This window comes from Pongo abelii, chromosome 9 (genome assembly GCF_028885655.2).
Source record: "Pongo abelii isolate AG06213 chromosome 9, NHGRI_mPonAbe1-v2.0_pri, whole genome shotgun sequence".
Classification (NCBI taxonomy): domain Eukaryota; kingdom Metazoa; phylum Chordata; class Mammalia; order Primates; family Hominidae; genus Pongo; species Pongo abelii.
Window position 1 is genome coordinate 16,196,757 of NC_071994.2, and position 139,989 is coordinate 16,336,745.

Genomic DNA, 139,989 nt, shown 5'->3' on the forward strand with positions numbered 1-139,989 from the left:
AAAACTCAACATCTTAAGAACTGTCAGCTCACATTCCCCAAAGACAAGTGGAAGGGGAAGGGCTTATTTGATCCAATTATTTTTTTTAATGCCAAATTCTGCATCTTTAATAGAAGAAGGGTGTAAAAATTTATAACAAAGCATAATCTAAGTGTAAAGTTCAGAAAATTGTTAAATTTCTAGTTAACTCATTGCCACTTGGGAATGACACATATTGGGCATGGAGTGGATTAAGTGGTGCCCTAAGAATAAACATGGGGAAAGAGGGGCTGTTTCCAAAGTAGGCTCATCTCCAGTTGTTAAAACCATCCTCATTAGTTAAAGGAATCACTCAAGAAGCTTAAAGTTTTCTGGAGTTTTTTTTCCCCCCACTTTCTTCTTTAAACGGAGGGTCTGTACTAGAACGTACTTGTGGAGCCACCCACACACAATGCTACTCAATCATATACTACATTCAAACAGACACACGGCATTAAAATTTATACTGTAGAGCAATATTCTTAGCCAGTGTAGAGAAAACAAATGCATTTTAACTTTTTTCTTTTTTTGTGTGTTTTAATCCCAAACTTCAATGTGATCCATCATTCCCTACCTACCTAATTGCTTGAGTAAGATATTTTTTGTTTGTTGTTTTGTTTTGCTTGTTTTTTATTTTATTTTATTTTTAATTTTTTATTTATTTCTTTTTTTTGAAGAGGGGGAAAGGGTAGGGAATAGGGCAGCAGGTAAGTCAGGAGAGAGGCAAGAGTGAGAAAGGGATCTTGGTTATGCTGAATGGTCACTATGCTTATCTAGATTTGGAAAGGGGAGTCTGGAGTCAGGATGTCAACACAAAAACATATTTCAGTGCAAGTAAAAAATTTTGAAGGAAATTAAAAGTGCTAGTCCAATGTAAACATGAATGATAAGTAGATAAATGATCTTATTACAGTTTTGGAGAAAGAGCAATAAGACATCAACACAACCGAGGGTAGTGGCTCATACGTGAGCCCTGGAAAGGAAGTGATGTTTACTCTGCAGCACTTGTCCTGCAGGTTCGGGCTCTGGGCTGTGCACGCAAGGGGCAGCTCAGCCCACTCGCCCTGCCACAAGGGGATGGGTGACAAGGATGAGAAGGGGCTTCTCCAGGTCTAGGCAGTGGGAGAAGGAGGAGTCTATTCCGGGTGCCAGAATCATCCATCGCAGTGCTCTCTGGTGTGTGGACACCCCCTCCCCAGCCGGCTGCAGCTAGCTTCCCACTGCCATCCTGAACTGACATTTCTCGAAAGAAGACATATAAATAACTAAGGTTTTTTTTCTTTTTTCTAATGCTCAACAGTACTCATTATCACGAAAAGGCAAATTAAAACCAAAATACCACCACACACTTGTTAGAATTGCTATTATCAAGAAGATGAAACATCACAACTGTTGGGGAGAATGTGAGGAAATGAGAACCCTTGTGTACTGTTGGTGGGAACGTAAGCTAGTGCAGCCTTATGCCAAACAGTACAGAGGTTCCTTAAAAAGCTAAAAATATAGTCAGCATATGATCCAGGAATCCCTACTGCATATATGTTTAAAGGAAAGGTAATCAGTACAGGCACACCTCTTTTTATTCCACTTCACTTTATCATACTTCACAGATACTATAAAGGTTCTATTTACAAATAGAAGGTTTGTGTCAACCTTGCATGAAGCAAGTCTACCGGCACCATTTTTCCAACAAATGTGCTCCCTTCCTGTCTGTGTTACATTTTGTTCATTCCCAGAATATTCACACTTTTTCCTTGTTATTGTGTCTGTTAAGGTGATCTGTGATCAGTGAGCTTTGATGGTGCTATTTTAGCTGTTCTGCAATACCACAAACTGCACCCATATAAGACAGCAAGATTAATTGATAACTGTTGTATGTGCTCTCAATGCCTCACTGACTGACCGTTCCCAGACTCTCTCCCTCTCTTCCAGCCTCCCTATTCCCTGAGACACAACAACATTTAAATCACATCAATTATTAACCATACAATGATCTAAAAGTATTCAAGTGAATGGAAGAGTCTCGAGTCTTTTATTTTAAACAAAGAGCTAAAAATGATTAAGCATAGTGAGGAAGGCAGGTCAAAATCTAAGACAGTCTAACATCTAGGTCTTTTGCACCAAACAGCCAAGTTGTGAATGCAAGGAAAAACCTTTGAAGGAAATTAATAGTGCTAATCCAGTGAACACATAAATGATAAGAAAGCAAAATAGCCTTATTGCTGTTTTGGAGCTAGATTTAGTGCTCTGGATAGAAAACTAAACTAGCCACAACATTCATAAACCAAAGCTTAATCCCGAGCAAGACTCCAACTCTTTTAAGTTATTTGAAGGCTAAGAGAGGTGAGGAAGCTGCAGAAAAAAAGTTGGAAGCTAGGAGAGGTTAGTTCATGAGGTTTAAGGAAAGAAGCCATTTTCTTTCTTTCTTTCTTTCTTTCTCTTTCTTTCTTTCTTTCTTTCTTTCTTTCTTTCTTTCTTTCTTTCTTTCTTTCTTTCTTTCTTTCTTTTATTCTTTTCTTTTAGACAGTTTCACTCTGTTGCTCAGGCTGGAATGCAGTGGTGAGTTGTTCAGGGCTCACCACAACCTCTGCCTCCTGGGGTCAAGCGATTGTCCTCCCTCAGCCTCCAAATTAGCTGGGATTACAGGTGCCCACTACCACAGCTGGCTGACTTTTTCTTTGTATTTATGGTACAGACGGGGTTTCACCACATTGGTCAGGCCGGTTTCAAGCTCATGACCTCAGGTGATCCTCCAACCTCAGTCTCCCAAAATGCTGGGATTGCAGTCATAAGCCACCATGCCTGGCCCATTTTCATAACATAAAAGTGCAAAGGGAAGCAGCAAGTGCTGATGTAGAAATGGTAGCAGGTTATCCAGATGATCTAGCTAAGATAATTGATGAAGGTGGCTACACCAAACAACAAATTTCCCATTTAGATGACACAGGTTTCTATTGGAAGAAGATGCCATCAAGGACGGTCACAGCTAGAAAGGGGAAGTCAATTCCTACTGTCAAAGCTGCAAAGGACAGGCTGACTTTCTTATTAGCAGTTTATGCAGCTGCTGACTTTAAGTTGAAGCCAATGCTCTCTTACCATTCCAAAAATCCTGGGGCCTTTAAGAATTATGCTAAGCAGGGTTTGCCTATGCTCTATAAATGGAAGAACGAAGCCTAGATTACAGCACCATCTATTTACAGCGTGTTTTGCTGAATATTTTAAGCCTACTATTGAGACCTACTACTCAGGAAAAAAATATTCTTATAAAAATATTACTGCTCATTGACAATGCACCTATTCATTCAAGAGCTCTGATGGAGATGTAAAGGGATATTTTTTTTCATGCCTGCTAACATACATTCATTCTGCACCTCATAGATCAAGGAGTAATTTCAACTTTCCAAGTCTTATTATTTAAGAAACACATTCTGTAAGGCTATAGCTGCAATACATTGTGATTTCTCTGATGGATTAGGACAGAGTAACTTGGAAACCTCTTGGAAGGATTTTCCATTCCATATGCCATTAAAAACATTCATGATTGATGGGAGGAGATCAAGCTATGAACATCAACAGGAATTTGGAAGAAGGTGATTCCAATCCTTGCAGATAACTTTGAAGCATTCAAGATTTAAATGGAGGAAGTAACTGCAGATGTGGTGGAAATAACAAGAGAACTATAATTAGAGGTAGAGCATGAAGATCTGACTGAATTTCTTGAATCTCATGCTAAAACCTGAATGTATAAGAAATTGCTTCTTATGGATGAGCAAAGAAAGTGGCCTCTTGAGATAGAAACTACTCCGGTGAAGCTTCTGTGAACATTGCTGAAATGATAAGAAAGGATTTCTAATGTTACATCAACCTAGTTGATAAAGCAGTAGCAAGGGTTGAAATGATTGATTCCAATTTTCAATGAAATTTTATTGTGGGTAAAATGCTCCCAAACAGCATCACACACTACAGAGAAAACTTTTGTGAACTGAAGGGTCAATCAATGCAGCAAACTTATTTGTTTTCTTATTTTAAGAAATTACCTTAGCTACCTTAACCTTCAGCAAGTCCCACCCTGGTCAGCAGCCATCAACATTGAAACAAGACCTTGCACCAGCAAAAAGATTACAACTCTTTGAAATCTCAGATTACCCTAGGCATTATTTAACAATAAAGTGTTTAAAGTTAAGATAGGTACTTTTTAAAGACATAATGCAATTGGAAACTTAATAGACTACAGTATAGTGTGAACATAACTTTTATATGCACGGGGAATCCATAAACTTTGTGTGACTTGCTTTGATGAAATATTCACTTTATTGCAGTCATCTGGAACACAATCCTCAAAATCTCTGAGATAGGCCTGTATGTTAAACAGATATCTGCACTTCTATGTACATTGTAGAATTATTCACAATATCCAAGACATAAAATGAACCTAAGTGTCTATCAACAGATTTATGAACATTAAAAGTGTGGTGTATATGCATAATAGAATACGATTCAGCTTTTAAAAAGAAGGAAATTCAGTCATGTGAAACCACATAGATGAATTTGGCATACATTGTGTTAAGTAAAATAAACCAGTCACAGAAAGATGAGTACCACATTATGTAACTTACGTGTGAAATCTGAAAAAGTTAAATTCATGGAAGCAGAGAGTATAACAGTGGTTAACAGAGGCTGGAGGAGGTGGTAGGAATTGGAGAGATGGTCACAGCATACAAAATTTCAGTTAGATGGTAGGAGCTGTCCAATAAATCTATTGTATGGCATAGTGACTATATTTAAAAATATTGTTTTATGAAAATTGTTATGAGAATACATTTTAAGTACTCTCACCCAAACATTAAAAGTATAAAAGATGGGGCATATATTAATTAGCTCTACTGTGCCATTTAACAATGTATACATATTTTAAAACATCATGTTGTACTCAATGAATATATACAATTTTCATTTGGAAATAAATAGTCAATGATTAGAAAACATATTCACTATGAAAAAAAAGAAGGAAATGGCTTTGTTTCACAGTTCCAGTTTTGAAAACCAAATATTAACTATTCATTTTTTTTCTCCTGGCCATCTTTTTTTAAAAATGTGTCAGAACCCACTCAAACATATGATACTTCCAGTTAATACTACAATCATCCCAACGTATCCTGGAGGAATTGGTTCCAGGATCCCCAATGATACTAAAATCCACTCATACTCAAGTCCTGCAGTTGGCTCTGTGGAACCTGCAGATAGGAAAAGTCAGCTTTCTGTATACACAGGTTTTGAATCCTGCAAATACTGTATTTTCAATATGCATGGGGTTGCAGATGTGGAACCTACCAATATGGACTATTGACTGTATTTATTGAAAAAAATCCAACCATAAGTGGACCCATGCAGTTCACACCTGTGTTGTTCAAGGGTCAACTGTATTTGTCAGGATATTTAATAATTGTATAGATTCATATAACCATAAATCCTTCAAACAGTCTTGGGGTCAGTATAATTGTCTATACTTTATAGTTAAAGGGACTGTTACTTAAATGAATTCATCTAAATTCACACAGGTGGTTAAATGGCAGTGGTGAAACTGTGTTTGAATAAATGACTAAATGATTCTTGATTACATGTACAAATGAAAGGAACATCAAATGAATGATTTCATGAAATAAATGATACCAAATATACTGCTATCGTATAGAGATACTTTACTCATTAGCATTGTTGGTTATAAACACGTCTCTGGCTGACTTAGGCAAAAAAAGAATTCATTCTTGAGGAAAGATCTTAGCACTCAGCTTGGGAACAGAGAGCAACTTTTAAAGACTATATTGTGTTCCCTCAAAACACAGATTGAAGGCTTAACCCCCAATGTGACTGTATTTAGAGACAGAAACTTTAGGGAAGTAGTTAATGATTAAAGAGGCTTCTAGGTCAACAAGGAAACTGGCAGATAATATGGTCTCAACTAGCTAATGGCAATTAGAAAAAGAATATGTTTGTATACCTCACGTGAGCGCTCTTGGCACAGGTTCTGTAGCCTTAATCCTGGGTTGGCTATATTCATCTTGTGTAATTTTGAGCAATCTATTTATGTTATTTCTATCTCATTTCCTGCTCTCTAAAATGTGGATAATAGTAATGATTACCACATAGAATTGTTGTGAGGACCAAATGAAACAGTATACTTAGAAGTTAGAAGGTACCTGGCATATTGTTAATTTCTCAATAAATGTAGGTCATTGTTATTCAAAACCTATAGTCAGGCAACTTGAAGACATCATTGAATTTCTTAGTTACATTCTTAGTGTCCTTTAGCTGAATGTCCATAGCAGCATTAAAATACTTCTGTGGTAAATAGCAAATTCTTCTTCCTGAAGCATGAGTGAAAAGTGGAGATGGGGTTGGGCATCTAATAGCTCCTACTGCAGAATTTGTTATTGAGAAACATATGATCCTATGCAAAGAGAGTTAAGGGAAATGAGTTTAAGAGTGAGCCTATGAAAGTTCTGTCAAAAGTAAGCACATTCATAAATATAGAAAGTCATTTGGTTTTACAGTCATGAAAATATTATATTAAAGACTTCAAGCAAAATGTCAGCTGTCAATTTACATATGATTTCCTTTGAAAGAATTAAGATTATTGTTGCTTCTAGTGGATCAATCCAGAAACTTAGATGTCAACCTTCTCACTCTTTCTCAATCAATGACCAAATTCTGTAAACTCTACCTTTGAATTTTCTCAAATCTATGGATCTCTTCTCATCTCAATAGGCTATTATGCTAGCTCAGGTGTCCATCTTCTCTTTTATGTATCCCAATAACAGACATCCTCCTCCCGACAATGTTTTTCCAGTTCTAACTTTCCAGTGGCTTGACATCTCGCCTGTGATGATTTAGAACTCTCTAACATAACTTACAAATCTTTTCCCACCTGTCACCCACTTATTTCTATAGTTCTACAGAAGTGAAGATGGTATATCCAGGAACCATACAATAGTAATTGTATCCCTCACATGTCTGGAGTTTGTGGCAGTGTCCAAATATTATGTAATACAATTCTTTGGAAGAAGGCTAACTCAATTGTCTGTCTTTTTTTCGTCCTTTAAAAATTCTTTTTAATAATTTTTGTGGGTGCAGAGTAGGTGTATATATTGATGAAAAAATCCTCAACAAAACACTAGCAAAGCAAATTCAACAATACATTAGAAAGATTATTCATCGTCACTGAGTGGGATATATCCCTGTGATGCAAGCATAGTTCAACATATACAAAAGAATCAATGTGATGCACCATATCAACAGAATGAAAGACAAAAACCATATAATCATCTCAATGGATGCCAAAAAAGCATTTGATAAAATTCAACTTTCCTTCATAATAAAACCTCTGAACAAACTGGGAATAGAAGAAACATACCTCAACAGAATAAAAGACATATATGACAGACCCACCGCTAGTATCAAACTGAATGGGGAAAAGCTGAAAGCCTTTTTTCCAAGATCTGGAACACAAGAAGGCGGTCCACTTTTACCAGGGTTTGCTAATATTTGTATGAGGATTTTTGCATCAATATTCATCAGAGATATTGGACTATAGTTTTCTGTGTTTTGATGTGTCTTTGGTTTTAGTATCAGGATAATACTTGCCTCATAGAATGAGATTGGAAGTACTCCCTTCTCTATTTTTTTTTTTACTTTTTCCCACTTTTCTATTGGAATTGTTTATCTTTTTTTATACACTTTAATATCTGTGATACATGTGCTCAATGCGCAGGTTTGCTACATAGGTATAAATGGGCCTTGGTGGTTTGTTGCACCCGTCAACCTCTCATCTACATTAGGTATTTCTCCTAATACTGTCCCCCCCCAGCCCTTCACATGCTGACAGGCTCCGTTGAATGAAGTTCCCCTCACTGTGTCCATGTGTTCTCATTATTCAATTCCCATTTATGAGTGAGAACATGCTGTGTTTGCTTTTCTGTTCCGTGTTAGCTTGCTGCCTTTTCCTCTATTTTTCAGAACAGTTTGAGTAGGATTGATATTCTTCTTTAAATGTTTGGTAGAATTCAGCAGTGAAGCTATCAGGTCCTGGGCTTTTCTTTACTGAGAGACTTTAGTATATCTTCAATCTCGTTACTTGCTCTTGGTCGGTTCGGGTTTTGGATTTCTTCCTGGTTCAATCCTAGTAGGTTATACGTGTCTAGGAATTTGTCCATTTATTTTAGATTTTCTATTTTATTGGTATGTAGGCTGGGCACAGTGGCTCATGCCTGTTATCTTAGCACTTTGGGAGGCCAAGGCAGGTGGATTGACTGAGCTCAGGAATTCGAGACTAGCCTGAGCAACACGGTGAAACCCCGTCTTTACTAAAATACAAAAAGAAAAAGAAATTATCCAGATGTGGCTGCGTGTGCCGGTAGTCCCAGCTACACGGGAGGGTGAGGCAGGAAAATTACTGTACCCCAAGAGGTGGAGGTTGCAGTGAGCCGAGATCATGTCACTGCACTCCAACTTGGGTGACAGAGTGAGACTCTGTCTCAAAAAAAAAAAAAAAATCCAATTTATTGGTATACATTTGCTCATGGTAGCCACTAATGATCCTTTGATTTTCTACAGTATCAGTTGTAATGTCTCCTTTTTTATTTCTAATTTTATTTTTTTGGATCTTCTCTCTTTTTCTTAGTCTGGCTCAAAGTTTGTCAATTTTGTTTAATTTTTCAAAAGACCCTGTTTTTATTTCATTGATCTTTCATACTATTTTTCCATTTCAATTTCATTTATTTCTGCTCTGATCTTTATTATGTCTTTTGCTCTACAAATTTTAGGTTTGGTTTGGTCTTCCTTTTCTAATTCTCTACAATGCACTGTTAGATTGTTTATTTGAAGTTTTTCTTCTTTCTTGATGTAGGCACTTATAGCTATAAACTTTCCTCTTAGTACTACTTTTGCTGTGTCTCATAGGTTTTCATATGTTGTATTTCCATTATCATTTGCTTCAAGAAATTTTTCAACTTACTTCTTAATTCCTGCATTAAATCGCTGGTCATTCAAGAACATATTGTTTAATTTTTATGGATTCATATAGTATACAGTTTACAAAATTTCTCTTGTTATTAATTTCTTTTATTGTTTATTTATTTTTTAGAGATGGAGTCTTGCTGTGTCACTCAGGCTAGAGTGCAGCTGTGTGACCTTGACTTACTGCAAACTTAGCCTCCCAGATTCAAGCGATTCTCATGCCTCAGCTTCCCAAGTAGCTGTGATTACGGGTCCGTGACACCACGCATGGCTAATTTTTTTGTATTTTTAGTAGGACAGGGTCTCACCATGTTGGCAAGGCTGCTCTCTAACTCCTGACCTCAAGTGATCTGCCCACCTCAGCATCCCAAAGTGCTGGGGCTATAGGTGTGAGTGACTTTGCCCAACCCTTATTAATTTCTAGTATGTTTCCATTGTGATCAGAGAAGATTCTCAATATTATTTCAATTTTTTGAATATCTTCAGACTTGTTCTGTGACCTAACATATGGTCTATCATTGAGAATGATCCATTTTCTGAGGATACAAATGTGTATTCTGAAGCTCTTGGATAAAAGTTCTGTAGATATCTATTAGATTTATTTGGTCTATAGCACAGATTAAGTCTGCTGTTTCTTCATTGATTTTCTGTCTGGAAGATCTGTCCAGTACTGAAAGTGGGGTCTTGAAATCAGCAGCTATTATTGTATTTGGGTCTATCTTTCTCTTTCTCTTTAACAATATTTCCTTTACATATCTGGGTGCTCCAGTTGGGGATGCATATACATTTAAAATTGTTATATTCTCTTGCTGAATTGACCCCATTACCATTATATGGTGAGCTTATTTGTCTCTTTTTATAGTTTTTGTCTTGAAATCTATTTTTCTTGCATAAGTGTAGTGACTCCTGTTCTTCTTTGTTTCTATTGTCACAGACTATCTTTCTCCTTCCCTTTATTTTCAGTCTGTGTGTGTCTGTATAGATGAAGTGTGTTTCTTATAGGCATTAGATCAATGGGTCTTGTTTTTAAATCCATTCAGCCCCTCTATGTCTTTTGATTGGAGAGTTTAGTCCATTTACATTCAATGTTATTATTAATAAGTAAGGACATATTCCTGCCATTTTGGTATTTGTTTGCTGGTTGTGAACTCTTCTTCCTTGTTTTTCTCCTTCCTGCCTTCCTTTAGCAAAAGTGATTTTCTCTGGTGATAAAATTTGGTTTCTTTCTTTTAATTTTTTGTGTGTCCAGTGTATGTTTTTGGGTTTGAGGTTACCATGAAGTTTGCAAACGCTATCTTATAACCCATTATTTAAATCTGATAGCAAAACGGTTTTCATAAACAAAGAAGCACAAAGTAAACTGATAAAAACCCAATGCTTTAATTTTGTCTTTCCACTTTTTAACTTTTTATTATTTCTATTTATATCTTACTGTACTGACTATTTCTTGAAAAGTTGTTGTAGTTATTAGTTTTGATTGGTTCATCATTTGGTGTGACTACTTAGGGTAAAAGTAGTTTATACACCAGAGCTACAGGGTTATAATATTCTGTCTTTTTCTGTGTACTGATTATTATCAGTGTGTTTTAAAACTTCTGATGATTATTTATTGCTCACTAATGTTCTTTTCTTACTGAATGTTCTGTTCTTTCTAATGTTCTTTTCTTTATTTACCATTTCTTGTGAGACAGGTCTAACATTGATGAAATCCCTCGGCTCTTGTCTTGGAAAGTATTCTTCCTTCGTGTTTGAAGAATATTTTTGCCAGATATAATATTCTACGGTAAAAGGTTTTTTCCTTCAGTACTTTAAATATGTCATGCCACTGTCTTCTAGGTTTCCACTGAAAAAATCTGCTGTCAGATGTATTGGATTTTTGTTGTATGTTATTTATTTCTTTTCTCTTGCTGCTTTTACATTTCTTTCTCCTTGACCTTTGGTAGTTTGATTTTAAATACCTTGAGATACTCTTTGGGTTAAATCTGCTTGGTGTCCTACAACTTTCCTGTATTCAGATACTGACATCTTTCTCTGGTTGGGGAAGTTCTCTCTTATTATTCCTTTAAATAAATTTTCTACACCTATATCTTTTCTACCTTCTCTTTAATGCCAACAATTCTTAGATTTTCCCTTTCAAGGCTATTTTCTATATTCTGTAGATGTGCTTTGTTGTTTTTATTTTTTTTCTTTTGTATCTTTTGACAGTGTCTTTTTAAATAGCCTGTCTTCAAGCTGACTAATTCTTTTTTCTGCTTGGTCAATTCTGCTATTAAAGGACTCTGATGCATTCTTCATTATGACAATTGCGTTTTTCATCTCCAGAATTTCTGTTTCTTTTTAACTATTTCAATCTCTTTGTTAAATTTATCTGATAGAATTCTGAATTCCTTCTCTGTGTTCTCTCTGTGTTATCAAAGTTTCTTTAAGTTTCCTCAATGCAGCTATTTTGAACTCTCTGTCTGAAAGGTCACATATCACCATTTCTTCAGGATTGGTCCCTGGTGACCTATTTGGTTCATTCGCTGAGGTCATGCTTTTCTCAATGTTTCTGAAGCTAGTAGATGTTCTTCGGTGTCTGAGCACTGAAGAGTTAGGTGTTTGCTGTAGTCTTCACTGTCTGGGCTTATTTGTAGCCATCCTTTTTGGGAAGGCTTTTCAGATATTTGAAAGGACATAGATATCGTGACTTAAGCTGTCTCTACTTTAGGGAGCATCCCAAGCCCAGTAATACTGCAGTTTTTGAAGACTCATAAAAGTACTCCTTCAATGGTCATGGACATGATACAGGAGAATTCTCTGGATTGCCAGGCAGAGACTGCTCTGTTTTCTTCCCTTAATTTCTTGAAAAAAAAAAATCTCTGTCTCTGGTCTGAGCCACCTAAAACTGGGGGTAGAGTGACATAAGCACTCCTGTGGCCACCAGCATTATGACTGCACTAGATAAGGTCTGAGGCCCACACAGCACTGCACCTTGCCCAAGGCCTGCTGTAATCACTTTTTGGTTACTGCCTATGTTTGGTCAAGGCCCTGGAGCTCTGCAATCAGCAGGTAGCAATGCCAGCTAGGCTTGTGTCCTTCCCATTCGGACAGTGAGAACCCCCAGGCCCTGGCTGGATACAGAGGTGCTGTCCAGAAGTCAGAGACTAGAGTCTAAAACATTACATGGCTACCTGGTGTTCTATTATGTTGCAGTCGAACTGACGTTCAAACCACAAGATGAAATCCTTCCCACTTTTCTCTTCTCTTTCCAAAGGCAGAGGAGCCATGCCCCATAGTGACCCCTACCCACTGGTTGCCAAACTACCAACCAGTGTTCTCTTTAAGCTGAAGAGCTCTTAAATCAGCTTGTAGTAAAGGCTGCCTGGCCTGGGACTCACCCTTCAGGTCTGTGGGCTCCCTTATGGCCCAGGGTAGGTCCAGAAATGCTGTTCAAGAGCTAAGTCCTGCAACTGGGAATGCCAAGAGCCCACTTGCTGCTCCACCATCCTGTGGCTGTTCTGACACCTAAGGTGCAAACAAAGTTTCTTTACTCTCCTTCCATTTTTCTGAAGAAGAAAGGATCTTGCCTCATAGCTGCCTCAGCTGGAAATGTGCTGAGTCTCTCCTGAAACCTGCTAGTCTCAGATGCTCATCCAAAGCCGTCTATGTGTTAATAGTACCTGGGTATTGCTGAGGTTATTCAGGGCTCAAGGTATCTTCAATTAACAGGTGATGAATGCTCTGAGGAATGGATTCTTTTCTTAAATGTAGAGGGTTCCCTTCTAGCCCAGCCTATGTCTAGAAATGTTGTCTAGGAGCAGAGGCCCGGAACGGGGGCCTCACAACTCTGTTTGGTGCCTTATCCTGTTGTGGCTGAGCTGATATGCAAAGACAAAGTCTTCCTTACTCTTTCTTTTCCATTCCTCAAGCAGAAGGAAGGAGACTCTTTGGGAGCTATGAGATATGCAACCTGGAGTTAAGGGAGGGGTGATAACAGCACTCCTTTGGCTGACCCAGCTGGTGTCTGAGTATGTCAAATGTCCCCTAGTCCACAATTTCTGGGACTTATTCAGCACTGGACTCACCTAAGAGTTGCAGTCCTTATGACTTAGACTGCCTTTCAAGTTTACTTGGAAACACAGAGAACTGTAGGCCCTCTGTGGTGAGATTTTCAGGCACTGAAGTTCGTACTGCTGGGATTGCTGATTCCTCTTAGGTTAGGACTGGCTTAAATGCTCCCTCTGCCTCCATGGGCAGGTGTCAGCTGAGTTTGGTCTAGTTTCCCTTTGTGTCTAACAAACAGCAATGAGTTCAATGCCTCATAATTTCTGTGTTCTTCCTCCCCCCGTGCCCAGAGATACACTGCACCACACGACTGCTACTGAGGTTGGGAGGGAGGGGGGTTGGTGATTCAGGACTGTTTTTTTCTGTCACTTCAGTGTCTCTTTCAGGGATATTAAGTCCAAACCGGGTACTATGAGTGCTCACTTGATTTTTGGTTCTCATGTAGGTATTTTTTCTGTGTAGTTGTTAACTTGGGGCCTCGTGGGGTATGGGGAAATGATTAGTGGAGCTTTCCATTCTGCCATCTTGCTTTGCTTCTCGTCCCCATTATAAACTATTTTAAAAAATCTTTAATGGCTCAAGAATTTGCTTAAGTAATACTCAGTATAGAATACAAATATGCGTTCTCTCAACTATCCAGTGTGCTGTCAATTATGGAATAAAAAATATGTATTGAGTAGTTGAAATGGACCTTTTTTATAAAAGGATAATTAATTAGTTTACTGCATAACTCTATAAACTTTGATATAGATTTAAGAAATTAATCATTTACAATTATAAATATGTAAAAATTCTTTGATACACTATGTGAACAACTTTTGATTCAAAAAGTAGAGTAACTAAAAGAATAAAATTCAATGCCTTACACAGCAAGCATGTGCAGATAGTATAAAATCCTAATTGATAATTTTTAATATATCATCTGTAGTAGATGATTTAAGTTTGCAAGAAGATATAAACTGTTTAAGGGTAGAGAATCACTCTCTATGGTGTCATGGTGTCATTAAAGGATTCGATATTTGGACTCATATTCCAGACATTGCCACTGGTTAGCTTTGTGACCTAGGGGAAGACATTTACTTTTTTGTCAGCAACAGCTTCCTTATTTGTGTAAAAATAACTCTTGTTTTTCTCATGTCATAAATGATTACAATTTGAATTTGCTTTCACTTCCAGAAAGTGGGTAAAGACTTTTTTTTTTTTAAAATTAGAGAGAGTATCTCACCCTATTGCCCAGGCTGAAGTGCAGAGGTGAAATAGCTCACTGCGATCTCAAATTTCTGGGCTGAAGGAATCATTTCATCTCAGTCTCCTGAGTAGTTGGTACTATAGACACATGCCATTATATGTGGCTAATTAAAAACTAAAATTTTAAAGACTGGTTTTATTAGGTTGCACATGGTCATATCAAATTTCTGCCCTCAAGTGATCCTCCTGCCTCAGCCTCCCAAGTAGCTGGTATTACCAGTGTGAGCCACTGCACCCAGGATAAAGTTTTATAACTTTTATTTTCCCATTTTTTAATCTCAATGTCTTCAAAATATAATATAGATCAGACTTTTTTAGATAGCATTTTATAAGATACAGATTGCCAGGCACTTTGGGAGCCTCTGATTTACCTGATCTGGAAAAGTTCTTGTATTGTTAACAAGCAAGCCCAACTGATCTTGAAGTAGATGGTGTGAGGAACACACATTGAAAATAATGTTTGTCTCTATTCCTCTACAAAGCTAATTCCAGTCCCCTTGAAACTTTTCTCCAGTAATTGCTTTTTCTTCTGATACTTACAATACCCCTCCCTCTTGCTCCACTTTAGACAACCACAGGACAAGGTATACGAAACCCTGTTCTCATTATTACAGTAACCTTCTTGAGGCATTCTTTGCTTTTTCCAAGCTACAAATGGTTGAAAGTATGAGGCCAGGTATTTTGCCTTGAAACCAAACTTTCCAACTATTGTTTGCTGTGCTAACTTCATTTAAATAAGACTGCAGTTGTGCTATTTTTGCCAACTATAGAAAATTGACTTAATATTGTCTAGAATAGTCTTTCAGCTACAACAAGTTATGTGTAAATCAAAAGCTTCTTTTGAGAAGTGTCTGCTCATGTCCTTCGCCCACTTTTTGATGTGTTTGTTTGTTTTTTTCTTGTAAATTTGTTGGAGTTCATTGTAGATCCTGGATATTAGCCCTTTGTCAGATGAGTAGGTTGCAAAAATTTTCTCCCATTTTGCAGGTTGCCTGTTCACTCTGATGGTAGTTTCTTTTGCTGTGCAGAAGCTCTTTAGTTTAATTAGATCCCATTTGTCAATTTTGGCTTTTGTTGTCATTGCCTTTGGTGTTTTAGACATGAAGTCCTTGCCCATGATTCTCACTCATAGTTGGGAATTGAACAATGAGAACCCATGGACACAGGAAGGGGAACATCACACTTCGGGGACTGTCGTGGAGTGGGGGAGGGATAGCATTAGGAGATATATCTAATGCTAGATGATGAGTTAGTGGGTGCAGTGCACCAGCATGGCACATGTATACATATGTAACTAACCTGCGCATTGCACACATGTACCATAAAACCTAAAGTATAATAATAATAAAAAAAAAGAAATTTTGAGTTAAGACACCCACACACAAAAAAAGCTTCTTGTGTTAAACTTCTTATAATTGTAGAAGCTGCTCAATACAGAACATAGTCTCAGTCCTCCTTTGGTCCACAAAGCATCTGACTTTCTGTCTATGGACAGAACTTCTGGTTTAATCTACAGGAACCCATAACTTCCTGAAGCTTTGTGCTAAACAGTGACAGTGTGAGTCAATTGAATTTTAGTGTGTCTGAGTCCATAGAGTGTAAGCTACAGAAACATTTCCATGGCCATTCTGAGCAAGTGTAGCAGGCAGTGTGCCTACAGCTCTGCAAAGAAACTTCAAGTAAGCAGAATTGTTTAGAACAGCCTTTTTTTCTTGGTGTTTCAATTAATTATGATTCTTGTTCTCAATCATTTGTATTTGTTAATTTATTTCTTTTCCCTTGTCAAACCTTGGAATTAGCACTCACCAGGGTCTTAATGTTGAGAACAAATTCTTCAAAACCTTTAGGTACCTGAAGCTGGAAAATACTTTAGAAAAAGCCAGTGTGTAGCCTTTTGAATTTGTAAAATATCCAAATGCTTTCCTTGAATTATAAATTATCAATATGCTTAAACATTTCTCTGACAACTTCTAGATCTCCAGGGTAATATTGTTAGCAAAAAGAAAAAAAATCAGTATTCTCCTTGCCTCCAACCCGGCTTCTAGAGTATTACTTGTTTATTTGCATAGAAAAATCTTCCTTCTTCCTTCTGTGTCATGTGGCTGGAATAAAAAAATGCTTTTCTGTTGCCCTCTGCCAAATTTCTCTCCATCTGTTGAAACATTTGGCACCTGACATCCTAATTTTTCCTCCAGCAAATTTCTGCTACATCCTGTTCATGTCTGTGATAACTGAAACTCCCATTACCTTCTTGGCTCCTACTCGATTGACTTGGAGTTGATGACAACAGTCATACATGCCAAACTGATCTATTTCTGAATGCCTCTAAAATCTCAATCTGTAATAGTCTAATATCTGACCCCAATCTCCTATTTGTAAGTACATTTTTCCCTGTCTATTAACATTGCTATTCTTTGACTTCATCAAGTGCTTTCATCCCTTGCTTTTTCTATATTTTGTCACTTTATTGGTCTCCAACCTACTTTACTTTTTTCTTCTCTGTGTTAGATGTGAATTTCAATCTCTCATTTCTATGTTCTCAAGTGCTTTGTCCCTTATCTTTCTTGTTAATCCAGCCCTGAAAAAACCAATCTTGCTTTGTTTTAATTTGTCTTCTGTGCTTTTACTTTTAGGGTGCTGAGCTTAAGAAACTGTTGAGTAACACTTCCAAATAATGGTGTCCATCTTTACATGATCCTAAGCATGCTTGCCAGTCCTTGCTAATTCTATTCCACTCTTTCTCCCATTAACATCAAAAGCCATTTACACCCCAACCATTTCCCCTAACATCCTAATTCTTTTTCTGGACGCTTTCTTGGACTACTCCCTCATCCACTCACTTCTAAAAAGTGATTTCGGGAATAGGAAGAAATTTTACCTCTTCCAGGAAATAGACATTCAAAAATAACTTGCCAACTCTCTTCTCTTTTTCTCTAACCCTGTGTACTCCTGTATACAATTAGTCCTTACTTAACATTGTCAATAGGTTCTTGGAAACTGCAATATCAAATGAAACAACGTGTATCAAAATTACTTTTACCATAAGCTAATTAATATAAAGAAGAGTTAAATTCCTACAGCATATTTCTGGTGACAAAAACATCACCAAACTTATAAAGAACAGAAACACTTCTAATATGAAACAATGCAATAAATGTAAGCTGTATATACATTTAAGAAATATTGATACAAACAAGTAAGATAATTACTTACCTAATTTTTGGTGCATTAGTGTGTGATGGTGATCACAGTGGTGGTGGGTTAAATTGAGAAATAAATGTTTGCAAAGGAAAAGGTGTAAGAAGCACCTCTTGTATCTATGAATTTAAAAATCAATCACAGATGTGATGGGCTCGCTGAGTCCTTTTGCACAGCATTGTTTATTGTCATGCAGTTGTATCATTATCACAGACTTCATGAATTTTTGTTTTATTGTGAATGTTTCATTCATTCATTTTTCAACTGCCTTATTCCAGTTCATGGGAGCAAGTGACTGAAGCCTATCCTGGTGGCTCAGAGCACAAGGCAGGAACCCACCATGGACTGGAAACGCTTCCATCCTGGGCACACGTGTGCACGTGCACACACACACACACTCTCTCTCTCACACACACACACACTCATCCTGTGAAAATTTAGACATGTCAATATACTAATATACATATTTTTGAGATGTGACAGGAAATGGGATTATCCAGAGAAAGTCCACGCAGACATGAGGAGGACAGCCAAACCGCACATAGACAGTGGTCCAGCCAGGAATTGATTTTTCTCTCTTTACCCTTATAATGAAAAGATATTGAACAAAATGACATTATTTGATGACCTGCTATATACATACATACATACCCTTGCATCTTCATCCATCCTAAATTTTTTTGACTTCTCACTGGAAGAAGTACTCTTCCTCTTCAAAACTTAATTTAACAAGTCTGCTGAGAATTATGGTTGATGATTACATGAATTAGTCAACATAAAGAAGCTGAAATAGTGGTTGGCATTTTGTACACAAGGTCATTGAATTTCTGTCATCTTTCTATGTCCTGTTAGATGCATTGGCCTATCAATCACTTACATCTTACCTCTTGTAGTTAGTATAGGTATGCTTAACTCTCATCTAATAAGAGAAATGCCTTTCTTTGAGCTCTTGTAGCTCTCTTCTTCCCCTTGATACTCTCATGTTCCTCTTTCTTTTCTGGTCAAGCCCGTTGAAAAAGTAACCTTCACTTCCTCACATTTCGTTTAGTCTCTAGTTCCCATAACCTGATTTCTTCTCCCGTCCACATCTCTTACCAAGTCGGTAATCAGCTCCTAACTTCAAAATGCACTGCCATCTTTAGTACTCATCTCTTTTAGCTTCTCAGCAACCTTTGACTGCTTTGTTAACTCTTTCCTTGAAGGTTTCTCCGATTTTGGCTTCCAAGGTCCTTCTCTTGTTTTTCACATTCTTTTTTTTTTTTTTTCCGTTTTTCCCATCTCTTCTACTGGCTCCTCTTCCTCTCTGATTTTCTTAAACAACACCTGATCCAATAGTCACTCTCTTACAATCCTTCATTATAATATATTGAAGAATATATTATATTATATTAGACTATTGGATCATGTTGACCCATAAACATTCTGCTGCCTTGGCACCTTGGAGTGAATTGAAACTAGGTGTCTCTCATTGGTGAGAGCTGAACCAGGGTCCAGCCATGGAGGGAAGCTGACAGTGAAACAGAAGTGGGTGGGAGAGCATGTGCTATTGGTAGAGACACTAGGCCATATACAACCTTTTTTTTTATCCACATTTTTGTGCACCCCCTACAGTTTATGCATCTAATATTCATTGCAAAAAAACCTACTATTAGGCATTTTCTTCTGCTTTGGAATTTTCTGTTAGCAGCCACATTTTTCTCAGAAACTTGGCTATACCAGGAGCAAAGAGACTTAATTCTCAGTCTTTGAGAAAAAGCATTCTAAAAATCCCATTTCTATCCCTCACTGACTCTATTTGTTCATTCACTGAACAAAAGCTTACTAATTTTTCCACTATGCTAAGTGCTGAGCTTGATGCTTGAGTCACAATAAAGACTAAGACATAATATCACTCACCAAGGAGATTACTCTCCTCTGGGGAAATATGCTACCAAAGCCTGCAGAATGGGCAGAATTCTGTGCCATTTGGTTAGTGAGCCCATCATCTTACACAGTGACAGAAACACATGAGCTTGTTCTAGATCTGTGGTTTGCCTCAAAATGTCTATTTTGTGCCAATAGATTTATTCAAGTAAGTTACATATAGTCCATGTTGAAGCTGCAGTTTTCTTCATTTGTGTTTCTGTCCAGTAGAATGGTCACCTTCACTGGATTTAAAGGTTTTTAAAATTTCTTTCAGAACCTTGTATATACACAAATTACCACTATGCTAAACACTTCACACACCTTTTCTGTCAAGGAAATCCTCATGACAACCTAGAAAGTAGATATTACTATCCCCATTTTATAGATAATGCAACTGAGGCAGAGAGGCTCAAATAACTTGACTTACCTAAGGTGACCCAGATAGCCAGAAGAAGAGCCAGGGGTGGAGTATTGGTTTGTTTGATTCCAAAGCCCATGTTGTTAACCACTGTGTTTCCTTTTGTGTTGATTTTGGCTATATACTTATGAAGGGGGCCAGCCCCTCCACACCTGTGGGTATTTCTCATCAGGCAGGATGAGAGACAGAAAAGAAATAAGACACAGAGACAAAGTATAGAGAAAGGAAATTGGGCCCAGGGGACCGGCGCTCAGCATACCGAGGACCCGCACTGGCACTGGTCTCTGAGTTCTCTCAGTATTTATTGATTACTATTTTCACTATCTCAGCAAGGGGAACGTGGCAGGAGAACAGGGTGATAGTGGGGAGAAGGTCAGCAAGAAAACATGTTAGCGAAGGAATCTGTGTCACAAATAAGTTCAAGGGAAGGTGCTATGCCTGGATGTGCACGTGGGCCACACGTATGCTTCTCTCCACCCAAACATCTCAGTGGAGTAAGGAGTAATAGAGCAGCATTGCTGCCAGCATGTCTCACCTCCCGACACAGGGCAGTTTTTCTCCTATCTCAGAGTAGAACATACAATCAGGTTGTATACTGAGACATTCAGTTCCCAGGGGCAGGCTGGAGACAGAGGCTTTCCTCTTATCTCAACTGCAAGAGGCCTTCCTCTATGAATCCTTCTTCAGCACAGACCATTCACGGGTGTCGGGCTGGGTGATAGTCCGGTCTTTCCCATTCCACAAGGCCATATCTCAGGTTATCATATGGGGAGAACCTTGGACAATACCAGGCTTTACTGGGCAGAGGTCCCTGTGGCTTTCCACAGTGCTTTGTGCCCCTGCTTACTAGAGAATGGAGAATGGTGACGACTTTTACCCAGCATACTGCCTGTAAACATATTGTTAACAAGGCACATCTTGTACAGCCCTAGATCCCTTAAACCTTGATTCCATACAACACTTGTTTCTGTGAGCTCAAGTTTGGGGCTAAAGTTACAGATTAACAGCTTCTCAAGGGAAAACAATTGTTCAGGGTACTGGTGAAAATGGAGTTTCTTATGTCTTCTTTTTCTTTTTTTTTTTTTTTGGAAATTAAATTAGATGTGTTTATTCTACTTAGAACAAAGCTGGTTTTATAATGTATCTTGGCTTATTTTTCCAAAACAGGAATAGTGTCATCAAATGTGATGACTGTATTTCTATTACTCATGCCTAAAATTGCTGTGAGACTCAGGTATTACCTGAATACAAGGTCATAGCTTTTTGTTTAACATTTTTAAATGCTTAGATTTACAGTTTTATTTTATTTTTTTATTTTTTATTTTATTTAAAAGTCCTCTTTATTTGTTATCAAGTCCAGCCTGAGTCATCACTCTAAATTGGTATTTAGTTATTTTCAGCTTCATTTAACATATCAACTCATTTTGGTAAAATTTGTTAGACTACCAAACATAGATATCAGACTGGAACAAAGAAATTATAATATGCACCCACATTAATTTCAGTACTTCTTGTCTTCAAAGTATAATAAAAGTACCCAACAATGATAGACTGGATTAAGAAAATGTGGCACGTATACACCATGGAATACTATGCAGCCATAAAAAATGATGAGTTCACGTCCTTTGTAGGGACATGGATGAAATTGGAAATCATCATTCTCAGTAAACTATCGCAAGAACAAAAAACCAAACACCGCATGTTTTCACTCATAGGTGGGAATTGAACAATGAGAACACATGGACACAGGAAGGGGAACATCACACTTCGGGGACTGTTGTGGGGTGGGGGGAGGGGGGAGGGATAGCATTGGGAGATATACCTAATGCTAGATGACGAGTTGCTGCGTGCCGCGCACCAGCATGGCACATGTATACATATGTAACTTACCTGCACGTTGCGCACATGTACCATAGAGCCTAAAGTATAATAATAATAATAATAATAATAATAAAAAGAAAAAAAATTAAAAAAAAACAACAAAAAAAAACCTGTCCTTTCACACATTGAATTGTCTTGGCACCCTCATTAAAAATCATTTGACCATGTTAAAAAAAAAAAAAAAAAAAAGAAACATGGCTTTTCCTCCTCTATTTGGGTACTTTTATTATGTCTTCTTTTTCTACATAGATACAGTAACAGTCTGATATCTCTTTCTTTTCCCTATATATCCCCCTTTTCTTTTTGACAAAACCGCCATCGTCATTATGGCCCATTCTCGCTGGTCGCTGTCTCTTTGGAGCTGTTGGATACACCGGTAGACTAACAAGAGACAGAACAGACATACAAGGATTAATATGAAATTTACAATAGTGGAACTTCTGATGGTTTTAACCTAAGTGACGGGGTTAAGCTTTGTGAGGCCATCAGCAGCTTTTACAATTGCCTCAGTTTTTGGCACCAAATTTAAATGGGCTTTTGTTGCCTTAAAAATTTGTTTTTTAAATTTTGAAATATTTAAAGTAAGATTATCTTCTCTTCCTTGTACATGGCATCTAACTATGTCTCAGTGATGCTCAGACTCATTATAGGCTTGGAGTGTAATGCAAAAATCTGATGTGTTTCAGTCACACTGTAACTGAAAAAGATATCGCAAGCTCATGAGCCTATCTTCCAACCAAATGACGGTTTGTCTAAGATCGTTAATTTGGTTTGCCAATTTTTTATCCATTTGAGTCTGAGAATTTCACAATTTTGAGGAATTCTTTTGCCAATTATTTACATATTCTGCAGTTTGAACAGAGGAGTGTAGAGGAATTCCAGCAGCTGCAACAGTAGCTGTGACTGCAATAGGACCTATAATCACTACAAAGTAAAAATGAATCTTTTGGATCTAGTTAGAACTCGTTTTAATACTTCCGTTAAAATATGGACAGATGGGGAAGCCTCTCGCCGTCATTCCATGGACACAGGGATCTACACGCTCTCTCTTTCCCTCACCAGCAGAATATGGTGCTGCCAATCAAAAGTGGAATCAATGCAAGTAAACAATCTACAGTTTTTACAGGTTACAGTTTGGGAATCTGGTTTAATAAGTATGTTTCCTACAACTAGCATATAAAGGAGTTTTACACAACTTTGCAAAGGAATTGTCAGTTTGGAATTTAGGTTAATAGTATAATATGGCTTATGATTTTTTCTTCCTATAGTTTGATTTGCAGACCAAATTCTAATGTGGTGCGAGGCCACAGTAAGCTTTCATCATTCTGGATGTTCAGGACCAGTAACAGGACTAATTAACTGTGGTCGAGGTGAGAAAATTCTCATTTTACTCCATTTTAATGGATAGGGTGATTTTAAAATTTTATAAACCTGGTCCAGCTTTTTAAATTACTCTCATAGGTCAGATTAATGGGCGAGATGGATCGGGCTTGTGAACATGAGTGAGTCTGGCCCATACAATTATAATATAATTGGCCTCGAGGGGCCCAGTCTATAATAGTTCCAAATTCATTGTTTTGTGATATCACCGCAGTATCAGCCACATATTCTTTCCAAACTCAGACTTTCGGGTCTTTTGATTCTTTGGGAATTTTTGGAGGGCAAACCTTCCCCTTAGGCCTAAATTTTAATGATCTTTAATAAGAAGAATCCTGTAAAGTATTTATTTGTGGTCCGAGTGACATTCCACTTACCATGTGATAAGTAAATCTACTGGTGGCACCGACAGTAGGTACTTCTACCAACCAATTTTGGGTTGTAGGCATTAAGCATCTGGGTGCCTTCCCTAGGCAAATGGGAGGATAATGATACCCAATGGAAATATTTATCATCATTCCTTCTTTTTTTAGGTTGGGCAGGGCAACGATCATCTGTGGGGCCTGGTACCCATGTACTATTATTAACATATACTTTAGTAGGATTATCTATTCATGTGATTGCCCGAATTAATGACTGGAAAGGCATGTAGGCCCAGTAAGTATAATTAGTTGTAGCTGCTCCTGCAGACATGAGGGGACTGACCACCGTTGATACAGTCATCAAAGCTGCAAGCAGTATATTCTCTGGAGTTCAGGTTACCCTTGTTTTCTTCAGGCTTTTTCAGTTTACTGTGTCAGCTTTTTTAACTGGGCCCAGGTTGGTGGCTCCACTTCCTTGGTGGATGGCAACTTCTTCTGTAAGTTGTAGGTATCTAAACTAGAAGCTGGTTTTTTCCTGGGGAAATACAAGCAACACTTCTCCCCCATGTTATCACCTTTCCTATTTTTCATGTTTTATTTTCATTATTTTTTCACGAAATCAGCTTTCCTGTATGCAGACTGTCCTTTTTGTCAGTAAAATGTTGTTCTGTAGAAGTAGTTGTCTGATTTCTCTAAATGGTTAAAAATTTTAAAGTATAGAGTGGTGGATTAAGTTGCATCTGGGGAGTGTTATACTCTTATTGTCTTTTTCATTTTTTTGTTTCACCAGTTGAGCTTTTACTGTTGTATTAGTTCTTTCAATTAGAGCCTGTCCTTGGGAATTATAAGGGATTCCTGTTGTATGTGTAATTTTTCACTGATTTAAGAATTTTTGAAATGATTTACTACAGTATCCTGGCCCATTATCCATTTTAATTTTTTCTGGAACTCCCATGACAGCAAAACAAGATAGTAAACGTCTTTTAACATGGGAAGTACTTTTTCCTGTCTGGCAGGTTGCCCATACAAAATGTGAATAAGTATCAACTGTCACATGGACAAATGAGAATTTTCCAAATGACAGTACACGTGTGACATCCATTTGCCATAATGCATTAGGACATAGACCTCTGGGATTAACTCCTGCCTCCTGAGTGGGCAGGTGTAGGAATTGACACTGGGTGCAATGTTGTACAGTATTTTTTGCCTGGTTTTATGTGATATCAATTTTATTTTTTAATCCTGTTGCATTTACATGAGTTAAGGCATGAAGATCTTGTGCTTCTATGAATGCAGATGATACTAGCAAGTCAGCTTGTTCATTTGCTTCAGTTAAAGACCCTGGCAAATTAGTATGTGCCCAAATATGAGTAATACAATATGGGAAATTTCTTTTTCTTACAGTTTGTTGTAAGAAATTAAACAGCTGGTTTAACTGATCATCCATAATATATTTGATTAGGGCTGTCTCAACATCCTTTGTAGCCTGTACTACATATGCAGAATCTGATACAATGATAATAGGCTGATTAAAATCTTGTAACACTGAAATGACAGCAACAAACTCTGCTCTTTGAGTTGAGTAATACTGAGTTTCAATGACTCGTTCTTTTCACCTGATGTAAGCTGATTTTCCATTGCTGGAACCATCAGGAAACACCATCAGAGCATTCTCTAAAGGTTTATGTCTGGTAATTTTAGGTAAAATCCAAGTAGTCCATTTTAAAAACTGGAAGATTTTTGTTTTTGTGTAGTGATTGTCAATAATTTCCACAAAATCAGCAAGACCAATCTGCCATGAAGCACAATTGATAAAGGCTTTTCTAACCTGTTTCTTGATTAAAGAAACAATGATTTTTTCTGGGTCACTTCCACAGAATTTTACTACTCTTAATCTTGCCTGACCAATTAATATAGCTATTTGATTCCAGTACAATGTAGAAGTATTAATCATACTGTGAGGAAGGAGGACCACTCCACAAGATCTGTATTTTGAACGATAATGCCTGCTGGAGAATGCGCAGTAGCAAAAATCAAAAGTTGGAATGGGGCCAAGCGATGTATTCTATTTACTTGTGCTGGCTGAAAATTTTCTTCAACTATTTCAATTTTTTAGTTGTCTCTGGAGTTAATGTTGTTTTACTCTTCAATTCTGGATCCCCTGTCAAGACAGAGAACAAATTTGCCATGGCATAGGTAGGGATGCCTAGCGCTGGACAAATCCAATTAATATCTCCTTGTAATTTTTGAAAGTTATTTAATGTTTTTAATGTGTGTTTTCTTATTTGTATTTTTTGTGGTTTAATTTTCCTTTCCTCTACCTGCCTCCTGAAATAATGAAAAGGGGTAAAGGTCTCAATGTTATCAGATGCTATTGTCAGTCCTGTGTTTTAAATCTCTGTTTGCAGAAATGTATAACAGCCAATTAATTTGTCTCTCGTTTTTGCAGCACACAAAATATCATCAACATAATGAATGATATAACAGTCTGAAAAGTTGTCTCTAACTGGTTGAAGAGCTTGAGCTACAAAAGTCTGACAAATAGTTGGACAATTAAGCATTCCCTGAGGCAACATTTTCCACTGAAACCTGATGGCTGGTTCTTTATTATTTGTGGCTGGTATAGTAAAAGCAAATTTTTCAAAATCCTGTTTTGCCAGAGGAGAGGTAAAAAAGCAATCCTTCTGATGAATTATAATTAAAGGCCAATCTTTGGGGATTATGGCCAGAGAGGGCAACCCAGTTTGGATAGCCCTGCGTGGGTTGAATTACTACATTAACAGCTCTTAAGTTGGTCAGCATGCCCCATCTGCTGGAATTTTTCTGAATTACAAACATTGAAGACTCTAAGGAGAGAACATTGTTGAAACATGTCCCTTTTACATAGTTTTTATACTATTTTATGTAGCGCTCCCAACTATTCCTTAGGGAGCAGCCACCGTTTGACTCAGATGGGATGCTGCAGGTTGAGTCTGAATTGCTCCTTCACCATAGTGAACTGCAGGTTGGGCAACAATGGGTGCCACAAGCCAAGTCACAGTGAGCCTAGTTTGAGGCTCCCTCCCCCAGCACTCACTCGGCTGAGAAGGAGGTGGCCATCATGGTTTTAGCCCCAATGGCCCCAATGGTTCTGGACCCTTTTCTTCTAATTTTAATCTTTCAGGATATATTACCTCCTGTAATTGATTGTACCCAACATTTTGTGTTAACCAAGCCACTAAAGACTCTGCTACATGTTTGCAATGTGAACTTTCTTTTCCTTTCAGGGATTCTGTCCCTGCCTCTTCTTCACTGTCTATTACACAGCTTTCAGGGGCATGAGAAACTGAAACACTATGTTTTTCTGCTTGAAGTGGTTCTAAAGTTGCTTTAGTAATGGCCCAATCATTCCATACTGTAAGTGGGATGATTTTACCTTCCCTACTTGCTTGTTTCAATTCTTTACCAATTTTTTCCCAATCTTTTAGATCTAAAGTTTCCTGCTCTGGAAACCATGGGCAGAATTGTTCTATTGTTTGAAATAGCATAATTAGATTTTCTGTAGAAGCTCTAACTCCCCCTCTTCTTAAAATAATTTTAATGAAGCTGAGATAAGAGGCATATTTACTTTCAGTTTGTCCCATTGTTACCCTGGGTTCCTCTGAGCACACAAGCTTACCACAAGGCTGACCATGGACATACTTGGAAATCTCTTGTCAACTGTCCTCAAAGCTCATGTTCTTAGCATACCTTCACCACAGAGAAAGGCCCCACATTGGGTGCCAGATGAAGAAGGCCAGCCCCTCCACAACTCTGGGTATTTCTCCACAGGTGGGATGAGAGACAGAGGAAAGACATAAGACAGAGAGGGAAATTATGGAGAAAAAAAGTGGGCCCAGGGGACTGGTGCTCACCATACAGAGGACCCCCACTGGCACTGGTTTCTGAGTTCCCTCAGTATTTATTTATTACTATTTTCACTATCTCAGCTAGGGGAATGTGGCAGGAGAACAGGGTGATAATGGGGAGAAGGTCAGCAAGAAAATACATGAGCAAAGGAATCTGAATCACAAATAATTTCAAGGGAAGGTACTATGCCTGGATGGGTACATAGGCCACATTTATGCTTCTCTCCACCCAAACATCTCAGTGGAGTAAAGAGTAACAGAGCAGCATTGCTGCCAGCATCACTCACCTCCCAACACACAGCAGTTTTTCTCCTATCTCAGAATAGAACAAATATACCATCGAGTTTTATACCAAGACATTCAGTTCCCAGGGGCAGGCAGGAGACAAAGGCTTTCCTCTTATCTTAACTGCAAAAGGACTTCCTCTTTTACTAATCCTCCTCAGCACAGATCCTTCTTGGGTGTTGGGGTGAGGAATGCTCAGGCCTTTCGTATTCCACGAGGCCATATCTCAGGCTATCACATGGGGAGAAACCTTGGACAATACCCGGCTTTCCTGGGCAGAGTTTCCTGTGGCTTTCCACAGTGCATTGTGCCTCTGGTTAATAGACAATGGAGAATGGTGATGACTTTTACCCAGCATACTGCCTGTAAACATATTGTTAACAAGGCACATCCTGCACAGCCCTAGATCCCTTAAATCTTGATTCTATGTAACACATGTTTCTGTGAGCTCAAGGTTGGGGCTAATGTTACAGATTAACAGCATCTTAAGGCATAGCAATTGTTCAGGATACAAGTCAAAATGGAGTTTCTTATGTCTTCCTTTTCTACACAGACCCAGTAGCAGTCTGATCTCTCTTTCTTTTACCTACATACTTACATATATATTTGCATACATAGATGTCATATGTACTGAGTTTTCTAGGATTGCAAAAAATATTAATGGCTTCCTTGCAAGCCATCAGAATGGTGTAGAAATGTTTCTATTTGTTACTTCTTAGAAAATATGGCCATTCTTATACATTGCCTACAAGTATCATATGAGATGTCAGATGTTTATAATGTAAATATATATTATATATTTATACATATAGTCATCCATGCGTATATGGCTGGAAGAAAGTTCAAAATTTCATATTTATATCTTATTTATGTACTACTGTATTTCAGAAAGACTTTCAGGTGGGTATAGGCAAGTGTATATATACACAGGTAACCATTCACTTATGCATCATTATATTTGTTATATATTTATTTATTTATTTATTTAATTTTCATTTTTTTGAGATGGAGTTTCACACTATTGCCCAGGCTGGAGTTCACTGGTGCGATATCAGATGACTTCAATCTCCTGTTTCTGGGTTCAAGCAATTCTCCTGCCTCAGCCTCCTGAGTAGCTGGAACTACTGGCACTCACCACCACACCCGGGTAGTTTTTTGTATTTTTAGTAGAAACTGGGTTTCACTATGTTGGCCAGGCTGGTCTCGAACTCCTGACCTCATGATCTGCCCACGTTGGTCTCGCAAAGTGCTGAGATTACAGGCTGAGCCACTGCACCCAGCCTGCATCTTTATATTATTAATTTGGGATTGCATCATATGTTTTCCTGACTTTGTAACACAGACATTTTCCTATGTCATTAAACACTCTTGAAAAACATCATTTAGATAGCCACCTGGTAATCTATTATTTGGATATACCATCATTAACTTGATCATTTCTTCATAATGAATTTTGTATTATATCTAATATACAGTATCATATTACAATAAATTTTCTTACATGTACATCCTTAAACATATCTATTATTATTTCCTTTGAGTGAGTTTCTAGATGTGGAAATACTGAATAAAAGGGTTTGCTCCATTTTTAAGGTTGCTAATATATAATTCCTATTCACAGATCTTGCCAATTACTACTTGGTGGTATCACTACTAATCAACAATTTTTTCTTCCTATCGTTTTGTTCCTTAGGAGAAAAAGGACTATGCACAACATAGTCTGCAAGGTTTTTTTCCAGATGACTACATTCTTTCTTGATAGCTGAAAATAGTATCCAAGCTATGGCAACATTAAAGCAAGTATTTCAATGCTTGGGGTTGGGGGGCTCGCCAGAGGGACAATCCCTAAAGAGATGCATTATTTTTTATTTGTGTCTGGACAGCTGAAGGCTTTCACTCTCCATATTCTTTTGCTGATTCAAATCAAATGAGCATGGGAGATATATTTTGCCAGATATGTTAATGTACTTTTTAAGTGGAATTGTATGGAGATTACTAAGGAGTCCTGAGGACTAGTTGCATCTCTGGGCTTTAGTTTCTCATTTGTAAACTGAAAAATTTGGGCTAGATAATTTCTGAAGCCCTCATTGTTAACAGTGTATGATGTCCGTGGTGACTTCTCCTTCCTCTTCTTTCTGAACACCTGTCATATCTCTCTAGGTATTTTTATTTTTGTGTTTATCTCCTTAGATCGTATCCTTGAGGGAAGGAAGCTGAAGCACTACATAAGATGTTTGTGCTTCATGACTCTCAGAAGCTGCAGATTCTGTAGAAATCCTTGGAAAAGAGCATCCCTGAATCCATAAAGGTAAAGGAGTAGGAGGAAATCAAAGGAGAGAGGGTGGAGTTGAGAGGAGGACAGATTCAGGGTTCGGTACCTTACTGGGGAGATAGGAATGCAAGTCTAAAGTCAGAATCTGTGCAAAGATAACCTTAATATCTATATCCAGTCAATCACCTACTTTGCTTCCTTTTTGTGACCTCTGAAACATCTTTTGAATTTATCCTTCTGCTATCTTTGGTGTACTTTGTCATATCTTTCAGGTAATTGCAATATTTCCTTATATCCAATCTTAACAGCCTAGTTACAACTTTGTGATGAGAGTCATCTATATGAAACATATAGGATCATATCACTCCCTGGTTTTAAAATTTGCCATAGCTGTTTGCAAAGTCCATCTCTAAGGCTTAATTGGGTTACAGGGTTTATCACGAAATTCTTCAGCCTTTTCTATTTTGCCTCTCAACATTCTACTGCCATATACCACATGCTACAAATACTGAGCCCCTCGCAGTTCAGTAGGAATGATATCATCTACCACACTCCTAATCATTTCACTCATGCTTTTTCTCCTACTTGTAATAACTTGCTCTCATTCTCTATTTTTCCAGAAAAAGACATTAAATATTTATCAAGATCCAGTTCAGATATTACTCCTTATGTAAGTCTCCTTATCATTTCCTAGACAGGTAGTGCTTTTCCTCCTTGGGATCCTGTACCACCATATACATATGTCTCTCAGACCATGTGTCCTACAATGGTTGAACTATGTACTCTCTATCCTTCTAAACTTAACTTCAGGGTTGTGGCCATATCATCTTCACCTTTGAGTTTTTCATGCTTCAGAGAGACCTGATACACAATAGATGACAAATAAATAGTATGTTATGAAATAAAGAAAAAAAATGAGAAAATGGCATGAATTTTTAAAAAATGAATGAATATCAGGGAAGCCAGTTCCTAATGATTCGGGTGTTATGGATTTTTGGGGATGCTTATTGGTCCCTGTTGCAGCATAACTCTCAATGAGTAGCCCAATGAGCTAGCTTGGAAGCATTGGTCCCATCCCAAGTCCTCCTAGACTTCTTGTCCTTATTTCCCATGCCTCATGTAAGACTTTATATTGGAGAAAAACTTCATCCCCTCCTGTGTTGTTCTGTTGCATTTAGGCATATGGCACCATTTTCAACATAAAAAATAAAAACCCATTAAAATGGAGGTAATGGTAGATGCCTGGACAGATTACCAGATCGTCATTACTCAGCCTCAGAACCAGGTAGGAGCAATAGTTACTGAATACCAGGGCAGTCACTCTCCAGACATTCTCTGTGTGGCAATGAGGGAACTGAAACTTAGGGATGGTGAGAAGAACTGTGACACTGTTGATGTACGCAGGTTTTGGAAGGGCTGTTTGGGAGAGAGGGTAGGGAAGGGAGATAAGGCTTGAACTTAGATCCAGTGATCAATAACCCTGAATGTGTAAATAAAATTAGGATTCCAAGCAGTGAATCTATTCCATCAAGATTCTGATCATAGGATTACATCCCAACCTAGACTTCTATGGTTGAAAGTGATTAAGAAGTGTTTTCACCTGCAAGGGCTCTCAAGTGGAAGTGTTATCAGCAGAGGGTAGGCAGGCATGTAGAGGCAGACTGAGCTGTCTATTCTATATACTACTCTGGCTCTGGAATGATAGTTCTTTCCAAAACTTTATCTATTCACATGCACTCCAAGAGCCAATCACTGAGCCAGCCCCAGAGTCCTGGGTTGGGATTAGCTCAAGTGTCACCTTGCCAAAAACCCAGAGCCTTGCCAAACCTGTTCCTTATATTTTTTCCACACCTTAGGCACCTTCACTTTTAAATCCTTAACATACACCATTTTGGTTACACTTCCCATTCTAGACAATGGAGCTATTTACTCACCCTCTCAAGGGCAGTTCACTTTAGTGCCCTAAAAGAAAGAAACTATCTTCAGTGTATAAATAGTGAGTTATTCTTGGAGCGACTGCAAGGCCATTTTCTACACTTATCTTAGAAAAACAGAATGTTTCAAACAAGTGAATCTCTAGTACTCTAGGCCTATGCAAGAGCATGTTGTAACTGTAGGGCTATGTATGATATTTGTGGTATCAGGAGATAAAAAATGACTGGGGTCATTACACCAACACTTACCACATCTTCACCAAAGCTCCTGACAACTTAGAAAAGGTCATTCTCTGAGATTATCAACTGGGAGCAAACTTTCCAGATCCAATGTAACTAGTTTGAGTTAAAAGAAAAAGATCCATGGTTTATTCCTAGCTTATATGGAAGGTATAAAGCAGCACCTGTCTTTCTCCTCTCTCCACTTTGCCAGGAGGGCTTGGATGAAGCAATAAGAAAGGTTGCAACTTCAAAATCATTGCAGGTAGATTACATGAAAACCTTGCTCTTTATACGGGAATTACCAAAGAAACACAAGACTTCAAGTAAAGACAAGATGGAGTTATTTAAAGTGGGTGATGATAACAAGCAAGATTTTAACTTTTGCTTCCCAAATTCCTTGATAGAATTATTGAGTTGCCACAAAGGCTGTACTTGGAAATGGAGAATTTGAGACTAAATTATGATGTGGTACAAAATTGAATGGGTAAACAAAGGGCATCACGTTAGCAACTGTGTGCTGAGCATGAACAGAGCCTTCATTAGACAAGGTCTTTATGCATATTATTTCACTTAGGGCTCAAAAGAGTCCTTGTGAGAGGGGAATGGCCATCATAGTGGCATTGAAAAATGTTTACTGAAACTATTTATATCTTACAAAATGCTACATGCTTACAGAAAGTACATAAGCATACAAACTGAAAAATAAAATCTGTCCGCTTTGGTTCCCCTGCTGGGTGTAAATAATTTTGACACTGGTATGTATGCTTTTAGTACCCCATATGAGTTATGTATTTATTTTTGCAGCATGTACACATAATTTATGGCACCTTCTGAAATGAATATCATCATAAATAAATTATGGAATTGTATAAATATTTCTGAAAGATGAATTACCAAAATTAAAACTGTTGAGTCAAAGACTATGCATAATAAATGAATGATATTTCTAAACTGGATGGTAAGATTTTTATAAATTTAATGTGTGATATCATAACTTACGAAACAACCTAAACATCCAGTAATGGGGAAATGGAAACAATTATTATGATACATTAAAACATTAGCATGCAATGAAGCCATTACAAAGAGTGAAGCAGCTCTACATGACAGATTAGAAAATATTTCCACAATAGTTTGCCACGTAAAAAACATAAGGTAGATAGAAAAATGTATCTAGTATGCTACCATGTGTGAAAATAAACAAATGTATATACATATCTAAAATTGCTTAGATTGATGGGAAACTTGTGCAAAATATTTTGGTATTAGTGGTTGCTTCTAGAGAAAGTAATTGGGTAACAGGAGATCAGAGAAAGAAGAGAGATTTGCTTTCCTCTTGTAATACATTAATGCTTTATAATTTTGCTACTAATTGAAAAAATAAATAGAATTTAAACACAGATTCACAGATATGTTTGATGTAGCCAGAAAAGTTAACAGTCTTCAAATTCTGCTTTGCCCCACCAGTGTTCCCATGAGATTCTTAAGGGGAACATATACACAGGGAAAAATGATAAATGGGGATTATATTATATTTACTAGCATAACTCTGGAAGTCTGGCATGAAGTACCTGCCGTAAGGCGATTCCTCTAAGCCTACACTTGGATATTTTTATATCTTGCCATTCTCGGTTTGGCTACCCACAGGAGGGAGGTGCAGGAAAGTGTACTTGAGATCTTTCAGGAAGCAAGCCCAGGATCATGTTATGCATGGAAGTGAACAAAAACAAAGCATCACCCATAGAAAACTTAGCGTTCTGTTACCCACCCACTGGCAAACATGAAGTGACTCTGAAACTGACAAACTTCTCACAACACTTCCTCCCTGGAGAGGGGCAAAAATTCCTGGAGATCTTCTCTCTTTCATTAGTTCCATATTTACGAGGATATTACTATAATTTTACAAACAAGAAAACTGAGTCTCACATAACTTTTCCAAAAGAAAATAATCAGGATTAGAATCCCAATGGTTATCATCAAAACTTTAGTATTCTTTTTCCTGTATTGCAGTTCCCTAAACTGCGTTTCTGTGATGATAGGCTTTGGGACACATGAAGATGTAAGATGAGCATTGGTCTCATCTTCCTGTAAAATACGTTTGATTGGAATATCTGTTCAATGAATTACTATCTTGTATATTTAGATATTTTGTGGAGTAGAACTCAAGATGCACATGGTTTCATACATGCATCTTTCAAGTAAATTCAGCCATGTGGAGGGCTTCTCTGGTCTATATCCTCACTCTTTTAAAGGCGTGTTGATTTTCTTCCTTAGGATACTTAATGGGACATTTTGAGATGTCCTATAATATATCATGCTATCTGTCTGCTATTTAATATACCATAAAACACAGTGTTCCACCAACAATTATTTAGAAACATTTTGAAGCAGGAATAGAAAAGGTAGTTGTCATGAAGCTATTGCTTCCTCTAGGCTGTATGATCCTTAAGGAAAGGAATGGTGTTACATATATATATGTATATAATTTTTCGCAATTCCAGTGTTTGATAATATTGGCTGAATAAAGGTAATTTTTTTTTTCTTCACAGGGAAGGAAACTTTTCTAACATGTTCTTAGGTGCTTAACATTCAGGTCTTGTAAATGAACACTGGTCCTTTGGGACAAATGAGAGGAATTTGAAATATATTGAACGCTGCCTCCAGGATTTTCTAGGATTTGGTGTGCTGGGTCCAGAGGGGCAGCTTTTCTCTTAGCTTGTGATGGGACAGTCCTGTGAGTTGAGAATGGGTTATACTGTCCCCAAATACAGAAACCAAGGCAAAATATTGCAAATGGATATCATCTTGAAAAGAATCTTTCTCAGAAAGAAATCCCATTTTTTGCTCATGTGGCAGATAATAATGAGAAAAGCCTACAGGCACTGAAAAATATTCGGTTTAAGATGTGTCCTTGTGGCTGGCGTCAGTGGAAATGCACCCTCAAGAAATATTGTTGATTAGTTCCATTGTCCATTTGAAATCTTATCAGTAGAAAATCATTAATTCAAACACAAATATGGTGGTGTACATTAGCACAAAAGACATCTGATTATCCAGGATCTGGGTATTATTTAAGCTCACTGTTAACATTTTACCTTCCTCCTCCTCTGTATTCTTAGAGAAAATTAGAAGCTTAATCCTATGGTCTCATAATTTCCTTTATGACGACAGACATCTCAGAATTAAAATCACCCGATGCCAATCATTAGTGCCAAGATAACACTTTATCTCAACACTTTCTTAAATGAAGATGACTTCTTTGATGAAAAAAAATTCTTTTTATTCTGAGTATCCTCTGAGGAGCTTTGAGATGCTCAGCTAAATTAAATTTTGTGGCTATGAGTGAAAATTTGGTTTTCTTACTTGCTTTTTATCACAAGGGGTTGCTAAGTTGAGTTGCAAATTTAAAGCTTAACTTTAAATTTTCAAGATGATTTTTATGTCTATGATGTATTAGTTTTCTATTGTCATTATAACAAATTATGATAAATATTATTACTTAAACAACACAATGTGTTATATTTATGGCAGTCAGAATTTCAGAATAGGATTTATGGGGCTAAAACCGACATGTTGGCAGGGCCAGGTCTTTCTGCAGGCAATGTGGGTAAATCAACTCCCTTGACTTTTCCAGATCATAGAGTGTGCCCTCACTCCTTAGCTTGTGTGTCTGAATCACATCATCTTTTATCTCTCTGCTTTCATCATCATTGCATCATCTTCTTCTCTTCTGCACTCAAATTTCCTTTTGCCTTCCGATTATTTTCTTTTTTCTTTCTTTCTTTTTCTCTTTCTTTCCTTTCTCTTTCTTTCTTTCTTTCTTTCTTTCTTTCTTTCTTTCTTTCTTTCTTTCTTTCTTTCTTTCTTCCTTTCTTTCTGTCTTTCCTTTTTTGAGACAGAGTCTCACTCTGTAGCCCAGTGTGGAGTACACTGATGTGATCTTGGCTTACTGCAACCTCTACTTCCCAGGTCCCAGTTCAAGCAATTCTCCTGCCTCAGCTACCCGAGTAGCTGGGATTGCAGGCATGTACCACCATTCCCAGCTGATTTTTGTATTTTTGGTAGAGACAGGGTTTCACCATGTTAGCAGAGTTCCAATGGCAAATATCAATGGCAGGGTGGAAGACCGGAGCCATCATGAAGTGTAATTGTTTTTAAGATAAGATTGTTTTAATATCTGTTTGTTTTTAGATTGTTTAAGATCTGTTTTAAGATTGTTTAGGATCAAATTGTTTTTAAGATTTAGAATTGTAATATAAGTGCTCAATTAGAAAGTTCTAATGATAGTCCATGGGACGTGTCCTTTCCATCATGTAGATTTTAGACTTTTTTTGTCTGGCTCACTCCTACTCACTCTCAAGTCCTCACCTTAGTGGTCACTTCCCCTGGAACGCCCCTGACCCTTTAAGATAGCAGTGGTGCAAACACCAAAGGCTGAACTTATAACCAGATTCGCATGCAACACCTTGCCTGTGTCATGCTTCAATAATGATGAGGAAGTGAGAAAGAGTAGGAGAAGTGAGGCACAACAAATGGTATTTCCATAGCAGAGGCCCCAAGGCCAGTCCACGTGATTCTCTAGATTTCCTTTTCTGCATAACAATGATGAAATGTAGCCTAGGAAATCCATTTGTCTGAGGCTTTACATTGATACTTTGCTAGTCACTAAACAAAGAGACTGATACCATTCTTTAGTGTAGCCCTTGCCTCATAAATCCATATATAGCAGGGGTATTTATTTCCAATAAAGTATCCATATAGATTAGGTATATTCTAGTGACAATTTTTTTAAAGTCCTTCATTTATCTTCCAGATAGCACATCCTGTCAACCACATTTCATAGAGTTCTGATTCCAAGAGGTAAGAACTGAGCCTGGCTTTCTAGTTACATGTTTACTGCTAACCCTATCCTTCCCTACTACACTTATGCATATTAAAAGAAAATGCCCTCCCCTGCCTCCAGCCTGCATTGTAAGTTCCACAAGAGCATGGCTGTGTTTTCTAAGTCTCTATGTTAGAAAAGCTCCTGGCATATCATAAATGCCAAATAAATATTTGTAAGTGAAGAAAACTATTCTATGGTTTCTACTACGGATATATTAAGAGATGGCTGGCACAAGATTGTTAAGTAGCTTCATTGTCTAAAATGGAACTAGATTCTCTGGGTATCCGGTCCATTGGTGGAACTCACAGGTGGCCTCAAAGGAATAGAACAGCCCCACAAATCTGTGGGAGTCTTCATTTACTTCTAAAAAAGAGAAGTAAAATGGACTATTATTCTGATGCAGATATTTCATGAATCCTACGATCACCTGTGCCATGGCATCTGTCCTTTGGTATTTTTTCATGCTGTAGGCTATTCCCACATCACAAGATGAGTCCAAGGTTAACCATGATACCGGAGCCCCATCTGGACCCAGCATACAGGCTGCTGGCAGGGCTCCTATACAGTGCTTGATGTAACGCCGGCTCCACTCATTCTTCCCTCACCTCCAGTTATCATTTATCAGCCCTGAGTAAGAGACAACCAGCAGGGTATTCTTAAAGTTGGGAGTTTCACAGTAGAAAACAAAAAGAAAGACAACAACATTCATCCTCACCCCTGTAATTTCTGGGTGCTGTCTTATTCTAGAGATCCCAGGGACTCTTCTTCTCTAATGACACACCATTGCAAAGTTGTGCATTTTGACTATTGACAACTTTTATTCATCCCAAAGAATGAATTCATCCTCTTTTCATTTCAAAACCCATTTATGTGAGTAACAAAAATGTACAAGAAATAGCAATTATAAATGATCAGCACATGTTTTTGTCTCTCAAATTCATCATCTGGGTGGCCTGACTCAGCTCATCTTCCAACCTTGCTTTTACTGGAGTCATGGAACTTCAGGATATTCTCCATAATAAAGAGGACTGCTCTCGATTGCTCTACCTTCAGTGATTTTGAAATTGCAGCCTCATGGACACAGGAAGGGGAACATCACACTCTGGAGACTGTTGTGGGTTGGAAGGAGGGTGGAAGGATAGCATTAGGTGATATACCTAATGTTAAATGGTGAGTTAATGGGTGCAGCACTCCAGCATGGCACATGTATACATATGTAACTAACCTGCACATTGTGCACATGTACCCTAAAACTTAAAGTATAATAAGAATAATAATAAATGCAGCCACTCCTATCTCCTCACCTAAACTTTCTTGAAGACCTGGGAAGAAAGCCAAGAAAGCAATATTGTCAGACTTGGAGTTCTCTACCTACACTGCTCCCACCTGATTAATATATCAATGCTTAGTCGTTATCAAACTTCACTTTACACCACAATCTGCTGGAGTCTTTGTCACACCACAGATTTCTCTACTTCTCCCAGCCCCCAGAGTTTTTGTAAATTTACAGTTCTATCGAGCTCTCAGGTTGATGCTAATAATATTAGGTGATGATTCAATTTGAGAAACACTGTTGCTTGCCCGTTTCTTCAGACTTGTTATCTTGGATTTGGAGTATCTGTTTCCAGTTTATGATCTCACATATTTCAAAACTTCTTGTGATTTTTTACTCTCTTTGGATAACATAAAATATAGGTTTGTGTATGAATCCATGTTGTCAGTCATCTCCTGTTTAGGATGGTGAAAGGTCAGATCATTCAACTGAACTTTTTCTTCACCTCTCACTGACTGTAATTATCAGAAAAATGAAAGTTCAAAGAAAATTTTACCAGTGGCCCATGATGGCTGCAGGTGGGCATACAGATAATAAAACCTAGGCTTATAAGCTGCTGCTAAATCTTGCCTGTGTAAGTGGAGTTTGTTAAATATTTCACTGATAAGTACTGGTTATAAAACTGCTTATGAGATCCAGAAAAGAGACAGGATGAAATCAGCCAGCTTCCACCAGGCCTTAAGATGCCTCAACTCTCTCCCTACTCACTCAACTGCACACTTACTTTCTTTTATATATAGCATCACGGAGAACCCAGCAGAATCAGAAGATTGCAACAGTTGCTTCTCTCCCTGCTTCTCTCACCTCCTGGGCCACAGGTATCCCCCTGTTATATATACTGTGCCCCCACGTAACTTTCTGTGTGACACATTCTGGGATGTACTGAGTCTGTGTCTCTGGGATTAAGCCCTCAAACTTGGCTCAAAATAAATTTAACTGTGATTTCTCTAAATTTCAGTGCCTACTGTTTCGCCAGACACCTAGAATCTATAGTGTCCTAGAATCCACAGTGTCCAGGGCTTGGGCAAGATACTTTAGTGAATATAAACATTAATGAGACATTGCCTTTTCCGAAGCCTACAGGATATCAGCCTTTTCAAAGAATGACGCTGTCTTTAAAGCCAAAAGCCCACAAAATAGAATGAAATAACTGAAATTTTGGCAGCACTCTGGGTAATTTATGTGGTGTTAGACTTATGGGTTTGAAAAAAAGAGACTGGTGATCACATTCTGGCAAGCCACAAACTTCATGGGAAGATGAATTTCTGTTTCTCGTGGGAAATATAAACAATAAGTGTGAGCGTTTTAGCAGTGAATATTAATGTTATTATAGAAAAAAGAGAAAATAGTGTAACTAATTTTAAAGAAAACTTCAAGAATTTGTGAGTGTTTTTATGAATGGAAGATGCTGAATTTGGCCAAAATCAAAACTTCCGTGAATTTAAAATAGATGTTTTAAAAGACCCGATTTTAAAAAAATGACTGAAAATAGCCAAATAAATATTCAAGGAATTATAAAAAGAATATGAAAGTAAACTAGAAGACAGCAAATGGAACTATCTATAAAAATGATAGCTACATATAATGAAATGGAAAACAAGACATAGTGTAAAGGATATATAAAAACCAAAGTTCATTTTTAAATGTCAAAAACAGAAAGAGAAGCGAGAGAGCGATAAACTTCTGGTAAGGCATTTCAAGGAAATATGAGAGACAGAGAAAAAGCAAAATTAAAAAAATAAGCATAGAGTATGAGAGATGAGAATGGAAACAGAGGAAAGAACAAAAAAATTATAATAGAAGATTATATACTACTCAAAGGCAACATATTTATTGAGAAATGAAATGGATGTTATCCCTCAAAAATAAACTATCAAAATTGACTTTCAAAAACATAGAAAACCTCAACAAACTAATATAAAATATCGGAAATTAAATTTAAAATCTACCATTTAAAAATTGGACAAGCATTATGGCCTCCAGCTCCACCCATGTTGCTACAGAGGACCATATTTTATTCTTTTCTGTTGCTCTGTAGTATTCCACAGGAATATATGTATCACTTTTTTTAATCCAGTCTAAAGTTGATGGCATCTGGGTTAATTCCATTTCTTTCCTATTGTGAACAGTGCAGCAATGAATATAAAAATGCATGTGTCATTTGGGTAGAATCATTCATTTTCTTTTGGCTATTTACCTACTAATGACACTGTTTGGTGGAATGGTAACTTTATTTTAAGTGTTCTCAGAAACTTCCAGACTACTTTCCACTGTGCAATAATCCTAAACAAATTAATGCTGTAATAGAAAACCAAATATCACATGTTCTCACTCATAACTGACAGCTAAGCATTGACCATACATGGAGATAAATGTGGGAACAGTAGACGCTGTGGACTACTAGAGGGTGGAGACAGAGGGGCTGGTTAGAAAACTATTGGGTACTATGCTCATTACCAGGGAGATGGGATCTGTTTGTGCTCCAAAATTCAGCGTCATGCAATATTCACATGTAACCAATCTGCACATGTACCCCTTGTATCTAAAGAAAAAATTTAAAATTAAAAAATACGAAGTAGCCAAAATCAGATTATTTTACATTTCAATAGTACACAAGCCAAAACAAACACATAATATTAATATTGAGCTTTGGAAACAGAAGAAAAGTTCCTAATGCCCAATCTGTTAAAAAAAATAACAAAAAGAGACTTATTGACCATTTACTCTTGTGAATACATATATAAACATTCTGCATAAAATATTCAGTAGTATATCAAAAGAATGTGAGCACTTCCAAGATGGCCAAATAGTAACACCTCCAGTCTGCAGCTCTCAGCAAGTTAGAAGCAGAAGATGAGTGATTTTTGCATTTCCAACTGAGATAACAGGTTTATCTCATTGGGACAGGTTGGACAGTGGGTGCAGCCCATCAAGGGAGAGCCAAAGCAGCATGGGACATTGCCTCACCCAGGAAGCAGAAGGGGTTGGGGTATTTCTTTTTCCTAGCCAAGGGAAGCCATGACAGACTCCACCTGGAAAAATGGTACACTTCTGCCCAAATGCTGTAGTATTCGACAGTCTTAGCAACCAGCAGTCCTTGAGATTCCCTCCCGTGCCTGACTCAGCAGGTCTCACACCCATGGAGTCTTTCCCACTGCTGGTGCAGCAGTCTGAAATCAGCCTGCAAGCCTGCAGTCTGACAGGGGGAGGTGCGTCCAGCATTGCTGAGGCTTGAGTAGGTAAACAAAGTGGCCAAGTAGCTTCAATTGGGTGGATCCCACCACAGCTCAACAAGGACTATGGCCTCTATAGACTCCACCCCTTTGGGCAGGGCATAGCTGAATAAAAGTCAGCAGACAACTTCTGCAGACTTAAATGTCTCTGTCTGACAGCTTTGAAGAGAGCAGTGGTTCTTCCAGCATGGTGTTCGAGCTCTGAGAACAGACAAAGGGCCTCATAAAGTGGGTCCCTGACACCCATGTAGCCTGATTGGGAGACACCTCCCAGTAGGGGCCGACAGACACCTCATACAGGATGGTGCCCCTCTGGGTTGAAGCTTTCAGAGGAAGGATCAGGCAGCAATATTTGCTGTTCTGCCAGCTCCACTGGTGGCACCCAGGCAAAAAGGGTATAGATGGACTTCCAGCAAACTCCAACAGACATGCAGCTGAGGGGCCTGGCTTTTAGAAGAAAAACTAACAAACAGAAAGGAATAGCACCAACATCAACAAAAAGGACATCCACAGCAAATCCCCATCTGTAGATCACCAACATCAAAGACCAAAGGTAGATAAACCACAAAGATAGGGAGATACCAGAGCAGAAAAGCTGAAAATTCCAAAATCTAGAGCACCTCTTCACCTCCAAAGGATTGCAGCCCCTTGCCAGCAATCAAACAAAATGGGAAGGAGAATGACTTTGACGAGTTGACAGAAGTAGGCTTCAGAAGGTTGGTAATAGCAAACTTCTCCAAGCTAAAGGAGCATCTTCAAACCCATTGGAAGAAAGCTGAAAACCTTTTAAAAAGGTTAGATGAATGGCTAACTAGAATGAAGAGTGTAGAGAAGACCTTAAATGACCTGATGGAGCTGAAAACCATGGCACAAGAATTTCATGATGCATTCACAAGTTTCAATAGCCAATTTAATCAAGTGGAAGAAAGGATATCAGAGACTGAAGAACAAATTAATGAAATAAAGTGAGAAGACAACGTGGGAGAAAAGAGTGAAAAGAAACAAACAAGCCTCCAATAAATATGAGACTATGTGAAAAGACCAAATCTATGTTTCACTGGTGTACCTGTAAGTGACGGGGAGAATGGAGCCAAGTTAGAAAACACTCTTCAGGATATTATCCAAGAGAACTTCTCCAACCTAGGAAGATAAGCCAACATTCAAATTCAGGAAATACAGAGAACACTACAAAGATCCTCCTTGAGAAGAGCAACCTCGAGAAGAGTAACCTCAAGACACAAAATAGTCAGATTCACCAAGATTGAAATGAGAAAAAATGTTAAGGGCAGCCAGAGAGAAATGTCGGATTACCCACCAAGGGAAGCCCATCAGACTAACAGCTGATCTCTCAGCAGAAACCCTACAAGCCAGAAGAGAGTGGGTGCCAATATTCAACATTCTTAAAGAAAAGAATTTTCAACCTGGAATTTCATATCCATCCAAACTAAGCTTCATAAGTGAACGAGAAATAAAATCATTTACAGACAAGCAAATGCTGAGAGATATTGTCACCACCAGGTCTGCGCAAAAAGAGCTCCTGAAGGAAGCACTAAACATGGAAAGTAACAACCAGTACAAGCCACTGCAATATCATGCCAAACTGTAAAGCCCATTGATGCTATAAAGAAACTGCATCAAGTAGCAAGCAAATTAACCAGCTACATTATAATGGCAGGATCAATTTCACACATAACAATATTAACTTCAAATGTAATTGGGCTAAATGTCCCAATTAAAAGACACAGACTGGCAAATTGGATAAAGAGTCTAGACTCATCAATGTAATGTATTCAGGAGACCCATCTCACACGCAGAGACACACATAGGCTCAAAATAAATGGATGGAGGAAGATCTACCAAGCTAATGGAAAACAACAAAAAGCTGGGGCTGCAATCCTAGTCTCTGATAAAACAGACTTTAAACCAAAAAAGATCAAAAGAGACAAAGAAGGCCATTACATAATGTAAAGGGATCAATTCAACAAGAAGAGCTAACAATCCTAAATATATATGCACCCAACACAGGAACACCCAGATTGATAAAGCAAGTCCTTAGAGTCCTAAAAAGAGACTTAGACTCCCACACAATAATAATGGGAGATTTTAACACCCCACTGTCAATATTAGACAGATCAATGGGACAGAAAGTTAAAAAGGATGTCAAGGATCTCAACTCAGCTCTGCACCAAGTGGACCTAATAGACACCTACAGAACTCTTTACCCCAAATCAACAGAATATACATTCTTCTCAGCACATCGCCTTTATTCTAAAATTGACCATATAATTGGAAATAAAACACTCCTCAGCAAATGTAAAAGAAAGAAATCACAACAAACTGTCTCTCAGACCACAGTGCAATCGAATTAGAACTCAGGATTAAGAAACTCACTCAAAACTATACAACTACATGGAAAATGAAAAACCTTTTCGTGAATGACTACTGGGTAAATAACGAAATGAAGGCAGAAATAAAGATGTTCTTTGAAATCAATGAGAATAAAGAAACAACGTACCAGAAACTCTGGGACACATTTAAAGCAGTGTGTAGAGGGAAATTTATAGCACCAAATGTCCACAAGAGAAAGTAGGAAAGTTCTAAAGTCAACACCCTAACATCACAACTAAAAGAACTAGAGAAGCAAGATAAAACAAATTCAAAAGCTAGCAGAAGGCAAGAAATAACTAATATCAGGGCAGAACTAAAGGAGATAGAGACCCAAAAAACCCTTCAAAAAATCAATGAATGTAGGAGCTAGTTTTTTGAAAAGATCAAGAAAATTGACAGAACGCTAGCAAGAAGAGAGAGAAGAATCAAACAGATGCAATAAAAAATGATAAAGGGGATATCACCACCAATCCTACAAATACAAACTACCATCAGAAAATACAATAAACACCTCTATGCAAATAAAATAGAAAATCTAGAAGAAATCGATGAATTACTGGAACCATACACCCTCCAAAGACTAAACCAGGAAGAAGTTGAATCTCTGAATAGACCAATAACAGGCTCTCAAATTGAGTCAAGAATAAATAGCCTACCAACCAAAAAAAGTCCATGACCAGAGGGATTCACAGCCGAATGCTACAAGAAGTACAAAGAGGAGCTGGTACTGTTCTTTCTGAAACTATTCCAATCAATAGAAAAAGAGGGAATCCTCCCTAACTCATTTGATGAGGCCAGCATCATCCTGACACCAAAGCGTGGCAGAGACACAACAAATAAAGAGAATTTTAGACCAATATCCCTGATGAACATCGATGCAAAAATCCTCAATAAAATACTGGAAAACTGAATGCAGCAGCACACCAAAAAGCTTATCCACCACGGTCAGGTCGGCTTCATACTTGGGATGCAAGGCTGGTTCAACATATGCAAATCCATAAACATAATCCATCACATAAACAGAAACAAAGACAAAAATCTCATGATTATCTCAATAGATGCAGAAATGGCCTTCAACAAAATTCAACAGCCTTTCATGATAAAACTCTCAATATGCTAGGTATTGATCGAATGTATCTCTAAACAATAAGAGCTATTTATGACAAACCCAGAGCCAATATCATACTGAATGGGCAAAAATTGGAAGCATTCCATTTGGAAACCAGCACAGGACAACGATGCCCTTTCTCACCACTCCTATTTAACATAGTGTTGGAAGTTCTGGCCAGGGCAATCAGGCAAGAGAAATAAATGAAAGGTATTCAATTAGGAAAAAAGGAAGTCAAATTGTCCCTGTTTGCAGATGACATGATTGTATATTTAGAAAACCCCATCGTCTCAGCCCAAAATCTCCTTAAGCTGATAAGCAACTTCAGCAAAGTCTCAGGGTACAAAATCAATGTGCAAATCTCAGAAGCATTCCTATACACCAATAAGAGACAAGCAGAGAGCCAAATCAAGGGTGAACTCCCAATCACAATTGCTACAAAGAGAATAAAATACCTAGAAATCCAACTTACAAGGGAAGTGAAGGACCTCTTCAAGAACTACAAATCACTGCTCATTGAAATAAAACGTGAAACAAACAAATGGAAGAACATTGCATGATCATGGATAGAAAGAATCAGTATTGTGAAAATGGCCATACTGCCTAAGGTGATTTATAGAGTCAGTGCCATCCACATTAAGGTACCAAAGACTTTCTTCACAGAATTGAAAAAAACTACTCTGAAGTTCATATGAAACCAAAAAAGAGGAAGAATAGCCAAGACAATCCTAAGCAAAAAGAACAAAGCTGGAGGCATCATGCTGCCTGACTTCAAACAATACTAGAAGGCTACAGTAATCAAAGCAGCATGGTACCAAAGCAGATATACAGACCAATGGAACAAAACCATAGCCTCAGGAATAACAACACATATCTCAACCATCTGATCTTTGACACACCTTACAAAGACAAAAAATGGGGAAACCATTCCCTATTTAATAAATGGTGGTGGGGAAACTGGCTAACCATATGTAGGAAGCTGAATGGGATCCCTTCCTTACACCTTATACAAAAATTAACTCAAGATGGTTTAAAGACTTAAATGTAAGACCTAATAGCATACAAACCCTAGAAGAAAACATAGGCAATACCATTCAATACATAGGCATGGGCAAAGACTTCATGACTAAAACACAAAAATAATGGCAACAAAAGCCAAAATAGACAAATGGGATCCAATTAAACTAAAGAGCTTCTGCACAGCAAAAGAAACTATCATCAGAGTGAACAGGCAACCTGCAGAATGGGAGAAAATTTTTGCAATCTACCCATCTGATAAAGGGTTAATATCCAGAATCTATAAAGAAACCAATTTCAAAGAAAAAAACAATCCGATCAAAAAGTGGGCAAAAGATTTGAACAGACACTTCTCCAAAGAAGGTATTTATGAAACCAACAGACACACGAAAAAATGGTCATTATCCCTGGTCATTGGAGAAATGTACATCAGAACCACAATGAGATACCAACTCACGTCATTTAGAATGGTGATCATTACAAAGTCAGGAAACAATAGATGCTGGAGACACTGTGGAAAAATACAAATGGTTTTACACCATGGGTGGGAGTGTAAATTAGTTCAACCATTATGAAAGACAGTTTGGTGATTTCTCAAAGATCTAGAACTAGAAATACCATTTGACCCAGCGATCCCATAACTTGGTATATACTCAAAGGATTATAAATCATGCTACTGTAAAGACACATGCACACGTGTGTTTATTGTGGCAGTATTCACAATAGCAAAGACTTGGAACCAACTCAAATGTCCATCAATGATAGACTGGATTAAGAAAATGTGGCACATATACACCATGGAATACTATGCAACCATAAAAAAGAATGAGTTCATGGCCTTTGCAGGGACATGGATGAAGCTGGAAACCATCAATCTCAGCAAACTATCACAAGGACAGAAAACAATACACTACATGTTCTCACTCACAGGTGGTAATTGAACAATGAGAACTCTTGGACACAGGATGGGGAACATCAGGGCCTTTCAGGGGGTGGGGGTCTGGGGGGCTGGGGGAGGAATAGCATTAGGAGAAATACCTAAGGTAAATGAGGAGTTGATGGGTGCAGCAAGCCAACATGGCACATGTATACCTATGTAACAAACCTGAACGTTGTGCACATATACCCTAGAACTTAAAGTATAATTTAAAAAAAAGGTAAAAAAATGTGAACATGAAAAGTTTGTTTTAGAAAGGCTAGAAAGGCTTTGATTGGAAGATCTTTTATTGTGATAAATTAAAGGAGGAAAAATTACATGAGTATGTAATTTGCCAAATAGAAAAGACAGAAATGAAAGAATATAAAATTTACTCTCCATTATAAATAAAAGTTCTATGAAAGTACGAAAAAGAGGCAAATGCTCTAAACATATAACGACAGAATCAAATGTAATTCTGAATATATGTTGTTATAGCTATTTGATTAAAATCATGAATAAGACAAGTATAAAAATATTATTATTGTTAGTTGGTATTGTTTCCTTAGGTTGCACATTGTGCAATAAGTAAAGAACCTAAAAACCCTTACAAGTATTGTCAAAGAAGCAGCAAATAGCTTTGTTTGTAGATTACAGTATCATACATTGAGAAAATCCAAGAGACTTTGGCAAAAAACAAAAACATATAACACCCTACACAAACAGGATTTTAAAGAATAGTGTGGCGTATTTGGAAATCAAAAATACAAATGAAAAGCAATAACAAAATAATAATTCTCAGAAATAGAAAAGGAAAAATAATTTAATAATTTTAACGAATAGTATAAAATACCAAAAAGTAAACTTAATGGAAATTCACGTAGTTTATTACAGGAAAACACTTAAATTTTACAAGATGGCATAGAACAGAAACTGAAAAATGTGAGAAAAAGATCGTATTTCTATATGACAAAATGTAGTATCACAAAAATAGTAATCTTTCCACAATTGTCTTTCAGACAATACCAATCACAATTGCAATAGTTAGTTGAGGTAGTTGGTGGGGAACTGAAAAAATTAGTTGATGTTCATATAGCTCTTAAGTGTATATGAATTAGAAAGTAAGAAAAGTATTGGTCAGGGGTGATTGGCTTTATTAGATATTAAAATTTACCACAAAAAATGAAATAGCATAAGAAAAGAATGGAAACAAGCAAAAATATATAAAGGTTATATGATAAAATAGACATTTATGCTTCAGTAGTGGAATGACTTATTTAATAAATAGTACTAAAGTAATTAGCCAGTCATAGGGAAGAAAAATATAAAAGAATGTTATTTCATGCTATTCAAAACCACATTTTAAATAGAATGAAGATTGAAATGTCAAAAGTAAAAATTAATTCACTGTAACACAAAATAAGAAAACACTTGCATGATCTTGGAGTAGGAAAAATCTTCCTAATTATCAACTAAAGAAAACAAAACCTCTGAAGTCACAGTGAAAAATATAACATATTTGATTACAGGAAGGTTAAAAATTTCTTCATGTCAAAATCTCCATCAATAAAATAGAAATTAATTCTAAATTGGGCAACAGATTTGTAGCATATGCCTTGTGTTAGTATTCCTAGTATCCAAAACACACACAGAATTTTAAGAATGACACAAAACCCCAGTGTAAACATGGTCAAACAATGCAAAGATTTCAAAAGTAAACCCCAAATTACTGATCAATATATGAAAATATAATATGTTGACTATCACTAGTCATGGAAATGCAAATTAAATCTACAATAAGATGCCATGTTTCACCCACCAGTGAAATTTGGCATAAATTAAAAGAGGGATAACATTCAGTGCCCATGAGAATGTGGGGAAACAATTCTTCCACACATTGCTAATGGAAATAAAACTGGAATCCTTTGGGAAGGTAATCTGGCAGTGCTTACTTATGATAAAATAAACTCTGACTTGGAGATATCCCTTTTGGAAATCAATTGTATTGAGAAAAGTTTCCAGGATGTAAAGACATGTATATGAGGCCATTTTTTGAAGAATTGTTTGTACTTGCAACAAAGTATGAACAATTTGAACCTAACAGCAGGAGAAAGACTGACTAAATAGCATTGTATTGGCTCTGTGGAATGCCACAGTTACTAAAACGAATATATCAGTGGTGTATTGGTTTTCCCAAAGGGATGCCCATATGTCAAAGGCAAATTAAAAAGTGATGACAGTATATATTCCCAGTAATGGCATGGCGGGGTCAAATGGTATTCCAGTTCTAGATCCCTGAGGAATCACCACACTGACTTCCACAATGGTTGAACTAGCTCATGTCCTTTGTAGAGACATAAATGAAGCTGGAAACCATCATTCTCAGCAAACTATCACAGGGACAAGAAACCAAACACCGCATTTTCTCACTCATAGTGGGGAATTGAAAAATGAGAACACATGGACACAGGAAGGGGGACATCACACACCGGGGCCTGTTGTGGGGTGGAGGTACGGGGGAGGGATAGCATAAGGAGATATACCTAATGTTAAATGAGGAGTTAATGGGTGCAGGACACCAACAGGGCATATGTATACATATGTAACTAACCTGCACGTTGTGCACATGTACCATAAAACTTAAAGTATAATAAAAAATAAATAAATAAAAAAATTTAAAAAGTGATGACAGGAGAGATCATCAGTGTACGTTAATATGCACAAGGACATTGATTACCCCAAAGGGTAGGAAATGAGGTGAGGAGGATAGGGGAAGTGAGAGGTTATTAACTTCTTAAAATCATGTTAAATTTTTCCCTTGTATAATCAGCATATGTTATAATTGTGATTAAAAACCAACAAGAAAAAAATAATTTTTTCTAGGTAGATTCTGTATCCCACCCTAAAAAGTTATTATTCAAAATCAAATTGACTTTCAACATTGAAAGAAACATGGTATACTATGAAATCTGACAAGGTAAATGTAATTCAAATTAAATTGCAGCATATTTCAACCTTTATATTTTAATATTTTTGTTTATTGACTCACTTTATAAAAACTAGCCTTCTTCAAAGCAATGCGTATATGAAGTTATGGTTTGATGCTATAGTTATGATGCTAAAATGCACACAATAACTACAAAGTTAGTGAAGTGAAAATAACTATTTTGCTTCCTACAACTATTTAGCATATCACACTTTGAGGAAAATGGACCATGGATTAAATAATCTAAGCATTCGTCTTCGATCCCAAATTGTCAGAAAGCCAGGAAATCAAAAGAACATCCTTAGGGAAGGTGTTAGGCTCAGCCTGGATCTCATGCCCTTTAGCCCTTTGTTCAATCCTAGTCTGTGATAAAACAGACTTCAACAAAGATCAAAAGAGACAAAGAAGGCCATTATATAATGGTAAGGGATCAATTCAACAAGAAGAGCTAACTATCCTAAATATATAGGCACCCAGTACAGGAGCACCCAGATTCATAAAGCCAGTCCTTAGAGACCTACAAAGAGACTTACACTCACACACAATAATAATGGAAGACTTTAACATCCCACTGTCAACATTAGACAGATCAACGAGACAAAAAGTTTACAAGGATTTCCAGGAATTGATCTCAGCTCTGCACCAAGCAGACCTAATAGACATCTACAGCACTCTCCACTCAAAATCAACAGAATATACATTCTTCTCAGCGTCACATCGCACTTATTCCAAAATTGACCACATAGATGGAAGTAAAGCACTCCTCAGCAAATGTAAAAGAACTGAAATTATAACAAACTGTCTCTCAGACCACAGTGCAATCAAACTAGAACTCAGGATTAAGAAACTCACTCAAAACCACTCAAATACATGGGAAGGGAACAACCTGCTCCTCAATGACTACTGGGTACATAATGAAATGAAGGCTGAAATAAAGATGTTCTTTGAAACCAATGAGAAAAAGGACACAACACACCGCAATCTCTTGGACACATTGAAAGCAGTGTGTGAGGGAAATTTATAGCACTAAACACCCAGAAGACAAAGCAGGAAAGATCTAAAGTTGACACCGTAACTTCACAACTAAAAGACTAGAAAAGCAAGAGCAAACACATTCAAAAGCTAGCAGAAGGCAAGAAATAACTAAAATCGAAGCAGAACCGAAGGAGATAGAGACACAAAAAACCTTCAAAAAATTAATGAATCCAGGAGATGGTTTTTTGAAAAGATCAACAAAATAGATAGATCAGTAGCCAGACTAAGAAGAAAAGAGGAGAATCAAATAGATGCAATAAAAAATGATAAAGGGGATATCACCATCGATCCCACAGAAATACAAACTACCATCAGAGAATACTATAAACACCTCTACACAAATGACCTGAAAATCTACAAGAAATGGATAAATTCCTGGACACATACACCTTCCCAAGTCTAAACCAGGAAGAAGTTGAATCACTGAATAGATCAATAACAGGCTCTGAAATTGAGGCAATAATTAATAGCCTACCCAGCAAAAAAGTTCAGAACCAAATGGATTCACAGCTGGATTCTACCAGAGGCACAAGGAGGAGCTGATACCATTCCTTCTGAAAGTATTCCAATCAATATAAAAGGAAGGAATACTCCTAACTCATTTTATGAGGCCAGCATCATCCTGATACCAAAGCCGGGCAGAGACCCAACCAAAAAGAGAATTTTAGACCAATATCCCTGAAGAACATTATTGCAAAAATCCTCAATAATATACCGGCAAACCGAATCCAGCAGCACATCAAAAAGCTTATCCTCCATGATCAAGTGGGCTTCATCCCTGGGATGCAAGGCTGGTTCAACATATGGAAATCAATGAATGTGATCCAGCATATAAATAGAACCAAAGACAGAAACCACATGATTATCTCAATAGATGCAGAAAAGGCCTTTGACAAAATTCAACAGCTCTTCATGCTAAAAACTCTGAATGCATTAGGTATTGATGGGACATATCTCAAAAAAATAAGAGATATTTATGACAAACCCACAACCAATATTCTACTGAATAGGCAAAAACTGGAAGCATTCCCTTTGAAAACTGGCACAAGACAGGGATGCCCTCTCTCACCACTCCTATTCAACATAGTGTTGGAATTATTCTTAAGTATATTTGCCTCATTCACTTTACATCCAGTCCATTAAGACATCCTCCTAATTGTGGTTGGGAGAAAATTCTTCATGGCCTCTCACATTTCTGCATGTTTTAGGAGCATGGACATTGACAGCGTTTGCTGCTATCTTTTCAAGGATGTTTGTAAAGAGGACAGCTTGGAAGCTAGAGATGTTGCTTTCTTCTGAAGTGGAGGTCAGGTTTCCTTACTTTTCAGTACAAGAAAGATAAGTCTCTCTTTGGAGCCAAGTTCAGACAGGTTTGCTTGCAGTACATTATAAAACATCTAGGCTCCCTAAATTCAGGGTTCCTTGGCTGCAGCACACATCTGCTGCATTTCCAACATTAATCTGCTTTTCTTTATTTCTTCTATAGGACTTGTGGAACCACGAGGACGGACACAAACACAAAAATCTTTCTCCCTGTTGAACTAGTCATAAAATCCGGTCTTTGACCCAGCAAGCTTGTGTCATCTGCCAGCATTTACGAAACAGTGCCCCAAGTTAGGTAAACTTTTAGATGCTTCACAGTTCTTGCCAGTCTATTCTGGATGGAGAATGTCTTTAGTCTTTTCTCAATGGAAAACCAGAATGCTCCTTTTAAAACAAAAGCCAGATTTTCTCATTCCTTTTTGCAACTTCTGCAGTCACTCCCATTCGCATTCGGAGGAAGAGATGTAAGTGCCTTATAACAGCCCTTTAAGTTCTTCATGACTTAGACTCCAGTCACGTCCCTGACGTCCCTCCAGTCAAGTCCCTGTCATACCTCCAGTCACGTCCCCAACCTCAATCTCTTTGGCCTCTCTGCTTGAGGCACTTGGCTGTCTTTTGTCTTTTGCCTGCTTTCTGTTTTCTCATTAGACCTGGAGAAAACGCTATTACCTTCTTTAAGTCTTCACTTAAAGCCACCTGCTCAATGAGGCCTCCTTTGACCAGCCTATTAAAAATTACAATTTCTCCCCTAGTCTCTCTGCAATGCTCCTGTGCTCCATTGGCATTCTCTGCCTCATTTAGTTTTTTTTTTTTTGACAGGGTCTTGCTCTGTCACCCAGGCAGGAGTCCAGTGGTTGGATCACAACTCACTGCAGCCTTGACCTTTCAGCCTCAAACAATCCTCCCACCTCAGTCTCCTGAGTAGCTGGGACTACAGGCATGAATCACTCTGCCCAGCTAATTGTTTTATTTTTATTTTATTGATATGAGGGGGTGGTCTTTGTTTCCCAGGTTGGTCTCAAACTCCTGGTTACAGTTTTATAAACTTCTGTGCCAAACTCTGATGTCTCAAAATATCTAGCAGAGAGAAATATACAACCCACACAAAAATGTATGCTGACAATTCTGAAGAGATTTCTATTTTTATTTTACAATAATTTTAATGATGGCTTGCTAAAGATTTACTTAAGTAACACGACCATGAAAAATACTTTGGACTTATTAACTTAATCTATGAGCGCTGTTTTATTTATAAGCCAATTTGGCAGTGATAACATATGATGTAATACATGTGCCTATACATAATCACATCTAGATGCATATACACACAAAGACCCAATAGCTTTTACCTTGCAACTGTAGCTATAGCAATACAAACCCACCAGTCTGCAAACATGTCCACAGGGCTGAACTTTGTTAGCCTTCATAGGTAATCCAGTGTAGGCTGTGAACAAAAATTATGGGTAAAGCCAATTCTGTGGCAGTTTAATTTTTAAAGGGTAAAACTCTCCAGACTCCGAAGAACACTGGGGTCAAATAGCATCACAGGAGAACACCACATACTAACCAGGCCCAACAGCAGCACAAAAGCCTGGATACATGGAACTTCAATCCACTTTCCCATTCAACAGCAACTCCAGATTCCAAACTATACTGGGGCCAAACAGTCTTACCAAAGAGTTTCGGTTTACCAAATTCTAATTTTCCATGACTCTATCAGACACATGCAAATAATCACTAAAACACTATCCAACTGCTTCAGGATCAAACAGCCCCAAAAGTGTACAAACTGAAAGAGCTGGGGTGCTTCCTCTCTCCCTTGGTTGAACTCAATAAACCTGCAAATGACAATTCCTTCAGGATTCCTCAAATGGAAAGGAGCTGATCCCACTGTGTGGTACTCACAAAAGACACTCACTTGCCTGGACACACACAAAATGTCAAGTCCCCAAGAGCGTCTATACTGGACAGTCAGTGTACTTCCCTCACTTCATCAGTTGGGCTTGTTCAACCTGCAAGTGGAAATTCCTTTAAAAATTTCCCAAATTGAGAGGAGCACATCCTTCTGTCTGGGCCCACAAAGGACAGTCACCTCTCTGGATGTCAAATTTCAAAGGCAGTTCTTCCAAGGCAATCAGCAGCATGGTTGGAGCCAGCTGCAGCTGATCCCAGAGAGAGGGAACTCATCTCCAGCCAAAATTGGGTAAGCAGATGCTCAGGAGGGCTTTGAGTCTCCCGGCCCATGGCAGCCAAGCCAAAGTGTTCCTGGTCGGAGAACCAAAATCTTACTGAAACACCAGGGGTGTGGTCTAGGTCCTGCAGCTCACCTCACACAAAACCAATGAATATCACCAATTATTGCCAAGGAAGACGGCTGAATTGGGTGTTGTAGTAGAGGGGATGGAAGCTCCGTCTCAAATCCAACTCCCTGACCAACTAAAATTATGAGTTTACATAGTAGGGAAGAAATGTAACAATGTGTAGAAAAACAGGAACTCAGGAGACCTAAGGAAGCAGCCATAATTTGTGAGAAGCCTGGTGTCCCATTGTCTGGATGGGATCATCTGGTGAGTTTCAACTAGCTCCAGTTGGCATTAAATCTGCCTATGCTTCTGGTAAACTCTGTCTCAGGACCTTGGCCAGGAGAGTAGCTTCCTTTCCCATCTGTGTGCTCCTCTCTCCTCTGTAGGGCTGCTGAGCTTGGCAGATTCTTAGACCACTTCAGTTCCAGAGCAGACTACTTTGCATCAGCGTTTCAGGTCAGCTCTGGAGTCTCTCCAGAACTCAGTCCGTGCTTATGAGTTGCAGTGCGATAAGGCTGGAGCTAGACCCATATGCCTTCCTCTCAGAATCACATGCTATCTGACAGAGTGGTTACTCTGCAAGACTGCATCAGGGGATTCTCCAAGTCCACTTCTCTGATGTATCTAGTCTGTGAATCAAAACTGAAAGGTTTAGCCTTATGTGTCATGGCCTCAGGCTCTCTGGGCCTAGCTCAGTTCTGATATCAGTCCCATCATACTCAGTGTTAGTCATAAGTGACTTCCCGAAACACTCATGGCAGCTTGGATTCTGGTATGGACATGGGCTCGCTGAATGGAAGCAATGAATTCTGGTTTCACAGGTGCTGAGGTTATGCTAATCTTCTTTGGGCTTTTCAGGCTGTGTGAGAGACCTGTGATTCTAGGCATCTACAGCTGGCTACCCCTAAATGTTCTTCCAGCGTTTGGGACTCTGCAGGTACATCATGGGGTCATGGTGGAGTAGACACCTAGGAGAGCCATTTGGGCATGTCCCCACTTTCACAAAGGGTCCCAAATTTGAGACTCCAGCGTTATCACCCAATGGTACAGAAACTCATAATGGAGGGAACAGGTTCACCATAAATTACACACTGCCAAGAGTCCACTCTGAACCAAAGCTTTATAATTCTTGTACTGTTCTTGTGAGTAGGACAATAGTATTGCATGGCATTTTTGTTGTCATAAGCATACATTTATAAAATATACACATTTTAAAGCTATTATATTATCAATGTTTTGGTCTATCTTTATTTGTTGGTATACTTCATACCACAAAGAGTGGCAAGGACCTGGCCATCTTTGAACCCCAGTGAGGCCCTGAAACTCTTGCTCATGGTGGAGAATGGGGACTGCATGGCTGTGTGTCTATGGGAGGCTGGTGGAGCCTCACCCTCTGAGTACTCTAACAATGGTTCAAGGGTCACTGGGATGTTTCATTCATATCAATATTCATTATTAACCTTTAGCCATGTAAAACTAGGATGCAGCAGCCATCTTAGGGAGACATCTGACAGCCGTTGGCACCTATCCACAGAATCTTAAAACTTTCTAGGGTTTTTGTGGAGACTTGCATTTATGGTGAAAAAGACTGATAGCACCAATTTGAATGGATCCCAGAAAAGGATGAGGGTCTCTGGAGTTTGAGATAAACAACATTCTGCCTCTGTAGAAAAACTTGACACCAAGGTGGAATCTTGAAGCTTTTACAGAGGAAGAAAGTGGATGTTTAGGTAGTTCATGGAGAGAACAAGTCATGCCGAACTGTTCTGGGTTGATGATGAGGTTTCAATGCCTGCAGAGAAATCAGAAAGTGGTATGTGGTTTTAGCTGGATCACGGAATTGGGAAGGTATAGGATCCACGGGACAGGCTTTCTTGGCTTGGACATCCTAGAACATTTTAAAGCTCTTTGATGTGTTCTAGTTATTTCAGAGTCTAAAGAAGAGAAAAAAAGAAATTTGGCTATACTATGAAGCAATAGAGGATTCTCAATGTTGCTCCTAAATATTTTCCTTCTGAATTTTTAATCTCCTGTTCCCTATTTTTCTACTCCAAATTCAGATTTCATTATTTGCTTTGTCACTGCCAATGCATTCTCTAAATCCATGTCCTAACAGTGTGGTTAAGAAAGACACCCGTCAGTGTGGCAATTCCTCAGGGATCTAGAACTATAAATACCATTTGACCCAGCGACCCCATTACTGGGTATATACCCAAAGGACTATAAATCATGCTGCTATAAAGACACATGCACACCTATGTTTATTGCGGCAATATTCACAATAGCAAAGACTTGGAACAAACCCAAATTTCCAACAATGATAGACTGGATTAAGAAAACGTGGCACATATACACCATGGAATACTATGCAGCCATAAAAAATGATGAGTTCATGTCCTTTGTAGGGACATGGATGAAACTGGAAATCATGATTCTCAGTAAACTACGGCAAGGACAAAAAACCAAACACCACATGTTCTCACTCGTAGATGGGAATTGAACAATGAGAACACATGGACACAGGAAGGGGAACACCATACTCTAGGGACTGTTGTGTGGTTGGGGGAGCGTTTAGGGATAGCATTAGGAGATATACCTAATGTTAAATGGCGAGTTCATGGGTGCAGCACACCAGCATGGCACATGTATACATATGTAACTAACTTGCACATTGTGCACATGTACCCTAAAACTTAAAATTTAGAAATAATGATAATAAAAAAAAAAGCAAAGACACCTGAAGTCTTCTTTCTTCATCTGTTGTGACCACATAGCTGATCTGGGCACCTGCCTAACTTCCTGAAAGAGAGGAAAATCCGATAGGAGGTTTATTAGAGATTGTCTAGTCTCAAGAATCTAAGTCCTGGAAAGTTGACACATGATTGCATACACAAAACTGAGACCAGAACTCAGAATTTCTGTATCCCTAGCCATTGTTCTTTGTTTTGTAAGATGCTGGTTTCTGCTTTGTGATGAATTTTGCATATTGTGCCTCCAGATATTTCATCATGAGTCTCTTCCTCTTGAGACTTCAGTTAAATTAGTTTCCACAAATATTTGATCTGGAAACAGTTCTCTCCCTCTAGCCTGGTACTTGTTTGAATATCTCGAACAACAATTTGTTATGTTAAGGGAAAATTTGATGGACTCATCCTCAAATAGTGTTTTTTTTGCTTTCTAGCCCATCATATCATTTCTCTAATAATACTTGTAATCAGGAAATCTGGAAGTTCAATAACCATCAGAAACGTGAAATTGAAGTCATACTTCATGGAGAATGATGACAACAGTCTTTTTCCCGTATTGTGTTTATCTTTTTTTTGTAAAACTACTTTATTGAGGTATGATTGACATACAAAGAGCTGTATGTGTTTAATGTATAAATCTTGATGAATATAGGGAGGAATATATACTCATGAAACTATGACCACAACGTATGTCATAAACATATTCATCACCTCCGAAAGTTTTGTCTGCTCTATTTTTATTATTATTATCGTGTGTATACAGGTGTGTGTTTGACAAGAACATTTAACAATAGATCTGCCATCTTTCCTTCCAAATTAGCAGGAGACCTGTCTCTGATGCTGCTGAGGCACTTTCAAAATCATTATATAGAAATCTATTGGATGCCATAAAACTGGACATCAGCAAATGTCAAAATGGGACTTTCTAGCACTTATCCTCATACAGAAACATCAATTTATACTACTATATGTGCATAAAAGTACCTTCACAGGAGCTATGTAAACCAGGTGAAATGTTACAGAATCTTTGTGTAGCAGTGAAACAAGAAAAGATGAATTGAAGAGCATAGAAAGAACACTGTTACATTACCTGTGTCACCCTTGCCACAACACCAGACAGCAGAGCACAGAGAGAGGCAATCTTTGAAGAAAAGGTAAGTAGGCACTGAACTTTGCCTTGGACTCCAACATAAAGCCTGCTTCAGTAAAATCCAGTAACAGGTATGCCCCTATGACCCCAACGTCTAGGCTGGTACCTGCAGACTATGCCAGAGCAGATCCCACAGCCCAGGCTCCAGGCTTGCCTGGTGGACTTGTTTTCTGGTTATATCTTAATGTCAGGTCTACACCATGCTTATGTGTCAGATTGTCCCTGGACCAGGCCAGCCCCAGTAATTCCAGGCTCCTGACTGCTCCCAGAACCAGGCTGGCCTCCACAACTCCAGGTTTCAGAACGTCCCAAGGACCAGGCTGGCCCCTGCAACTCTAGTCACCAAGCCAGTGTCCACAGATCCAACCTCTTGGCTGGCCCCTGTGGATACTGGATCTAGGACAGCCTAGCACCAGGCTAGTCCCTGTAGTCACAGAACCCAAGTCGACCCTAGGTTTCTGACCAGCCCAGAACTAGATTGGCTCACAAAAATCCAGGATTCAGGCACAGCCAATTTCAAGGTTGGCAGCCCTAGACCTACCCCTTAGCCAGGTATCTGGGAAGCCTCAGCAGACCCAGGCTTCAGGCCTGCCTAGGGCTTAGGGAGTTTCTGCCACCCCCATCTCTAGGCCAGTTCCTTTGGTCCCATGCTCCAGCAGACCCAGGGTCCAGGCCCATCAGAGTTGACTCCAGTATTGGGCTGGTACCTACAGACCCAGGATCTAAAACTGCCTCTGTGGACCTAGGTTCCAGTCCAGTTCCTATAGCCCCAGGACCCAGCCAGCCTTTGTGGAACTAGTCTCCATGCCAGCTTATGAAGACTTTGGTTCTAGGCCAGATCTTACACACCCAGCCTCCAGGCCATACCCCAGACTCTAGGCCAGTGCCTGTGGCTACATGAACCAGTCTAGCACCTATGGTCTCAGGCTCTAGGCTGGTCCCCCTCGACCCCAGTGATAGGCCAGCTTCAGGCTCCAGGATGGGTTTCATGTCCCAGGATCCAAAACACTCAGGGCCCAGCTGTGCTCTAGCACACACAGGATAAATGCTGACTTCACTAGACCCTGATGCTAGGCTGACCATCTTGGACCATGGCTCTACAACCATCTCTGAAGATTCAGGCTCCAGGTCAGCCCCCATCTACCAAGGTCCCAGACCCATTTCTCCAGATTCAGGCTCCAATCCTGCACCAGTACTAGGCCAGTCCCCATGGACTCAGATTCCAGGCTCATTCCAGCACACTCAGACACCAGGCCAATCCCAAAACCTGGCCAGCCCCTGGAAGCATAGGCTCAATGCCCACCTCATAGCCATGTGAGACCATGTGGACCCAGGCTTCAGTCCAGCGCCTATTGGTACAGCCTCCATGCCGGCTCTTATAGACATAGGCTTTATGTTCTTTCAACATACCCAGGGAAAGGATCCACCCCAGTGGATCCAGGCTTCAGGCACAACTTTACAGACCCAGGAATCAGGCCTACCACATGCTGACACAGGCACCAGGCCAGCCTGCCTGAGCACTTCGGCAACAAGTTCACCCGCAGACCACATTGGACATCCTACCAACAATTCCTGGATGACTGGGAAAGGGATTTTCCAGACAAAGCCAGTATGCAAGGAATAGAAGACTTTTCTTGTTTTTCAAATGTGCAGACACCAGTGCTCAGCCTAAAAATCAAGGTCAACAACAGAGAAAAAATGATACCACCAAAGGTAAAAAATAATAACCAATAGCTGACCCTAAAGAAATCAAGGTTTATGAACTGTCTGAGAATGAATTTAAAATAATTGTCTTCAAAAAGCTCGGTGAGCTACAGAAGAACACAGATAAATGACTATAAAGAATCAGAAAAATAATACATGAACATAACTTAGAAGGAAATTATTGTGAAGCCCGAAATATTGTATCTAGCCTATATAAATAGAGGCATAAGCCTGGAGGGAGTAAAATCAGAAGAGACAGCTGGGCTTGGATCATTTAGTAGGTAGGTGCAATGGAATCAGCTGAGGTTTTAGGAATAGTGATTTCCTTTTGCTATTGGGGCTCTCCCATCACTGCATATTTTTAAATATTTATTGCTCAAATCTATCTCTGCAGCAACGACCTGTCATCTAATTTCCCGATATTAATATTTTGTTGCCTCTTTGACATCTACTCTTGGATATGTCAGAGGCATTTCACACTTAACCCTTTCAAAACCAGAGTCATAAAATTCAATTTTGCCCCACTTTCTGTGTTCCTGATTCTGACAATTGTGTCATTACCCATTTGACTACTCAAGGTAGTATCCTGAGAATAGTTCTCAGCTTCTTCCTCTATCTCATATACTGTGCTTTTAAAAACTATAAAACATATTCCACATGCAAAAGCAGTTTATGACACCCTATATTTCATATACTAAACAACCATATATTTCCTTCCCACCTAAAGAAAAAAACAGTGAAAATCATTAGAGGCATACAGTGTGTCCCTCCTTCATCTTGTCTCCCTTTCTCATTCTCATGGACACCCACCAAGTCTGAATTTGTTTTAAAATTATTAGTGTCTTACACTTATTTAGGGACATATACATATGCTGTAAAACTATAAAGAGTAAATTGTTTAGTTTTGCCTGTTTTGATTTTATATAACCACAACCAGCTGAATGTGTTCTTCTGTAATTTGTCCTACTTTTTTGAGGTTTATTGTAGTTGATGAAATTGTGTGTCCAATTTTACAGTTAGAGAGAATTCACTGAAGAAATCAACTGCTTATGCACATTCTGGGGCTTTTCTACTAAAAGCAGTGGGAAATTTTGCTATGAATATCCTCGAATACATTTCCTGGTGCACGTGTGCAAGTCCACTCTCACAAGTATAGAGTTAAAAGGGGTAATGCTCAACTTCAGAATTAGATTTGAGCAATAAATATTCGAAAACATGAGGCAATAGGAGAAAAACAAGAGAAAAAGAAAATGCCTACTCTGCCGTATTATAAAAGGTATTGATATATTATTTTACAAGATTGTTGTACCACCTTACACTTCCACCAGTGAGAAATGAAAGTTCTCATTATTCTACATCTACATCAAAGCTTCTTATTATCCATATTTTAATGTTTACCTATCGTGTGGGTGTGAAATAGCATGTTATTGAGGGTTTAAACAGTAGTTTCCTAATTACTATGGGATTGAACCCATTTTCACACTTCATTCTCTAAGAGGGTTGTTTATGTCTTTTGTTCATTTTTCTCTTTTTCTTTTTTTTTGATGACCCTCCTCTGTCACCAAGGCTGGAGTGAAATGGTGTGGTATCGGCTCACTGCAACCTCCACCTCTTGGGTTCAAGTGATTCTCCTGCCTCAGCCTTATGAGTAGCTAGGAGAACTACAGGTGCATGCAACCAGGCCTCACTAATTTTTGTATTTTGTTTTTTTTTTTCGTAGAGACGGGGTTTCACCATATTGGACAGGCTGGTCTGGAACTCCTGCCTTCCTGATCCGCCAGCCTCTGCCTCCTAAGATGTTTTGTTCATTTTTCTACTGGATTCTTTTCATTATTAATTCTGGAAGTATTTTAATATTGTAGAAATAAATTGCTTATTCATGATATGTGTTAAACATGTATTCTGAGTATCTTCTTGAGTTTTCATTCTCAGGTGTTATAAAGAGCAGGAGTTGTTAATTTTAATTTTGTCACATTTATTAATCATTTTATATCATTAGAAATCCTTTCATTATATATATATTTTCTTTTCTTCTAAAAATTGTGAAAGTTTGCTTTTACCATTCAAGTTTATAATTGGGAATTATTTTTTGTATCTAGCTAGAAGAAGGTATCATTTTTTATTTTTTACATATGGATAACAAATTACGCCAGGAATGCTGACTGAACTGTACATTCTTTCTCCACTGAACTATACTGCAAGTTTTGCTACATAAGATTGTTATGTGTTAAACTGTGTCCCCTCAAAATTCACATGTCATAGTCCTAACACTTAGGACCTCAAAATGTGACCTTATTTGGATATACAGTTCCTGTTGATATACTTAAAGTGAGGTCACACCACAGTAGGATGGGCCTGTAATCCAGCACCCCTGATATCTTTATAAAAGGGGGAAATTTAGACATAGAGACACACACAGAGGGAGAATGATGTAAAGACCCATAGAAAAAACATGGCCAACTTCAAGCCAAGGAGAGAGTCCTGGAACAGGTCTTTCCCTCACAGTCCTAACAGGTCCCCAACTCTGATGACATTTTTACCCTGGACTTTGACCCTCCAGAAGCATGAGATAATGCATTTCTGTTGGTTAGGTCATACACTCTGTGGTAATTTATTAACCCTAAGAGACTGTCAAGTATGAATTTCATAATCACCCAACAAATCCCCGTCTCTTAATGCCAGCACTTTGGAGATTAGGATTTAAACATATGAATTGTGGGGCATGCAAAAGATTCACACCATTAGCACAAACTAATACAAAGATATTTTCGTTTAATTTGGGAGTCTGTCTCTACTCTCTCTGTTCTGTTGCAATGGTATATTTTTCTGTATATTCACCAAATACAGTCTTAATTTTGAGTTTTCCTACCCATTAGTAGATCTTGACATTGATTGATGTCTTATTTTCATGTCTTCAATAAAAGAATTTTCTCCATATGTGGTTAAATCATGTTTACAGTTATTTCTAGGTAAATAATTTTTTAGGCAGTATAAAATAATTTGGGGGTATTACATTTTCTGATATTGCTGACTAAGGTAAATGCATTGTTCTGTAAAGATCAATCTTAAAACTAGCCAATTTGCCACATTACAATCATTCTAATATTTTCTCTATCAATCTTGTTAGTTTCAAATGTAGATGATGATATTACCTGTGGATATTTCATGAATGTGCTTTGTTCCCTTCTTTTCAATCTTCAAATATTATCTTTTACTAATTTTTCTCATCACACAGCATTGACTCAATACATTTTATTTATCAGCTAAATAAAAGCAGTAGTAGTCAGCACTCCTCTATTCTCCCTCATTGTAAAAGAAATACTTTTAACGATTCATTATTTATCATGATGTTCCCTGTGAGATTTTTGAAGTCGCCCTTAATCTGGCTAAGAAGCCTTCTGGTATGCTTATGTTTATATATTTGATAGTAATAGGGGCAGCCAAGGTAAAGTAAGCCCTTTATAGCCCAATATTTCCACTAATTAAAGCTAAAGGCTTGGAAAAATTAAAAAAAAAAAAAAAGCAGCATCCTGAACTTCGACTCTGGCCACCGTGGAATAACACAGAGGTATCTTACATTCCTGCCTGAAAACCCTGGAGAAATGGACAAAATATACAAAATCGTTTCAAGATATCGAGCATTAGTCAAAGACGGACAATGATCCTTGAGAAACAGAAAAACAACGATGCAATTGCTATGACTTCCCCAGCTTACGGCCTGAAGAAAGTCTCTAGGTCATGGTTCAGGGAAAAGAATCCAGGCAAAGCTCAGTAGCAACTGAGTTGAGGAAAAGGAACTGAGATCTGGGAAGCCAATGGGTTTAGCTTTCAAAGGGTAGGAGAAGACTGTACAGACTGGCCTCTTCCAGAAGAGACCAGAGGCCTCTTCCAGAAGAGATCTTCTCCAGAAGAGAGGGTCCCCATGAATCTTCCTATGAGTAGTGATCTGCACATGCATGTGAGGAAATCACCTAAGCCAGGGAAGTCAGCTACCCAAAAAGATTAGAGGGAACAATCCCTGGAGATCTTACAGGGCTGGGAATAGTTGCTGTTCCCACCAGACCTTGGGAAAACATCACAATTCATGGGGCATTGAGTACAATACGGAAAAGAACATTGCCTCAGCAATAGGGAAATATTAGCTCTATAATATACAGGCAAAACATCACAAGAAAACAAAACTACAGGCCAATGTAAACATAAATTCAAGAACCAATAGGTTAATACCAGGAATGAAAGGTTGGTTTAACTTTTGAAAAATATATCACGGTAATAAGCCAATTAGAAAAATTAAAATTTCTATATACGCATAGAATCATCTCAAGAGTAATAGGAAAAGCATTTGGTAAGCCTGACGTCTATTTCTAACAACATCAGCAACCTAGGAATAAAAGGAAACTTCTTCAATCTCATGAAGATCACTTATGAAAAATTACAGGTAACATCATAATTAATGGTATAGGATTGAATGCATTCTCAAGACTAGAAAAAAGGTAAGAATGTCTGCTCTAGCAGATTCTATTCACCATTGGGCTGCGTTGTTGGGATTCACTCAGGATGATGGCAGAAATATTAAAGGGAAAAATTAGGGAAAGTTATAAGGAATACGCAGAAACCTTTTTGGACGGCCAAAAAGTCATATTGCTTGTAATAATTGAACAGCCTGAAGGCAGCCGGTTCTTAACTTAGAGCATTAGGTCATAGGGTAAATACTAGGAAAAATAGAGGTTTCCCCAGTTAAGTCTGTTTACCCTACCTCCATTAACTAACCTGTGAAGCAGATGGCCCTCTCAGGGGGAGGTAGACCAAGGTATGGCCCCCTAATGGTGTTTGCTTTAAACCAGCGTACCTGAGCTTTAATCACTTGTAGAACTACTTTTTTCACCATGTTAATTATCCACAAGTTTGTTTACTCAAAACTTCTGTTGTTAATTCTATACTAAATAAATGCCTGGAGTGCGAGGCCCTGCTGCAGTGAGAAACCTCTCTCAGTGTGCGAGCGGTCAGATCAGACACACAGCGGATTGGCAAAACAGAATATCGGTGTGTCAGTGTACGTGTTATTCATTGGTCATTTGGGTCAGGGTCTGTGGGCAGACCCCCAGCAGCTAATGCCCTCTTGTGAGAAGCAATGCCTCACTGGATATTTTAGCCAGTGCAATAAAAACAGAGAAAGAAATAACAGGCTTCTGGACAAGAAAGACAGTAGTAAAATTATCTTAATTCACAGATGACAGGTAATCTATGTAGAAAATTCTGACAAGATATGAAAGTCTTGTGTCCAAAAATATATTGTAGGAATTTAAACAACACCTGGATGCCTTCTCCATTCATGTTCTGCTGAGTCATCAAAGGCAGCCTTGAGGAGGCCCCTTGAAGCCAAGGGGAGAAGCAGGCTGGCAAGGAGAGGGATGCCCCAGGTCTGAAGAAATGAGGTAGAAGAACAGGATCTGGAGGCAGGGAACCTAAGGATGATTTACATTCACTTCCTAGAACAGAATCGAAAGGAAAATTCCACCTCTCCACACTCAAGTAACAAAAGGATCAGAAGCTTCTCCCATTGCAAATCATTCCCCCAACTCCCACTTTCCACTGCATTGCAGATGAAAAATGGAAAGTACCTCTGGTTTGACCCCTCCTGCAACCAATCAAACTGGTTGTGGGTCACTACTTTATTTACATAGAGTGTAAACAAAGTAAGCAATGAGAAAAATCTAGAGGGTATTTAAACTTCAGAAAAATTCTGCAACCAGTGCTCTTAAGCCCCTTGCTCAAGCCTGCTCCCACTCTGTGGAGTGTACTTTCACTTGAATCCTGGAAGGGCTAAGAGATGGCAGGAAAAAGGCAATCAATATAGTTAAAACCTCAGAGGTGCTCCAAGGTGCATATGAGAGCCCCAGCCAGTTTTATGACAGACTCTGTGAGGGATTCCAATTATACACCTTGTGTAACCCTGAGGATGCTGAAATTCAGCGCATGGTGAATACGGTGTTTGTAGGGCAGTCCCAGGGAGATATCAGGCAGAAATTGCAGAAGTTAGAAGGCTTCACAGGCATAAATTCTACTCGGCTTATTGAAGTGACTACCAAGGTGTACATTAACCGAAATCAGGAGGCAAAGAAGGAGGCTGATCAGAGGCTTAGGAAAAAGGCTGATTTGCCAGCGGCAGCCCTCACGGGAAGGGAAGCTGACTTTGCAAGGGGGCATGGATGTAGACATGGATGCATTTGTGGAAGAGGCCAGTCTGGACAGGGATTCAAAAGCCGGCCGAGGCTAGAGAGAGGTGAATGTGCGTGATGCAAAAGGAAAGGACACTGAAAGGATGAATGTCCAGAAAATAATAATGTGGAGATTGGTCAAGGCTGTGGTATGAAAAAACCACTGCCCCAGGACTACAATACCAGGGTGGAACCAGACACTGACCTGATCAGGCTGGCAGGGGCTGAAGCATATGAGGACTAGGACAGACAAGGTTCCTTCTCTTTTGGCCTCCAGGAGCCCATGGTCACATTAGAATTTGGGGGCCAGCTGATGGACTTTATGGTATACACCGGGACTGAACACTTGGTAGTGACCTGGCGTATAGGTCCACTACCCAAGAACTGTACAACTATTGTAGGTGCCACTGGAGACTCAGAGAAGAAGCCAGTCTGTCAGTCACAGAGGTGTGTTATAGGAGGGCAAGACATTCAACATGGATTCCTGTATCTCCCAAATTGTCCAGTTCCCTTGCCAGGAAGACACCTTCTCCAAAATCTGCAAGTGCAGATTACTTTTGAACTTCAAAGAGATATGACTTTAAGCCTAACTCAGCAGAAACCATGGTGTTAACCCTTACTGTCCTACAGGCTGAGAAACGGAGGCTATATGCAAAAGAGACTCCAGAACCAGGAGTAAATGAAATAAATGCATGGGTTACTTACTAAAATTCCCGAAGTTTGGACTGAAAGTAACCTGCCTTGACTAGCTGTAAATCAGGCACCAGTTGTAGTAGAAAAAAACCAGGAGCAACTCTGGTTCAGGTCCGCCAGTGCCTGCTACTCCCTGAGGTCATGCGACGTGTCCACAAGCACTTAGAGAGGCTTCATAAGCATGGAATCATAGTTAAGTGCCATTCACCCTGGAATACCCCTCTCTTACCAGTGTGGAAGCTGTCTGGTGAATATAGTCTGGTGAAGGACTTATGGGCTGTGAACCAGAGTACAGTAAGTATCCATGCAGTGGTGCCAAACCTGTATACTTTAATGGACATATTCCAGCAAATGCTGCCTGGTTTACATTACTAGATTTAAAGGATGCATTTTACTGCCTCCCTCAGCACCAAGTAGTCAGTCAATTTTTTCTTTTCAATGGGGTGAATTACAGTACCTTTGGACAAGACTCCCACAGGGATTTAAAACCCCTCCTACAATCTTTGAAGGGGCATTGGCCTCAGACCTTAAAGCCTACACCCCACCTAATAGTGCCTGTGTTTTGCTTCTGTATACAGATGACCTTCTTCTAGCAGCCCCAACCCAAGAGGACCTCTTCCAAGGAACCCAGGAACTCACGCACCTGCAGTGGAGTGCAGGATGTAAAGCATCAGGGAAAAAGGCTCAAATCTGCTTTGAAAGTGTCCAGTATTTAGGCTTCCATGTAAGCCAAGGGAAAAGATGGCTCGGTAGTGGAGTAAAGCAGGCTGTTTGTGCACTTCCCACTCCAAACACCCAGCATCAAATAAGAGAGTTCCTAGGGGCAGCAGGGTTCTGCCGCATCTGGATCCCAAATTTCTTGCTCATAGCTGAGCCATTATATGAAGACACTAAGCAGGGAGAAAGAAGTCCCTTCTCTAGGATGCTGACCAAGGGAAGGCCTTTAAAGATATGAAAGAAGCCTTAATTCAGGCCCCAACCTCGAGACTGCCAGACCTAACTAGGTCTTTTTTTGATTGTCTGTGAGTGGAAGGGAATGGCCATAGGAGTCCTGACTCAAGTCACAGGACCATGGCATCACCTGGTGGCACATTTGTCCAGGCAACTAGATTCTGTGGCGCTTGGATGGCCCCCCCGTTTCAAGGTGCTAGCTGCCACTGCCCTACTGGTGCAAGAAGCTAATAAACTGACTTTAGGACAGCAACTGACAATCCGGGTAACACACTCGGTTATAACTTTGATGGACCAAAGTGGGCACCATTGGTTATCAAATCTGAAAGTGACTCAAGACCAAGGGCTCCTATGTGAAAATACCAGCATAAGTTTGGAGACTGTGAACACCCTAAAACCGGCTTCCTTGATCCCCATCAATCAGTGCCAGGAGGCTAGCTTGATTGCTGTGTGAAGGTGCTAGATGATGTGTCCTCAAGCCGTAGAGATTTGACAGATTGGCCCTTCCTGGACCTGGAAGTGGAGTATTTTACTGAAGAGAGCAGTTTCAGTAAAATACCCCAGCGGGGCACCCAGTGGTCACTTTGGACTTAGTAGTACAGGTGAAGTCTTTGCCTACAGGAACTTCCACTCAGAAGGCAGAGCTGATATCTGACAAGAGCTCTCTGGCTAGCAAAAGACCAAAGAGCAAATATTTACACAGATTCCAAATATGCTTTTGCCTCTTTGCATGTTCATGGGAGATTTACAAAGAAAGAGGATGCTTAACTGCAGGAGAAAAGGAAAGGAAACAAAATAAAAGGATGAAATTCTACAACTCTTAGATGCTGCATGGGCCCTGAAACAGGTGCCAGTAATGCACTGCAAAGGGCACCAAGAAGCAGGAACACTAGAAGCAAAAGGAAACAGGAAGACAGGCAAAGAGGTAAAACGGGCAGCAATGGCAACTCTACCTTCTATAGCGGAAGCCTTAGCTATGACTCTCCTTCCAGAGATCCATCTCTCGGAGACTCCAAGCTATACTCCAAATGAAGCAACCTGGTTTGCCCAGGAGACTGGGAATTACATTAAAAGAGCATGGTGAAAATTATCTGATGGGAGGCTAGTCATACCTGAAATGGTGGCCCCCAGGTTTGTGAAACAGTTCCAATAAGGAACTCGTATGAAAACAAAGGCACTAGAAACATTGCGAAGATGCCATTTCTATGTGCCATGGCTCACTGCCATTACTGAGGAGTTTGTGAACAATGTCTAACTGGTGCCAAGAACAACCATCACCATGGGACTACCTGGTCCCCGGGAATTCAGGAAATGGGAGCCACATCCTGTGAAAATTTGTTTCTGGATTTTATTGAGCTGCCTTGAGCAAGGGGGCTCTTGGATGATACATGTTGTTGTTCATTTGCACCTTTTCGGGGTGGGTCGAGGCTTTCCCTACCAGGACAGAGAAAGTATGAGAGGTAACCAAGGTGTTGTTAAAAGACATTATTCCCAGATTTGGTCTAACCCTCATTCTGGGGTCAGACAGTGGACCAGCCTTTGTGGCTGAAATACTTCAGGACTTAACTCGGCTATTAAAAATAAAATGGAAGTTACACACAGCTTACCGACCACAGAGCTCAGGAAAAGTGAAGTGCATGTAATGGACACGCAAGCAGCTGCTGAAGAAACTTTGTCAGGAAACTCATCTGAGGTGGGATCAGGTCTCGGCCATGGTGCTTCTCTGAGTCAGGTACACCACCAACAAACAAACTGGGTATTCGTCCTATGAGATCTTATTTGGCTGGCAAACCCCAATTATAAGTCACATTACAGGTGATCTCCATGAGCTTTGAGCACTAACCTTAAGGAGGCAAATGCAGACTTTAGGTATGGCCATGCAAAAAGTGCATGGCTGGGCATGGGAAAGAATGCTAAATTGGAAAACATTTTCCTCCTGGTGTGGTGAGACTCCCATGAGACATGGATAAAGTGCCCAGCAGACTGTCGCATCTGGCATACAAAAGTCCCAATAACTTATTATCTTGACCATTCAGTTTCCAGGGGGCTCTAAGTCTGGGGGCCCCTGATGGAGACGTGACTATGTCTGTGCAGATATTTTGTGTGGGGAGGGAGATTCCAGCGCTGGAGGTTTGTCCTTTGAGGAATTCAGGAAGTGTGGAGGGAGCAAGGATTTCTGGTCAAAGGGGAAAGACAGTGTGGACAAATTCCAGAAACCCAGAGGTAATAACAGAGAGTCTGCTAGGAGGAGACACTCACGGGTTACTGGACAATCTTAAAGCTGCATGATGACAGAATCAATAACCTTCTCTGTTACTCGTGCCTTGTACTTCCGGTCTTTCTAATTCTTGCCCTGTCTGCTGGCCTTGGAGAGAGTAGTGCACCAGTCCCATTACCCCTTCAGCCCCCCACTCCCTAATCTTCCTTCATCCACCAGGTTTGCCTATTCTCTCAGGTGCCCTGCAGCAAAAGAAATTAAACAACACCAAAATAAATGGAGAAATAGACCTTGTTCAAGTTGTAACTCTCAACAATGATAAGATGCTAATCATCCACTATTGAGTTAACTTGTTTTACACAATTAACACACAGTTTACACAAACCCACAAACTTTGATCCAGGTATTGTGCCATACAAAAATAAAAATAAAAATAAAACTTAAAATCAATTGCAAACCAAAACCTAAAATTATACAACTTCTGGAAGAACACTTAGAAATGATTTTTGTGATCTTACATTTAGCAGAATTCTCTGATGTAAAAAACAAAAGCATGATCCACAAAGAGAAATATAGAGAAAGTGAACTTCATCAAAATTGTAAACTTTTCCCTCCCAAAACAGGACTAAGGGAATGAAAGGACAAGCTATACAGAGATAAAATATCAGCAACTATCACAAATATTATGACAAAAGCAATATGACAAAGGACTTGTTTCTAAAATATGTAAAGCCATCTCAAATCTCAGCAATAAGTAACCAGTATAAAAATGGGCAAAATATTTTAATAGGCACTTCCCAAAGAAGATAGGTGGATGATATAAACACATGAAAAGATGCTCAAATCATGAGTCATTAGTGAAATGCATATTAATACCACAAAAAGATGTCATTACATACCTATGATAATGAATGAATCAGAAAAACGTTGTGTTGAAAAGTACAAGAAACAACTGGAACTCTCACACATTGGTAGCGAGGATGTGAAATTATACAGCCATTTTGAAATCAATGTGACAATTTCTTACAAAGTTAAACATACACTTTCCATGTCAGCAATTCCGCTGCTAGGTGAACCCAAGAGAAATGACAACTACTCTTCATACAAAAACCTGCATGCAAATGTTCACAACAGCTTTATTTACAAATTCTCCAAATGGGAAACAACTCTATTATTCTTCAGTGAGTGAATGGATAAACAGATTTTTGATACATTCACACAGTGGAATCCTACTCAGCAATAAAAAGAAAAAAACTATCAATGCAAGCAACAACACTCATGAATCTTAAGTGGAATATTCTAAGTGAAAGAAGGCAGACTCAAAGTGTATGATTCAGTGTATGTTCCATTTATATGATGTTCTGGAAAAGGTAACACTAGAGTAATGAAGAGATTAGTTGTTGCCAGGGACTGGTGTGAATAGGGGATGAGTGGGGAGAACACGGATTTATTTAGTTTCATGGAACCACACAAGGAATTATTTAGGGTGATGAAACTGCTTTGCTTCTTGATTTTGCTCATGGTTACATGGCTGTAGGCATTTGCTATAAGCCATCAAACTGTATATGAAAAAGACTGAATTTTACTGTGTATGAAATAAATGAATTTAAAATAAACAAGAAAAGCTAAAGTCTTTCGAATAATCTGTAAGACAATTAATTTGGTGTAGGGTTTTTTGTGTTTATTTGTAACATCTTTTTTTGTATCTTCTACTTTTTCCACTTTTTCACAATTTATAAACCTTTGCTTTGTTGCCTCCTTTATTTTGATTTTTTCCTCTCATTCTATTTTCTAGACAAATTGTTTGGCACTTTTACACTCTAGTTCTGTTCTATAATTGGATGCGTTAAATTAGTACTGCCCAATAAAATTTCTGCAGTGATGGAAGTGTTCTACATCGGTACTGTCTAATACTACAGTCACAGGTGATTCTTAAGTACTTGACGTGATTAGTGCAACTGAAAATTTGTATTATTCATCTTTTTCATTATTTGATTTTATTTAAGTTGAATTTAAATTTGAATTTAAAGAATCACATGTGAACCAGGCGCGGTGGCTCACACCTGTAATCCCAACACTTTGAGAGGCCGAGGCAGGTGGATCACGAGGTCAGGAGATCGAGATCATCCTGGCTAACATGGTGAAATCCCGTCTCTACTAAAAAATAGAAAAAATTAGCTGGGCATGTTGGCGGGAGCCTGTAGTCCCAGCTACTGGGGAGGCTGAGGCAGGAGAATGGCGTGAACCCGGAAGACAGGGCTTGCAGCGCACCGAGATCGCGCGGCTGCATTCCAGCCTGGGCGAGAGAGCAAGACTCCGTCTCAAAAAAAAAAAAAAAAAATCACATGAGATTAGTGGCAATTGTCTTGAACAAAATAGCCCTAGGCATTTTAACATTAATATGTAACTTAACAAAGTCCAAAGTGAGTTGAATAACTCCTTCTAAGCAATACAAAGATAACGTCTATAAACGCGTCTCCTTTATTTACAGAAGAAAATCCAAAAACCTACACATGGATTTCAAAGAAGTAAAAGGCAGTGCAGCTATTTTCCAGAAAGCTATTCTACATCTCTCACACATTTTAGGAGCCACAAATGTATGGAAATGAATTCATGACAGCTCAAGAATATATGTGCCCTCTGAGTCACAAGGTTTTGTGCTGATATGGATGAGTTACTTAAGTTGGGACAATAAGATGTCAAAGAGAAGGTTCCTCAGGAAACCAGGATAGACTCATTATCGAGAGAGTAACACATCCGATATTACTGCAGCTCTATTTGTCACTATGCAGAAAGCCAGCCGGGGGATAACATGAAAAGCAGAACATAGAGACTGAACACACAAACAAGTCCTCAAAGAAACTCTACACTACTGAATTAAGAGCTCTACTGAATTCTGGAATATCCACTCAGGTGAACCAATGAATCCATTTTATTGTTTCACAATTAGAAAAGATTTTTACTATCAATATGAAAAGCTCTTATTGATATAAAGCCTACTGTGATCTTGGCACCACACTACCTTACCAGTATAAAAAGCAATATTTGCCTACCACATATTTGAATTCTCCTTACATAGCATCAAATGCAGCTATCCTGTTCCCCAAATATGTTTTCCTGTGTACATGACCTTACTCAGGCCATTCCTTCATCCTTGATCCACTAGTGAAATGTTATTCATTCTTTTTAAAAAATAAATTAGTTTTAGACATACAAAATGCATAATTAATGTACATAATTAATGTATACAACTTGATGACTATGAAGATACATGATTGCCACATTCTATGACCTGGACCTATCTATCACCTCCCAAAGTCTCTTCTTGCCCGCTTATTTATTATTTTTGTAATAAGAACACTTAACATAAAATCTATCCTTTTAGCAAGAATTTGAGTGCACAATAGTGATAACTATTGGCACTCATGCTGTTCAGATCGCTACAACTTATTCACCTTGTGTAAGGAAACTTTGTATGCCTTGACTAACACTTCTATTTTTCTCTCTTCCCAGCCCAGCAACCAATTCTACGTCTATAAGTTTGACAATTTCATATTTATTATTCATTAATACGTCACTTCTCATGACACTGCTGTAATTTTTTAAGTCTGAATTAAGCATTCTTCTCTATGTACTCTAAAATGACTTGTTTATGTCTCAATTTAGTATTATCATTTTGCATATTTTGAGCAAAATAGTGCAGGTCAAAAACCAGTCTCTGTAGTCTGACCGCCTAGGTTCAGATCCTTGCTCTGAAGTCTGTTACTTCTGCAACTATAAGCAAGTTCAGCTTCAGTTTCTTTTTTCATAAAATAAGTATGATAATAACTACTGCATAGTTCTATTAATTGTTAAATGGGATAATCCATATGATGGGACACAATTCCAGGCACACAGTGCTTCCTCAGTAAACATTAGCTAATTATTTTGCCTGTTTATACTTTCCATGATTTTAAGTGTCTATATTATTTGTTAGTCATCTTGTTGTCTTAAGACAGATTTAGCATTGTTAACTCATACTCTATCATTTTGCTTTCCACAAGCACTTATGTGTATGAGCTCCCAAAACATATTTTAAACTACCTAAGAGAAAGGCTTATAACAACCATTGTTTAAGAACTTATCTCCAAGAACCTCATATGGCACTATGGTTAGACTATCACTCCTCTGAGGAGTTGTAAAAAAGTAGATATACCTTTGAAACTTCAGGTCTAGTCCTCCGGTCATCTTCTGTGGCACTAAATGACTTGTTTTCTTCAGTCTTCATTGAATTCATGATGAGTTCAAAGAGAATATAACTAATGTCTACTAGTGGATAAGATGGAGAAACAAGGATTGAGTTTCTTCTGCCACATGAAATGTCTAAAAAAGGCAAAAAGACAAAATCTGTGAAATAACAACTTTCAATCATTGGACATCAGGCTGTGTGGGACCTCATCTCTGATATCTGAGAAGAAAATCATATGAGATAAGCCCTATGGCTATCTAGCTTACTGTATGGAGTTTCCAAGGCATGTCTTAGAGAGGAGAACATTCAGAGTCTTGCAGTTTCCCTGAGTTGAGAGGACAAGCTGGGGGTTTGGGGAGGCCAAGATGACTGGAGCTTGTATGGCAGAGTACAAGGGAGAAGAGAGCCACAGGAGCACATAGTATCAGAGATCTGCAGTGGGCATCCCTTGAGATTTCAGCTTGGTCAATGCATGAGTAGAAAGAAGCTGTTGAAAAGGAACAGGAAAAAAAGTACCCAAGAGGAGCAGATGTAACAATTTCTGAGGGTCATACAGGACTGGGAATAGATTCAGTTCGCAAAAATCTTACTAGAAAACTTCACAATTCGTGAAGTATCAGAGAGACTACTCTGAAAGGTATTTCTTCCACAATGGGACAAAATTAGCCCTAGTTCTGCTCCCACCTAACAAATAAAAGCAAACTTTGAAATTATAAAATGGTTTCCATGTAAAATATCAAGGTACCAGAACAAAGCTCAAGAATATTGATGGGAATGTAAAAATTTCTGACACCCAAAGTTGTGAAATTAACAAAGATTGATATCTAATAAAACAATCAGCAAGTATTTAAGAAGTGGATAAATATGACTCATAATGACTAGAAACATCAGTGAATACAGACAGATCCAGAAGTGAGAGAGATGATAGAAGTAGTCATCAGAAATATTAAAAATCATTACCTTGAATTTCTGGCCAAAATGGAGTAACAGGAACTGGATTTCCCCCTAGTCTGAAAGCAAAACAAAACAAAAATGGGCAAAATAGATGAAACAATGCTTTGCAAGGAACTAGACATCATGCAATTAAGGACAGTGACAACTGAGATGCATCCTACAATCCACTCTAGCAGACTACCTTGAGGGATTCCAGGCCAGTGTGGAAAGGAAGAGCAGCAAGACAAAGCCAGTTGGAATTCCAGATTTGAGGAGACAGAGGTGAGAGACAAGGGTGACAGGAGGTCACGGGCCACAGACTCTGGTGGGAGACCTGCACAGAGAGGGAACTCCCGATATATGAAGAGGGTTCCCCTAAAGCATTCAGCTGTGTACTGATCAGAGCAGCAGCTGAGAAAACTTCCCAAGGTCAGGAAAGAACCACCCTAAAACTGTCATAGTCTAACTTTCCTCCAACCCTCTCCCTGTAACTCTTTTGGGGATCCCTGTTTTCTCATTTCTAGATTAAGTACTTTGGCTCAGATCAAACTTTTATTGTTCGTGTGAATTGGTTCCTCTGAGCTTTTTAAAAAGGATTCCAGATCCCACCCTCACAGACTCTGATTCAGTATGTCGGGGTGTGGCTATGGAACCTGCACTTTTACCTGCCTCACCCCGCAACTCCCCTGTCAAACATGCACCACGTTGTTTGAACAGCTGCCTCTGTCGCCGCAGGATGACCTCAATGCTTTCCTAAAGCCCTAGAACCTATGAAGGTAACCTGTGCTTGAAGCTGTGCTTGCTTACAGAAAGAGACTGGATGTCAGTAACCACCTTGCTACAAGATGGGAAAGGAACGTAGAAGCGCTACCCTAACCTGAATCCTTGCTAATTATCATACCTGAATCTCTGCCTTGGGGAGAAATGCAGCTTGCAAGGCACATATAGAGTTTGGGGGGCAACAGAAAATATGAGACTGCCACACTCAGTTCTTTCTGGAAAGCTCCATCTCTTTCCAGGAATCCTTGCTCTCCAACTACGTGCCCTAAAAGATCTTAAGAAGTACCACCACATTACACCCCAGACACTTTGAGCAGGAACTCTCCTACTCCATTCCTTGATCAGTGAATAGTTTCTGCTCTGCTCAACGGAATCTGGTCTCCTTCTATGGGCGCAAAGGGCACCGGGCAGGGAAAGGACCCAGCAGGGTCAAACGACCCTCTTGAGATTCCGGAACACCCAGACGATCTCCAAGTATCTTTTCAGGAGTAAAACTTTTGGCCTTTGAAGCTGAGACATGGGGAAGGTAATTACCACAGCTGGCGGCTGCCCAGCTCCCCATCCAAAACCTCCTTGACTTTGAGCTGAGGTCCCTCTGTCTACTGCCCTTGTTACCCATCCCCCTAAGAACTCCAGGTCCGACCCGGGAAAAGAAAAACCACTCATGAACCAGAGAGTTTGTCCACACAGTGCACGTGCCAGTCAGTCCCCGCCGCTCTGGATTCGCAAGTGCTGGAAAGACTGCTCTCTTATATCTCTCAGCTGAACTTTTCCCGCCTAGAAGGGCTAGCCTGTGCACGGCAGGAGCCTGGGAATTGACACTCTCGCTGGCCAATGAACGAAGAGTCTCTGGAGGCTGTTTTTCTCTCATTGGATGTAAATGACTCATCTCTCATCCACTTTGGAAGCCAATTATCATCGCTCCAGACATTCATGATAATTGGAAGGGATGACAATTATCATCCTATTATAATTGGAAGAGATGATAATTGGAACGGATGAGCACGAGTGGCTCTGAAGGCCGGGCCAGGGGGACTGGGCGCCAACCAGCCCACCCTCGCTATTTGTGGGGATAAACCTTCCCGGTCTCAGTAATCCCCGCCCCCGCACCACTTAATTCACGGCCAGCTCTGGCGTCCCAGGATAAACTAAGCAATCACTGCCCTGCTCCTTCCTGCTCATGGGCGTCCCCTGTCTCCCAATGGAGGCCAGGGAGGAGCTGCGCGGCAGCTGGGCGGAGTGGGAGGCGCCTGGCTGTTTCGCGCATTCCCAGACTTTTGATTGCCAGCGGGAGCAGCGAGCTGGCGGGAGCTGCAGGGCGAATAGCCCGCTAAGTTGCTTTGGTGTGTGGCAGTTGCTGCCTTTCTGCAGCTGCGGGGTGGTCGACGGTGGTGGGATGAGCATCCAGGCGGGATCCTTTGGCAGCAGCAGAGAGAGGTCCACCCGGATGATGCACAGGCCCAGGCTCCAGCGGACTTCAAGTCCCAGAGCAGGCTGCACCCGCGTCTGCGTGAAGTCTACAGGGACTTGGCCTGATCGCAAATGAGCTAACTTCGCGGAGGGGCTGGCGAACACAGACAATGCCAGCCTGGAGGAGGAAGCGGCCAGCACTGCTTAGGCCTGGTTCCCGGGACGCGCGTTACTGAGTGCTGTACTTTACCCTTCGGATGAAGACTCCAGAGTTCGGCCTCCCCAAAGTGATATCAAAGAAGTGCTTTGCATGGGGCTTGAGAGAACATCTTACTATTTAAGAAAAGAACGTCTTACTGTCTAAGAAGCTGAATGGAAGGAGATGCGTTCAGTATTGGGTGTTATTTTTCAGAAGTTGGTCAAAGAAGGAGAGAAGATGGGTGATTAAGTGGGGATGGTGACAATTATTTTGTAACTCATAGAAGGACAGATGTTTATGTAACAGTTGATAGTTTTGGTGGAATAATCATGAGCATGTTTTTGAAATTAATGTAAAATATACAGAGACCCCTAAAATCACTGCTTAAATTACACGGGTCTTGTGGTGTTCGGAAAGAGCAAACTTTGGAAGTATAATTGTAAAAATAATGTCATACAGACAAAGAGAAGAGAAAACTTAACGACAGCTTTCTCAAATCGCTGTTATTCTTGAATCATCTGAAAGCAGTACACGTGTCTGGCACCAATATACATCAGAGAGTAAATAATTGCACAAGGAGACTTGATCCTCTTTTCTTGTAGAATCTGGAGGAAAAAAATCTATGAAAAGCAAGAAGTGGTAGAGAATGATGTTGTCAAAATTGCCTGACATCATTGGAGATAGAGAATTTGCCCTGGTAAAAGGAGCTCCTGAGGGAGGAGCATCTGCACATTCCATTAGCATAAAGCCCCAGGTGGGCCATATGAAGAAGTCTGGATTTTGCTATAAATGTGAAATTTATTTTAAATGGAGGATTGGAAGCAAGGGGGTAATAGACCCTGACATAGTTTTAAAAATCACCCTAGCAGCGTTTGTGCGGGGTACAAACTCTGGGAGGACAAGAAGAGACATGGAAGGGACAAGGCAGCTAAGGGACTATCCCAGGATTGCAAAGATGTTGGAGTCCGTCCTCAGATGGTAATGGTGGAAGTGTTAGAAATGGCTGGATTCCACATTTATTTTGAAGGACCAGCCCATGGAATTTGCTTATGGATGTTGTATAAATAAGAGAAACAGAGCGCTCAATGATGATTCCTGGGCTTTTGACTTGAGCAACTAGAAGGATGGGGAAGTTTGAGGACGGAGATGCTGTGTATGCCAGGAGTGGGGTGTGTGTGTGTGTATGTGTGTGTAAAATTCTACTTTTGACATGTTGAATTGGAGATGCTAATCGACTCTGAAAAATAAGGAGGGAAGCGGACATTCAACACATTATGACAGTAAGATGGGGAAGCTGGGACCTATGATGGTAACAATGTTGTCTATTAACTGAGTTTTTTTTTTTTTTTTTTTTTTTTTTGACACAGAGTCTTGCTCTATTGCTCAGGCTGGAGTGCAGTGGCATGATGTCGGTTCACTGCAACCTCAACTTCCTGTGATCAAGTGATTCTCACAACTCTGCCTCCTGAGCAGCTGGGATTACAAGTGTTGTCACCATGCCCAGCTAAGTTTTGTTGTTCTACAAGTGATGCGGTTTCACCATGTTGGCCAGGCTAGGGTCAAACTCCTGGCTTCAGGTGCTCTGCCTGCCTCAGCTTCCCAAAGTACTGGGATTACAGATGTAAGCCACCGCGTCAGGCCTAAGAAATATAACTAAAGTACAGGAAAGGTTAAAAGGGAGAAGAAAGTTCACAGAGAGATATCACGGCAAATGACAAGTAGAAATCCTGCCTCGTTTCCCATAGCCCCTGTGTCTTAGATTCCCTGAATTTTACCTCCCAGTGGATCACACTTCTACCTTTGTAATGGCACTCCAAGCAGCACTGCTGCACACCAATTCCTGAGCTTCTCTGCTTCTTGAGCTTAGGAATAGTTATGCTTCTACTTCTTTTTTATTTGCTTATCACTGAAGCAGCAACTGAACCACACAATTGGGATAAGTAACCTGATGCCATTTTGGGAGCAATCTTCCATTTCTTCCTTACGTATAAAACTGACCCTCACAGAGAAACTAACTGTGTAGAGTGATAGGTCCAGAGTAGAGTGATAGGTCCAGAGTAGAGCTCTAGCTTTGCCTTTCCCTTTGCAGCTGTGCTCTGAAAGCTTTGATGCAATCCCACTGCAACTGGAATCAGTGACAGAGTAGGAATGCTCAGGGAATCTGTTGGGCTACCAAAGAAAACTCACTTCTAGCTAATGCTTATATGGGGCTATGGAAGATGTCTGACATCCCTGGGGACAGAGTGTTTGCCCTGAAAAGGAACGTTCCCTTGGCACAAAGCATCTTGTTGGCTGGATTTTATTATAAATGTGACAAGAACTCTTTTGGCCCATAACTGGTGGTTGGGTCATTTTGTGTTTTGCAAACCCATAAAGAGGAAAAGGCCTCTCATGTGGTTGGGAGAGGTGGGAATGGATCATGCGCTAAGGTCAGGTCTGGTGAAGTTAGGGAATAAGGCCAGTGTTTACAAAGAGTGATTCCTTCATGAACCCCTAAAAGATGCTTTTGAACCCTAACAGTAGGATGATGTCTGTATTTAGAGGTGCAGATGACATGTTCTAGGAATATGGAGGAAGACACCACTGCCTCTACCTTGAGAGTATATCACAGAGAAAGATTTGTGTTTGGACTAGATGGCTGAGAGATGAGTAGGAGTTTGATAGAAGAGAACAGGGGAACTGTCTGGCTGTACAACGGCAGAAATGTCAGGAAAGGCTGAGGAGAATTGGCCTCTGGGGGTGGGTTATAGATATGGGCCTGGGCACCACATTCTGGATCTTGCAATGGGGTATATAAAGATTAGATGGGATGGTCTTTTCCTCTCCTCCCGTGGGTTCATAGTGGGCCCACCTCACTCACTGCTGCAAACAAGCTGCCCCCATTTGAGAGAGAGCTGGAGTGGTGTCTCTAAGCCTCCAGCAACCACTTAGGAGCCAGCCTTGATGCCCCAGCAGCAAACTCTTCCCATGGAGACCCCATAGTCCATCCTATCTTGGGAAGACAACGCATGCATGGGGAAGGTAACATTCCCCTTCAGACTCCAGAGGCTCCAAGAAGCCTGTCTCTCTCCTCAAGAAAAGACATATTCACTGAGCTGCAGGTGGAGGTGAACATGCTTTGGGACCAACAGGCGGCTGGATGGTTTCACCTCCAGAGTCATACAATGGTACTGGGAGATGAATGGGGGTAGGGCGATCTAGAATTAGCTGAATCTCAACTTCCAGTGGGGCGGAGCTTGGTAGTTGACTCATTGTGGCCCCATTTAATATTCACAGTCACCAGTTGGGTTAGGTGTGACTGTTGCTCCCATTTCACAGATTAGGACAGGATAGTTTGCTAGAGGTCACAGGACTAGTTGGGGAAAGGAAAGGGAGTCACGTAGGATTTTAACCTTAGAGCCTCACGTTTTCTTCGGCTCTTTTAGGAAGATCTTGGGCAAATTCCTTTCTCTCTTTGTGGGGGTCTCCATTCCTTATTTGTAAATTAAGGAGTTCTTCCAATTTGTGATTCTCTGTACTTTAACTTGGATAGGTTTTTTAAAATGGTGATTATAGGAACTCCACTATATTTAAGTAGAGTAGGTCTAGGGTGAGGCCCAGTAATCTGCAGCTTTGAACAAACCCTGGCATCAACAAAACTGGCTGAGATACTCAGGCAAAGTTTATGAAGCATGAAAATCTTATTGCGAGCTGTCCAAAACACATAACGCTGAGCTCCATCTGCAGAGATCCTGTTTTGATACCCTTGGTTGGACTGTGGCTGGATAATTTGCATTTGTCAGAAGTGAGGCCAGTCAGCTGGTCAACCACCCCACCCTCCCCGGGTGTCCGCGGTGCTTCTTTATTTGCATCTTGTGGTAATGACATCTGCGCAGGCAGCCCCTTTTTAGCACTGCCCCTGGCATGCCAGCCCAGCCCTTAAAAACCGAGCCCAGCTCTGGGTTTGCAGATACTCAGGGTAGGGGAAGGCGCCTTTCCTCATTTGGTGTAGTCCCACATGCTGCCATATGATGGCGCCAGAGAACGCGCCTACCAGGATAGGGCGGGGCAAGGAGGCGAGGAAGAAAAAAAAGCGACAAGTGAAGATTGACATCCGTTAATGCCAATGGTAGCTCAATCTTCGTTTCTCTGACTCCCAAGCTTCCCATTCGCTTAGGAGGCTGCATTTCTGGCGCTAAAAAAAGGGATGGGCGTGGGAGATTCCAGGACATGTGCTCGCTGAAGATACAACTGTTAGTCCAAGGTAACTCCCGCTCATAGTGGCTCAACCCTCTTTGTCAATTCACCTGGCTCTAAGTTAACTCGGGCTGCTCCACCTGTGTCTAGGGAAACCTACTCCCCATCGCGCTGGGTTTTTTGGAGTTTTTAAAAGGGTCTCGGGGTAAAGTCAGTGTGCTTTTCCTTTTCTCAGCAGGGAAGTGTTTCTGGTGCTGAGAGTAGGGAGCTGCTGGGAGGGAGTAGGGGTGAAGAGAGAATAGGGAGAGAGATAACAGGTGTGAAGAGTCCCTCAATGCCAGGCACTCTGCTTTGGCACCTTCCATAAGTTTGTCTCAATCATCTTTCTGCAGAATTCATTTTCTGTTTCACAGATTAGGAAACCTCAACTAAGTGGCCCAAGGACAGTCCTTGGATAATTTTAATTTCCATCAGACATCAAAGCCTACGGTCTTTTATTTTGCAGAGGCTGCTTTGGCAGGATTTCAATGCACGAAGGTCTTGGGAATCACTGCTCCTCACTCACTGATCCATCCTGCTGTCCACTTATTCATTCATCCGTTCATTTCTTAGGGGCTCATCTGGAAGTCATGGGGCTGGATGATACTAAAAATATGAAAGGGACTCTGATGTAAAGTAGAAGAGATTTTTTAAAAAGATTTACACAGAATTCCGGTGCCCAGGATTGTTTCCATTTTCCCGCCCAACATACTACTGATATCTATTATGTTCCACATAATATGATGGATTCTGAAGACACAGAGATGTGTGAGATCTATCCTTGCATTTCAGAAGCTCGTTGTCATAGGCAAGAGTAATCTCTGAGGTTTAAATTTACATATCTCTTTTTTAACAAATTGAGCATCAACTCTATATATTCTACGGTAATTAGTTTACTAAATAATTATATATTACACACACTTAATTTCTTATTTTTTAGATGAAGTTGAATGAAAATGGTGGCTGAAATATGTTCTTTGTTCATCCTAGTGGACCATCTTGGGTACTTCAGACTGCAACTCTACACTCCTGTTATGTGCTTGGCTCTATTCCTTCTTTCTGCAGCTCTCTGTCAAATGCCAGGCTTGTAGGGAGACCAGCCCTTACCCCTTCTTGTTTTCTCTCCTTTTTACCTGCTCCTATCTGAGGCCTGTTTTCCCATTTATTTGTTGTTCTTTCTCCCTCCATCATCTGCTGTCGTCAAATCATGTGTTGTTTTTCACATACTACATCAGAGTTTATAGGAAATATGTTCACTGTTTTTTTAATTTTTGGTTTGGTTTCTGCCTCCCTGCTCCAGAATGTAAGCTTCAAGAGGGGCAGTGAGGAGTTCTGAACACTCGTGACTGCCTGAGAAACGGTTGGGGATGGAGGGAGACAGCTTTGCCGGGTACATCCTGAAATCCCCTGAGGTGGGGGTGGGAGTGCAGGGAAGATCATGGGATGTCCATTCATTTTATGAAGTTGAAGTTGAGTTAAATCCATTATATCCTGTGATGTTGTTTGTTAATCTCAACCAGAAGCCCTCATCGCTAGTCATCCACTTTTTGCTACCTTTGTGACCTTGAATGAAGGTTCAAGGTTACCTTGTTTCTTTGTACCTCAGTTTCCTTATGTATAAAGTGGAAATAATTAAATTTGGTCATCCTAAAATGTGATGTCATAGAGAATCAATCCCTTGAGGGTAACAGACAAACATTTGTCCATTTATAAGGCTGGAGAAATTATATTCTTGTGAGGGTCAAAGAAAGATATTTGTGGATTTGAGAGTCTCCAGATATTATACTGGTAGCATATTTACATGCAGAAAATAGTGAAGAAGCAATTTTAACTAATTAAATAGGAATAGAGATTTCAGATAGGAGCAGAAAATAAGGAGAGGAAAGATTGGTGAGTAAAAATTACTGACAAATTTTATGTAGAGGGTTAACTCTAAATGGACAATGATGGGCTCTCTGGGAACATATAAGAAAAGCTTTAAAGAAGGATTCCTTAAATAGATGTGACACACTGCAAGGGAAATTCTGTGACACCTGGAACTAAAACATGTGGAACAAAAATATTGGGCTCAGGGGGTTGAACGGTAGAGGAATAAAACATTTTGTATCACATAGCACACTCATCTGGATCGGAGGAGGGAGCAAAACAGGGAAATGAATCTATTGGAAGATGTCAAATTATTGAGGTAAAGGAGGAAATGGCGAATAGCTGTTCCTTTATTTTATATAATAGTGAAAAAATTTGTGTTCAATTATGACCACTAGAAACAAATACTAATGATTGAAGAAAAAGTTAATAAGGGAATATGGTGGAGAAGTGAGCTAATAAGAGAAATTGGTGGATAAGTGAATTAATAAGAGTCCACAGTGGAGGCAATTTCCTCTTTTGGAAAACATTATATTTTGAATATATGCAGGATATACTTTTCAAAAGAAAAAAAGTGCATATTGGGGAATCAGTTTTCACTCATGCTTGAGACACTGAATACTTTTCCATAGATAATCTAGGCTATACAAGCATAATAATGCCTTTTCAATATATTTTTCCAGCAACTAAGAAGTTCAGTGTTTGTAATTGTAATAAGAAGCATGCTGATCTGACCTGTAATATAGTTTTACTTTAGATATATGTCTCATAAATAGTATTTAAGAAGTCAAGGAGTATGCTTAGAAAGGGATTACCAAGGACCTAGAACACATGAGTTTAGGGGCCCAGGGAGATTAAGATTTGGAAGAAAGTTATGTGAAATCTACGGCCAAAGGATAGCAGGAGGATGTGTGTGTGTGTATGTGTGTGTGTGTGTGTGTGTGTGTGTGTGTGTGTTGGAAGGGGCAGGTGGGAACCTTTGGAGAATTCCTGTAGGCTGCTAGTGAGGTGCTATGATCTCTAGGTCTTGGTAGTTCCTTGCAAGGAGACATGGTTCTGAAAGGTTGGCACCCTTACAGGTTTTTGAAATTTTTTTTATCCATAGGGGTGACCCTGGAGATCATTACCAAAATTTAAAAATTTCACCACTAAGCACACAGGCTACCCTTCTCATGGTGGCATGGCAAAGCTTGATTTGCAAGGGTTTCTTTTGGATTTTCCCCAATGATTCCCTTTAAAAATAGGAGCTCCTTCAGGGTAAGGAAGGAAGGAGAAAATATCCCTTCTAACCTATTTTCTCTTTTTCATTCCAAGGACTCTGGAAAGGCACAGCAGGATTGGTTTTGAAATCTGTAGAATTTTAGTGCTGTCCATTCTCCCAAGTGGATGCCTTTAGTGAAGGTAAAAGGAAAGACTGTTTGCTGTGTCAAGGGAAGGTTCATATGCAAATCCCAAGACTCAGATGTTATTTCAGAAGAGTTGGTGTCCATAGTAAAGTAGAACTGGCCCGGGTTCATATGCCTACAAGGGCAAGTGTATGAGGCAAATATGAGGAAACTGGCAGAACAGAAGAGGTGGAATCTTCCTGGGAGAAAAAGTAAAGAGAGTTCTAGGTGGAGAGGGGATCAATGTGTTGAGCAAACACCTGGCTGTCTTCTTAGTTCCTATATGAAATCGTGGAAAAGACTTTAGAACAAAGAATAAATATGTCATAGCAGCAAAACAACACGCGCTCTTTTGGTCAGAAATAGAAACTGTTAAAAGAAAAAGAAAAACAAACCAAAAACAATAAAAAACACCTTTAAGTTTGAAAATGACAGAAGTTAAGAAGTGGAAAGTTGCCTGGGATATGCTTTTATTGTGGCCTCTCTAATAAACCCGTCCCTACTCCATCTTCATGTCCTTGCTTATCCTAGGCAGCATGGTGGCAGCCGTGGCATTCATCAGGCTAAAGTGCTCATTTTTGGCACTTGGGCTTGAGATGGCAGTGAAGCAGCATCGTTTGTCTGGGGAAATGCCAGAGGTTTGTTGTCTCACAGTATGGAAATTGTAGATGTGGACACCAAAGGAGTGGGTTTAAGAGCAAAATTTTAATAGGCAAAAGAACGAAGAGAGACTTTCCTCATGCATTGGAAGGGTGTCTGAGCAGGTTTCCGGGTTTGGGGAAGTTGTGGTTGTTTTTACAGAGGAGCTTGAGAAGTCAGTGTCTGATTTACATAAGGCTCAGAGGATTGTTTAGAGCAGGTGTGCCATTTATGTGATGCATGAAGAGCCTGGCTATCCCACATGACTCTTTAGTATGCAAACAGGACCTCTACCTGGCCTGTGCCATGTCATCTACACACGTGAAGACAAAGAAAAGGGAATAGGAGGCCAGACGTGGTAGCTCATAACTGTAATCCTAGCACATTCTGAGGCCAAGGACGGTGGATCACGAGAGATAAGGAGTTCAAGACCAGCCTGGCCAAGACGGTGAAACCCCGCCTCTACTAAAAAAACACGAAAAAAAAAAATTAGCCGTGCATAGTGGTGGGCACCTGTAATCTCAGCTACTCAGGAGGCTGAGGGAGAGAATTATTTGAACCCAGGAGGCAGAGGTTGCAGTGAGCTGAGAATGCACCACTGCACTCCATCCTGAGTGACAGAGCGAGATTCCATCTGAAAAAAAAAAAAAAATAGGAAGAGGAAACCTCTACATTGGGTATGCCTGGCTTCCAGGTATCTCTTTTCTATTTGCACAGATGCTGACATTTACCTATGCAAGCTTTTAGCTTGCTTATGTATGCTTGCGGCTTGATTTTTTAGGCTGATTTTTGCTAGAAAAGAAATTATATAGGGGCTGCTTTTTTATTAAAAGAAAAACTTTACCGAGGACTCTCTTACCTACACTAACTGTTTAATAATTTCTTTTTAGCTCCTGTATCAGCAGTGCTTGTGCCTGATAGGTGATGATCATGAGGGGGACCAGGAGCCTCTAGAATTACAGCCTAGTTGCCAGTGTTCTCCAGATGGAGTGTTTCACTTCCCAGCAGCCCCTGCTGATCAGTTTGACAAGCAGATGAACAGAAGTTCTCAAATACACAATAAGCAGATAATCCCAACGTCACCAGAAATATCAAGTTGTGATGGCATTTTGTCAAATTGTCTTTATGTTTTGTCTGCATCATGTGTTGCTTTCTGAGGGAAGTTTTTTGAGTTCTCCTACTGAGACTGTGGGTTTGCATTTTTCTTTTCTGTCAGCTTTTACCATGTATAGTTTGTAGTTGTGTTGTGCTGTGAGTCAGATTCATGACCTATGTTGTGGGAGAATTTCTGTATTTAACAGATGTTCAACTTACGTTCTATTTTGCCTAGTGTTGATGGTATTACTTTGCTTTTCAGTTTTACATTCATTTAGTATATCTTTCCTGTCCATGAACCCTTGTTGTTGTTTATTTCAGATATGCTTGCTTATGTACTGATGGTGACCCCCAAATTCATATGTTGAAGACCCAACTCCCAATGGACTTGGAAGTGGGCCTTTGAGAAGTAATTGGGTTTAGATTAAGTCATAAAGGTGGATCCCCCATGATGGTATTAAGTCCTTCTAAGAAAAGGAAGAGAGTCTGAGCTCTCCTCTGTCTCCACCATGTGAGGGCACAGAGATGTATGCTTCTTGGACTTTGTTTTTAACTCAGTATGAAAAACACATATTTTAATAAGAAAATTACCCCATTCATTTTTAGTGTTTTTATTGATAATTTTGGACTTACTTGTGCCATATTTAAGAAATCCTCTTTCCTCTTTCCCATGCTTTCTTGTTGTTTTTTTAATCCAAGTGTATGATAAGGTTTAGGGATCACTTTTTTAACAGGGCCACGAAGGGCTAGATAAGGGAAGCTGGCTTGCATTCAGGGAAGTGGCAGAGGAGGGAAGCTGGCAGCTGGTCTTTGCTAAGATGACCTTAGCCCCAGACCCTGGATGAACATCCACTTCTGGATACAGGCCCTGCCTGAGGCACCATTTTGAAATATGCAAATTTATTTGCTTTGTGTTCTTTCATCATCTGTATTAGCTTTTGCCTCTTGAGTGCCAAAATATAGCTGTTTTTATATGGCCCCAAGTTCCTGAGTTTATTTTTTGTGTAAGAATTTTCCACCATTTGAAATCCCAAATGACATGTTTACTCTCTTTCTGAGACCATGCTTTCATTTCAGTCAATGTAATAAATCAGCCAGCTCTTAGGAGTTTAGGAACCTGATTGGATTGATTTATAATAAGCTGTAACAGATTTACCACATCCTTCTAAGATGAATTGAAGATTTTTAAGAATTCCATGACCCACACTATTCATTAGGTGCTGGAATTGCACACTTTCAAATCGTATCAAGTATAAACATTCAATTTTGTGGAGGTTTATTTTTTTTGGAGAGATGAGGTGTTGGTTAATACTGGTAGACTTTACTCCAAAAGACAATTCTATTAAGATTTCTATTGCTTTTTAAAATCTAGACTATCAGGAGGAGTAAAAATGCCAATTTTTTTTTCTTTTTGCTGTGGCTACAATGTTCACAGTAATCCAAGCTCCAATGACAGGGTGGGAGAGTGGAGCCAAATGAGGCCACCTTTTTTTTCATGAAGTGTATTTTTCTTCTTTGAGATCAGGGATTCATGAATTGTAATATAAGTGTTCAATTATAAACTTCTTATGATAGTGCATGGCACGTGTCCTTTCCATCATCTGGATTTTTCCACTTTTACTGTGTGGCTCACTCTTACTTACTCTCCAGTCTTCACCTTAGTGGTCACTTCTCCCTGGAATGCCCTTGACCCCTTAAGATAGCAGTGCCGCAAACATCAAAAGCTGAATTTATAACCAGACTCACAGGCAACCCTTGTCCTATGCCATGCTTCACTAATGATGAGGAAGTGAGAAAGAGTAGAGGAAAGGAGGCACAACAAATGTCATTTCCATAGCAGAGGCCTCAAGGCCAGCCCACTTCATTCTCTGCAGATCCTTTTCTGCATAACAATGATTAAAGGTAGCCTAGGAAAGCCATTTGTCTGAGGTTTCACCTTTGATACCTTGCTAGTCACTAAACTAAGAGATTGAGTCCATTCTTTACTATAGCCATTGCCTCATAAATCTATACATATCAGGGGTATTTATTTTCAATAAAGTATCCATACAGATTAGGTATATTCTATTGACAATTTTATTAAAGTTCTTCATTTATCTTCCAGATAGTAGATTCTATCAACCAAGTTTCATCAAGAGTTCTGATTCCCAGAGGTAGGAACTGAGCCTGGCTTTCTAGCTACATGTTTACTGACAACCCCAGCCTTCCCTACAAGACTTAAGCATATTTAAAGACTATACCCTCCCCTGCCTCCAGCTTGGATTGTAACCTCCTCAGAGCATGGATGTGTGTTTTAACATCAAGTCTCCATGTGAGAAAGAGTTCCTGTGATATCATAAATGCCCAATCAACATTTGTAAGTGAAGAAAGCTATTCTGTGGTGTCTGCTTTAACATTAAGAGATGACTTGCCCAGGATTGCTAAGCAGCTTCATTGTCTACAATGGAACAAGATTCTGTGGGTAGCAGATCCATTGGTGCCAGTGACAGGAGGCCTCAATGGAACCTAGTGCCCTAATGATTCTGATGGCGCCTTGATTTTCTTCCAGCACAGAGCTGTAAAATGGAATATTCTTCTGACACAGATACTTCATGTATCGCACCATCAGCCGTGTCCCGAGGCCCCTCCTTTGGTATTTTTCCACACTGTAGCTCATTCCTATTTCACAAGAAGGGTCCATGGTTATCCATGAGACAGGGACCCCCTCTGGGCCCAGCATACAGGCTGCTGGCAGGGCTCCTAGGCAGCGCTTGATGTAATGCAGGCTCCTCTTATTCTTCCCTAGCTTCCAGTTGTCATTTACCAGGCCAGCATAAGACACATCCAGCTGGGCATACTTAAAGTTGGGAGTTTCGCTGTAGAAAACAAAAAGAAAGCCAACAACTTTCATCCCCACTCCTGTAATTTCTAGGTGCCATTCCATTCTAGAGATCCCAGGCCCTCTTCTTGTTTAAAGACCCACCATTTCCAAGTGGTGTATTTTGACCATTGACAACCTTTATTCATCCCAAGGAATGAATTCATCCTCTCTTCATTCCAAAACTGATTTATGTGAATTACAGAAATGCGCAAGGAATAGCAATTATAAATGATCAGCACATGTTTTTTGTACCTCTCCAATTCATCATCTAGGTGGTCTGTCTCAGCCCAGCTTCCAAGCTTGCTTTTATTGGAGCCGTGGATCTTCAGGATATCTTCCATAATAAAGAGGAGTGCTCTCGAATGCTCTACCTTCACTGAATTTGAAAATGCAGCCGCTCTTATCCCTTCACCCAAACTTTCTTGAAAACCTGAGAGAAAGCCAAGAAAGCAATATTGTCAGACATGGAGTTCTCTACTTACACTGCTCCCACCTGATTAATATGTCAGTGCTTAGTAGTTCTGAAACCTGAGTTTATGCTACAATCAGCTATAGTCCTTGACAAACCACAGATTGCGCCACATCTCCAAGCTCTGAGAGTTTCTATGAATTTACATCTCTAATGAGCTCTCAGGTGATGCTAATGCTGTTAGTTGAAGACACAATTTGAGAAGCACAGCTGCTTGCCCATTTCTTCAGACTTGTTACCTTGGATTTGGAGTTTCTGTTTCCAGTTTATGATCTCACAATTTTTCAAAACTTCTTGTGATTTTTGAGGGTCTTTGGAGAATATACGATATACATTAGTGTATGAATCCATGTCATCAGTCATCTCCTGTATAGGACGGTGAAAGATCAGATCATTCCCTTGAACTTTTTCTTCTCCTCTCACTGATTGCAATTATCAGAAAAATGAAAATTCAAAAGAAAATTTTAACACTAGCCCACGATGGCTGCAGTTGGGCACATGGATATTAGAACCGAGACCTATAAGTTACTGCTGACCTCTTACATGTGCAACTGGAGTTTGTTAAATATTGAACACTGACAGGTACTGGTTATAAACCTGCTTATCAGATACATAACAAAGACAGGATGAAATCAGTCACCCTCCACCAGGCCTTAAGATGCCTCACCTTTCTCCCTACCCACTCAACTGCACACTTACCTTATTTTATATATAGCATCACAGAGCACCCAGCAGAAGCAAAGGAACGCAACAATTGCTTCTCTCCCTGCTTCTCTCACCTCCTGGGCCACACATATCCCCCTGTTATATATACTGTGCCCCATGTAACCTCCTGTGGGACATATTCTGGGTTGTACTGAGTCTGTGTTGATAGGGTTAAGTTCTTAAACTTGGCACAAGATGAATTTAACCATGATTTCTCTAAGTTTTGGTGCCTACTGTTTCACCAGACACCTACAATCTATACTGTTCTAGAATCTACAGTGTCCAGGGTTTAAGCAAGATACTTTAGTGAATATAAACATTAATGAGACATTGCCTTTTCCCAAGGCTACAGGATATCAGCCTCTTTGAAGAGTGCCATGGCCTTTACAGCCGGAAGCCCACAAAATAGAATGAAGTAACGGAATTTTTGTTGGCACTCTGCGCAATTTATGTGGTGTTAGACTCATGGGTTTTAAAGAAAGAGACTAGTGATCCCATTCTGACAAGCCACAAACTTCATGGGATGATAAGTATCTGTTTATCAGGGGAAATATAAACAATAAGTGTGAGAGTTTTAGCAGTGAATGTATTAATATTATGTTGAAAATTGTATTGCTAAGGAGTAAAAGAGAAAATAGTGCAAATAATTTTAAAGAAACCTTCAAGAATTTGAAGGTACTTTTGTAATTGCAAGTTCGTGAATATGGCCAAAACACAACACCTCAATGGTTAAGAAAGACCCAATTTTAAAAGAGTGACTGATAATAGCCAAGTAAATATTCAAAGAATTATAAAAAGACTATCAAAGTAAACTAGAAAATAACAAATGGAACAATTTGTAAAAATGAAAGCCATAAATAATGAAATGTACAATAAGACACAGTGCAAAGGATATATAAATCCAAAAGTTCATTTTTAAATGGCAAAAAGAGAAAGAGAAGAAGAGAGAGAAATAAACTTCTGGTAAGGCATTTAAAGGAAATAGAAGAGAAAGAGAAAAAAGAAAAAAAAAGACATAAGGTATGAGCCATGAGAACGGAAACAGAAAAGAAAAAAAGACTTATATTAGAAGATCACATACTACTGCAAGGCAACATATTCACTGATAAAGAAATGGATGTTATCCCTCAAGAATAAACTATCAAAATTGACTTTCAAAAAATAGTAAACTTCAACGAACTAATAGAAATATCAGAAATGAAATTAAACATCGACTATTTGAAAAGTGGACAAGAATTATGGCCTCCAGCTCCATCCGTGTTGCTACAAAGGACAATATTTTATTCTTTTCTGTTGCTGTGTAGTATTCCATAGGAATATAAGTACCAAGTTTTTTTTATCCAATGTACCTTTGATGGGGATCTGGGTTGATTCCATGTCTCTGCTATTGTGAACATTGCAGCAATGAACATCCTAGTGCATGTGTCATTTTGGTAGAATGATTCATTTTCTTTCGGGTATTTACCTAGTAATGGCATTGATGGGTCGAATGGCAACTCTGTTTTAAGTTCTCTAAGAAATTTCCAGACTACTTTCCACAGTGCAATAATCCTAAGCAAATTAATGCTGTAACAGAAAATCAAATATCACATTCTCACTCATAACTGGGAGCTACACATTGACCATACTTGGCAAAAATGTGGGAACAATAGACATTATGGACTCTAGAAGTTGGAGGGAAAGGGGCAGTGTTAGAAAACTACCTATTGGGTACTATGCTCACTACCAGGGTGATGGGATCTGTCCGTACTCCAAGACTCAGCATCATGCAGTATTCACATGTAACAAATATGCACGTGTACCAGTTTATCTAAAAGGAAAGCTTAAATTAAAAAATAAAAAGTAGCCAAAATTAGATTATTTTACATTTCAATTCTACATAAGCCAAAATCAAACACATAATTTTAATAGTAGAGTTTGGTAACAGATGAAAACAACCTAATGCCAAATCTGGTAAAGAAATAACAAAAAGAGAGTTACTGACCATATTGGCTTATGAATACAGATGCAAAAATTCTGAATAAGATATTCAGTAGCATATGAAAAGAATGTGAAGGTGAACAGTTTGTTTTAGAAAGGCCAGAATGACTTTGATCAGATGATCTTTTAGTGTAACAAATTAAAGGAGGAAAAAATTACATGAGTACATAAATTGCCATAAAAAGACAAAAATGAAATAAAATAAAATTTACCCTTCATTCTAAACGTAATTTCTATGAAAGTGGGAAAAACAGGAAAGTGCTCTAAACCTGTAAATACAGAATTAAATGTAATTCCAAAGGTAAGTGTTTATAGCTATTTCATTAAAATCAGGAATGAGAAAATGATAGAACTATTATTACGATTAGTTGGTATTGTTTTCTTAGGCTGTACATTATGCAATAAGGCAAGAAACTAAAAACCCATACAAATAATTGCAAAGAAGCAGTAAATTACTTTGTTTGTTGATTACAGTATTACACAGTTAGAAAATCTAAGAGACTTCGACAAAAACAAAAACAAATAACACCCCACACAAACAAACACTATTTTAAAGCATAGTGTGACATATTTGAAAATCAAGAATATAAATAGAAAGCAATAATAAAATAAGAATGCTGAGAAATAGAAAAGGAAAAATAATAATCTTAAAAAATACTATAAAATACCTAAGGGTAAACTTAATGGAAAACCACGTAGTTTGCCACAGGAAAACACGAATATTCTACCAGGTGGCATAGAACACAAACTGAAAAACTGAGAGAAACACCATATTTCTTGATAAAAATATTTAGTATCACAAAAATACTAATCCTTCCACAATTGTCTAAAAAAGCTCCTCCAATACAAATCACAGTTGCAGTACTTAGCTGGGGTAATTGGGGAACTGAAAATTTAGCTTTTGTTCATATAGCTCTTAAGTTTATAAGAAATAGGAAAGTAAGAAAAAGATCAGTGAAGGGTGATTTGCTTTATTAGATATTAAAATTTACCACAAAACAATGAAATAGCATGAGAAAAGACTACAAATACAGAAATAGCTACAAAAATATATAAAAATGTTATATGACAAAATAGACGTTTATGTTTCAGTAGCACAATGACTTATTTAATAAATAGCACTAATGTAATTAGCCAGCCATAAGGGAGATAAATATAAAAGAATGTAATTCATGCTATTCAAAAACGTATTCCAAATAGAATGAAGTTTGAAATGTCAAAAGTAAAAATTAACTCATTGTAAGACAAAATGAACAAAACAACTTCTTAATTATTAACAAAAAATCCCCCAAAGCCTCAGGAATCATAGTGAAAAAGATATTTGATTACATGAAAATTAAAAATTGCTTCATGTGAAAATCTATCAATAAAATAGAAAATAATTCTAAATTGGACAAAAAATTTGTATCATACACCTTGTGTTAGTATCCCTCATATCCAAAACACATAGAGAATTTTAAGAATGACACAAAATCCCAGTGTAAAAATGGTCAAACAATATAAACAGTTCAGAAATAAACCCAAAATGACTGATAATCATATGAAAATATATGTTGAATATCACTAGTCAGGGAAATGCAAATTAAATCTACAATAAGATGCCACTTTTCACCCACCAGTTTGGCATAAATTAGAAGAAGGATAACATTCAGTGCTGGTGAGAGTGTGGGAAACAATTCTTCCACAAATTGTTAATGGAAATAATACCATGGAATCCTTTGGGAAGGTAGTCTGGCAGTGCCTGCTTAGGATAAGCTCTGACTTGGATGTATCCCTTTTGGAAACCAATTGAATTGAGAAAAGTTTCCAGGATGTAAAGACATGGATACAAGGATGTTTATTGAAGCATTGTTTGTAATGGCAAAGAAGTATGAATAATTTGAACCCAACAGGAGGAGAATGACTGACTAAATAGCATTGCATTTACTCTATGGAATGCCACAGTTATTAAAACAAATACGTTAGTGCTCTATTGAGTCATTCAAAGCAATGTCCATATGTCAAAGGCAAATTAAAAAGTGATGACAGAAGACATCATAACTGAATATCCATTTGTGTGTTAATATGGGCAAGGACACTGATTACCCCAAAGTGTAGGAATGGAAGAGAGGAGGGCAAAGGAGGTGAGAGGTTATTAACTTCTTAAAATCATGTTGGATTTTTCCACTTGTATTATCAACATACACTATCTTTCTGATTAAAAACCAGCAAAGAAAAAATTAATTGTTTTCTAGAGAAATTCTCCTGCATCTCACCTTAAAAAGATCTTATTCAAAATTGCATTGACTTTCAATACTGAAAGAAACGGGGTATACTATGGAATCAGACTAGGTGATTGCATTTCCAAGTAAATTGCAGCATATTTCATTCTTTCCATTTTTTTGGTCATATACGTGTGGCATGGAACTTTAATATTTTAATACTTTTGTTTACTTACTCACTTTATAAAAACTAGCCTTGTTCAAAACAATCCATATATGAAGTTACTGCTTGATGGTACAGTTACATTGTTAAAATACACATAGTAACTACAAAGTTACTGAAGTAAAAAGAACTATTTGACCTCGCAGGGAAGGTGTTAGGGTCAGCTTATTGTTATGTGGGGGCTCAGCATCTATACCCACCTGAAGCTGAACTGGCCATGAGGCTTCAGTTCACTAATCAGATGTGCATGAAACAGACACAAAAAGGGGAAGTCTTTAGGGCCAAAAAATAGACATAGGTTTGTATTACTATTTCAGCTTAATGATGTATTCCTTGTGTGTTCTTAGCCAATAATGGCTAATTATGGTAAATACTATTTAGAATTATGTGCTATGTACTAAGTGTTTGACATATGGTATCTCATTTAAACCTTGTGTAATCCTCTGAAGAATGTCCTCCTTTTTTTCCCATTTTAACAGATGATAAAACTCACAGAAGGGCCTATGGTTATATAGCTAGTAAAAGTGGCAGAGTTCATTGAACTTGAATTCAGATTGGGCAATGCTTTAACAGCTGGTATCCAGCAGCTACATGACTTAATATTTCTCAGTGTTGTTTCCTCATCTCTAAATTGAAGATATTAATGCTCACTTTGTAAAATTGTTCTGATGATGACAGTCACTAATGAGGGAAGTGCTTCCACACAGTTGACACACAGTAATTGTGTGTCCCTTCCCTGGTTCCTGAGAAGTAAATTTTTTTTTTTTAAGATAGGGTCTCACTCTGTTGCCCAAGCTAGAGTAGAGTGGTGTGATCTTGGCTCACTGCAGCCTCAACCTTCTGGGACTCAAGCCATCCTCCCACCTCCATCTCCTGAGTATCTGGGAGTATAGGCATGCACCACTATGCCCTGCTAATTTTGTATATTTTCTTTAGAGATCAGGTCTCACTGCGTCGCACAGGTTGGTCCCAAAATCCTGTCCTCAAGAGATCCTCCTGCCTTGGCCCCCCAAAGTGCTGGGATTACAGGTAAAAGATGCCATGCCTGGCCATGAGAGGTAATTTTACTGGTAGACTACTGCCTTGGTTTTTGTTTCTAAGTCACTGTTCTGATATCTCAGACACCCAACTTTCCCTGTAAATTGGCCTCCATTCAGCCCCTGCAGGTGGCCCCTGCCACCTCAAAGGGCCCTTAATCTGTGAGTGTCAGCCTTGTCCTTTTCCTCCTCTTCCACCTTGACCCCCTTTCCCAAATGAGTCTTATGCTTTACAGGAAGAGTGGTAAAATGTCGCACTCATGCAAGGTGCCCAGTACTGAAGGAGTGTTTTAAAATACTCACATTTCCTTTCACACTATAAAAGCAGCCATGGTGTATGAATTGGTCAGTTTCTCAGTCCCTTTGGACCTGCCTGGCTCCACCAGTCCCTGTCTGTGTGCCTACCTGTTTTTGAGGTCGGATAATAACCATCTGATACTCGGGCCAGGAGTCCACCAACACCTCCATGTTGAAGGGGTTCCCGTGATTGATGTGAAACAGAGAGCCATACACCTGAAGGAGGGTTGAAGGGGAATAGTAGAGGTTGAGATCCCCAGAGATGGGGGTCTGTATGTGAAGAGGAAGAGAAAAATAGAAGTGAGGAGACAGCACAGGGACCAAGTCGGTGATAGTGTGATATGCAGCATCTCCAGGACCATACTGATAAAGTGTAGTCACCTGCAAACAGGCAGAACCCACTGGGAGGTGTCCTTGTGATACCACAGAGCTACTGTGCACTAGCTGGGCACTTGTTAATGCTCTTAGCACTTACGTTGTATGGATTCATTCAGTGTCCACAACAACTTTAAGAGGTAGGTACTAATATTATTCCCATGTTATTAATGAAAAGACCAAAGGTAAAGGCATAGAAAGCTAAAGACACAGGCACAATGATATCTGACTAAAAAATGGCAGCCTTGCAATGCATATTTATTGAATCTGGCCCCAAACCTATGTTCGTAGCCACCATTCTCCACCACCTCTCCAAATGGGTGATAAAATCTGCAGAGTGGGCCTAGCTGCCTGTTCCCGAGGAGAAGCAGCAGCTCTTAACATGCTTCCTTTGTCCCCAACCCCATCCTGTTTCCCAGCTCCAACCTTCTGCACAGAGTCAAGAAGGACCAGAATCATGAGCCTGTTATTTTCTCATCCTCAACACCCCTACTCCCATAACCCAACCTCCCACTGTTCCTTCACCTTCAGGGACTCAGGAATGCTCCTTGCTAAAGATTCAAATAGGGCCAGCAGCCTCTTGGAATTATTCAATAGAATCATTTTGCGGGATGCTTCAGTCCTTGAGCCCTTGAAGAAAAACTCTGAAGAGAAGTGAAGAGAAAATGTTAAAGGACCAAATGAAATTAAAATGCATTTTACACATCTCCATTCAAGTAACACTCATGATGTAGGTGCTGTTAGTATCATCTTCATTTTGAATACACCAAAGCTTAGAGAGACTAAGTGAATTTCTCAACTTCTTACAGGGAGAAATGACAGAGACATATCCAAAACCCATGCATTTCCTCTCTGGTGGAATGAATTAAAAGTGAATATTAAGAGTTCTGTGAACTTCCCACATGCCTGTAGCAGAACACTCCATCACCATCACCATAACTTTTCCTTGTATTTTGGTCATGAGATGCCTGAGGAGTCTTCTTTCTTCTGGAATAGAAAATATCTAAGAACAGTTGTGACTGGAAACCTCAGAGCAGGAGTGGCAAAGATTTTCTTTATTTTCTTAGGGCCAAATATTTCAGATCTATAACCATTTTGAAATTTTTCCCAGTTTCATGACAAAAATAAGAAAAAAACATGGAAAATTTTGAAACATATCTGTAAATTTCCATTGAAATAACATTTGAAATTCTTACAAATGTGCCAAAGAGTATAACCGTTGACATTCCATAGTGCCAAACCGGTTCTTAGCCAAAAGTGACTTTACGGAGAGCCCTCATTTTTAAATGTAGTTCAATGCATTGTTTTTCATTTGGAATGTTCCTCTCTAAGTTATGTTTAGTAAGATTTTGCCATTTGTGTAAGACTTCTCTGCTTCCCAGGCCTAATTCATAAGCCAGAAAAAACTCAGTTTTTCAGAAATTAAGGATTCCATTTTTACCTAAAATACTGGCTTTACTCTCAGGGTCTTTTCATTAACTCAGCCAATGAATTTTCCTACCTAGGTGCACAAGAAAAATAAAACAAATGGATAGAACACAAAAATCCCTGTGAATTTTCCAAAGCCAAATTTTATGACTGCTGCAACATTACTGCTTACTACCACTTCTTTTCTGGCCCCGTCAGCTGTTAGTGGCCTCTACTGTTAGTGGCCTCTAAGTGGATCCAAGCCAGTTAATTCCCAGATCAAATTCATTCCTAGACCCAGTCCATTTTCTGTTGCAACTCCAAAACCAGTTTGGATCACAGATTTGCTCAAGGAAATTCAGAGAGCTCAAACACAAAAGTGTGAAGCTCCAAAATGCAAGATGGAGCTTACCTTTGATCCTCAGCCACTCTGAGAGATCAATGGACACAGGTGGATCCTGCAGGTACCTTCTGTGTTTACTCAGTGCTCCTGGGCATACCAGAAGCTCCACTTCAGATTCTGCTTCTGACACAATCTGATAAAGAAAAACTTCAGCTGACTTAAATTTGAAGGACTTTAGTTGAGCAATGAACAATTCATCGATCCAGCAGGCTTCAGAATCGCAGCAGATTCACAGAGGCTCTTGGGGTGCCTTGTGGTCAAAACAAATTTATAGGGAAAAACGTTAAAGTGACGTCCAGGAACCGGAAATGAGTTACAGAAACAGTGAGATTGCTGTCAACTGGGTGTTTGCCTTATTTAAACACAGTTTGAACATTCAGTAGTCCATGAGTGGTGATGTAAGGCTGCTGGGATTGGCCAACATTCAAGTATTGTTACAGGTGCACACTCCTAAATTAGGTTTTCAATTATGTCTGACTATTAAGCTAGGTGACTCTTCACCCACAAGGACTCAAATGAAGTACAGAGTCCTTCTCAGACCATATTTAATTTGCTTTAGCACTTTGTAGCAAAATTCATTGAAAGGATTGTCTACAAATGCTACCTCCAATCCTCCTCCTAATCTTATCTAACTGGGTTTTTGCTGCTACAGTTTTACTGAAACATTTTTAAAAGCCATCAGTGATCTCTATGTTATTAAATCCAGTGGCCAATTTTTGCTTCTGTTCTTAATAGATCATTCTTTAAGACTTTCTTCACCTGGCTTCCAAGAAAACACACTCTCTTCATTTTCCTTTAACTTCACTGTTTACTTCTCAGTCTCCTCTGTGGACCCTTCTTTTCTCCCCAACTTCTTAATTTTGCATCACTTTGGAGTTCAGTCATTGGCCTTCATTTGTATCCGCACTTACTCCTTGGTAATCACATCTGGTCCCATGGCTTTAAAATCAATCTGCTTGCCAATGACTAATACATTTATATTACTATTAAAACTCTTTTCCAAACTCAAGACTTATCTATCTAATGGCCTGTTTGATATCTCTTGGATTCCACCCAATAACCATCTCAAACTCATTGTGTCTCAGATCAAACTCCTTATCCACCCTCTCCACCCAGCCTACTTCACCTGTAGTCTTTCTCAATTAAGTTGATGGCAACTCCACCTTTTCACCTATTCAAATAAAAACTTTTGGAATTATTCTTAAGTATCTTTTCCCCTCCTACTTTACATCCAATCCATTATGTTATTCTGCTCATTCTGGTTGGGAGAAAATTCTTCATGGCCTCTCACATTTCTGCATGTCTTAGGAGCAGAGACATTGACAGGCTTTGCTCCTATCTTTTCAAGGTTGTTTGTAAAGAGTACAGCTTGGAAGCTAGAGATACTACTTTCTTCAGAAGCAGAAGGCAGTTTTGCTGCAACACACATCTATTGCATTTGCTACATTAATCTGCCTTCCTGTATTTCCTCTGTAGGACTTGTGGAGCAAAGATGACTGACACAAACACATAAATCATTCTGCTTGTTGGAAGAGTCATAAACTCCTGCCTTTACCTGGAAGCTTGTGTTATCTTTCAGCATTTCTGAATCTGTGCCCCTGTAAATTTTTAGATGCTTCACAGTTCTCGGCAGTCTTTTCTAGATGGAGAATGTCTTTAGTCTTTTCTCTATGTAAAACCAGAAGGCTCCTTTTAAAAGAAAAGCCACATTTTGTTATTCGTTGTGTAACTCCTGCTGTCACTTCCCATCTCATTCAGAGAAAGATATAAAAAAGCCTTATAATAGCCATCTAAGTTCTCCATGACTTAGAGTCCTGTCATCTCCCTGACATCCCTCCAGTCATGTCCCTTCATGACTTCAATCTCTTTGCCTTCTCTGCTTCAGGCACTTTGCTTTCCTTTTTCTTCTGCTTGCATTCTGTTTTCTCATTATACCCATAGAAAACCCTATGACCTTCTTTAAGACTTCACCTTAAAGCCACTTGCTCAATGAGGCCTCCTCTGACCATCCTGTTAACAATTACAACTGTTCCCCTAGTGTCTCTGCAATGCTCCTGTGCCCCATTGTCATTCTCTGCCCCTTATCTTCTTCCTTATTTGACAGGTTCTCACTCTCCAGGCTGGAGTGCAGTGGCTGGATCATAAGTCACTGCAACCTTGACCATCGTCCCACCTCAGTCTCCTGAGTAGCTGGGACTACAGTCATGAATCACTGTGCCTGGCTAATTGTCTTATGTTTATGTTATAGGGATGGGGGGGTCTTTGTTTTTCAGGCTGGTCTCAAAATACTGGTTATAGTTTTATAACTTTCTGTGTCACACTCTGATTCCCCGAAATATTTAACAGAGACAAATAGAAAACCCAGAATAAATGTATGCTGACAATTCTGAAGACATTTCTATTTTTATATTACAATAATTTTAATGCTAGCTTCCTAAATATTTACTTAAGTAATGTGAATGTAAAAAATACTTTGGACTTATTTACTTAATCTAGGAGTGTTCTTTTATGTATAAGCCAATTTGGTAGTCACAACCTATAATGTAATACATGTGCATACACATAAACACATCTATATGTATATACACACAAAGATCCAATAGCTTTTACCTTGGAACTCTAGCCATGAGAGAGCAATACAGTCTCAACTGTCTGCATACATGTCCACATGGCTGAACTTTGTTAACCTTGATAGGTAATCCAGTGAAGGCTGTGAATCAAAATTTTAAATAAAAGGAGTTTCTGTGGCAGTTTGATTTTTAAAGGCCAAAACTCCCTATACTCCCAGAACACTAGGGTCAAAAACGGCACCACTTGAGATCATTACATATCAATCCGGTCCGACCCTGCTTAAAATAGCAGCACAAAAGCCCACTTTCCCATTCAACAGCAAACTCCAGATTCCAAACTATACTGGAGCCAAACAGTGTCACAAAAGAGTATCAGTTTATCAAATTCTAATTTCCCATGACTGTATCAGACACATGCAAACAATCACTAAAACACAATCCAACTGCTGCAGCATCAAGCAAGCCCCAAAAGTCTACAATGTGAAAGAGTTGTGGTGCTTCCTCTCTCCATTGGTTGGGCTCAATCGACCTGAAATAAAAATTCCTTCAGAATTTCTCAGATGGAGAGGAGCTGATCCCACTCTCTGGTTCCCACAAATGACACCCACTTGCCTGGATAAACACACAATGACAAACAAGCTCCTATGAGTGTCCATACTGAAATAGTCAGGGTACTTCCCTCTCTTCATCAGTTGGGCTTGTTCAACCTGCAAGTGGAAATTCCTTTAAAAATTTCCCAAACTGAGAGGAGGAGATCTTTCTCTCTTGGCCCACAAAGGACAGTCACCTATCTGGATGCAGATATCAAATTTCAAAGGCAGTTCTCCCAAGGCAATCAGGAACATGGTTGGGGCCAGCTGCGGCTCGCCCTAGAGAGAGGGCACTCATCTCTAGCCAAAACTAGGTAAGCACCTGCTTAGGAGGACTTTGAGATTCCCCGCCCAAGGCAGCCAAGCCAAAATGTTCCTGGTTGGGGAACCAAAATCTGTTACTGAAACACCAGGGATGTGGTCTAGGTCCTGCTGCTCACTGCACAGAAAACCAATTCAGATCAACAATTATTGCCAAGGAAGAAGGCTGAATCAGATGCTGTAGCAGAGGAGATGGCAGTTCAGTGTCAAATCCATCTCCCTGAACAACTAAAATTATGAGTTTACATAGCAGGGAAGAAATGTAACAATGTGTAGAAAAACAGGAACTCAGGAGACCTAAGGAAACAATCATAATGTATGAGGGGCCTGGTGTGCCATCGTCTGGATGTGATCATCTGGTGAGTTTCAGTTCTTTTATACTTTCTGAGGGACCCAGGGATCCTTTACTAAGGATGAAACTCATATAAAACAAATAAAAGTTTCAAACTTTAAGACCAGAAAGGTCAATTTCTATGTTTATATAAAAAACTGTCCATGGGACTACAGGGGAGGTTTCAATTCGAGTGCCAGTGCTAGCTGCAATCTGCCTCAAGTCTGCCTATGCTTCTGTCAAACTGTCTCAGGACCTTGGCCAGGAGAATAGCTTCCTCTCCCATCTATGGGCTCCTCTCTCATCTGTAGGGCTGCTGAGATTGCCAAGTTCTTACAATACCTCAGTTACAGAGCAGACTCCTTTGTATCAGCCTTTCAGACCAGCTCTGGACTCTCTCTAGATCTCAGCCTGTGCTTATGGTGTGCAGGGGGATAAGGCGTAACTAGACCCCTATGACTTCCTCCCAGAAACACATGCTATCTGACAGAGTGGTTACTCTGCAGGACTATAGCAAGAGATTCTCCAAGTCCACTTCTCTGATGTAGCTAATCTATGGATCAAAACTGAATAATTTAGCATCATGTGTCACTGCTTCTGGGCTCTCTGGGCCTAGCTCAGCTCTGATATCAGTCCCATCATACTCAGTATTAGTCATAAGTGACTTCCCAAAACACTGATGGCAGCTTGGATTCTGGCACAAACATGGGATCTCTGAATGGAAGCAATGAATTCTGGTTTTACTGGTGCTGAGGTTATGCTAATCAACTTTGGGCTTTTCAGGCTGTGTGAGAGACCTCTGATTCTAGGTCTCTCCAGCTGCCTAGCCCTGAATCCTCTTCCAAACTTTGGGACACCGCAGGTCCTTCAGGGGGTCATTGTGGAGTAGACGCCTATTATACCATTTAGGCATGGCCCCAGTTTCAAAAAGGGTCTCAAATTTGAGATTCCAGCTGTATCATCCAATGATACAGAAACTCAGACAGAATGAAGAGAACACATTCACCATCAATTACATGCTGCCAGAAGTCCACCCTCAATCAATGCTTTATAATTCCTGTAGTGATCTTGTGAGTAGAACAACAGTATTGCATGGCATTTTTGTGGTTATAAGCATACATTTATAAAACATACACATTTGAAAGCCATTATATTATCAATGTTTTGATCTATGTTTATTTTTTGGTATACTTCATACTACAAAGAGTGGCAATAAGCTGGCCATCTTTGAACCCCTGTGAAGCCCTGAAACTGTTGTTCATGGCAGGGAATGGGGACTGCATGGCTGAGTGTCTGTGGGAGGCTGGTGGAGCTGCTCCCTCTGTGTATTCTCACAGTATATCAAGGACCTCTGGGATGTTTCGTTCATATTAATGTCCTTAATTAGCCTTTAGCAATGTGAAACTGGAATGCAGCAGCCAACTTAGGAAGACATCTGATAGCCGTTGGCACCTACCCATAGAATCCAAAAACTTCCTAGAGTTTCTGAGGAGACTTACTTTTGCAAGATCTTCTGGAGGAATTTAGAGAAACCTAAAGATTAAAGAATCACTCTATCCCAATCTAAGTTATAATAAATTCTTTCAACATTACCTTGAGGCAGTGACTAGATGCTTGTACATCTCTTCTGTGTAGTAGTACATTCCTGATTTCTGTTCAACAGGGAACTCACCAAGAGACTCTCATACTCTCAAATCCTGGAGCAATTCTCTTTCACTGGAAGTCTTTCTAGGGAAAAAGTTTTCTTTTCTGGTTTCTAAGATGACAGGTGGGCACTGTGACCTGGGGTTCCCATGAAATACTTGCTCTGTTTCAGAATTTCTAATGAAGTTCCTCCTAATGGTAAAAAGGAGCACCCTAACTCTTAATTCAGGAGCTTTGCTGATTGAGCAGATTCTTCACATCTGGACACTGAGGGAGGGGTTGTTCATTCAGTTAGAGGACCTTGAACTGATGGTGGCTTTAGATGTGGTTGCACTTTTCTGTAGCAAAAGAAAGGTGTTTTACCTTACTGGGTGCTGGTGGGAAGGCATAGAAGAGCCAAGTAAACACAGGTTCTTTAGGGTCAAAAAGGCTGATAGCACCAATTTAAATGGATCCCAGAAAAGAATGAGGGTTTCTGGAGTTTGAAATAAACAACAATCTGCCCTGTAGAAAAACTTGACACCGAAGTGGAATCTTGAAGCTTTTACAGAGGAAGAAATGGGATGTATAGATACTTCACGGAGAGACCAAGTCGTACCAAACTGTTCTGGGTTGGTGATGAGGTTCAATGCCTCCAGAGAAATCTGTAAATGGTATATGGTTTTAGCTAGATCAGGGAATTGGGAAAGTGTGGGATCCACAGGACATGCTTTCTTGGCTTGGAGCATCAGAGAACATTTTAAAGCTCTAAAGCTGTCTTATGTTTTTGGTTATCTTAGAGTCAAAAGAAGAGAAAAACAGGAACATTGGCTATACTACAAAGCAATAGGAGACTCTCCTTGTTGCTCCTAAATATTTTCTTTCTGATCCTTTCATTTCCTGTTTCCCATTTTTCTGCCCCAAATTTAGCTTTCATTATTTGCTTAGTCCCTGCTAATGCATTCTCTAAACCCATGTCCTAAAACTGTGGTTAAGAAAGACACCCAAAGCCTTCTTCCTTCCTCCTTTGTGACCAAAAAGTTGATCTGAGTACCTGCCTAACTTGCTGAAAGAGAGGAAAATCAGATAGGAGGTTTATCAGAGATGGTCTAGTTTCAAGAAACTAAGTCCTGGAATGTAGACACACGATTGCATAGACCCATGATTGAATGTGCAAAACCTGAGACCAGAACCCAGACATTCTAAATCCCAAGCCATTGTTCTTTGTTTTGTAAGATGCTGGTTTCCACTTTGTGATTAATTTTGCATGTTGTACCTCCAAATATCTCATCATGAGTCTCTTCCTCTTGTGACTTTAGTTGAATTAGCTAACATAGATAGTTGATCTGGGAACTTTTCTCTCCCTCTAGCCTGGTACTGGCTTGACTATCTTGAACAAAAAGTCCTATTATGTTAAGAGAAAATTTGATTGATTAATCCTCAAATACATATTTTTATCTTTTCTAGCCCAAAATTTATTTGTCTTATTATACTTATCATCAGAAAATCTGGAAGATTCAGTCACCATCAGAACTCTGAAATACAAGTCATACTTAATGGGAGAAGTAGGCCAACAGTAGTTTTCCTCTATTGTGTTTACCTTTCTTTTCTTTGTAGAACTATATTATTGAGGTATGATTGACATACAGTAAGCTGTGTCTGTTTAATGTATAAACCTTAATGAAAATAGAGATGAATACATACTCATGAAACAATCACTGCAACCTATGCCATAAATATATTCATCACTTCCAAAAGTTTTGTCCGCTCTATTTATTATCATTATTGTGTGTACATATATGTTTGATAAGATCATTTAACATAAGGTCTGCCATCTTTCTTTCCAAATTAGCAGGAGTCCTGTCTCAGATGCTGCTGAGGCACTTTCAAAATCACTATTTAGAAATCTGATTGGATGCCATACAACTAGACATCAGCAATATGTCAGAATGGGACTTTCTAGTACCTATCCTCACACAAGAACAGCAATTTAAAAAACTATCTTTGGACAAAAATACCTTCACAAGAGCTAAGAGCACCATGTGAAAGATTACAGAATCTTTGTGTAGTAGATAAATAAGAAAAGATGAATTGAAGAGCATAGGAAGAACAATTTTACATTACCTATGTCATCCCTCCCACAATAAGAGGCAGCAGAGCACAGATAGAGGCAACCTTTGTGTTGAAGAAAAAAAGGGAAGTGGGCACTGAACTGTGCCTTTGACCGAAACACAGCCTGCTTCAGTGAAATACAGTAATAGGTATGCCGCTATGGCCCCAAACTCCAGGCTGGTACCTGCAGACTGAGCCAGGGCAGATCATACGGCCCGGGTTCCAGACTTGCCTGGCAGACATGGTTTCTGGATATATCTTAATGCCAGATGTACCCCAGTGCCATAAGTGTCAGATACTCCCTGGGACCAGCCCAGCCCCAGTGACTCCAGGCTCCAGACTGCTCCCAGGACCAGGCTGGCTTCCACAACTCCAGGTTTCACACCAGCCCCAGGGCGAGTCTGGCCCCTTCAACTCTAGTCACCAGGCCAGTGTCCATAGATCCAACCTCCAGGCTGGCCCCTGTGAATACAGGCTCCAAGAATGCCTAGTGTCAGGCTAGCCCCTGTGGTCACAGACTCCAAGACCACCCTAGGTTCCAGACCTGCCCAGATCTGGGTTGGCTCACACAAATCCAGGATTCAGGCCCACCCCAGTTCCACATTGGCAGCCCTAGCACTAGCCCTTAGATAGGTATCTGGCAAGCATCGGCAGACACAGGCTTCACGCCTACCTAGCACTCGGCTAGTTTCTTCCACCCCACTCCGAGGCCAGTTCCTAGGGTCACATGCTCCAGGAGACCCAGGGTCCAGACCCATCACAGTTGACTCCACTATTGAGCTTGCACTCACAGACCCAGTATCTAGGACTGCTTCTGTGGAACCAGGTTCCAGTCCAGTTCCTCCAGCCCTGGGACCCTAGGCAGTCTTTGTGGACCTAGTCTCCATGCCAGCCCTGAAGACCTGGGTTCTAGGCCAGAATTCACACACCCAGCCTCCAAGCCATTCCGCAGCTTCTAGGCCAGCTCCTGTGGCTACAGGCACCAGTCTAGCAGCTATAATCTCAGGCTCTAGACTGGCCCCACCCCCACACCAACCCTAGGCCAGCTTCAGGGTTCAGGCTGGTTTTTGTGACCCAGGATGCAATAAACTCAGAGCCGAGCTGTGCTCTTGCAAACCCAGTGTACAGGCTGAGTTCAGCAGACCCTGACCCTAGGCTGGCCATCATGGACCAAGGCTCTAGGACCATCTCTGAAGACACAGGCTCTAGGTCAGCTCCCATCTACCAAGATCCTAGGCCCATTTCTTCAGATTCAGGCTCTAATCCTGCACCAGTACCAGGCCAGGCCCCATTGATTCAGATTCCAAGCTCATCCCAGTAGATCCAGACACTAGGCCCATTCCACAACCTAGCCAGCCCTTGTAGACACAGGCTCAAATGCCCACATCAGAGCCATGTCAGCCCCTGTAGACATGGGCTTCAGTCCAGCCCCTGCTGGTACAGGCTATATGCCTGCCTTTATAGACATAGGCTTTATGTTCATCCCCACATACTCAACGAAAATATCCAACCAGTGGATACAGGATTCAGGCCCAACTCTACAGACCCAGGAACCAAGCCTACCACCTGCTGACACAGGTACCAGGCCAGCCTGCCTGAAGACTTCAGCAACAAGTTCACCTGCAGAACACAACAGACACCCTACCAAGAATTGCTGGATGACTGGGAAAAGGTTTTTCCAGACAAAGCCTGTATGCAAAGACCAGAATAACTTTCTTGTTTTTCAAATGTGGAGACACAAATGCACAGCCTAAAAATCAAGAAATATAAGAGAAAAATGATACCACCAAAGGAAAAAAAAAGAATAACCAATAGCTGACACAAAAAAATAAAGGTTTATGAACTTTCTGACAGTGAATTTAAAATAATGGTCTTTAACATGCTCAGTGAGCTTTAAGAGAACACAGATAGATGACTAAAAGGAATCAGAGAAATAATACATGAACAAAATAGAAAGTTCAACAAACAGAAAGAAATCATAAAAAAAGAGACATTCTGGACATAAAGGACACAATGGTTGAACTGAAAATTTCATAGAGTTCTTTGAAAGCAGATTTGATCAAGTAGAATAAAGAATCAATGAAATCAAAGACACATCATTTGAAATTACTTGAAATACAAGACACGTCTTTTTAGTCAGAGACGCAAAAGGAAAAAAACGAGATAAAATGAAGACATCTTACAGCAATTATAGAACATCAATAAGAGAACCAATGCACACATCATGTGTGTCCCAGAAAAAGAAGAGAAACAGATAGGGAAAGAAAGCTTATCTGATGAAATAATAGCAGCATACCTTCCAAGTCTGGGGAAAGAGAAATACACAGGTATAGGAACGTTGAAGATGTTTGACAAGATTCAATCCCATCAAGAGTAAAAGATATATTTTAATTAAACTGTCAAAAATCAAAGAAAAAGAAGACCCTGAAAACAAGCAAATAACATATAAGGGAGTTCTAAGAAGGCTAATAGCAGATTTTTGAGCAGAAACTTACAGGCTGAGAGCATGGAATGATATATTCAATGTTCTACAGAAAAAAAAAGTGTCAACCAAAAATACTGTTCCCGGAAAAATCTGTTTTTTGCAAATAATGGAGAGAATAAAATCTTTGCCAGACAAACAAAAATTGAGGGAGTTTATTACCATTAGAGATGTCTTACAGGAAATGCTAGAGATCAAATGTTAGGACACAAAGCATCCCATAATCAATTTGAGAAGACTGAAATCATATCATTTATCATTCCAGATCACAATGGCATGAAAGTAGAAATTAATAACAGGAGGATTTTTAGAAAACTCACAAATACATGAAAATTAAACAGCATGCTTCTGAACAACAGATGGATTTAAGAGGAAATTAAAATGGAAATTAAAAAATATGTTGAGAACATCAAAAATGGAAACTCAAAATACCAAAACTTGTTAGATGCTTCAAAACATTTACAGTGAAATAGAAGAAAGATCATAAGCAACTTAATGTTACACTTCAAGGAATTATAAAAAGAATAAACTAAGCCCAAAGTTAATAGAATGAAGGAATAAATAAAGATCCAGGCAGTTAAATTAAATAGAAACTATGAAAACAATGAAAAAAACCCTGAAATTTGATCTTTTAAAAAGTTAAATAAGATTCACAAACCTTTATCCAGACTAAGGGAAAAAAATAGAAAAAAATTAATCATAAATAAAAAGGAGACAGCACAACTTACATCATAAAAAAATCAGAAGAGACTATTATGACCAATTACATGCCAACAAATTGGATAATCTACAATAAATGGGTAAATTCCTAGATACATAAACCCCACCAAGATGAAATTGAAAATCTAAACAGACCAATAATGAGTAAGGAGGTTAAATTAGTAATAAATAATATTCCATTAAAGAAAAGCCCAAGACCTTATGGCTCCACTGCTGAATTCCACCAAACTTTTAAAGAAGAACTCATGTCAATCCATCTAAAAGCCTTCCAAAAAATTGAAGAAGAGGGAATACTTCCAAAGTTATTTTACAAGGCAAGCATAATCCTGATACCAGAGATAGGGACACTTCAACAAAAGAAAATATTAGGCAATAGCACTATTGAACTTAGATGCATCAATAAATATTAATACTAAGAAACTAATCCCAATAGCATGTCAAAAAAATCATTCATCATGATACAGTGGGCTTAAACTTAGGGATGCAAAGATAGTTCAACATACAGATCTATGAATGTGAAATACCACATCAACAGAATAAATAACAAAGTCCATATGACACTTGATAGATGCAGAAAAAGCATTTGACAAAGTTCACCATGATTTCCTGATTATGAACTCTCAACAAATGATGTATAGAAGGAATGTAACTCATACAATAAAGACCATATACGATAAGTCCACAGCTAACATCACAATAGTGAAATGTGAAAAATATTTTTCTAAGATTAAGGACAAGACAAGGATGCTTACTCTCACTACTTCTATTCAGTGCATTAATGGAAGTTCTACTCAGAGCAATTAGGCCAGAGAAAACAATAAAAAGCATCCAAATTGGAAAGGAAATAGCTAAATATGTCCCTGTTTGCGTATAGCCTGTTTCTATATATAAAAAATCCTAAAGACTGCAGCAAACTAGGTTAAAACTACTAAACAAATTCAGTAATGTGGAGAGACACAAAATGAACATACACAAATCAGTAGTGTTTCTATACACTAACAATGAAAGACCTGACAAAGAAAAAAATCCTGTTCGCATAAGCTACAAAAAATAAATATTTAGGAGTAAACATAAATAAGGTGGTAGAAGATTTATATAGTGAAAATTTTGAAACATATATGAAAAAAGTGAAGAAAACTCAAATAAATAGAAAGATATTCATTATTTGTAGATTGGGAAAATTAATACTGTCAAAATGACAATAATGGCCCAAGTGATTTACAGATTCAATGCAATTCCTACCTAAATACCAATGACATTCTTCAAAGAAATATAAAACACCAAAAAATTGATATGTTATCACAAAAGATCCTTAAGAACAAAATCAATCATGAGCAACAAGAATAAATCTGGAGATATCACACTACCTAATTTCAAAATGTACTATGAAGCAATAGTAATGAAAACAGGATGGTTCTAGCATCAAAATGGTAACATGAAACAATGGAACAGAATAGAACGTCCAGAAATAAATCCATGCATTTAAGATGACTGATTTTTACAAAGTTGTCAAGAACAGGTGCATGGGGAATGGACAGTCTCTTTAATAAATGGCTGTTGAAAAAAACTGCATATCCACATGCAGAAAATTGAAATTAGACTTTATCTCACACCGTGTACAAAAATCAACCCAAAATGGTTTAAATACCTAAATGTAAGAACCGAGACTGCAAAACCACTAGAAAAAAACATGGGGGAAATGCTTCGTGATATTAGTTGGGGCAATGATTTTTGGATAGAATCCCTACAGCACAGATAAGGAAGGACAAAATAGACAAATGGGATTATATCAAACTAAAACAGTTTTATACAGCAAAGGAAACAATCAACAGGATGAAGAAGCAACCTATGGAATAGAAGAAAATATTTGCAAACCATACATCCGATAAGCGGTTAAAGTTTAAAATAATAAGAAACTTAATAGCAACAAAACAAATAATCCAAATTAAAAATGGGCAAAGACCTGAACAGATCTTTCTTTCTCTCTTTCTCTCTCTTTGAGTTGCTTTTTCTTTTTACTAGTTTGTAATAATCTTATAATAATCTTAAAAACTCTATCACATCCATAAACCACCACAGGTGAGAGGATGATAGAGATAGAGAATGAATGCTACAGTATGTGGACAGAGTGGGGAAATCCAGGTATTCCCTATGGTAGTATGGAAAGGAGGCAGGGAGTGTGAATAGGAGGCTGTCACTTGGTTCCTTATTGCTGGATGGAGGTTGGCTAGCAGAGGAGAGAGGGACTCAAACTAAACTAGGAAATAGGGAACATCTCACACCAAAGGCAATGACACTTTGGGGCCTGAGGGATTACCGTACATTTTCTACACAGACTACAGGGGTGAGTGAGAGCTTCAGAGACTTGCACCCCTTCATAGGAAGAAATGGGTTTGAGGTTGTTTGACTTAAAGCTCCCAAATTGATATCTGGTCCAATTTCCTAAAATGGAAGCTCACCATTCAGGGAGAGGTACTGAGAAAAGTATAGCAAGAGTATGTGGTTTGGAGATGAAGTAAGGGATAAGTGGAGACAGTGGTACTCTCTAAATCTGACTCGGATAAGCAAGAATTGGAAGAGGGCCTCGGGTGAAATGGTGGCCAACACTTTGGGAGAAGACATTGCACCATAAGCTGTAGGTACTCCTGAGGGCTCAGGGACAAGGAAGTTAACGTTAGGCAGGAAAACAACTGAGAACAATAAATTAGGACTTCATGTTACTGAAATCTGGCATAATATAAACCCGGTAATTTTTTTCCTTTTTTAAATATAAGGCAACTTGTCAACACATAATTTAAAAACTGGTCTTCGGTCGCATTGCTTCAGATCACCAGAGAATTCCTGTCTAAAGAGCAGTGTAGAGTAAACAAAACTCAACATCTTAAGAACTGTCAGCTCACATTCCTCAGAGACAAGTGGAAAGGGAAGGGCTTCTTTGATCCAATTATTTTTTTTTAAAGCCCAATTCTGCATCTCTAACCGAAGAAGGGTGTAAAAATTTATAACAAAGCATAATCTAAGTATAAAGTTACAGAAAATTGTTAAATTTCTAGTTAACTCATTGCCACTTTGGAATGAGACATAATGGTCATGGAGTGGATAAAGGGGTGCCCAAAGAGTAAACAAGGGGTAAGAGGGGCTGTTTCCAAAGTAAGCTCATCTGCAGTTGTTAAAACCATGCTCACTAGGTAAAGGAATCACTCAAGAACATTAAAGCTTTCTGGAGATTTTTTTCCCCCCACTTTCTTCTTTAAACTGAGGGGCTGCACTAGAAGGTACTTGTGGAGCCACTGACACACAATGCTACACAAACCAACACCACATTCAAAGAGATACATGACATTAAAATTTATACCGTAAAGCAGTATTCTTATCCAGTGTACAGAAAACAAATGTATTTTAACTTTTTTCTTTTTGTGTATATTTTTAATCCCAAACTCAATGTGATCCATCATTCCCTACCTAATTCCTTGAGTAAGCTATTTTTTTGTTTGCTGTTTTGTGTTGTTTCTTTTTTCATTTTATTTTATTTTTAATTTTTTGTTTATTTATGTTTTTAAGGAGGGGGAAGAGTAGGGAATACAGCAGCAGGTAAGTCAGCAGAGAGTCAACAGTGAGAAACGGATCTTGGTTATGCTGAATGGTCACTATTCCTATCTAGATTTGGAAAGGGGAGTCTGGAGTCAGGATGTCAACACAAAAACAGATTTCAGTGCAAGGAAAAAATTTTGAAGGAAATTAAAAGTGCTAGTCCAGTGTAAACATGAATGATAAGTAGATAAATGGTCTTATTACAGTTTTGGAGAAACAGCAATAAGACATCAACACAACCTAGGGTAGTGGCTCACACATGAGCCCTGGAAAGCAGGTGAAGTTTACTCTCCAGCACTTGTCCTGTGGGTTTGGGCTCTGGGCTATGCACGCATGGGGCAGCTCAGCCCACTCGCCCTGCCACAGGGGCATGTGTGAGAAGGATGAGAAGGGGCTTCTCCAGTTCTAGGCTGTTGGAGGAGGAGGAGGTTATTCCGGGTTGCAGAATCATCCAGCACACTACCCTCTGGTGTGCGGACAACCCCTCCCCAGCAGGCTGCAGCTAGCTTCCTACCGCCATCCTGAATAGATATTTCTCAATAGAAGACATATAAATAACTATGGGGTTTCTTTTTTTTCTAATGCTCAACAGTACTCATTATCAAGAAAAGGCAAATTAAAACCAAAATACTGCCTCACACTTGTTAGAATTGCTATTATCAAGAAGATGAAACATCACAACTGTTGGGGAGAATGTGAGGAAATGAGAACCCTTGTGTACTGTTGGTGGGAACGTAAGCTAGTGCAGCCTTATACCAAACAATACAGAGGTTCCTTAAAAAGCTAAAAATAGAGCTATCATATGATCCAGCAATCCCTACTGCATATGTGATTAAAGGAAATGAAATCAGTACAGGCACACCTCATTTTATTGCACTTCACTTTATCATATTTCACAGGTACTATAAATGTTCTATTTACAAATAGAAGGTTTGTGTCAACCTTGCATGAAGCAAGTCTACTGGCAACATTTTTCCAACAAATGTGCTCTCTTCCTGTCTGTGTTACATTTTGGTCATTCCCAGAATATTCACACTTTTTCCTTGTTATTGTGTCTGTTAAGGTGATCTGTGATCAGTGAGTTTTGATGGTGCTATTTTAGCTGTTCTGGAGCACCACAAACTGCACCCATATAAGACAGTAAACTTAATTGATAACTGTTGTATGTGCTCTCACTGCCTCACTGACTGACCGTTCCCAGACTCTCTTCCTCTCTTCCAGCCTCCCTATTCCCTGAGACACAAGAACATTTAAATCACATAAATTATTAACCATACAATGATCTATAAGTATTCAAGTGAATGGAAGAGTCATGAGTCTTTTATTTTAAACAAAGAGCTAAAAATGATTAAGCATAGTGAGGAAGGCAGGTCAAAATCTAAGACAGTCTAATAGCTAGGTCTTTTGCACCAAATAGTTAGCCAAGTTGTGAATGTAAGGAAAAACCTTTGAAGGAAATTAATAGTGGTAATCCAGTGAACACATAAATGTTAAGAAAGCAAATTACCCTTATTCCTGTTTTGGAGCAAGTTTTAGTACTCTGGATAGAAAAGTAAACTAGCCACAACATTCATAAACCAAAGCTTAATCCCGAGAAAGACTCTAACTCTCTTAAGGTATTTGAAGGCTAAGAGAGGTGAGGAAGCTGCAGAAAAAAAGTTGGAAGCTAGAAGTAGTTAGTTCATGAGGTTTAAAGAAAGAAGCCGTTTTTTGTTTTTCTTTCTTTCTTTCTTTCTTTCTTTCTTTCTTTCTTTCTTTCTTTCTTTCTTTCTTTTAGAGTGAGTTTCACTCTGTTGCTCAGGCTAGAATGCAGTGGTGAGGCGATCAGGGCTCACTGCAACCTCTGCCTCCTGGGCTCAAGTGATTCTCCTCCCTCCACCTCCAAAGTAGCTGGGATTACAGGTGCCCACTACCACAGCTGGCTGACATTTTTTTGGATTTATAGTAGAGACGGGGTTTCACCACATTGGTCAGGCTGGCTTCAAGCTCATGACCTCACGTGATCCACCATCCTCAGTCTCCCAAAATGCTGGGACTGCAGGTATGAGCCACCGTGCCTGGCCCATTTTCATAACATAAAAGTGCAAAGGGAAGCAGCAAGTGCTGATGTAGAAACGGTAGCAGGTTATCCAGAAGATCCAGCTAAGATAATTGATGAAGGTGGCTACACCAAACAACAAATTTCCCATTTAGATGACACAGGTTTCTATTGGAAGAAGATGCCATCAAGGACGGTCACAGCTAGAAAGGGGAAGTCAATTCCTACTGTCAAAGCTGCAAAGGACAGGCTGACTTTCTTATTAGCAGTTTATGCAGCTGCTGACTTTAAGTTGAAACCGATGCTCTCTTACCATTTCAAAAATTTTGGGGCCCTTAAGGATTATGCTAAATAGACTTTACCTATGCTCTGTAATGGAAGAATGAAGCCTAGATTACAGCACCATCTATTTACAGCGTGGTTTACTGAATATTTTAAGCCTACTATTGAGACCTACTACTCAGGAAAAAAATATTCTTATAAAAATATTACTGCTCATTGACAATGCACCTATTCATTCAAGAGCTCTGATGGAGATGTAAAAGGACATTTTTTTTTCATGCCTGTTAACATACATTCATTCTGCACCTCATAGATCAAGGAGTAATTTCAACTTTCCAAGTCTTATTATTTAAGAAACACATTCTGTATGGCTATAGCTGCAATACATTGTGATGTCTCTGATGGATTAGGGCAAAGAAATTGGAAACCTCTTCGAAGGATTTTCTATTCTATATGCCTTTAAAAACATTCAGGATTCATGGGAGGAGATCAAACTATCAACATCAACAAACAGGAATTTGGAAGAAGGTGATTCCAATCCTTGCATATGACTTTGAGGCATTCAAGATTTAAATGGAAGAAGTAACTGCAGATGAGGTGGAAATAACAAGAGAATTAAATTAGAGGTAGAGCATGAAGATCTAACTGAATTGCTTCAATCTCATGCTAAAACCTGAATGGATAAGAAATTGCTTCTTATGGATGAGCAAAGAAAGTGGCCTCAAGATAGAAACTACTCCTGGTGAAGCTTCTGTGAACATTGCTGAAATGATAACAAAGGATTTCTCATGTTACATCAACCTAGTTGATAAAGCAGTAGGAGGGGTTGAAATGATTGATTCCAATTTTCAATGAAATTTTATTTTGGGTAAAATGCTCCCAAACAGCATTACATACTACAGACAAGTCTTTTGTGAAAGGAAGAGTTAATCAATGCAGCAAACTTATTTGTTGTCTTATTTTAAGAAATTACCTTAACTACCTTAACTTTCAGCAAGTCCCACCCTGGTCAGCAGCCATCAACATTGAAACAAGACCTTGCACCAGCAAAAAGGTTACAACTCTTTGAAAGTTCAGATTATCCTAGGCCCTATTTAACAATAAAGTATTTAAAATTAATATAAATTTAAAAACATAATGCAATTGGAAACCTAATAGACTACAGTATAGTGTGAACATAACTTTTATATGCATGGGGAATCCATAAACTTTGTGTGACTTTCTTTAATGCAATATTCACTTTATTGCAGTCGTCTGGAACTGAATCCTCAAAATCAGTGAGATAGGCCTGTATGTTAAACATATATCTGCACTTCTATGTACATTGTAGAATTATTCACAATATCCAAGACATAAAATCAACCTAAGTGTCTATCAACAGATTTATGAAGATTAAAAATGTGGTGCATACGCATAATAGAATATGATTCAGCTTTTAAAAAGGAGGAAATTCGGTCATGTGAAACCACATAGATGAACTTGGAATACGTTGTGTTAAGTAAAATAAACCAGGCACAGAAAGACGAATACCACATTATGTAACTTACGTGTGAAATCTGAAAAAGTTAAATTCATGAAAGCAGAGAGTATAATGGTGGTTAACAGAGGTTGGAGGAGGTGGTAGGGATTGGGGAGATGGTCACAGGATACAAAATTTCAGTTAGATGGTAGGAGCAGTCCAATAAATCTATTGTACATCATAGTGACTATATTTGAAAATACTGTTTAATGAAAATTGTTATGAGAATACATTTTAAGTGCTCTCACACAAACATTAAAAGTATAAAAGATAGTGCATAGATTAATTAGCTCTACTGTGCCATTTAACAATGTATACATATTTTAAAACATCATGTTGTACTCAATAAATGTATACAATTTTCATTTGGAAATAAATAGTTAATGATTAAAGAACATATTCACTATGAAAAAAAGAAGGAAATGGCTTTGTTTCACAGTTCCAGTTTTGAAAACCAAAAATTAAATATTCATTTTTTTTCTCCTGGCCTTCTTTTTTTAAAAAGGTGTCAGAGCCCACCCAAACATATGATACTGCCAGTTAATACTACAATCATCCCAATGTATCCTGGAGGAATTGGTTCCAGGATCCCCAATGATACTAAAATCCACTCATACTCAAGTCCTGCAGTTGGCTCTGTGGAACCTGCAGATAGGAAATGTCAGCTTTCTGCGTACACAGGTTTTGAATCCTGCAAATACTGTATTTTCAATCTGCATGGGGTTGCAGATGGGGAACCTACCAATATGGACTATTGACTGTATTTATTGAAAAAAATCCAATCATAAGTGGACCACAACTGTGTTGTTCAAGGGTCAACTGTATTTGTCAGGATATTTAATAATTACATAGATTCATATAACCCCAAATCCTTCAAACAATCTTGGGGTCAGTATAATTGTCTATACTTTACAGTTAAAGGAACTGTTACTTAGATGAATTCATCTAAATTCACACAGGTGTTTAAATGGCAGTGGTAAAACTATGTTTGAATAAATGACTAAATGATTCTTGATTACGTGTACAAATGAAAGGAACATCAAATAAATGATTTCATGAAATAAATGATACCAAATATATTGCTATCATTTAGAGATACTTTACTTATTAGCATTGTTGGTTACAAGCACTTCTCTGGCTGACTTAGGCAAAAAAAGAATTCAATCTTGAGGAAAGGTCTTAGCACTCAGCTTGGGAACAGAGAGCAACTTTTAAGGACTATATTGTGTTCCCTCAAAACTCATAGGTTGAAGGCCTAACCCCCAATGTGACTGTATTTGGAGACAGATCCTTTAGGGAAGTAGTTAATGATTAAAGAGGCTTCTAGATCAACAGGGAAACTGGCAGATAATATGGTCTCAAATAGCTGATGGCAATTAGAAAAAGAATATTTGTTTGTATATCTCAAGTGAGAGCTCTTGGCATGGTTTCTGTGGCCTTAATACTGGGTCGGCTATTTTCATCTTGTGTAATTTTGAGCAATCTATTTACGCTATCTCTATCTCAATTTCCTGCTCTATAAAATGTGGATAATAGTAATGATTACTGCATAGAATTCTTGTGAGGACCAAATGAAACAGTATATTTAGACGTTAGAAGGTACCTGGCATATTGTTAATTTCTCAATAAATGTAGGTCATTATTATTCAAAACCTATAGTCAGGGAACTTGAAGACATCACTGAATTTCTTAGTTACATTCTCAGTGTCCTTTAGCTGAATGTCCATAGCAGCTTTCAAAGACTTCCCTGGTAAAGAGCAAATTGTTCTTCCCGAAGCATGAGTGAAAAGTGGAGACGGGGTTGGGCATCTAATAGCCCTTACTGCAGAATTTGTTATTGAGAAACATATGATCCTATGTGAAGAGAGTTAAGGGAACTGAGTTTAGAAGGAGTGAGCCTATGAAAGTTCTGTCAAAAGTAAGCACATTCATAAATATAGAGAGTCATTTGGTTTTACAGTCATGAAAATATTATATTAAAGACTTCAAGCAAAATGTCAGCTACCAAATTGCATATGATTTCCTTTGAAAGAATTAAGATTATTGTTGCTTTTAGTGGATCAATCCAGAAACTTAGATGTCAACCTTCTCACTCTTTCTCAATCAATGACCAAATTCTGTAAACTCTACCTTTGAATTATCTCAAATCTATGGATCTCTTCTCATCTCAATAGGCTATTATGCTAGCTTAGCTCTCCATCATCTCTTTTGTGCCTCCCAATAACAGACATCCTCCTCCCGACAATGTTTTTCCAGTTCTAACTTTCCAGTGGCTTGACATCTCCCCCGTGATGATTTAGAAACTCTTTAACATAACTTACAAATCTTTTCTCACCTGTCACCCACTTATTTCTATAGTTCTACAGAAGTGAGGAAGGTATGTTCAGGAACCATAAAATAGTAACTGTATCCCTCACATGTCTGGTGTTTGTGGCAGTGTCCAAATATTATGTAATACAATTCTTTGGAAGAAGGCCAACTCAATTGTCTATCTTTTTTTGGTCCTTTAAAAATTCTTTTTAATAATTTTTGTGGGTGCAGAGTAGGTGTATATATTGATGAAAAATTCCTCAACAAAACACTAGCAAACCATATTCAAGAATACATTAGAAAGATTATTCATCATGACCGAGTGGGGTATATCCCTGGGATGAAGCATAGCTCACAATATGCAAAACAATCCATGCAATACATCATGTCAACAGAATGAAAGACAAAAACCATATAATCATCTCAATGGATGCTGAAAAATCATTTGATAAGATTCAACTTTCCTTCATAATAAAATCTGTGAACAAACGGAATAGAAGAAATATACCTCAACAGAATAAAAGACATATATGACAGACCCACAGCTAGTATCACACTGAACGGGGAAAAGCTGAAAGACTTTTTTCCAAGATCTGGAACACAACAAGGAGGTCCACATTTACCAGAGTTTGCTAATATTTTTATGAGGATTTCTGCATCAATATTCATCAGAGATATTGGACTATACTTTTCTGTGTTTCGATGTGTCTTTGGCTTTAGTATCAGGATAATACTTGCCTCATAGAATGAGTTTGGAAGTATTCCCTTGTGTATTTTTTTTTTTTACTTTTTCCCATTTTTCTGTTGGAATTGTTTATCTTTTTTCATATACTTTAAGTTCTGCAATACATGTGTTCAATGTGCAGGTTTGTTACATAGGTATAAATGTGCCATGGTGGTTTGCTGCACCCATCAACTTGTCATCTACATTAGGTATTTCTCCTAATACTATCCCTCCCCTAGCCCTTCACCTGCTGACAGGCCCCAGTGTATGAAGTTCCCCTCACTGTGTCCATCTGTTCTCATTATTCAACCCCCATTTATGAGTGAGAACATGCGGTATTTGATTTTCTGTTCCTGTGTTAGCTTGCTGCCTTCTCCTCTATTTTTCAGAACAGTTTGAGTAGGGTTGATATTCTTCTTTAAATGTTTGGTAGAATTCAGCAGTGAAGCTATCAGGTCCTGGGCTTTTCTTTACTGAGAGACTTTAGTATATCTTTGATCTCGTTACTTGCTGTTGGTCGGTTCGTGTTTTGGATTTCTTCCTGGTTCAATCCTAGTACGTTATATGTGTCTAGGAATTTGTCCATTTATTTTAGATTTTCCATTTTTTTGGTACGTAGGCTGGGCAAGGTGGCTCATGCCTGTTATTGTAGCATTTTGGGATGCCAAGGCAGGTGGATTGACTGAGCTCAGGAATTCGAGACCAGCCTGTGAAACACGGTGAAACCCCGTCTTTACTAAAATACAAAAAGAAAAAGAAATTATCCAGATGTGGCAGCGTGTGCCAGTAGTCCCAGCTACATGGGAGGCTGAGGCAGGAGAATTCCTGTACCCTGAGAGGTGGAGGTTGCAGTGAGCCGAGATCATGTCACTGCACTCCAACTTGGGTGACAGAGTGAGATTCTGTCTCAAAAAAAAAAAAAAAATTCCAATTTATTGGAATAATAATTGCTTATGGTACCCACTAATGATCCTTTGAATTTCTGCAGTATCAGTTGTAATGTGTCCTTTTTTATTTCTAATTTCATTTTTTGGGGTCTTCTCTCTTTTTCTTAGTCTGGCTCAAAGTTTGTCAATTTTGTTTAATTTTTCAAAAGACCCTGTTTTATTTCATTGATCTTTCATACTTTTTTTTCCATTTCAATTTCATTTATTTCTGCTCTGATCTTTATTATGTCTTTTGCTCTACAAATTTTGGATTTGGTTTGGTCTTCCTTTTCTAATTCTGTACAATGCACTGTTAGATTGTTTATTTGAAGTTTTTCTACTTTCTTGATGTAGGCACTTATAGCTATAAACTTTCCTCTTAGTACTACTTTTGCTGTGTCTCATAGGTTTTCATATGTTGTATTTCCATTATCATTTGTTTCAAGAAATTTTTCAATTTCCCTCTGAATTCCTGCATTAATCCACTGGTCATTCAGGAAAATATTGTTTAATTTTTATGTATTCATATATTATATAGTTTACAAAATTTCTCTTGTTATTAATTTCTTTTGTTTATTTATTTATTTTTTTGAGATGGAGTCTTGTTCTGTCACTCGGGCTAGAGTGCAGCGGTATGATCTCGCCTTACTGCAACCTCTGCCTGCCAGATTCATGCGATTCTCATGCCTCAGCTTCCCAATTAGCTGTGATTACAGGTGCGTGACAGCACGCATGGCTAATTTTTTTTCTATTTTTGGTAGAGACAGGGTCTCACCATGTTGGCAAGGCTGCTCTCTAACGCCTGAACTCAAGTGATCTGTCCACCTCAGCCTCCCAAAGTGCTGGGCCTACAGGTGTGAGGGACTGTGCCTAACCCTTTTTAATTTCTAGTATGTCTCCATTGTGATCAGAGAAGATTCTCAATATTATTTCAATTTTTTGAATATCTTCAGACTTGTTGTGTGATCTAACATATGGTCTATCATTGAGAATGATCCATATTCTGAGGATACAAATGTGTATTCTGAAGCTCTTGGATAAAATATTCTGTAGGTATCTATTAGATTTGTTTGATCTACAGCGCAGATTAAGTCTGATGCTTCCTCATTGATTTTCTGTCTGGAAGATCTGTCCAATGCTGAAAGTGGGGTCTTGAAATCTCCAGCTATTATTGTATTTGGGTCTATCTTTCTCTTTCTCTTTAACAATATTTCCTTTATATATCTGGGTGCTCCAGTTGGGGGTGAATATACATTTAAAATTGTTATATTCTCTTGCTGAAATTACCCCATTACCATTATATAGTAAGCTTATTTGTCTCTTTTTATCGTTTTTGTCTTGAAATCGAATTTTCTTACATAAGTATAGTGACTCCTGCTCTTCTTAGTTTCTATTGTCACAGAATATCTTTCTCCTTCCCTTTATTTTCAATCAATGTGGGTCTATATAGGTGAAGTGTGTTTCTTATAGGCAATAGATCAATGGGTCTTGTTTTTAAATCCATTCAGCCACTTTACATCTTTTGATTGGAGAGTTTAGTCCATTTACATTCAATTTTATTATTAATAAGAAATGACTTACTCCTGCCATTTTGGTATTTGTTTGCTGATTGTGAACTCCCCTTCCTTGTTTTTGTCCTTCCTGCCTTCCTTTAGGGAAAGTGATTTTCTCTGGTGATAAAATTTGGTTTATTTCTTTTAACTTTTTGTGTGTCCATTGTATGTTTTTGGGTTTGAGGTTATCATGGAGTTTGCAAATACTGTCTTATTATTTAAATCTGATAACAAGATTATTTGCATAAACAAACAAGCACAAAGTAAACTGATAAAAACCCAATGCTTTAATTTTGTCTTCCCACTTTTTAACTTTTTATTATTTCTATCTTACTCTACTGACTATTTCTTGAAAAGTTGTTGTAGTTATTATTTTTGATTGTTTCATCATTTGGTGTTACTACGTAGGGTAAAAGTAGTTTATACACCAGAGCTACAGTGTTTTAATATTCTGTCTTTTTCTGTGTACTGATTATTATCAGTGTGTTTTAAAACTTCTGGTGATTATTTATTGCTCACTAATGTTCTTTTCTTACTGAATGTTCTGTTCTTTCTAATGTTCTTTTCTTTATTTACCATTTCTTGTGAGACAGGTCTAATATTGATGAAATCCCTTAGCTCTTTCCTGGGAAAGTATTCTTCCTTCGTGTTTGAAGAGTATTTTTGCCAGATACAATATTCTACGGTAGAAGGTTTTTTTCCTTCACTACTTTAAATATGTTATGCCACTGTCTCCTAGTTTTCCACTGAAAAAATCTGCTGTCAGATGTATTGGATCTTCATTGCATGTTATTTATTTCTTTTCTCTTGCTGCTTTTACATTTTTTTTCTCCTTGACCTTTGGTAGTTTGATTTTAAATGCCTTGAGATATTCTTTGGGTTAAATTTGCTTGGTGTTCTACAACTTTCCTGTATTCAGATACTGACTTCTTTCTCTGGTATGGGGTAGTTCTCTCTTACTATTCCTTTAAATAAATTTTCTACCTCTATCTCTTTCCCTACCTTCTCTTTAAGGCCAACAACTTTTAGATTTGCCCTTTCAAGGCTATTTTCTATATTCTGCAGATGCGCTTTGTTGTTTTTATCTTTTTCTTTTGTATCTTTTGACAGTGTCTTTTTAAATAGCCTGTCTTCAAGCTGACTAATTCTTTTTTCTGCTTGGTCAATTCTGCTATTAAAAGACTCTGATGCATTCTTCATTAGGACAACTGCATTTTTCAGCTCCAGAATTTCTGATTCTTTTTAACTATTTCAATCTCTTTGATAAATTTATCTGATAGAATTCTGAATTCCTTCTCTGTGTTCTCTCTGTGTTATCAAAGTTTCTTTAAGTTTCCTCAATGCAGCTATTTTGAACTCTCTGTCTGAAAGGTCGCATATCACCATTTCTTCAGGATTGGTCCCCGGTGACTTATTTGGTTCATTTGCTGAGGTCATGTTTTTCTCAATGTTTTTGATGCTAGTAGATGTTCTTTGGTGTCTGAGCACTGAAGAGTTAGGTGTTTGCTGTAGTCTTCACTGTCTGGGCTTATTTGTAGCCATCCTTTTTGGGAAGGCTTTTCAGATATTTGAAAGGACATAGGTATCGTGATTTAAGCTGTCTCTACTTTAGGGAGCATCCCAAGCCCAGTAATACTGCGGTTTTTGAAGACTCATAAAAGTACTGCCTCAAAGGTCTTGGACAAGATACAGGAGAATTCTCTGGATTGCCAGGCAGAGACTGCTCTGTTTTCTCCCCTTACTTTCTTGAAAAAAAAAAAAAGTCTCTCTCTCTGGTCTGAGCCACCTAAAACTGGGGGTGGAGTGACATAAACATTCCTTTGGCCACCACCATTATGACTGCACTAGATCAGGCCTGAGGCCCACACAGCACTGCACCTTGCCCAAGGCCTGCTGTAATCACTTCTTGGCTACCGCCTATGTTTGCTCAAGGCCCTGGAGCTCTGCAATCAACAGGTAGCCAATGTAGCCAGGCCTATGTCCTTCCCATCAGGGCAGTGAGATCCCCCAGGCCCTGGGTGGATACAGAGTGCTGTCCAGAAGTAAGGGACTAGAGTCAAAAACATTAGACAGCTACCTGGTGTTCTATTATATTGCAGTTGAGATGACGTTCAAACCACAAGGTGAAACCCTTCCCACTTTTCTCTTGACTTTCAAAAGGCAGAGGAGCCACACCACATAGTGACCCCTACCCACTGGTTGCCAGACTACCAACCAGTGTTCTCTTAAACCTGAAGAGCTCTTAAATCAGCTTGTAGTAAAGGCTGCCTGGCCTGGGACTCACCTTTCAGGGCAGCAGGCTCCCTTGTGGCCCATGGTAGGTCCAGAAATGCTGTTCAAGAGCTAAGTCCTCCAACTGGGGATGCCAAGAGCCCACTTGATTCTCTACCATGCTGTGGCTGTGCTGGCACCTAGGGTGTGAAACCAAGTCTCTTTACTGTCCTTCCATTTTTCTGAAGAAGAAGGAATCTTGTCTCATAGCTTCCTCAGCTGGAAATGTGCTGAGTCTCATCTGAAACCTGATAGTCTGAGATGCTCATCCAAAGCCCTCAATGTGTTAATAGTACCTGGGTATTGCTGAGGTTATTCAGGGCTCAAGGTGTCTTCAATTAACAGGTGATGAATGCTCTGAGGAATGGATTCTTTCCTTCAATGCAGAGGGTTCCTGTCTGGCCCAGCCTATGTCCAGAGATGTTGTCTAGGAGCAGGGGCCTGGATCAGGGGCCTCACAACTCTGTTTGGTGCGTATCCTGTTGTGGCTGAGCTGATATGCAAAGACAAAGTCCTCCTTACACTTTCTTTTCCATTTCTCAAGCAGTAGGAAGAAGTCTCTTTGGGAGCTGCGAGATATGCAACCTGCAGTTTGGGAGGGGTGATAACAGCACTCCTTTGGCTGACCCAGCTGGTGTCTCAGTACTTCAAATGTCCCCCCAGTCCACAATTTCTGGGACTTATTCAGCACTGGAATCACCTAAGAGTTGCAGTCCTTTTGGCTAAGACTGCCTTTCAAGTTTACTTGGAAACACAGAGAACTATAGGCCCTCTGTGGTGAGGTTTTCAGGCACTGAAATTCTTACTGCTGGGATTGCTGATTGTTCTCAGGTTAGGACTGGCTTAAATGCTCCCTCTGCCTCCATGGGCAGGTGTCAGCTGAGTTTGGTCTAGTTTTCCTTTGTGTCTAACATAACAGCAATGAGTTCAATGCCTCATAATTGCTGTGTTCTTCCTCTCCCTGTGCCCAGAGATACACTGTGCACCACACGACAGCTACTGTGGTTGGGAGGGAGGGTGGTTGGTGATTCAGGACTGTTTTTCTATGTCTTTTCAGTGCCTCTTTCAGGGATATTAAGTCCAAACAGGGTACTATGAGTGCTTACTTGATTTTTGGTTCTCATGAAGGTATTTTTTTCTGTGTAGCTGTTAACTTGGGGCTTTGTGGGGTATGGGGAAGTGATTAGTGGAGCCTTCTATTCTGCCATCTTGCTTTGCTTCTCATCCCCATTATAAACTATTTTAAAAAAATATTTAATGGCTCAAGAAATTACTTAAGTAATACACGGTATAGAATAAAAATATGTGTTCTCTCAACTATCCACAGTATGCTATCAATTATGGAATAAAAAATATGTATTGAGTATTGAAATGGAACATTTTTTTAAAAGGATTATTAATTAGTTTACTGTATAACTCTATAAACTGATATAGATTTAACAAATTAATCATTTACAATTATAAACATGTAAAAATTCTTTGGTAGATTATGTGAACCACTTTTGGATCAAAAATTAGAGTAACTAATCCCGGCTACACGAGGAAATTCAAACCAAAGGAAAAGAAGTTGAAAACTTTGAAAAAACTTTAGAGGTATGTATAACTGGAATAACCAATACAGAGAAGTTCTTAAAAGAGATGATGGAACTGAAAACCAAGGCTCAAGAAGTATGTGAAGAATGCAGAAGCCTCAGGAGCCAATGCGACCAACTGGAAGAAAGGGTATCAGTGATGGAAGATGAAAGGAATGCAATGAAATGAGAAGGGAAGTTTAGAGACAAAATAATAAAAAGAAGTGAACAAAGCCTCCAAGAAATGTGGGACTATGTGAAAAGGCCAAATCTACGTCTGATTGGTGTACCTGAAAGTGACGGGGAGAACGGAACCAAGTTGGAAAACACTTTGCAGGATATTATCCATGAAAATTTCCCCAATCTAGCAAGGCAGGCCAACATTCAGATTTAGGAAATACAGAGAACACCACAAAGATACTCCTTGAGAAGAGCAACTCCAAGACACATAATTGTCAGATTCACCAAAGTTGAAATGAAGGAAAATATGTTTAGCGCAGCCAGAAAAAAAGGTCGGGTTACCCACAAAGGGAAGGCCATCAGACTAGCAGTGGATCTGTCAGCAGAACCTCTACAAGCCAGAAGAGAGTGGGGGCCAATATTCAACATTCTTAAAGAAAAGAATTTTCAATCCACAATTTCATAACCAGCCAAACTAAGCTTCATAAAGGAAGGAGAAATAAAATACTTTACACACAAGCAAATGCTGAGAGATTTTGTTACCACCAGGCCTGCCCTAAAAGAGCCCCTGAAGGAAGCACTAAACATGGAAAAGAAAAACCGGTACCAGCCACTGCAAAATCATGCCAAAATGTAAAGACCATCGAGACTAGGAAGAAACTGCATCAACTACCGAGCAAAATAACCAGATATATTATAATGACAGGATCAAATTCACACATAATGATATTAACTTCAAATGTAAATGGACTAAATGCTCCAATTAAAAGACACAGACTGCCAAATTGGATAAAGAGTCAAGACCCATCAGTATTCTGTATTCAGGAAACCCATCTCACGTGCAGAGACACACATAGGCTCAAAATAAAAGCATGGAGGAAGATCTACCAAGCAAATGGAAAACAAAAAAAGGCAGGGGTTGCAATCCTAGTTTCTGATAAAACAAACTTTAAACCAACAAAGATCAAAAGAGACAAAGAAGGCCATTAAATACTGGTGAAGGGATCAATTCAACAAGAACAGCTAATTATCATAAATATATATGCACCCAATACAGGAGCACCCAGATTCCTAAAGCAAGTACTGAGTGACCTACAAAGAGACTTAGATTCCAAAACAATAATAATGGGAGACTTTAACACCCCACTGTCAACATTAGACAGATCAATGAGACAGTATGTTAACAAGATACACAGGAATTGAACTCAGCTCTGCACCAAGCGGACCTATTAGACATCTACAGAATTCTCCACCCCAAATCAAAAGAATATACATTTTTTTCAGCACCACACCACACCTATTCCAAAATTGACCACATAGTTGGAAGTAAAGCTCTCCTCAGCAAATGTAAAAGAACAGAAATTATAACAAACTGTCTCTGAGACCACAGTGTAATCAAACTAGAACTCAGCACTAAGAAACTCACTCAAAACCGCTCAACTAGATGGAAACTGAAAAACCTGCTCCTGAATGACTACTGGGTACATAACGAAATGAAGGCAGGAATAAAGATGTTCTTTGAAACCAATGAGAACAAAGACACAAAGTAACAGAATCTCTGGAACACATTGAAAGCAGGGTGTAGAGGGAAATTTATAGCACTAAATGCCCACAAGAGAAAGCAGGAAAGATCCAAAATTAGCACCCTAACTTCACAATTAAAAGAACTAGAAAACCAAGAGCAAACACATTCAAAAGCTAGCAGAAGGCAGGAAATAACTGAAATCAGAGCAGAACTGAAGGAAATAGAGACACAAAAAACACTTTAAAAAATTAATGAAACCAGGAGCTGGTTTATTGAAAGGATCAATAAAATTGATAGACCATTAGCAAAACTAATAAAGAAAAAAAGAAAGAATCAAATAGACTCAATAAAAAATAATAAAGTGGATATCACCACCGTTGCCACAGAAATACAAACTACCATCAGAGAATACTACGAACACCACTATGCAAATAAACTAGAAAATCTAGAGGAAATGGATAAATTCCTGGATGCATACATTCTCCCAAGACTAAACCAGGAAGAAGTTGAATCTCTGAATAGACCAATAACAGGATCTGAAATTGAGGCAATAATCAATAGCTTACCAACCAAAAAGAGTCCAGGACCAGATGGATTCACAACCGAATTCTACCAGATGTACAAGGAGGAACTGGTAGCATTCCTTCTGAAACTATTCCAATCAATAGAAAAAGAGGGAATCCTCCCTAACTCATTTTATGAGGCCAGCATCATTCTGATATGAAAGCCTAGGAGAGACACAACAGAAAAAGAGAATTTTAGACCAATATCCTTGATGAACATTGATGCAAAAATCCTCAATAAAATACTGGCAAACCGAATCCAGCAGCACATCATAAAGCTTATCCACCATGATCAAGTGGGCTTCATCCCTGGGATGCAAGGCTGGTTCAATATACGCAAATCAATAAATATAATCTAGCATGTAAACAGAACCAAAGACAAAAACCACATGATTATCTCAATAGATGCAGAAAAGGCCTTTGACAAAACTCAACAACCTTCATGCTAAAAACTCTCAATAAATTAGGTATTGATGGGACGTATCTCAAAATAATAAGAGCTATCTATGAGAAACATACAGCCAATATCATACTGAATGGGCAAAAACTGGAAGCCTTCCCTTTGAAAACTGGCACAAGACATGGATGACTTTTCTCACCACTCCTATTCAGCATAGTGTTGGAAGTTCTGGCCAGGGCAATTAGGCAGGAGAAGAAAATAAACTGCATTTAATAAGGAAAAGAGGAATTCAAATTGTCCCTGCTAGCAGATGACATGATTGTATATCTAGGAAACCCCATTGTCTCAGTCCAAAGTCTCCTTAAGCTGATAAGCAACTTCAGCAAAGTCTCAGGATACAAAATCAATGTACAAAAATCACAAGCATTCTTATACACCAATAGCATAGAAAGAGAGAGCCAAATCATGAGTGAAGTCCCATTCACTATTACTTCAAAGAGAATAAAATACCTAGGAATCCAACTTACAAGGGATGTGAAGGACCTCTTCAAGGAGAACTACAAACCACTGCTCAATGAAATAAAAGAGGATACAAAGAAATGGAAGAACATTCCATACTCATGGGTAGGAAGAATCAATATCGTGAAAATGGCCATACTGCCCAAGGTAATTGACAGATTCAATGCCATCCCCATCAAGCTACCAATGACTTTCTTCACAGAATTGGAAAAAACTACTTTAAAGTTCATATGGAACCAAAAAAGAGCCCAAATCACCAAGTCAATCCTAAGCCAAAAGAACAAAGCTGGAGGCATCACACTACCTGACTTCAAACTATACTACAAGGCTACAGTAACCAAAACAGCATGGTACTGGTACCAAAATAGAGATATAGACCAATGGAACAGAACAGAGCCCTCAGAAATAATGCCACATATCTATAACTATCTGATCTTTGACAAACCTGAGAAAAACGAGCAATGGGGAAAGGATTCCCTATTTAACAAATGGTGCTGGGAAAACTGGCTAGCCATATGTAGAAAGCTGAAACTGGATCCCTTCCTTACACCTTATACAAAAATCAATTCAAGGTGGATTAAAGACTTAAACGTTAGTCCTAAAACCATAAAAACCCTAGAAGAAAACCTAGAGATTACCATTCAGGACATAGGCATGGGCAAGGACTTCATGTCTAAAACACCAAAAGCAATGGCAACAAAAGCCAAAATTGACAAATGGGATCTAATTAAACTAAAGAGCTTCTGCACAACAAAAGAAACTACCATCAGAGTGAACAGGCAACCTACAAATTAGGAGAAAATTTTTGCAACCTGCTCATCTGACAAAGGGCTAATATCCAGAATCTACAATGAACTCAAACAAATTTACAAGAAAAAAACAAAGAAACCCATGAAATAGTGGGCGAAGGATATGAACAGACACTTCTCAAAAGAAGACATTTATGCAGGCAAAAGACACATGAAAAAATGCTCATCATCACTGGCCATCAGAGAAATGCAAATCAAAACCACAATGAGATACCATCTCACACCAGTTAGAATGGCAATCATTAAAAAGTCAGGAAACAACAGGTGCTGGAGAGGATGTGGAGAAATAGGAACGCTTTTACACTGTTGGTGGGACTGTAAGCTAGTTCAACCATTGTGGTGGTCAGTGTGGCGATTCCTCAGGGATCTAGAACTAGAAATACCATTTAACCCAGCCATCCCATTACTGGGTATATACCCAAAGGACAATAAATCTTGCTGCTATAAAGACACATGCACATGTATGTGTCTTGCGGCACTATTCACAATAGCAAAGACTTGGAATCAACCCAAATGTCCAACAATGATAGACTGGATTAAGAAAATGTGGCACATATACACCATGGAATACTATGCAGCCATAAAAAATGATGAGTTCTTGTCCTTTGTAGGGACATGGATGAAATTGGAAATCATCATTCTCAGTAAACAATCGCCAGGACAAAAAACCAAACACCGCATGTTCTCACTCATAGATGGGAATTGAACAATGAGAACACATGGACACAGGAAGGTGAACATCACCCTCTGGTGACTGTTGTGCGGTGGGGGGAGGGGGGAGGGATAGCTTTAGGAGGTATACCTAATGCTAAATGACGAATTAATGGGTGCAGCACACCAGCATGGAACATGTATACTTATTTAACTAACCTGCACATTGTGTACATGTACCCTAAAACTTAAAGTATACTAATAATAAAAAAATTAGAGCAACTAAAGCTATAAAATTTGATGCCTTACACAGCAATCATGTGCAGATTGTATAAAATCCTAATTGATAATATTTAATATATCATCTGGTGTAGATGATTTAGGTTTGTAAGAAGACATAAACTGCCTAAGGGTAGAGAATCACTCTTTACGGAATCATGGTGTAATTAAAAGAATTCGATATTTGGCCTCATTCCAGACATTGCCACTCGTCAGTTTTGTGACCTGGGGGAAGACATTTACTTTTTTGTCAGCAACAGCTTCCTTATTTGTGTAAAAATAACTCTTGTTTTTCTCATGTCATAAATGATTACAATTTGAAGTTGCTTTCACTTCCAAAAAGTGGGTAAAGACTTTTTTTTTTAATTAGAGAGAGTATCTCACCCTATTGCCCAGGCTGTATTGCAGTGGTGAAATAGCTCACTGTGATCTCAAATTTCTGGGCTCAAGCAATCTTTTCATCTCAGTCTCCTGAATAGTTATTAGTATAGACACATGCCACTATATGTGGCTAATTGAAAACCAAAATTTAAAAGGGGGTTTTATTAGGTTGCCCAGAATCATATCAAATTTCTGCCCTCAAGTGATCCTCCTGCCTCAGCCTCCCAAGTAGCTGGTATTACCGGTGTGAGCCAATGCACCCAGGATAAAAATTTTATAACTTATATTCTCCCATTTTTTTCATCTCAATGTCTTCACAATGTAATGTAGATCAGACTCTTTTAGATAGATTTTTATAAGACACAGATTTCCAGGCACTTTGGGAGCCTCTGATTTACCTGATCTGGAAAAGTTCTTGTGTTGTTGACAAGCAAGCCCAATTGATCTTGAAGTAGATGGTGTGAGGAACACACATTGAAAGCAATGTTTGTCTCTATTCCTCTGCAAAGCTAATTCCAGTCCCCCTGAAACTTTTCTCCAGTAATTGCTTTTTCTTCTGATACTTACAATACCCCTCACTCCTCTCCACTTTAGACAACCAGAGGACAAGGCATGTGGAACCCAGTTCTCATTATTATGGTAACGTTCTTGAGGCATTCTTGGCTTTTTCCAAGACACAAATGGTTGAAAGTATTAGGCCAGCTATTTTGCCTTGAAACCAAACTTTCCAACTGTTTGTTTGCTCTGCTAATTTCATTTAAATAAGACTGCAGCTATGCTATTTTTGCCAACTATAGAAAATTGACTTAATATTGTTCTAGAATAGTCTTTCAGCTACAACAAGTTATGTATAAATCAAAAGCTTCTTGTGTAAAACTTTTTAAAATTGTAGACGCTGCTCAATACAGAACAGTCTCAGTCCTCCTCTGGTCCACAAAGCCTCTGACTTCCTGTCTATGGACAGAACATCTGGTTTAATCTACAGGAACCCATAACTTCCTGAAGCTTTATGCTAATCAGTGACAGCATGAGTCAATTGAATTTTAGTGTGTCTGAGTCCATAGAGTGTTAGCTACTGAAAACTTTCCATTGCCAATCTGAGCAAGTGCAGCAGGTAGTGTGCCTACAGCTCTGCAAAGAAATTTCAGGTAAGCAGAATTGTTTAGAACAGCCTTTTTTTTCTTGGCATTTCAATTAACTAGGATTTTTTTCTCAATCATTTGTATTTGTTAATCTATTTCTTTTCCCCTGCAAACCCTTGGAATGAGCACTCACCAGGGTCTCAATGTTGATAACAAATTCTTCAAAACTTTTTAGGTACCTGAAGCTGAAAAATAGTTTAGAAAAAGCCAGTGTGTAGCCTTTTGAATTTCTAAAATGTCCAAATGCCTTCCTTGAATTATAAATTATCAATATGCTTAAACATTTCTCTGACAACCTCTAGATCTCCAGGGTAATATTGTTAGCAAAAAGAAAAAAAAAATCAGTATTCTCCTTGCCTCCAATCCTGCTTCTAGAGTATTACTTGTTTATTTGCATAGAAAAATATTCCTTCTTCCTTCTGTGTCATGTGGCTAGAATAAAAAAATGCTTTTCTGTTGCCCTTTGCCAAATTTCTCTCCTTTCGTTGAAACATTTGACACCTGACATCCTAATTTTTCTCGCAGCAAACTTCTGCTACATCCTGTTCAAGTCTGTGATACCTGAAACTCCCAGTTCCTTCTTGGCTCCTACCCTATTGACTTGGAGTTGATGACAACAGTCATACATCCCAAACTGATCTATATTAACATTGCTATTCTTTGACTTCATCAAGTAATTTCGTCCCTTGTTTTTCTATATTTTCTCACTTTATTGGTCTCCAACTTACTTTACTTTTTTCTTCTCTGTCTTAGATGTGAGTTTCAATCCTTCATTTCTATGTTCTCAAATGCTTTGTCCCTTATCTTTTTTGTTAATCAAGCCCTGAAAAAACCAATCTTGGTTTGTTTTAATTTGCCTTCTGTGCTTCTACTTTCAGGGTTCTGAGCTTAATATACTGTTGAGTAACACTTCCAAATCATGGTGTCCATCTTTACACAATCCTAAGCATGCTTCCCAGTCCTTGCTAATTCTAGTCCACCCTTTCTCCCATTAACAACAAAAGCCATTTATACCCTAACCGTTTCCCCTAACATCCTACTTCTTTTTCTGGACACTTTCTTGGCCTACTCCCTCACCCACTCACTTCTAAAAAGTGATTTTGGGAATAGGAAGAAATTTTACCTCTTCCAGGAAATAGACATTCAAAAATAACTTGCCAACCCTCTGCTCTTTTTCTCTATCCCTGTGTACTCCTATATACAATTAGTCCTTACTTAACATTGTCAATGGGTTCTTGGAAACTGCAATATCAAATGAAACAACATGTATCAAAATGAGTTTTACCATAAGCTAATTAATATAAAGAAGAGTGAAGTTCCTCCAGCATATTTCTGGTGACAAAAACATCACCAAATTTATAAAGAACTGAAACATTTCTAATATAAAACAATGCAATAAATGTAAGCTGTATGTACATTTAAGAAATATTGATACAAACAAGTAAGATAATTACTTACCTAATTTTTGGTGCGTTGGTGTGTGCTGGTGATCACAGTGGTGGTGGGTTAAATTGAGAAATAAATGTTTGCAAAGCAAAAGTAGTAAGAAGCATCTCTTGTATCTATGAATTTAAAAATCATTCACAAATGTGATGGGCTCGCTGAGTCCTTTTGCACAGCGTTGTTTATTGTCATGCATTTGTATCATTATCATACACTTTATGAATTTTTGTTGTATTGGGTATGTTTCATTCATTCATTTTTCAACTGCCTTATTCCAGTTCAGGGGAGCAAGTGACTGAAGCCTATGCTGGTAGCTCAGAGCACAAGGCAGGAACCCACCATGGACTGGAAACCCTTCCATCCTGGGGACACACATGCAGGTGCACACAGGCACACTCTCTCTCTCTCCCTCTCTCTCTCACCCACACACACACACACTCATCCTATAAAAATTTAGACTTGCCAATATACTAGTGTACACATTTTTGAGATGTGAGAGGAAATGGGATTATCCAGAGAAAGTCCACGCAGACATGAGGAGGACAGCCAAACTGCCCATAGACAGTGGTCCAGCCAGGAATTGATTTTTCCCTCTTAACCATTATAATGAAAAGATATTGAACAAAATAACATTATTTGATGACCTGCTGTATACCTACATATATACGCCTGCATCTGCATCCATCCTAAAGTTTTTTGACTTCTCACTGGAAGAAGTATTCTTCCTGTTCAAAACTTAATTTAACAAGTATTCTGAGAATTATGGTTCACCATTATATGAATTAGTCAGCAAAAAGGAGCTGAAATTGTGGTTGGCATTTTGTACATAAGGTCACTGAATTTCTGTCACCTTTCTATGTCCTTTTAGATGCATTGGCCTATCAATTACTTATATCTTACCTCTTGTAGTTAGTATAGGTATGCTTAACTCTCATCTAATAAGAGAAATGCCTTTCTTTGAGATCTTATAGCTCTCTTCTTCTCCTTGACACTCCCGTGTTCTTCTTTCTTTTCTGGTCAAGCTCTTTGAAAAAGTTACCTTCACTTCCTCACATTTCATTTAGTCTCCAATCCCCATAACCTGAATTCTTCTCCCGTCCACAACTCTTACCAAGTCGGTAATCAACTCCTAACTTCAAAATGCACTGCCATCTTTAGTACTCATCTCTTTTAGCTTCTCAGCAACCTTTGAATGCTTTGGTTACTCTTTCCTTGAAGGTTTCTCCTATTTTGACTTCCAAGGTCCTTCTCTTATTTTTCACATTCTTTTTTTTTTTTTTTTTGCCATGTTTCCTATCTCTTCTACTGGCTCCTCTTCCTCTCTGATTTTGTTAAACAACACCTGATCCAATAGTCACTCCCTTACAATCCTTCATTATAATATATTGAAGAATATAGTATATTATATTAGACTATTGGATCATGTTGACCCGTAAACATTCTACTGCCTTGGCACCTTGGAGTGAATTGAAACTAGGTGTCTCTCATTGGTGAGAGCTGAACCAGGGTCTAGTCATGGAGGGAAGCTGACAGTGAAAAGGAAGCGGGTCGGAGAGCATGTGCTATTGGTAGAGAAAATAGGCCATTTACCTTTTTTTTAATCCACATTTTTGTGCACCCCCTACAGTTTATGCATCCAATATTCATTGCAAAAAAACCTACTATTAGGAATTTCCTTCTGCTTTGAAAGTTTCTGTTAGCAGCCACGTTTTTCTCAGAAACTTGGCTATGCCAGGAGCAAAGAGACTTAATGCTCAGTCTTTCAGGAAAAGCATTCTAGAAACCCCATTTCTATCCTTCACTGACTCTATTTGTTCATTCAATGAACAAAAGCTTATTAATTTTTCCACTATACTGGGTGCTGAGCTTGATGCTTGAGTCACAATAAAGACTAAGACATAATATCACCTACCAAGGAGATTACTCTCCTCTGAGGAAATATGCTACCAAAGCCTGCAGAATGGGCAGAATTCTGTGCCATTTGGCTAGTGTGCCCATCATCTTATACAGTGACAGAAACAGATGAGCTTGTTCTAGATCTGTGGTTTGCCTCAAAATGTCTATTTTGTGCCAATAGATTTATTCAAGCAAGTTACATATAGTCCATCTTTGAAGCTGCAGTTTTCTTCATGTATGTTTCTGTCCAGTGGAATGGTCACCTTCACTGGATTTAAAGGTAATATACACAAATTACCACCATGCTGACCACTTCATACAACTTTTCTGGCAAGGAAATCCTCATGACAACCTAGAAAGTAGATATTACTATCCCCATTTTATAGATAATGCAACTGAGGCAGAGAGGCTCAAATAATTTGACTTACCTAAGGTGACTCTGATAGCCAGAAGAGGAGCCAGGGGTGGAGTTTTGGTTTGTTTGATTCCAAAGCCCATGTTGTTAACCACTTTCCTTCCTTTTGTATTGATTTTGGCTATGTACTTATGAAGGGGCCAGCCCCTCCACACCTGTGGGTATTTCTCATCAGGCAGGATGAGATACTGAGAAAAGAAATCAGACACAGAGACAAAGTATACAGAAAGAAAAGTGGGCCCAGGGGACCAGCGCTCAGCATACCGAGGAATCACACTGGCACCGGTCTCTGAGTTCTCTCAGTATTTATTGATGACTATTTTCACTATCTCAGCAAGGGGAATGTGGCAGGAGAACAGGGTGATAGTGGGGAGAAGGTCTGCAAGAAAACATGTTAGCGAAGGAATCTGTGTCACAAATAAGTTCAAGGGAAGGTCCTATGCATGGATGTTCACGTGGGTCACACGTATGCTTCTCTCCACCCAAACATCTCAGTGGAGTAAAGAGTAACAGAGCAGCGTTGCTGCCAGCATGTCTCACCACCTGACACAGGGCAGTTTTTCCCCTATCTCAGAGTAGAACGTACAATCGGGTTTTATACTGAGGCATTCAGTTCCCAGGGGCAGGCAGGAGACAGAGGCTTTCCTCTTATCTCAAGTGCAAGAGGTCTTCCTCTACAAATCCTTCTTCAGCACAGACCATTCATGGGTGTCAGGCTGGGGGATGGTCCAGTCTTTCCCATTCCACGAGGCCATATCTCAGGCTATCACATGGGGAGAACCTTGAACAATACCAGGCTTTCCTGGGCAGAGGTCCCTGTTGCTTTCCAGAGTGAATTGTGCCCCTGCTTACTAGAGAATGGAGAATGGTGATGACTTTTACCTAGCATACTGCCTGTAAACATATTGTTAACAAGGCACATCTTGTATAGCCCTAGATCCCTTAAACCTTGATTCCATACAACACATGTTTCTGTGAGTACAAGGTTGGGGCTAAAGTTATAGATTAACTGCATCTCAAGGCAAAACAATAGTTCAGGGTACAGGTCAAAATGGAGTATCTTATGTCTTCTTTTTCTACATAGATACAGTAACAGTCTGATATCTCTTTCTTTTCCCTACATATCCCCCTTTTGCTTTTTGCCAAAACTGCCATCGTCATTGTGGCCCATTCTCACTGGTTGCTGTCTCTTTGGAGCTGTTGGATACACCTATAGACTAACAAGAGACAGAACAGACATACAAGGATTAATATGAAATTTACAGTAGTGCAACTTCTGATGGCTTTAACGTAAGTGACAGGGTTAAGCTTTGTGAGGCCATCAGCAGCTTTTACAATTGCCTCAGTTTTTGGCACCAAATTTAAATGGGCTTTTGTTGCCTTAAAAATTTGATTTTTAAATTTTGAAATATTTAAAGTAACATTATCTTCTCTTCCTAGTAGAAGGCATCTAACTATGTCTCAGTGATGCTCAGACTCATTATAGTCTTGGGGTGTAATGCAAAAATCTGATGTATTTCAGTCACACTGTAACTGAAAATGTTATTCCAAGCTCATGAGCCTATCTTCCATTCAAATGACGGTTTGTCTAAGATCATTAATTTTGTTTGCCAATTTTTTATCTATTTGGTTCTGAGAATTTCACAATTTTGAGGAATTCTTTTGCCAATTATTTACATTTTTTGCAGTTTGAACAGAGGGGCATACATAAATTCCAGCAGCTGCAACGTTAGCTGTGACTGCAATAGGACCCATAATCATTACAATCAAAGTAAAAATGAACCTGTTGGATCTAGTTAGAACTCGTTTTAATACTTCCGTTAAAATATGGACAGATGGGGAAGCCTCCCGTGGTCAGTCCATGGACACAGGGATCTTCACGCCCTCTCTTGCCCTCACCAGCAGAATATGGTGCTGCCAATCAAAAGTCGAATCAATGCAAGTAAACAATCTACAGCTTTTACAGGTTAGAGTTTGGGAATCTGTTTTAATAAGTATGATTCCTACAACCAGCATATAAAGGAGTTTTACACAACTTTGCAAAGGAATTGTCAGATTGGAATTTAGGTTAATAGTATAATATGGCTTATGATTTTTTGTTCCTATAGTTTGATTTACAGACCAAATTCTAATGTGGTGCGAGGCCACAGTAAGCTTTCATCATTCTGGATATTCAGGACCAGTAATAGGACTAATTAACTTTGGTCGAGGTGAGAAAATTCTCATTTTACTCCATTTTAATGGATAGGGTGATTTTAACCTTTTATAAACCTGGTCCAGCTTTTTAAATTACTCTCATAGGCCAGATTAATGGGCCAGATGGATGGGGCTTGTGAACATGAGTGAGTCTGGCCCATACAATTATAATATAATTGGCCTCAAGGGGCCCAGTCTATAATAGTTCCAAATCCATTGTTTTGTGATATCACCGCAGTATCAGCGACATATTCTTTCCAAACTATGACTTTTGAGTCTTTTGATTCTTTGGGAATTTTTGGGGAGCAAGCCTTCCCCTTAGGCCTAAATTTTAATGATCTTTGATAAGAAGAATCCTGTACATTATTTATTTGTGGCCCGAGTGACATTCCACTTACCATGTGATAAGTAAATCTACTGGTGGCGCTGACAGTAGGTACTTCTACCAACCAATTTTGGGTTGGTAGAACCAATCTAAAATTTGAAGCATCTGGGTGCCTTCCCTAGGCAAATATGAAGATAATGATACCCAATAGAAATATTTATCATCATTCCTTCTTTCTTTAGCTTGGGCAGGGCAAAGACCATCTGTGGGGCCTGGTACCCATGTACAATTGTTAACATATACTTTAGTAGGATTATCTATTCTTGTGACTGCCCTAATCAAGGGCGGGAAAGGCACATAGGCCCAGTATGTATAATTAGTTGCAGCTGCTCCTGCAGACATGGGAAGACTGACCACCGTTGATACAGTCATCAAAGCTGCAAGCAGTATATTCTCTGGAGTTCTCGTTACCCTTGTTTTCTTCAGGCTTTTTCAGTTTGCTGTGTCAGCTTTTTTAACTGGGCCCAGCTTGGCGGCTCCACTTCCTTGGTGGATGGCAACTTCTTCTGTAAGTTGTAGGTATCTAAACTAGAAGCTGGTTTTTTCCTGGGGAAATACAATCAATACCTCTCCCCCATGTTATCACCTTTCCTATTTTTCATGTTTTATTTTTATTATTTTTTCACAAAATCAGTTTTCCTTTATGTGGACTGCCCTTTTTATCAGTAAAATATTGTTCTGTAGAAGTACTTGTCT

At 39.0% G+C, this 139,989-nt stretch overlaps 1 protein-coding gene and 1 pseudogene across 2 annotated transcripts; both read right to left on the reverse strand.

Annotated features, from left to right (window-relative positions):
- Window positions 1-36,798: 36,798 nt before the first annotated feature.
- On the reverse strand, window positions 36,799-59,624 carry LOC100442945 (glycine N-acyltransferase-like protein 1; annotated as a pseudogene).
- A 29,587-nt stretch (window positions 59,625-89,211) lies between these two features.
- LOC100439875 (putative glycine N-acyltransferase-like protein 1B) lies at window positions 89,212-99,351 on the reverse strand. 2 transcript variants are annotated; one of them, XM_054526180.2, is made up of 7 exons: window positions 99,328-99,351; window positions 98,985-99,108; window positions 97,794-97,809; window positions 96,899-97,013; window positions 90,587-90,713; window positions 90,131-90,308; window positions 89,212-89,873 (listed from the first exon to the last, which is right to left on the reverse strand). In XM_054526180.2, the coding sequence occupies exons 1-7, from the start codon at window positions 99,349-99,351 to the stop codon at window positions 89,456-89,458; spliced, it is 1,002 nt and encodes a 333-aa protein (XP_054382155.1). In that variant the 3' UTR covers window positions 89,212-89,455. The 2 variants fall into 2 exon arrangements, with proteins under 2 accessions (XP_054382155.1, XP_009244597.2); XM_009246322.4 differs by lacking the exons at window positions 98,985-99,108; window positions 99,328-99,351 and having other exon boundaries at window positions 96,899-97,006; window positions 97,691-97,837.
- Between the last annotated feature and the right edge of the window lie 40,638 nt (window positions 99,352-139,989).

Excerpts from the sequence above, each read along its gene's own strand:
- LOC100439875 (XM_054526180.2), bottom strand. The coding sequence starts at position 99,351 with ATGTTCAAACTGTGTTTAAATAAG. Across the intron at positions 90,309-90,586 it reads ACAGAAACTCCAAATCCAAG|GTTTTCAAGAAAGTTTGGGT; the intron begins GTAACAAGTCTG and ends GCTTTCTCTCAG. Across the intron at positions 89,874-90,130 it reads CTAGATGATGAATTGGAGAG|CGAAACTCCCAACTTTAAGT; the intron begins GTACAAAAAACA and ends TGTTTTCTACAG.